General features: G+C 51.3%; 2 protein-coding genes across 15 annotated transcripts; one reads left to right on the plus strand and one right to left on the minus strand.

Annotated features, from left to right (window-relative positions):
• The first annotated feature begins 28,400 nt into the window (after positions 1 to 28,400).
• Positions 28,401 to 112,313, plus strand: PALD1 (phosphatase domain containing paladin 1). Of its 14 annotated transcripts, XM_070781785.1 has the most exons (25): positions 28,661 to 29,001; positions 29,108 to 29,285; positions 34,642 to 34,750; positions 35,620 to 35,652; positions 53,696 to 54,902; positions 55,538 to 55,711; positions 71,140 to 71,353; positions 73,913 to 74,015; positions 75,275 to 75,454; positions 76,460 to 76,624; positions 77,483 to 77,643; positions 77,845 to 77,920; positions 78,614 to 78,765; positions 79,088 to 79,187; positions 79,391 to 79,483; positions 81,378 to 81,473; positions 81,888 to 82,016; positions 82,495 to 82,611; positions 82,691 to 82,846; positions 83,157 to 83,339; positions 84,495 to 84,635; positions 84,876 to 84,947; positions 89,316 to 89,456; positions 108,525 to 108,680; positions 110,497 to 112,313. In XM_070781785.1, exons 7-25 carry the CDS (start codon positions 71,169 to 71,171, stop codon positions 110,647 to 110,649), a joined length of 2,559 nt encoding a protein of 852 aa, XP_070637886.1. In that variant the 5' UTR covers positions 28,661 to 29,001; positions 29,108 to 29,285; positions 34,642 to 34,750; positions 35,620 to 35,652; positions 53,696 to 54,902; positions 55,538 to 55,711; positions 71,140 to 71,168; the 3' UTR covers positions 110,650 to 112,313. The 14 variants fall into 14 exon arrangements, with proteins under 14 accessions (XP_070637885.1, XP_070637889.1, XP_070637894.1 ...); XM_070781784.1 differs by lacking the exon at positions 28,661 to 29,001 and adding an exon at positions 28,401 to 28,599 and having other exon boundaries at positions 53,696 to 55,711; XM_070781782.1 differs by having other exon boundaries at positions 53,696 to 55,711.
• A 21,946-nt stretch (positions 112,314 to 134,259) lies between these two features.
• PRF1 (perforin 1) lies at positions 134,260 to 138,881 on the minus strand. The gene is made up of 3 exons (XM_019954264.2): positions 138,744 to 138,881; positions 136,670 to 137,209; positions 134,260 to 135,895 (listed from the first exon to the last, which is right to left on the minus strand). The coding sequence occupies exons 1-3, from the start codon at positions 138,752 to 138,754 to the stop codon at positions 134,767 to 134,769; spliced, it is 1,680 nt and encodes a 559-aa protein (XP_019809823.2). The 5' UTR covers positions 138,755 to 138,881; the 3' UTR covers positions 134,260 to 134,766.
• Positions 138,882 to 140,738: the final 1,857 nt, after the last annotated feature.

Raw genomic sequence — 140,738 nt, forward strand, 5'->3', positions numbered from 1 at the left:
CCTCTTCTACATGGTCTCCTTCCCCCTTTAGGCTCTGGTTCCTGGAGGCCCTAGGAGTTTTCCACCAGGAACCTGCTGTAAGCTGGCTCTGTATTCTGCAGTGCTCAGCCAAGGGCCTGGCCTTGGTAGACGGAGCTTGTAAATCTGCCACCAAACCACCTTGGCTGATCTGCAGTGTTTTACCTGCTCATAAGAGTGTTTTGAAAGGTTTTTATTTAGTTTTAAAATTTTATTTAATTTTTGGCCGTGGTGGATCTTCATTGCTACATGTGGGCTTTCTCTAGTTGTGGCAAGCAGGGGCTACTCTTCATTGCAATGTGCAGGCTCCTCGTTGTGGTGGCACCTCTTGTTGCAGAGCACAGGCTATAGGTGTGAGGGCTTCAGTAGTTGTGGCATAATGGGCTTAGTTGCTATAGGATGTGGGACCTTCCCAGACCAGGGATTGAACCAATGTCCCTTGTATTGCAAGGTGGATTCTTAACTACTGGACCACCAGGGAAGCCCTGAAAAGTTTTTTATTTAAATCACCAATGCTGAAAGTTCATCAGTTCAGTTCAGTTGCTCAGTTGTCTCCGACTCTTTGTGACCCCATGAATTGCAGCATGCCAGGGCTCCCACCAACTCCCGGAGTTCACTCAAACTCACGTCCATCCAGTCGGTGATGCCATCCAGCCATTTCATCCTGTCGTCCCCTTCTCCTCTTGCCCCCAATCCCTCCCAGCATCAGAGTCTTTTCCAATGAGTCAACTCTTCGCATGAGATGGCCAAAGTACTGGAGTTTCAGCTTTAGCATCATTCCTTCCAAAGAAATCCCAGGGCTGATCTCCTTCAGAATGGACTGGTTGGATCTCCTTGCGGTCCAAGGGACTCTGAAGAGTCTTCTCCAACACCACAGTTCAAAAGCACCAATTCTTCAGCGCTCAGCTTTCTTCACAGTCCAACTCTCACATCCATACATGTTCATAAGATTTTGCAAAAAATATTGAGTTAGCCAAAAAGTTTGTTCGAGTTTGTCCATTACATCTTAGGGAAAAACCCAAACGAGTTTTTTGATGAACCCAATAGTTTGTTTTCATCATTTAAAAAATGGAAAGGTCTAGGCTCATTTTATCAAGGCAAGTATTCCCTTAAGTAGAATAGGAGCTACTTCATTTAGGCAGGGTCTGTTCTCTAAAGAGTTCCACAGTCCCCACCACGCCTGTTTTCTTTTCTTTTCTTATCATTTCATTTATTTATTTAGGCTGTGCTGGGTCTTCATTGCCGTGTGCAGAGAGCACATGGGCTTCAGTACTTGTGGCACATGGGCTGAGTTGCCCCATGGCATGTGGAATCTTCCTGGACTAGGGATCAAACCCATGTCTGCATTGGCAGGCAGATTCTTCACCACTGGACCACCAGGGAAGTCCCCCCACCATTCCTTAACATACCGCACCCATGTGCCTGACCTAAAGACAAATTACTTTGAGACCCCTGCTATATGTTGGATGAGAGAAAGACAGTCCAGAATCAGTTTGGAATTTCAGACTCGGGAGTAGTCCACCTCATTGTCCTTTTCCACAGGGACTAACCCATGGATCATGGATTGGGTTTTATCCCAAGCTGGATGAAATAGAAATAATCTATTATTTAAAAATATTTCCCATAATTGTTTAATTATCTAATTTACCCTTCCTATCACTCCCACTAAGCAGATTGGATATTTACTCCCATTTTACAGGTGTGAAAACTGAGGCTCTGAGGAGCTCGGCACCTTGCCCAGGATGGAGTGCCTTGCAAATGGTAAGGCTGGGGTGGAAACTAAGTCAGTCTTACTTTGGAAGCCACACCGGATATTACCATGTCCCAACATGGTCGTTTATCACCTCCCTCTCACTGTGAGGCCTTTCCCCTGTCTAAATGGACCTCCTGCCCTCTGTCACGTCACCGCACTCATTTCCTTCACAGCACTTCCATGGCTGGAAATTACATTGTTTACTTTGGTACTGTTTGTTGATTTTTTTGTCTGTTCCCCTCCCCCAGGACTGGGCTTTCAGCCAGACTCCTGTCTGTTCAGTTCAACACTGAATTCCCAATGCTTAGCTCAGTTCTCAATACAAGAACTCGGTATGTATCTGTTGAATGAATACTTTTAACCCAGTCCCTGGACTGGGGGACATGGAGGTACGAAGGAGAGTTCTTTCTCCATTCAGTGGCCACCAAGACAATGTGAGCCCTGCGGGTTACCAGCTTTCTCTGGTTTCAAGTTCTTCACCCTCCTGTATGCATGTGGGGTACATAGTAGGTGCTCAATAAGTGCTCAGTCCACCTGCTCTGGCATGCAGGTGTCTTGACATCAGCGAGAGAACGCTTCCCTAGCGCTCCGGGCTCCTTATGAACGCAACTCACATCATCACACCCTTTTTGTACGTTGCTCATGCTGCCCTTTGGCCTCCATCCTTTCCCCTGATCCTTGCAGGCTGGTCTAACCCTCTGAGAGAGTGACTGGCTGTAGATGGTGGAGCTGGTAGGGGCCAGGCCTGAATCTTCTGCTCCCTTCAGCTCCCGTGACCAGACTCTCGTCCCTGGCCCCTTCCTGGAGGCCCCTTCCTGGGTGGAGCCCAGGCCCAACTTGTGCTTCCCACAGGGTCAGGAGGTGAAGGCTCAGCCTGCCCTGGGAAACAAACAGAGAGACCACCAGGAGCTTCTCAGAGATTCCCACAGCACAGTCCGCCGCCCACTCTGCCTTCCCACCGCCCGATTGCCCTTCCATGGACACTCAAGGCTACTGACTTTGCTGACCCAGCTGAGCCTGTGCTGGGAGAAGGCTCTGTGCCTATGTGCACACATGTGTGTGTGTATGTGTGTATAGAGGGCAAGGAAAAGAATCCCAACTAAGAACAAACAGGGAGTGCTTACTGTGGGAGTAAGGAGTGATTGGGGAGTACTTAGAGCTGCCCAAGTACTGATTCTGCTCAAGCATGTATGTGCACTATGAGCTCAGTGTCTCTCCAAATCGCTTGGCCTTAATAATCCCCTGGGGCACTTATTAAAAGTAAAGGGAGTCCAAAAGGCATCATGTACTATTTTTAGTGCTCTTTTAAGCTGTAATAGCCTCAAAAGTCTAAATGATAGAAACTAACAAAAATCATCGATTAATAGTTTAATTTAAAAAATTCCTTTTACACTTTAGTTTTGTGAATTTAGTGATATATTTTTAATTAAAACAATTCCAATCATATAATCATCATCTTGATTAGAGTGGTAGTTGTATATACAACTGGGTATAAGGAATCATTTAGCCACTGACCTCAGGGTTGGAGGGATCCAAGGCTGGTCCATCCCCCATTCACATCAAAGAACCCCAGACTTCAAAGGCAGCTTGGAGGGAGATGCACATACCTGGCTGGGCATGCAGGGGAGCCCCAGAGAGCTAATATGATTAACTAGAGACCCAATGGGGCAGGATGAGTTTTCACGAAGCAGATAATTCAATGGAAGCAGTTTGAATCCATTCTCACCCTCAAGCCTTTCATTCTATGGCTACTGACAGAACCTCCAGACACCTGGGAATTGGGGGTGAGTTGGGGACTGTGCCAGATTATGTGTCCATTTCACAGAGGGAAAACCATGTCAAAAGCCAGCTGTTACCTTTGTTCCTGGCATAGTGCTAAATGCTGTGGACCCATGCCTGATGCACAGCTCTAAGGAATTCTTTTCACACTGTGTTCTGTAGGTATGGTGGTAGTTTAGTATCTAAGTCGTATCCAACTCTTGCAACCCCATGGACTGTAGCCCGCCGGGCTCCTCTGTCCATGGAATTCTCCAGGCAAGAATACTGGACTAGGTTGCCATTTCCTTTTCCAGGGGATCTTCCTGACCCAGGGATCAAACCCAAGTCTCTTATGTCTCCTGCATTGGCAGGCAGGTTCTTTACCACCAGTGCCACCTGGGAAGCCCAGCTTACACACTTGCCCAGGGTCAAGTTGGTGCCAAGCAGCTGAGCTGGAATTGGAGTCCAGATCTGTTTTGACTTTAACCTTCATTCTCCTCCCTGTCCTTCAGAGGAGAACAAATAGCTGCGGCCCCAGGTGTTCTTCTCATCTTTCCTCCACAGGAGGTGTAGAGAGTGCTCTTGGTTTGCCCACTTACCACACTCACATCTTGAGAACAGGGACTGACTGGGCAATCCAGTGCTGAGAGAGTGTGCCCATGATTTGAGATGTTATGTCCACAAGCTCCCCGATCCCCCCCATGCCACTACCTTATCCTGTGGCTCTTCTCTCCATCCTCCATACCCCAGTCACCCTCGACAGAGAGCTGACAACTCCCCCCACCCGCTGCTGTTTCAGAGCCTGAGGACCAGGGCCATGTGGCTTAGGAGAGGCTCTGCCTCCCCAGATCCAGTCTTGGCCACACTGATTCCCCTCCCAGGAAGACCCTGGCCCAATGCCCCTTCCCAGCCTACTCCTGGATCCCAGCACTTTGCCCTCCCCACTCCCACCCCAGCCCTCAGCTCCCCTTTTCCATCCTCCCTGTGGACTGTACCTCTCAGAACTGTGTTCCTTCTCACTGGTAAGAGGGCCCTGCCCAGACTGGAAGATCAGTCAAGAAAACTCCCAAAGAACAGGGTGGGAGGGGGAGAGGTTGTTGGTCTAAGTCAGTACCAGTTAGACTTGACAGGAGCGGGGGTGTGTGTGTGTGTGTGGAGGGGGGCACTAGGTCCTCCTCTCAGCTCAAGCAGGACCAGCATGTGACCCTGGCCACGCCACATGGCCAGGTGGCCTCACTGAGCCTCAGTTTCTACATCTGGGATGGCCCCTGGCTCTGTCCCCCACTTGGCCATCCTGGACCTGGTGGAGCTTTGAGCCCAGTGGGTGAAAGTGTTTCCTGACATTCAGGTCCTGCCCAGGTGGGCTTTGCAGCTTCTTCCTCCTCTCTTCATCCTAACCGGTTGATGAAATGTTAACAAAAATTTTCCCCTTAGTTCTTATATATGCTTATATATAGTTCTTATATATGCCTGTAATATACATTAATATAATGTATATTCACTAAAGAAAATTTACTACATAACAGTACATAGAGAAAAAGAAAAATCCTCTCTTATCCTGCAATCCGCATGTAACCCTGGTTAGTATTCTGGGTATATCCTTCCTGTCCTGCTCCACCCCACCCCCACCTCAGGCGTTTATGTACACATACATCTTTTACTTAGAACAATCCACTGTGTGAACTATTCTGTTCTGTAAACAGCTTCTTTCATGTAACCTGAACGTCTTTTTAGGCCAATAGGCATCCTTCACCACTATCTAGAAATAAATATTGCTTATTTTAAAAGACTGCCTCCACCAAGAAGCCAGCTGAGATTTCTCCAGTCCTATCAGCCCTCTCTCGGGACCCTCATATCATGGCCCCTATTACCCACCTCCTCTTCTAAGAGCTTCTTGGAGAAGGAAATGGCAACCCACTCCAGTGTTCTTGCCTGGAGAATCCCAGGGACGGGGGAGCCTGGTGGGCTGCCGTCTATGGGGTCGCACAGAGTCGGACCCGACTGAAACACGACTGAAACGACTTAGCAGCAGCAGCAGCAGGGGACAGAAGTCTCCTCTGGACCCCTGCGTTCAGTGCCCGGTGTTCAACAGGTGCTAATAGATGGGACTGAAAAACAGTACTTTTCTTAACAGAACTTGCTTTCCCAGACAGGTTGCTTGCTGTCACTGGGAGGTGGCTGAGGCAAAGGAAAGGAGCACTGGACTTGGGTTCGAAGCCGTGCCCTTTACCGTGGGTGCCTGCCTCTGGTTTTGCTCTCTTGTTCGTGGAGGACAGTCCTAAAGGGATGTGTGCGGGGCGGTGCCCAGTCTTGCCGGCGAGTCTGGCCGCTGCGCCTGCCCTCGTGGGAAAGCCAGCGGAGGCGCCTGGGAGGAGGGCTCGGCAGCCAGTGAGCAGCGCGGCAGAGGAGGCTGTGGCTTGAGGGAAGAGAAAGGAGACCGCGGGCAGCGGTGAGTGAGCGGAAGTGAGCCGAGCAGCGGGGCGCCCCCTCCCTAGGCCCGGATCTGAGCACCTCGGGTCCACCACTTGGCGCCGCTTCTCCGGCAGCTCCGCGGCTCTGTGCATCCTGGAGTCCCGGACAGGAGCCCCGCGAAAGGGTGAGCCCGGACAGTGAGCCCGGACAGGAGCCCCTCCGGAGTGAGCCCCGACCTGGGCCTAGTGGTCGAGGCTCGAGGGTCAGCGGGATGTGTCCTCTTCCCATCTATCCCGTCCCTTCTCTGGGCCTAATTCTCCTGCTTTGGGGGTGGGGGTGGGGGTGGGGGGCGGCATGTGCCCACTCTCTAAGCTGGGGGCCCTGGAAGGAAGTTATGGCTCAGCGACGTCTGCACAGCCCCTACTTGGTGCCAGGCTGGCTCTGGGGTGGGAGTGAGACCAGTGGGGTGGGTCGCCACCACCGTCTTGTCCCTCACAGTGTGTCTGAGACTCCCGACCCCAGGAGAGCCCAGTTAACAGCAGCTACCACCACAGTTTGTCAGAGCGCACCTGGAGACCCACCAACAGAACACTTTGCACGGTTACCTCATTTAGTGCAGGGCAGGTACCGGTGCTGAGAGGGGAAGGCAGCTGGAGTTGAGTTACCTTGAAACTAAGGAAGAGTAAGTCGCACACGCTTCCAAGGTCCCCAGGCCTCAGCTGTATTTGTATTTTTGTGTTCTTTCCATCAAAACCCCGTCCCCTGACCGTTTAAGGTTCAGGCCCCATAACAAGTGGTCTTTCCTGGGTACCTGGTCTGTCTGCTTCCTCTGCCACACTGCCCAGGGCGGTGGGGGTGGAGGATTGGGCTCATCTCTCACCTGGGCCTCCTGGATGGTTCCCACGGTCCACTCCTCCCCGGAGCGGCAGAGGTGCGCACAGGACTGCAGCTCCCTCAATAAAATCCCCAGAGCCCCCGCTGCCTTGGGATCAGATACAAGCTCCTGAAGCCTGGGTCTCAGGCCCCCTTGCCCTCAACCTGAGCTGCCTTCAGCCCTCTTTGAGTTGCTAGAATCTGATGAGCCTTTGCCCTCACCATCCCCTCTGCCCTAATGTCCTTTCTCCCACTCTTCCTGGCAAACACCGAATAGCCTTCAAGTCTTTGCTTAAATATAACCTCCTTGGAGAAACCTTCCCCTGCCATCCTATCTAAAGGTGACCTCCTCACACTTCCTCAGAGCGCCCTGTATTTTTCCTTCAGGGTGCTTATTGTCAGTTATGGTTACACCTTTACTTGGGGGGTTGTTGGTTCATGTCTGCCTCTCTCAGAAGACTGAAAGCACCACCAAGGGTGTTGGGTTTAACATCTGGGTTATTCTGCATCCCTGCGCTTAGCATGGTGCTAGAGAAATAACTGTTGTGAAGAAAAGAGGCCAGTGCGGAGGCTGTCCTGCTGCCATATTTCCAGCAGGTGGCGTTCCAGGGCCGAACTTCATCAGTCCCCTGACTCCAGGAGGGCTCCCCGCCTTCCATTCTCCAACCTCCTCCCACCCCCTGCCTCGGAGCCCTCTGCACTCTGCTCACGTCTTTGAGTCTTGAGGTTGCACATCATGGTTATGTTTGCCCTCATCTCCTACAGGGGGCTAGTGGCAACTCTCCTGCAGAGACCTCTCCTGCAGAGGCCAGTCAAACCCCTTTCTTTTTCCATGGTGCCTATGCAGAACTCAGAAAACTGAATGACCAGTGGGAAAGACAATGACTCAGTCTCATGGAGAGAGGGGGCCCCTGGAGGTGAACATTAAGGCTTGGAGCCTGACTCGTGCCGTTCCAGATTGCTTCAGTTGGCCCTGTGGGCTGTAGCCTGCCAGGCTCCTCTGTCCATGGGATTCTCCGGGCAAGAATAATGGGGCAGGTTGTCGTGCCTTCCTCCAGGGGATCTTCCTGACTTAGGAAACGAACCCACGTCTCTTATGCCTCCTGCACTGGCAGGCTGGTTCTTTACCACTAGTGCCACCTGGGAAGTTAAGGTTTTGGCACCTGATTTCTGGATTCCAGTGCTTGCTCTACTGCTTACTAATGTGAGACTTTGGGTGGACTACTTAACCACTTTGTGCCTTATTTTCTTCCTCTGTAAAAATGGGACTAGGTCCTGCCTCATAGGGTGTTTTGAGACTAGAATGAGGAAATACATGGCAAGTATTTAGGATGGTACCTGTGTGTAGTAAATGATCAGTGAATGACAGTTTTTACTATTGAACAATTCTTTACCCACTACGGAATCCCCATTCCAGATGTGGGAGAGACTGCCTGTGCTTGTGCATAGCGCGCACACACACACACATATATGCAGGGAAAAACACAACACCACCACACACCTCTTCCAGCTGTGGGCTCAGGCAGGCCACGGAGCCTCCTTTGCCAGGACAGGGGAGCCCAGCAGATGCCCTGTCACCTTCCTGGCACTCTGCCTCCTGCATTCAGTGCCAGTGGCTTGGCAGGACAGTTGCCATGGCAGCAGGTGACCAGGCCTGCAGTCAGGGACAGTGGCTGGGCCCTGGCTGAGCTCTCTGGCTCTTTAAAGGGGGTGGCTTCCTGCCAAAGCACAGGCTCTCCTGCTGCTCAGACGTTCAGCTGGCATGAGCAGCCATGGCCACATCCAGAGTCCACCAGTCTGCTTGCCCTGGGAACTGGAAGCTAAGCCAGTCGCTCACTCTGGGTCTTCCCTCAGAAGCGCTGGAGGGTCGTGCCAGCACCTCATTGGCTTCTCTCTGTGGGGTGAAACAAAACACACAAAAGTGAATTCCCTCTCACCACCTTGAAGGGTAAAATTTTGAGACATAATCTGACCCTCTCTAAAAATGGCCTGTTCATCCCACAAATTTTAGTACCTACTGTGTGCCAGCCATTGCTCTGGATGGAACCAAGATTTGAACCCAGATAGACACGTTCTTACTGTCAGGCGCTGACATCCTAGTCGGGAAAGAAAGCCAATAAACAAACAGCCAGAACAGGGAAAGTATCAGTGATGGGTGCTGTGCTGAGAATTTTAACAGGGGGATGAAATAGCAAGAGAATGAGAGGTTGTTCTAGGTGCAGGCGACAGGGGCGGCCTTTCCAAACAGATGATAGGTGAGCAAAGACCTAAGTGGAAGGAAGGAAGACTGGGAGGAAGAATCCTAGGAAGAGGGATCAGTGAGTGCAAAAATCCAGAGGAGGGACCACAGCTGGCTAGTCTGAGGAACTGAAAGAAGTTAGGCTGGAACTTAGTGGGTGAAGGGGATGATGAAACATAATACTTAAAGTGCGCTGATTTGAAATCATAACTGGATGAGTTTTCACAGATGTACACATCTGTGTAACCCCTATCCAGATCAAGACATGGAACATTCCCAGCGCCCCAGAAGGTTCCCGCAGGCCGCCACCCAGACACTGCTGACCTTTACCCAGAGGTGGCCACCCCTCTGCCCTTGATCATCATAGGCTAGTTTTGCCTGTCCTAGGAGTTTGTCCAAACAATGGAATCTCATGCTACGTTTTTCATTTGATCTAGCTCCTTTCACTCTCAAGTCTGATGTTCGTTCATGCTGCTGCTGTATCAGGAGATCATTCATTTTATTTGTTAGAAGTCTTCATTATGCCATCACACCACAATTCATCCACTCTTCTCTTGATGGACATTGGAGTTGTTTACATATGAATATTTTGGGCTATCCTGAATAATGCTGCTGAGAACATTCTTGTAAATGGCATGCCCAACCAGGTATTATATACATCTTTTCGGGATGTCATATACACTGGCGAAGGGTCAGCGAGCTCTTTCATTTTTGCTGGTGGAGAAACAGGCCCAGAGAAGGGAATGGACTTGCCAGGTTACCCAGACAATCAGTGTGAGGGTGGGTGGGTGGGGAATGCTGCTCGCTATTTTTTTTGTTTAAGGGTAGCTTTATTTATTTTTAAAATATTTATTTAGCCACACTGGATCTTAGTTGCAGCGTGTAAACTCTTAGTTGCAGCATGTGGAATCTAGTTCTCTAACCAGGGATTGAACCCAGGCTCCCTGCACTGACAGCACAGAGTCTTAGCCACTGGACCACCAGGGAAGTCCTACTGCTGACCGTTTTTTACCACTTGTTCTAAGCAGAAGGTTCTGGGCCCCTGGTGGGGAAGAGGAGAGAAAAAATATTTTTTAAGCACCTACTGTGTTTTCAGTTCAGTCGCTCAGTCGTGTCTGACTCTTTGCTACCCCATGAATTGCAGCACACCAGGCCTCCCTGTCCATCACCAACTCCCAGAGTTCACTCAAACTCACGTCCATCCAGTCGGTGATGCCATCCAGCCATTTCATCCTCGGTCTTCCCCTTCTCCTCCTGCCCCCAATCCCTCACAGCATCAGAGTCTTTTCCAATGAGTCAACTCTTCGCATGAGGTGGCCAAAGTACTGGAGTTTCAGCTTTAGCATCATTCCTTCCAAAGAACACCCAGGGCTAATCTCCTTCAGAATGGACTGGTTGGATCTCCTTGCAGTCCAAGGGACTCTGAAGAGTCTTCTCCAACACCACAGTTCAAAAGCATCAATTCTTCTGTGCTCAGCTTTCTTCACAGTCCAACTCTCACATCCATACATGACCACTGGAAAAACCATAGCCTTGACTAGACGGACCTTTGTTGGCAAAGTAATGTCTCTGCTTTTGAATATGCTGTCGAGGGTGGTCATAGCTTTTCTTCCAAGGAGTAAGCATCTTTTAATTTCATGGCTGCAATCACCATCTGCAGTGATTTTGAAGCCCCCAAAAATAAAGTCTGCCACTGTTTCCACTGTTTCCCCATCTACTTCCCATGAAGTGATGGGACTAGACGCCATGATCTTTGTTTTCTAAATGTTGAGCTTTAAGCCAACTTTTTCACTCTCCTCTTTCACTTTCATCAAGAGGCTTTTTAGTTCCTCTTCACTTTCTGCCATAAGGGTGGTATCATCTGCATATCTGAGGTTATTGATATTTCTCCCGGCAATCTTGATTCCAGCTTGTTCCTCTTCCAGCCCTCTTCCTCTTCCAGTTCTCATGATGTACTCTGCATAGAAGTTAAGTAAGCAGGGTGACAATATAAAGCCTTGACGAACTCCTTTTCCTATTTGGAACCAGTCTGTTGTTCCATGTCCAGTTCTAACTGTTGCTTCCTGACCTGCATACAGGTTTCTCAAGAGGCACATCAGGTGGTCTGGTATTCCCATCTCTTTCAGAATTTTCCACAGTTTATTGTGATTCACACAGTCAAACGCTTTGGCATAGTCAGTAAAGCAGAAATAGATGTTTTTCTGGAACTCTCTTGCTTTTTCCATGATCCAGCGGATGTTGGCAATTTGATCTCTGGTTCCTCTGCCTTTTCTAAAACCAGCTTGAACATCTGGAAGTTCACGGTTCACGTATTGCTGAAGCCTGGCTTGGAGAATTTTGAGCATTACTTTACTAGCGTGTGAGATGAGTGCAATTGTGTGGTAGTTTGAGCATTCTTTGGCATTGCCTTTCTTTGGGATTGGAATGAAAACTGACCTTTTCCAGTCCTGTGGCCACTGCTGAGTTTTCCAAATTTGCTGGCATATTGAGTGCAGCACTTTCACAGCATCATCTTTCAGGATTTGAAATAGCTCAACTGGAATTCCATCACCTCCACTAGCTTTGTTCGTAGTGGTGCTTTCTAAGGCCCAATTAACTTCACATTCCAGGATGTCTGGCTCTAGGTGAGTGATCGCACCATCGTGATTATCTGGGTCGTGAAGATCTTTTTTGTACAGTTCTGTGTATTCTTGCCACCTCTTCTTAATATCTTCTGCTTCTGTTAGGTCCATACCATTTCTGTCCTTTATCGAGCCCATCTTTGCATGAAATGTTCCCTTGGTATCTCTAATTTTCTTGAAGAGATCTCTAGTCTTTCCCATTCTGTTGTTTTCCTCTATTTCTTTGCATTGATCGCTAAGGAAGGCTTTCTTATTTCTCCTTGCTATTCTTTGGAACTCTGCATTCAGATGCTTATATCTTTCCTTTTCTCCTCTGGTTTTTTCTTTTTTTTTTTTAGTACAAATAATGTTCAAACATTTAAAAAAATATTTGGAAAAAATTAAGAAGCAAACATTACTGTCTCATTACATATTCTATTCTCTTTAGCAAATGAAAACAATACAGACACACAGTCAAAGCAGTTTCAGCAGCCGTGCTGGATGTTCACTTCCATTTCTATTCTCACCAAAAGACAAGCTGACCTAAAAGGACACATGACCTGACATGCAGTCAAATAACTGGCATTCACAGACGTAGTTTGGGACTAGTAAAAATTAGCAGTCCAATAGCTGTGAAAAGAAGAGAAGTGAAAAACAAAGGAGAAAAGGAAAGATATAAGCATCTGAATGCAGAGTTCCAAAGAATCACAAGGAGAGCTAAAAAAGCCTTCCTCAGGGATCAATGCAAAGAAATAGAGGAAAACAACAGAATGGGAAAGACTAGAGATCTCTTCAAGAAAATTAGAGATACCAAGGGAACATTTCATGCAAAGATGGGCTCGATAAAGGACAGAAATGGTATGGACCTAACAGAAGCAGAAGATATTAAGAAGAGGTGGCAAGAATACTATGTTTTAGGCCCTTCAAATGTATTATATCATCTATTCTAATTCTCAAAAGAACCTCACAAATTAGACATTATTGTGCCGTTTTACAGATGAGGGGCCTAGTCTAGAAGCATATATATATAGAGGTAGAATCAGGACTCGGGCAGGTTTGTCTGATGCTGAAGCCCTAATCCTCCATGGCATCCCACCACCCAGGGTGGTGAAAGCTCTATGTGCCAGGCAGGGCTGCAAAGGCTAAGTGCAGAACCTGCAGAAATGAGAAGCTTGGGGAGCTCCTCACACCAGCAGGACGTGCCAGGCAGGATGGGAAGCAGTGGGGAGAAATAGCCTAGGGCCTTCTGTTTTAAAGCCCCTCCAGGCCCCAGCTGGCCCGCATTTCCTGCTGAGGACAGCTCAGGGTTAGGGCAGATCCCCGGACCTCAAGGCCCAACTTCATGGTTATCTTGCCGTGTGACCTTGGGCCAGGCACTGCCTCTTGGTGCCTCTGGCAACTTCCAACCCTGCCCGGGGGTTGGGACTCAGGGTTTCCAGGCTTTCACTGGCCTGACAGGTGCCCTTTTTCCCAGGGGGTCTCTGTCTCCACACAGTGGTCTTCCTACTCAGATCATGACCTCGAGCTTCTTGGGGAGCCCTTTTGTGTGTGTGGCGGGGGAAGGGGTGGGATGGGGCAATTATTTTCCCCATTCTGTGTTTATTATTATTGTGGTAAAGTATACATAACATAACATTAACCATTTTAACCACTGTTTTTTGGCCACGCTGCATGTGGGATCTTAGTTCCCTGACCAGGGACGGAACACAACATTTTCTTGTATATTGATATGGCAGGAGAGATGTTCATTTCACAGAAGCACGGAGTCTGATGGGCTATAGTTCATGGAGTCGCAAAGAATCGGACACAACAGATCGACTAATACCTCACTTTCAAGTGAAATTCTGTACTCGTTAAACACTAACATTTTGAATAGTGGTTTTTGGAGGGGAGTTGGGAGGTCAGCGTCTCTGAGTGACCAGGGAGAAGCTGTGAGAGGAAGAAAGAGAACGTGGAACGAATGAGTGGGGAAGGCAGGGATTTGTGGCAGAAGCTGGGGCGCCTGCCTGAGCAGACCCTGCCCTGCCTGCCCTGATCCTGCCGTCCTGTTCCCACCAGCCTCTAGCTGTTTGCACCACCCCCATCCTGGCCTCTCCCTCTCTCTCTACAGACAGTGGGCATTTTTAACTGCTTCACTGCTTCCTGGCAGCAGCAGCTCAGGCTGCACCCCCTTCAGAGATTTGAAGGAGAGGGCGGTCACAGGCTGGGAGGTGCGGGGAAGGGGAGGCTCCAGAAGGAGACTTGTCCACAGGTTTCTGGCCGCAGATGTCAGCTTGGTGTGAAGTCAGAGCAGGGAGACCAGCTTTGGGGTAGGGGGGGGGATGGGTGGGAGCTGCTGAGGGATGAGAGAGAGAGAGAAGGGTTTCATTTTCTTCTGGACTCCCTTGGGAAAAAGCCCTGGGGTGGGGGATGGAGATAGAATAATAGCCAAGGCCTTTTTGGGTCTCAGAAGTTCCCACGGACCTTTGGAAGCCCTGGGGTTGTTTAGCTGGAGAAGTCTGTGATCAGGGTCTGAGATGGCATTTCTCAAATATTTGAAAGGAAGAGCCATGTACCTGTGTACTGGTGTCCCAGGGTTGGGGAGACAGGACCAGCTGGGGACTGGCTGAGAGGTGGAGGTCAGATTCATGTTAGGAGGAGGAGGAGGGATGCTCTAAGGTCAGCATAGCTCTGCAGAGAAGTCTCCCTAGAGAATGAGCTCCCATCCCTGGGACAATTAAAGTCAGGCAGTACTTGGGAGGCTGAATTCAAGGGCTTTGGAGTCAGAGATGACTAGGGGACACTGGGCCTCAGCCTCTCTGTGCCTCAGTTGCTACATTCAAAAAATGAGGATGGTAGTGGAATATGCTTTTCCAAAGTGAGGCATGGGATTGTGGCTCTGAAGTCCAATACAGGACCTAGCACTTGGCAGCCAGTGAAGGACTGGAGTATTGTGGGGAGCACTTGTGGGTGAGGTGGGGAGTTGGGTTAATCCCTACAAAGAGCCCATCAGCCCTGCTTTGCTGTGGAAGGAGGACCGTGGGGTTCCTTCTGTCAGTGCCCGAGAGCTGTCTGAGGTTTGTCACTTGCCACTAAATGGGCAATTTGCCTCACCACAGATGGGGTCTGAGAAGAGTACCTGTGTTTATGTGCCAGGAAGAATTATTTATCTCATTTTACAGATGAGGAGACTGAGGTCCAGAGAGGCTCCTTGACTTGGTAAAGCAGTATCTCGATTAGGGCTTGAATCTCCAGAAGCCTGGTCGGGGGCCCCGTCCACCCCACGTGCCCGGTCATGGCCCTTACCAAGCCTGGCCTCTGGGCGTTCCACTCAGTTGGAGGGGTCGCCTGCCTGTCTTGCTGGAAAGAAGGTGGGGTGAGGGGTACCAGGCAAGGTTAAGGAACTTTTTTTTCCCCAAGGCCCAAGTGTGGACTCCCCTTTCCCTGCTCTTGCTCCCAGAGGGGTCCCTGCCCAGGGCTTCTTGTGGACTTGTTACAGGGGACGGGGCACAGCAGGCTTTGGGGTCAGGAGAGCCACCCTGGGAGGGAGTGACATCACCACTCCGAGTGCCTGAAAATAGCCAGCACCGTGATTCTGAGCATGCCCTTTGTAACCCAGAGCAGACTTGAGTCCAAGCATGGTGTGGTACAGAGGACTGGACTTTCTTGCTTCCTCTGCCCAGGACCACCTCTCACAGTGGAAGCAGCTGCCCTGAAGTGTTTGCAGGGTTGGCCTGGCCAGTTATACAAGCACTTATTAAGCTCCCAGCATATGCCGTGCCCTGGGCTGGAACGCAGGGATGAACGGTGGGCGTTCCTCTGCCCTCTGGAAGCTCACTGCCTAGTGATGGAGGGGACAGGCACGCTGATGGGCCATGCAGGTGTGGCAGCCTCGAGGTGCGCCACGCTGAGCTCCTTGCAGCGAACTTGCTGCAGGATGCAGTTAGCTGACTGCCCTCAGCTTGCCTCCCCACCCCCCGCTTTTGGGATCCACGGCTGCTCTCACATGGAGGCCACCACCTCCCTGGGCTCCTGGTCAGTGGCTGAGCCCAGTGGGGTCCCAGAGCTTTTGTTGTGGTTAGGAAAGGGGAGCTTCATTTTTTAAAATGTTTATTGGGGTGTATGTGTGTGTGTTAGTCACTCAGTCATGTCCAACTCTTTGCAACCTCATGGACTGTGCGATGCTAGTGGTAAAGAACTTGCCTGCCAATGCAGGAGACACAGGAGATGCGGATTCAGTCCCTGGGTTAGGAAGATCTCCTGGAAGGGGAAATGACAACCCACCCCAGTATTCTTGCTTGGAGAATCCCATGGACAGAGGAGCCTAGTGGGCTACAGTCCATTGGATCTCAAAGAGTCGGACATGACTGAAGTGACTTAGCACATAGTTGATTTGCAGTGTCGTTAGTTTCTGCTGTACAGCAAAGCAGATCAGTTAGTCATATAAACATCTCCACTTAGAAAGGGGAGCTTTGAAGTCAGGTTGCCTGTTGTGAATCCCCGCTCGGTCGCTTACCAGCCATGTGCCCTGGGGCAGATCATTGCCTCTCCCGGAGCCTGCATCTCCTTACCTGCTAAGGAGGAGGTAAGGAAGGAGGAGGAGAAGATGCCTGCTGCCTCCTGGGGCGGGGTGAGGCTGCAGCGGGTTCGTGCATGTGAACTGTGGCACGAAGGAAACACTCAGTGTTTCCCTTCCCCTGCAGGGGAAAGACCATGCAGGGAGGGTGGCGACTGCCATCTCTGAATCTGTGCTTCTGGATTGGGGGATTGCCTGTGCCCCTCTGAGCCTTGGTCAGCACACTCTTGAGAGTGGATGGCATCGCCTAGTCCCCTGCCATATTCAGGTGGGAACACTACACCCTGGCTTGGTCAGGGGGCAGGCCAGAATCTCAGTACAAAGGCAGGCTGCTAAGAGTTGGATTGGCCCATGGAAGTGGAAGAAAGCCTAGGAGTCATTTGTCCCAGTAGTTCCCAAACACCAGACGGTTGACTGTTGCCTTAGAACCACCCAGGGGGCTTTCCCAGGCCCCAGCCCTGGTCACCCTGGCTTAGGAGGGCGGGAGTGGTGCCTGGGAATCTGTGGTCGAGCCCCTCCCGCAGGTGACTCAAACGCACACGTATGCTGGCTGGGAACAACTGCCTGGTTCTGGTCTCAGCTTTACTCCTGACTGCCCGGACGGTGAATGTCTGTCTCAGATGGCCTGGTGGGGGCGGTTGTTTGGGGGGAGGGTGTCCGGAGAGGGCATCTAAACCAGCAGGTCTTCAGTGGCCTCCAGTTAACGGGACTGTGCATAGCATGCCATTATGCTTCTGAGTTTGTTTTGGAAAGGAAGGGACTCTAATGAGCTGGGCTATTACTCTGTGGCTTCGAGCTGCTCCTGCTCATGGCTGGGTGCCTCCCAGACAACAAAGGGAGTGTGGAGTGGGGAGGTGTCTGCCACTTCTGAGAAGCCTAACTCTAGGCCATCAGGACAAAGAAGGAAACTGGGTCAGGAGTGAGCTCCTCGTCTCTGGGGACAGTCAAGCAGAGACAGGGACCACTAGCCCTCAGAGATCTTGTACAGGGGGTCCCTCTAGGTCTGGCCTCTGAGACTTCATGGCTTTAAGATGTGTTTATTACATCCATCATATTCTGATGGAAGTTGGAGTGAAATTGTGTGATATTTGGGGGTTGCTTTAAAATACTCCAGAAAGAAAACCAAAAGAGGAAAAAAAAAAAACTAATGGTAAATGAAGCAAGTGTGGCAAAATCTTGATAACTGTCATATGTGATAGTGGGTATATAGAGTTGATTATGCTGTTTTCTACTTTTGTGCATATATAAAGTGTTCAAAATGAAAATTTAAAATGACATTTATGAGGAAATTCCCTGGTGATCTAGTGGTTAGAACTCTGTACTCTCACTGCCAAGGTCCCAGGTTTGATCCCTGGTCTTGGAACTAAGATCCCACTAGCTGCATGGCACATACAGAAAAAATTTATGAAAATGACAATTATTAGACTTTATCATAGATGCCCAGGGTTTAAAAAAAAACAAAAACAACTGTACAAAAGGATAGTGAGTGGAGGGCAGGTCTGATTCTCCTCCCCAAGCCTCCTGCTTCCCTTCCCCAGGCCTCAACTATCCTACGAGGGCTGAGCCTTCTTCCCAGCATCTTTGGTAGCTGTCCAGAGATTAACCCCATGTATACAAGCCTATCAGCTGAGAATTCTCATCATTATTTAAAAGTAGGATAACACATCCATGTGGAACAAAATTCAAAAGCACAAGAAGGTGTGCAGTGAAAAGTTTCCCTCCAGCCACCCAGTTCCCTGGAAAGAAAGTGAAGTTCGCTCGGTTGTGTCCGACTTTTTGCAACCCATAGACTACACAATCCATGAAATTCTCCAGGCCAAAATACTGGAGTGGGTAGCCTTTCCCTTCTTCAGGGGATCTTCCCAACCCAGGGATTGAACCCAGGTCTCCTGCATTGCAGGCAGATTCTTTACCAGCTGAGCCACAAGGGAAGCTCTGCAATACTGGAGTGGGTAGCCTATCCCTTCTCCAGCAGATCTTCCCGACCCAGGAATTTAACTGGGTCTCCTGAACTGCAGGCTGATTCTTTACCAACTGAGCTATCTGGGAAGCCCCAGATCCCTGGAGGTGACTAAAATCACCAATTTCTTATCTGTCCTTCAGAGACATTTAATGTACAGTTGACTCTTGAACATTGCAGAGGTTAGGAGGGCCCACCTCCGTGCAGTCAAAAATCTCAAAAATTGTAATGTCATGTAATTTATAGCCAGCCCCTAGTGCTATCCCCTGTTCTCCATCTCCAGATTCAACCAACCATGAATCTTGTAGTATGTATTCATGGAAAAAAATCTGCATGTAAGTGGTGCCCTGCAGTTCAGACCCCTGTTTCAATGGTCAACTGTAGTTCATGTCTGTATGTATATATAGGCAACCCTCTGTATCCACATGAGCTGATGCTACTGTATGTACAGCTGATAGGGCTATTACTATATAAGGGACTTGAGCATCTGCAGATTTTGATACCCAATGGGTCCTGGAACCAATCCCAGTGGACCTTGAGGGACAATATCTATACGGCTCCTTAAGTGCTAGAATATGAGAGACTCTGTCCTTCGATTTTCTCTCCTCCCTCCCCCCTTCTCTCCTTCCTTCTCACCTCAGCTGCAGAGCTGAGTGAATAAATTTCCTTAAAATATCATCACCAGTACACGCAAGGCCTTTCTCTTACATTGTCCTCTTTGCTTTATTTCCCCTTCATCGCATTCCTTTTTCTCATAGGCACCTGTGGTAGTGTGTCTGATAAATGTTTTTGCATAATGCACTCATTCTCATTAAAAAAAACTATGGTGATTTTTCTGTGTATGACTGTGGTTACTTTACATCAATGCGTATTGTATGGCTAATCCAGCTCTATTATTTTATCACAGGATACTGTTTTCAAGCTCGTTCCACATTTCTGTGTGTGCACCTGGATTGTTGGGTGTTTCTGTTGAACGGGATTCCGTGGCTGGAATCCGTGTGACTTATCTATTCCCTTAGAGATGGGTGCCAGGGCTGGCTCCGGCACCACTGTCCAGACCACAGTGCCCCCCACTGTGTCTGTCAGTGTTCACTCCCAAACTTCGCTCCCAGCCCTTGAGATCGTTTTCTGTTAGCCCACGTACATCTGCCTCGTGTTTTCAAATATCTGTATGGCATTTCCAGTTTCTTGGGTGTTCCAGAGTTTATCTAGCCTATCATCTCTCTGTCCACAGACTTATCGCTTGTTTCCAATCTTGCACCGTCTCAAACAAGGAATAACTCTATGCGGTTGTTAATCTGTCAGTTGTGTGGGCACATCTCTAGGCTAAATTCCTAGAAATGGAATTGCTGAGGCGAAGAGTCTGTGCATGTGTCATGTGGACAGATGCCATCAAAAAGTGTGAACGCATCCCTTTCCTATCCTCTTTTGGCATGAAGATTTCTTTGAGGCTCAGAGAGGGTGGGCAACCTGGTTGGAAAAACACAGCCTGTGAATGTTGGCACCAAGACTAGACCTCAGAAGGCTGGGCCTGGGCAGTTATCTTGCCAAGGCACTTCACTGGTTCCCATGTGTCCCAAGCTTTAGGGAGTCTGGGATCTTCCCTGTAAGTCCGGGAAGGTCTTGGGCTCTTCTGGAATGTTTCTGGTACGCAAGACACCTCCCTGCCCACCGATCTGATGAGGGGTCAGCCCAGGAGCTCTGTTCCTGGGGACCAGGGTCTCGTCGCCATACGAAGGCCTTGGGAAGATGCTGCTGGGCCGCTGTGGCTCCCTTGACCCCTGCCCTGTCCCTCCTCCCCTGCAGCATCTTCATAAATGGCTCTGTCAGAGTGAGACATCCTTGGGAGCCTGAGTGGTGTTGCTTGGATACAACTGGGCAACAGATCTGGGTTATTTAAGGGAGAGGGAGAGTGGGAGGGAAGGGGTGACAGCCTGTTTATTCAGGGATGGATGGTCTTCCTGCTGCAAGATTTGGCAGATCCCCTCGCGCCGCCCCCATCCCACCCTGCCTCTTTAGTTTCAGTGTCCAGGGCCTGGGATTCTGCAGTGAGACCCAGCAGAAGGCCACTGGGCACTTCTTACTGATAGCAGTGGGGGAGGGGATTTTCTGTGCGTTTGGGAGGCACTATGCAAATAGGGGAGGGGGAGAAGGGAGGAGGTGAAGGCAGAGGGAGACACCTCAGAGGGAGTCTTCTTTTCTCCCTCTCTTTTTTAATATTTATTTTTTATTTACTTGGCTATGCTAGGTTTTAGTTGCAGCATATGAGATCTAGTTCCCTGACCAGGGATCAAACCTGAGCCCCCTGCCTTGGGAGCTCAGAGTCTTAACCACTGGACCATCAGGGAAGTCCTTGGAGGGGATCTTCTGATGATGCTAGCAGCCATAACTACTGTTATGTTACTGAGCTTCTTCTTGGACAGCAAATATGGGCTTTGAATTTGTTAGTTCACCTAATCTTAAGTGAAGTTGCTTAGTCATGTCTGACTCTTTGCGACCCCATGGACTGTAATCTACCAGAGGAACCTGGTGTGGGATTTTCCAGGCGAGAGTACTGGAGTGGGTGGCCATTTCCTTCTCCAACCTAATCTCAAAATCTTATCGAAGTGTGTGTGACTATCCTGATTTTATAAGATTTTTTTTTGGCCTCACCATGCAACATGCAGCATCTTAGTTCCCTATTGTTTAGCCGCTAAGTCATGGCTGACCCTTTGCAACCCCATGGACTGTAGTCCATCAGGCGCCTCTGTCCATGGGCTTTTCCAGGCTAGAATACTGGAGTGGGTTGTCATTTCCTTCTCTAGGGGATCTTCCTAATCAAGGGATCTAACCAGAGTCTCCTGCAGTGGATGTGTGGAGTCTCAAATATTGGACTGCCAGGGAAGTCCCAAACATTGGACTGCCAGGGAAGTCCCAATCCTCATTTTCTAGATATGGAAACAGAGGCTCAGAAAAGCTCAGAAACTTGCCTGAGTTCATATAGCTCAGAAGTGGCAGAAGTGGAATTCAAACTCAAGTCTGTCTGATGCCAAAGTCAAAACAGATCTCTTTACATCACTGAGCTGGTGGGACATCCACTTCCACTCAGAGCTAACTTGATCCCCCAGTACCCCAGTTCCCACTCCACCCTGCAGGAAACACATCATTTTGAAATATCAGTTTACTGGTCTGCCTGCCCTACAGACCTGTGAGCACTTTTGGCAAAGTGGGGTCTTCTCCCTGAGCCCAGGTTCAGGCACATAGTAGGTACTCAACATTGCTGCTTGGAGCTCAGATGCTTGAGCAGCTCACCTGAGGCAAATCCTCTCTCTCTCCCTGATAGCCCTGCGGGGACCAGAAGACAGTGTTCTGCCACTGAGCCTTCTCTGCTCCCACTGAGCAGACCCAGAGCCTTCAGCATTTCCTGGGCTGGGCTCCAGATCTCTACTCCTGTGCTGTCTTGCTGGGAGTCAGCACCCATGTTCCCTGGGCAGGTGTGACCTGATCAGCAGGAGTCTACAGAGGTGTAGGGTAGGGTGATGAAGGCTGCTAGGTATCTGTCCCTGTGTGGCTTGGGAAGGAAAGAAGTTAACTCTTTCAGTGCCCCAACTTTTAGAGGTTATAGCTCCAACTGGGCTGGGCTGAACTGTGCGGGGAGGTGGAAGTAGGGAGCTGTGGCTTGGGAAATGGGGAGAGACAAGCCAGCTGAGCTGTGCAGAGGGACAGGTCAACACATGCGTGGGTCCTGGGCTTGTGCTGTAGTCAGCACTGTCCCCTCATCCTCCTCTGAACCCCAGTACAACCTTACACTTTGCGGAACATTATCACAGCCTGCCTTCAACCACGGTTATCCATCTAATAATGATGAGCATAAAAGCCGTTCTGTGCCAGGACAGTGCCAAGTACTTTGAAGTCATCATCCCATTTAGGTCCCTCAACCAACCACCAGCTCAGGTGAGTGAGGTGTGCATCTAACCTGAGGGTTAGAGACTCCCATCATTTCCAAAGTGGCCCACCAGTACACTTTTCTTTACTATTCTATTGTATTATTTTCTTCCTAGCTAAGTCACTTAGGAATGATCTTGCTTCTGTTGTTATTAATATTTGCTTCTTTATTGTATCCCCCGCCCCCACTCTACTAAAATGTCAGCCTCATGAAGGCAGGACCTTGTCTGCCTCATTCACTGCTCAAGGCCAAGGTTTTGGACTATAGAAGGGGCTCGGTAAATGTTTGTTGATTGACAGTGAATGAATGGGATATCTGTTGAATGGATGAACCAAGATTCCTTCTCTCATTTTCTTCTGATGGAGCACTCTCCTTGTAGTACTTGAGGAATGTTCTGGAGGTAGAATCACCCTCCTTCCACTTGTCCTGGGCACTCTTTAGTCATGCTCTGAGTGGTGCTGGGGTAGGCCTCTAGGTTCTCTTGCCCTTGGGACCTCACTGTTCTTTGAAGCATTTTCGAACTGCAGGTCACAGATAAAATCAGTTTTGTGCACTGCAATCAGTAAAAACAAAAAGAAATAGGATAGGATACATTAGAAAGTATCAGCGTGCATCACATGTAGTAAAGCTAAGCATTTTTTATATATTTATGTCTCTGTATAGCTGGTGGTCCCAAAGTAAAAAATATATATATATATAGTACATAGATATGTGTATATATATTTGTATGTGTATATATATATATATGTATTGCTTGGAAAATCCCATGGACGGAGGAGCTTGGTAAGCTGCAGTCCATGGGGTCTCTGGGAGTCGGACACGACTGAGCGACTTCACTTTGACTTTTCACTTTCATGCATTGGAGAAGGAAATGGCAACCCACTCCAGTGCTCTTGCCCGGAAAATCCCATGGACGGAGGAGCCTGGTGGGCTTCAGTCCATGGGGTCTCTGGGAGTTGGACACGACTGAGCGACTTCACTTTGACTTTTCACGTTCATGCATTGGAGAAGGAAATGGCAACCCACTCCAGTGTTCTTGCCTGGAGAATCCCAGGGACGGGGGAGCCTGGTGGGCTGCCATCTATGGGGTCGCACAGAGTCGGACACGACTGAAGCGACTTAGCAGTAGCAGCAGCATATATATGTATAATTGATTTACAATATTGTGTTTGTTATAGGCCACGATAATCTTGTGTTAATACAGCAAAGTGATTCAGCTATATATATATATTTTTTCAGATTCTATTCCACTATAGCTTATAAGATGTTGAATATAGTAGATCTTGTTGCTCATCTATTTTATGTATAGTAGTTTGAATTTGTCAAGCCCGTATGCTTAACGTGTCCCTCTCTCCCTCCCGCTTTGGTCATCATAAGTTTGTTTTCAATGTCTGTGAGTCTGTTTCTGTTTTGCATATGGGTTCACTTGTGTCATAGTTCAGATTCCATGTATAAGTGGTATTACACAGTATCTGTCTTTTTCTGACTTCACTTAGTATAACATTCCATCCACATCGCTGCAAGTGGCAATTATTCATTCTGTTTTACGGCTGAGTAATACTCCATCGTATAAGTGTACATCTTCTTAAGCCAAATGTTTGTTTAAAAAAATTTTTTTTAGTTTATTTTATGACTGTGCTAGGTCTTTGTCGAGCTTCCCAGGTGGCTCAACAGTAAAGAATCTTCCTGCCCAAGCAAGAGATGCAGAAGATTCTGGTTCAATCTCTTGGTCAGGAAGAGGGATTCCTCCAGAGGAGGAAATGGCAACCCACTGCAGGATTCTTGCCTGAAAAATTCCATGGACAGAGGAGCCTTGTGGGTTACAGTCTCCTGCTTCTGCTGCTGCTGCTAAGTCGTTTCAGTTGTGTCCGACTCTATGCGACCCCATAGACGGCAGCCCATCAGGGTCTACCGTCCCTGGGATTCTCCAGGCAAGAACACTGGAGCAGGTTGCCATTTCCTTCTCCAATGCATGAAAGTAAAAAGTGAAAGTGAAGTCACTCAGTCGTGTCCGACTCTTAGCGACCCCATGGACTGCAGCCTACCAGGCTCCTCCGTCCATGGGATTTTCCAGGCAAGAGTACTGGAGTGGGGTGCCATTGCCTTCTCCGGGGTTACAGTCTACGGGGTTGCAAAAAGTCAGACATGACTGAGCGACTGAGCACACACATACGGGTCTTCATTGTTGTAGTGAGCTGGGGCTTCTCTACCCATGGTGCAAGGGCTTAGTTGTGCCACAACTTGTGGGATCTTCCTGTACCAGAGATTGAACCCATGTCCTCATATTGGCAGGCGGATTCTTAATCACTGGACCACGAGGGAAGTCCCTAAATGTTTGTTGATGGGCACTTGAGTTGGTTCCATGTCTTGGCTATTGTAAACAGTGCTGCTGTGCACCTTGGGGTGTATGTATCTTTTCAAATTAGAGTTTTGATTTTTCTGGATTTATACCCTAAAATGTATTTTTTACGTTGAATCTCTGTCAAAAAAGTTTGAACCTCGTGTGTGAATTTGGGAGGTAGGAGATGCTATCCTTGGACCTAGACCCAAATGAAAGCCAACCAATGAAATTAATAATCCTGCTGATAATTATTAATATAATGTCAATTACTGGCCATGTATCCTGTGCCAAGCAGGAGTGCTCAGGCCCCAGCTTCCTGCATAGAGGTGATGGGGAAGGAGTCCGGAGCAAACTGAGATCCTGGAAACAAGGAAGGCTGCCTGGAGGAGGAAGACCCTGAACTCAGCCTCGAAGAACCCCTTGGCCCTGGCAGGTTTGGGACTGGGTCAGAGTGTGAGTTCAGGTGGCAATAACAATAATGGTAACAATAGCTTCAGTCAGTGAGCTCCGGCTGAGTGGGAGCACCGGCTGAGTGCCAGGCACTCCTTTAATCTTCCAGACATTTTCTGGAGGCATGAATAGCTCTTCATACCATTTTGCAAACAAGGAAAAGAAGACTTGGTGAAATATGGTGACTTTTAGGGTAGGGGTTTCATAGTGGTAAAACTGCCAAGGTTAGGTCCAGGGCAAGTCAGCCCTCCTCAGAGCCTGGGTCTTTCAGCCCTGACGGCAGAGGGAAGGGCCTGGACAACGGAGGGCTCCTGGATGCTGGTGGTGGGACACTGGGCCTGGAGGAGCAGCCAGGGCAAAGGGGAATGGTTCTGTGTTGGGGCTCAGAGACCACGTGGCTCTCAGGGAAGAATGCAGGTTCCAAGACACCTGTCCTGGAGGGCCCACATGGGTCCCAGTCTTGGCAATAAGGGGGAGCAGAGCCAGGACAGCACCCTCCCTGAATTTGTTCATTCCCTGGGCCCAGTGTCCCCCAGCCTGTGGCAGGCTTGGCACGCAGTGAGGAGCAGAAAGAGCAGTAGGGCCTGTTTCTCATCTTTTGTCAAGTCTCATCTCTGTTGATTTGAACCCAGCTCCTCTGCTTTCCAGTGAATTGTTTCTGCCTGTCAGGAAATAATTCTTGGCTTGAGTGTTCCCACAAGGGAACTGGATGTTTGCACAGCTTATGGTTCTTCGAAGGGACTGAATTTGGGACTTGCTTGCCTGGGCAGAGGGGCTGTGGATGGCCACTGGTGATTCTCTTGGAAGCGTGAGTAATGGGGTGGTTTACTATCCTTTGCAGTAGCAGCTTGCCTGGTTTTGGATGGTGGTGGGTGAGTCTGTGTGTGTGCTACACTTGCCCACATACACATGCATGCTCACTTGGACATACACACTCATGCCCACTAGACATACCCACACAAACATGCACATTCTCATTCACATCTCTGCAAACATACATGAGCAACACAAGTCCGTATGTGTGGATACATGTGTTTACACGCAAGCACACGGTTGTTGCAGGGCCCCCACTTTAGATGATAAAGGGGTGTTCTGGGTGTTTGTGCATCTGGGGGTGGGTGGTGGCAGTGCTGGTTGGGGTGGCGGGTGAGTAAGGGCGGGTCTTGAGCCATCCAGTTTCTGAGATCCTGTTCTGGGACCATTGATCCTTTATCTGGGAACTTTTGGGCTTCTGCTCTGAGTGTCCAGACCACTCCAGGGGCTTCTGTGGCAGTCTGCACTGAGAGTATTGGCTGAATTGATTCTTCCCTTCTGCCTCGGGTTGGAGAGCAAAGGCAGAGTGGCTTCTTCTGGGTATACCTAGGGCTGCTGTGTCCTTTCCTTTTTCTCTTCTTCAACATTCAGTCCCCGTCCCCCTCCCAGGTGCCAGGGGTAGGGGGTGGGGAAGGAAGACAGCCTGCAGGCTCTCTTGTGGTTGGGGGGAACCCCTAGGATGCTGCTCTGAGCAGGGACTTGGCAGAAGCTTAGAGGCTGAGGGTGGCTTGCTGAGGCTGGACACTGTGGACTGGACACCATCTGTACTTGTCTCTGAGATAACCTTGAAACCCTCATCCCTTTACTTCTGGGGTCTATCAGCTGAGCCCAGAGGCTGTCCATAGGAGCCAGAAGGGCTGTGATTCTGGCTTTTCTGGAGACATCTCTGTCCTGGGCTTTTTGTTTGATTCAACAAGAACACCTACTGTGTGCATGGTGAACACAAAGGAATGAATGACCAATGTGCCGGGCACTGTGCTAGGGACCGAAAGACAGTTCAGACATGGACTTTTATCCTCCAGGAGCTCAGTCTCGAGAGGCAGCCAGCCATGGATCCCAGCACCTGAGGGAGGAGGAGGGATGCGTGTGCATGTGTGTATGTGTAAAGGTGTGCGCTTAAGCACAGCCTTAGTACACATGCGCACCCCTACCATGGTCCTTGCCGCAAGGGCACATTATCCTGGAACTCAGCACGCTCTGCCTGATGCAAAATCTGGAAAAGACTTAGATGCTGGGAAAGACTGAAGGCAGGAGGAGAAGTGGGCAACAGAGGATGAGATGGTTGGATGGCATCACCAACTCAATGGACATGGGTTTGAGCAAACTCCAGGAGATAGTGAAGGACAGGGAAGCCTGGCGCGCTGCAGTCCATGGGGTCATAAAGAGTCAGATATGACTTAACCACTGAACAACAGGAACAGCACCCTCAGTATGGCAGGGCATCAGAGGGGAATCTGCAGGGGCGGGGGGTGGGGGTTGTGAGGTTGTGCAGAAGAGTTAGGAAGGGAGCAGTGCCTAAGGATGGAGCCACAGTGTGCCATGCGCCACACCAGGGCATCACAGGCCCCAGCTCCCTGACTTGTCAACACTTTGAAGGAGGACAGGCTGTCCTCTGGCTGAGGGACTTGAAGACAGATTATGTCACAGACTATACAGGCAGTAAGGTATGTATCAGCCTGAGCCTTGCTCTACTGGTCTCTGAAGGTAGATCTGCTTCCCAAGGCCACTCCTGGGCTTCCTCTGCTCCTCTCCTCTTCACACACCTTGGATGGGACAGGAGGAAGCCCACACATTAAAAGAGGGGTAATAAAAGTAGTCATCTCATAGAATCACCCAGTGAAGTACTTGAGACCTAGGTGCTGGAGGCCTGGTAAGAGCACCATAAACAACAGCCATTCCTCCTGTCTTTCTTTGTTCCTGGGCTCACAGGGGCTGCAGGGCCTGCATGTCCCTCCCCTAGCCCAGTGCCTTCTGGCCTGACTTTGGAGAGAGGGCAGGCCTGCACTGCCTTCATCACCGGGCAAACTTGGACTTCACTGACTCCCGCTCCATCCCTGCTTGTGGGCAAGGCAGGCAGCGACAGGTGAGGAAGATGCAGGTCCCCAGTGCAGGGCAGAGAGAAGGGGCAAGTGACTCACTAACCACAACCAATTTCGTCTCCCTCAGAAAAACAGTGGTGAGAGAGTGAACGCACCAGCGTTCACTTGGAGGCGCGCACCCGCCGAGGGCTGGCAGGGACTGCTGGGCGTTCCGGGGGGCCAGGCTGGACTGCTTCCCCCTGTCAGGGGAGCCGGGGACAGGCCCTCCTGGGGGTTAGGATTGTGCCTGTCACTGCAGGCAGCCATGGGTGGGGACAAAGGGACCTCTCCCCTTCCGAAGTGTCTGCCGGGTTCTTCCCTTTTTGTCTCCGGGTACTGAGGGTGTCCAAGGTTTGGGAGAAGCCCACCACTGAGCGGACAGTCTGCTCTTAAAGGGCTCAACCGTTGACTCCTGTGGTGGCGAGGTCCAGGGAGAGCAGTCGCCTAGCCCAGGTTGCACAGCAAGGGAGGATTCTTCCGGCGCCCGCCGAGGCTTGGCTTGGCTTTAAAAAGCAGAGAGCGGCGAGGGCCCGCCGATCTCCCGGGGAGCCGGAGTCTGGGCGGGGGTGTGGCGCCGAGAGCTTTTGCTTCTTTCTCCTGCCAGGGAGGCTGGATGTAGGGTTTGGGCTTCTTCCAGAAAGAGCCGAACTCATGACAAGGGAAGCGGAACTGGTTTCCCAGGCGGTCTCCCCCGCCCCAAACTTTTCCTCCTAGGCGGAGGGTGGGCTGGGGGAGGGAGGAAGAGGGGCCGAGAAAGGTGGGGCCAGCCGTTCCCTCTCCCCCAGGCAACAGCTGCTCTGGAATGCCAATCCGGATGCTGCTTGGTGAGTGTGTCTTTAAATCCGAGACCCCCGCCCCCCTCGGCGGCTGGGGCCCGGGCTCTGGCTGGCTGGACTACGGCCGGCGCGGTGATTGGCGGCCCCGCCCGGTCCGCCCTCGGCGTGGGGGTCGCGGGGCACCGGGAGCCGAGTCGCGCGCTCCTGCTGGGGTGCGCGGCTCTCTACTCAGGCGAGCGCGGCCTCCTGCGCTTGTGCCCTCGCCTCGTCGCGCCCGGCCTGCCAGCCTCCGGAGCCGCCTCTGCCCACGGATGGGCTGGGGAAGTTGGGAGGAGCGAGCCGGAGCCAGTACCCGGCGCGACCCGCCGCTGCCTAACTCGGCGCCCGCAGCTCGGACGCCGCGCGTCTGCCGCAGGAGTGCGGATGCCCCCCGGAGCCACGGGCTGGCAGGTACCGACGCGTCAGGACCCGGGGCGGGCGAGCGAGGGCTGATGAGGGACTCTTCTCGGCACTCCCGGGCCGGGGCTGCTCCGACCATCCACTCCCCATCCCCTAGATCACAAGCCTCCCTGGGCTCTGTGGAGAGGAGAGATCCTGGCCCCCACAACGAAACCCGCACGGGATCGGTGCCTGGGAGAGAAGCGGAACCACACATTAAACAGGAGTTACTGAGTCGTTCTATCTGTCCGATTCTGGGCTACGCACTTTCTCCAGGAGCTTTCTCTCCGACTAGGGTAGGTGTGGGATGACGACACCTCCACCCTTGATGGCTGGTCCTCGGGCGAGACCTGAGAGCTGGGCTTCCCATGCAGCTGCGGCGAGGCAAGCAGCCTCATGTTCCACACCTGAGGTCCCTGGGTTCCTCTTTAGGCACTTGAGGTCCATGGAACTGGGAAGAGTCCAGAGATCCCAGTGGGTGCAAGCTTTGATGTTGGGCCCCATCTGGTTCTTTCCTTCTGTAGGCCTGGGTCTCCCAGGGGAACCCTTTTTTCATCTTCAGAGGTTTTTCTTGAAGGGGCAGGCGGCCTGTCAGAAAGCAGAGTGCAGTGTCAGGGAGACTGCTGCCCTGGACTCTTAAAAGCATCCAGGACCTCTTAGGGAGTCAGAAATGGAAGAAAAGCTCCCCTGACTTCAGGAAGCTTCCAGCTTCTCGCTCTCTCCACCAGAGTTCCAAGCAACAACTCCTTGGCTTCCTGAAGAGCAGCCTGGACCCAGTGACAGCATCTCTTAAATGCCAGGCACTGGGCTCTGCCAAGGAGGATGGGAGTGGTGGAAGGAGTTGGAGGGTTCTTCCCTTAGGTGGCTTAGCCCCACTGTGCAGCCAGGTGGGGGCGGTGATAGGGGTGGGACACAAGGCATAAACACAGAGAAATATCGTTACTATAGGGTTTCCATACCAGTCCTGGACTAATAGTAACTGGAAATACCAAGAGAATACACATGATTAATTGCTGAATGAGGGACACAGGCTGTAATTGCCAGGGAAGCTGGGATGCAATTCTCATGCAGCCATGCAAATATGTTTGAAATATTCTTGTTCTGCCTCCGTACCCCTCCTTTCTGATTACCCTGCTGCTTAGGACCTCTCACCACCTCCAGGGACAGGGAGCAGCAGAAGTGTGCCCCAGCCCCACTCCCAGTTTTTTTTTTTTTCCTGCTGACTGAAGCTATTCTGGACTTCAGGAGAATTACGTTTGGTTTCTGGGGTCAGGCTGACCATAGGACCTTCCTAGCTTCCCTGGGGCTTCTGAGGTTTGGGGTCTAGATCCAGCCTTACAGGAGGAAGTCCTCACTTCCTTTCTGAAGAGCCTCTGTCTGTGGCGGCTGGAGATGAGCTTGGCAGGCTGGAGCCAGACACTGTTTCCTGTGAGCGCAGACGGACAGTCTTCCTCTCCTTGGCCATTGGGGTTGGAATTGGGGTGTTGGAAGTGGACAGGCCCGGCAGAACTGGCTTGAGGTTAGTGGTACCTGGGGCATCTCTGACCTCACCTCTGAGGTTCTGCTGTGCCTTGGGCTCTGCTCCCTCCCCCATCATCCCTGGCAAGATGTCCTGGAACACTTTGTAGAGGTGGCAGTGAACTCATGCCTGTGGCCTTGGACACTGTTCTGGGAGTGGGAGTTGCTGAGCTTACTCTTTAGCCCTTGGCCGGCACTGTGAGTACTTGGGTGAACACATACCCACCTGCTTCCAAACAGGTGGCGCCCACAGGGTCACCCAGGAACAGGTGGGGAATGCTGGTGTGGGCAGAGATGTGTGCCAACGTGCTCAGGTTTATGGCTGCGTGGGCTTGGCCGGTGAGGAACTGGATACAGTGGACATGAGAGCAGACCCAGGAAGACAGTGGAGGTGGGCAAGCAACTCAGGGCACAGACATGTGCAGGGGCAGACGGTGTGAACACACAAGTGGGGACAACGGATGGGCTGCAGGTACTGTACAGACAGATCTGTGCCATCGTGGAGACTTGGCTGGCAGAAGTGGACAGATGTATTGGTGGGCCCAGACGAGCACAGACAGGGATGTCAGCTGACATTCACTGTCGAGAGACAGGGAGCCACATGGATGTGACTTGAATCCCTGGGCAGACATGGAGTTGGCTGTGAGCACCTGAAACACAGACACTTAGACCTGCTGAGTCACCGGGCAGCAGACGGCAGAACACAATCAGAGGTGGTACCGAGAGCTGTGGTGCTGGAGAAGACTCTTGAGAGTCTCTTGGACAGCAAGGAGATCAAACCAGCTAATCCTAAAGGAGATCAACTGATACTGAAGCTGAAACTCCACTACTTTGGCCACCTGATATGAAGAGCTGACTCATTGGAAAAGACCCTGATGCTGGGAAAGATTGAGGACACGGGGAGAAGGGAGTGACAGAGGATGAGATGGTTAATGGCATCATTGACTCAATGGACATGAGTTAGAGCAAACTCCAGGAGATAGTGAAGGACAGGGAAGCCTGGCGTGCTGCAGTCCATGGGGTCACAACGAGTTGAACAGAACTTAGTGACCAAACAGCAGCAACCAAGATGTAGTCCAAGGCAGGCGTTGTTGAGTTTTTCCTGTGACTCTGTGGCAGCGGTGCCTGAAAGTTGACTTGTTTGGGATAGTGGCTGTGCAGGTGCTGAGTGGTGTGGCTTCATTTCTAGACTCCTGCTTTGGGGTTTGGAGACCCCAAAGAGCTCAGGAGCCTCTGTTTAAACCTGAGAATTCTTTGACCTCCCTATTCTCTAAGGGCTGGGCGCATGCCTTAAGCACCGGCAGAGGCTCCTTGAACTTTGGGGTTCATCTCCTCTAGGTTTGTACAACTTCCTGAAGTGAGACTGTAGGGCCAGGGTAGGGGAGGAACCTGCTGGGGACTCCCCTTCTTAGCCCAAACCTGAGGGTTTCTTGCAGGGAAGGGACAGTCCGGGGGCAGGGGGGGAGGGGGAGGGGAGAGAAAGAGTAGACTTGCAGTTGGATCTTTGGTGAGACCTTTGCTCTCTAGTGTGGACTGCCCCTCCCCCAAACCTTGGACTTGGACAGGGAAGGGCCCTGACCCACCATTTGGCTCTGGCCCAACCTGGAGATGGGAAATAAAGTTGACACTAACTCACTGTGTTACCTGGGCAAGCTACTCAATGTCTTAACTCATCTTTAAAGTGCAACCCCTCATCTTTAAATGGGGCCAGTAACCCCTCACCCTTGGGGTGTGGCGAGGGTTTAATGTGAATGGAAAGTGTGTGGCCCAGGGTCTGGCACAGAGCAAGCCCTGTTGGTGGAACTTTGGTGATGGGACTTGCTCAGTGGCCAGGACCCCCCAGAGCTGGTCAGCAGCCAGGTGGCCAAGCCCTGGGAAGGTGAGCAGCCCAGCACCTCTGATTTGAAAGCTCGAGGGCTTTGTTCTCACCTCTCACCCCGCAGTTGCTCCTTAGCCCCTGTGGGACCTCTCCATGCTTGCAGGAGGCTGTATGAAGCTTGGGCCTGGCCTGCTGGCTTCTGGGAGGGGAGCCAGTGGTTTCCTAAGAATAGCCCCAAATTATGGCTCTGCCTCCCAGCGGATAGCTGTGTACCTCCCCAGTCTGGGCCAAGGGGCTGGCAGATGGGCCTTTTGTGTTTCTTGTAACTGGCACTCAGCACAGGGTCGAGCTTGGGAGCAGCAGGCTGGATCTGGGCAGAGGCCTTGCTGTTCTTCCTAAGTCTTCTGCTGGGACCAGGGAAAGAGAAGGCCCAGGGAGAACTAGCATTTAAAACCCCCGAGTTCCTCTTCCACTCAGAGCTTGTCCTGACAACTGACCATCTTCATACCTGCAATACATCTTAGTGATTAAGATTACTGGGTCCAGACCCAGATCACTAGGGTCTGAATTTTAGCTTCCTTCCTCACTGGCTCTGTGGCATTGGGCAACTCACTTAACCTCTCTGTGCCTGATTCCCTGTGTAACAGGATTAATAATAGTAACTCCCTTGGAAGAATGTCACAAAGATGAAAGGAGGTAGCCTATGGAGTGCCCTCGCAGTAACGTGTGGCTCATAGTAAGTGCTCAGTAAACATTCGGTGCTGCTCTTACCATGATTACAGTGATCTCAGCAGAGCCACAGGCCTGTGAAACCACAGAGGCCAGGCTGTTTGCACAGTGCCTCAAGGTGAGAGGGCCCCGGGATGCTATCTTGGCTCCAATTCCTGGCCTTTCGTGCCCCAGGTTCAGTGTGGGGTGCAGAGGACCCAAGGTGAGTGAGACTTGGTCCCTGCCAGGTGAGGGAGGCACCTGTGTACATTCTACCATTGGTACCTGCTGGGGGCCGTGTCTGCTATGGTGAGAGCTGAAGGGAGGGAAGGGCTTGCCTGGGCACGAGGTGATGCTTCGGGGGGCTTTGAAGGATGGCCTAGAGTTTGCAAGGATGAAAAGGGCTTCCCAAACAGAATGAGCAACCCATGCAGAGATGTGGCCTCTTGGCATGTCTAGGGAACATGAGCAGATCCACAGACCTGGGGTGGGGCCCAGGTTCAGCATTCCCGGCCTGTGATCTGCTGTTCCTCCTACACTGGGCTCAGAGGCAGTCCTGGCCTCCCTCTTAGGACATGAGACGCCTAGAGGCCCCTCCTTTTACTTTAAGGAATCGCTTTCGCTGTCTGTCTCTCCATTCTCCAGGGGACCTCCCTGCCCTCTTATGAAGGCCTGCCAGCCCTCTCTGTGTGTTAGTTGTTGTGTCTGGTTGTGTCCAACTCTGCGACCTCATGGACTGTAGCCTTCCAGGCTCCTCTGTCCATGGGATTCTTCAGGCAAGAATACTGGCGTGGGTGGCCATTCCCTTCTTCAGGAGATCTTCTTGACCCAGGGATTGAACCCGGGTCTCCTGCATTGCAGGTGGATTCTTTACCATTTAAGCCACCAGGGAAGCCCTGCCAGCCCTCCCTGGGACCCCTCATTTTTGAGCTGGGGGCTCCAGACTGCCCCCATTGCAGCATCAACATGCCTATTTTTGCTCTTAGCTGAGATACCTATAGGTTAACAGATCCCCTTTCTCAGGAATGAACTGAGGCCTTTGAAACCTCTCCTAAGGAGAGAATGTCTAATAGTGGAATTCCTGGACCTTGGAAGCTGTTTTATTTTCTGTACCTGACGTGTACTGGATTTTCAGCCCCTGCTTGGGCTGGAGCTGAAGCATGCTGATGAAGGAGAGACATGGGGCATCTGGGGTTACCTTCATGCCCATGGCAGGCAATAGGGAGCATCTGGGAACTGGGTGTGCCGCTCCTGACCCTGTGGGCTCCCAGGGAGCAGGGCTTTTGGAAATTCCAGGCAGAGGGAGGGTGTGGTGCTAGGACGGCTGTGGGTCCATGGCTGGGCTTCCCGCCCTCGCCCATGAGAAACAGGCCCCACTGCCAAGAGGCTGGTGCAGGGGCATTTAGGGGGGAGAGAAGTGGGTGCCCTCAGACGACCCTGGGCTTTGCCGGCCTCTACATGCTGCTGGGCCCTAGGCTCTGCTGTCTGCAGGCGGTGGCCTCTGTCCGGGCCCTCCCCAGAGTGGAGACAGGGCCAGTGGGTGTTTTTGAAGATTCTGTTTAGAAAGCACAGAGGGGAACCTCTCCTCCTCTCTTCTTTTCCTGCAGAGCTCAGGAAGACGTGAATCCCTCTCCTGCCAGTCACAAAGAGGCTGGTGGATGTGTCTACTCTGACTGCCGTCCTGTAGTTGCTGAGGCCTTCTCCTTGGTCCCTGAGGTTGGTGCTGACCCCTCGTTTCCCTAGGGCCCTGATTGGCAGGGCCCAGAAGACCTCATCTAGCCTGGATCTGATTGGGCTCATCCCCATCCCCATCCTGGCTTTAGCCTTAGTTTGACCACTTTCTTGCTGATGCTCGGTCCCTGCCACGGATGCAGCCCTGTCGGTTGATGGAGTTCACAGCCTTCAGGAGTCCCTGCAGGTGCTGCTCTGCTGGCTCACTCTGGGGTTTGTGGGGAAGCTCTGATTTTCAAATACCCTAGAGAAAAAGACCCAGAGCCCTCCCTGGAGGTAGAGGCCCAGCATTGCAGAGCCTTCTGGGGAAGTCTAGAGCAACTCTCTCACCTCTCCTGGGCTCTAAATCAGGTCTAAGGTGCAGGTGGATAAACCCGGGACTAGCAGTTGACTGCTTCCTCTGAGCCCAGTTTTCCATCTGCAAAATGGGCATAATAATGTTTCCCTTGTCTGCTTAAAAATTAAAAAAAAATGAGGTGAAATTGACTTGATATAAAATTAACCATTTTGAAGTACAGCTACAAGTGGCATTGAGTTTAGTCACAATGTTGTGGCACCACCTCCGTCAAGTTCCAGAACATTTTCATCACCCCAAGGGAGACCCCCTTCCCCATTAAGTGCTGGCTCCCTTCCTCCTGCCTTTATTGAGGTGTGTGCACCATAACATCCACCCAGCCTACAGGTGCAGCTGGCTGAGTGTTGGTGAATCCATGGGCATGCAGCCCCCACCCCATCCATGTGGGCACACTTCTGTCACCCAGAAGTTTCCTGGGGCTCCCCTGCAGTCCGTGGTTGCTCCCGTGCCTGGCCCCAGGCCGCTTATCCCCTGTCACTCTGCTTTTGCTTTTTTCTAGATTTTCACATAAGTGGACTCATCCAGTTATCAGGTATTTTTTATTTCTGCCTAGTTTATTCAACATGATGTTCTTTTTTTTTTTTTCCAATTCATTTTTGGCTGCACTGGGTCGTCTTTGCTGTGTGTGGGCTTTCTCTAGTTACAGTAAGTGCAGACTTCTCTCTAGCTGTGGTGCATGGGCTTCTCATCGCAGTGACTTCTCTTATTGTGGAGCACGGCCTGAAGGTTTGAGGGCTTCAGTAGTTGTGATGCTGGAGCCTAGGTGCCCCAAGGCGTATGGGATCTTCCCAGACGGGTGTTGAATCCTTATCCCTTGCGCTGGCAGGCAGATTCTTTTTTTTAATTAATTTATTTTTTATTGAAGGATAATTGCTTTACAGAATTTTGCTGTTTTCTGTCAAACCTCAACATGAATCAGCCATAGGTATACATAGATCCCCTCTCTTTTGAAACTCCCTCCCATCTCCCTCCCCATCCCACCACTCTAGATTGATGCAGAGCCCCTTTGAGTTTCCTGAGCCTTACAGCAAATTCCTGTTGGCTGTCTATTTTACATATGGTAATGTAAGTTTCCTTGTTACTCTTTCCACACATCTCACCCTCTCCTCCCTTCTCCCCCTGTCTGTAAGTCTATTCTCTATGGCAGGCAGATTCTTAATCAGTGGGCCGCCAGAGAAGTCCTCAACGTGATGTTCTCGAGTGTCATGTCATGTGTTCTGGGAGTGTATTCCTTTTTTCGTTGCTGGATATGTATCCCAGTGTGTGTAGGACCCATAGCTTGCTTACCGAGTTCCCAACTGATGGATGTCTACCCTGCTTTTGAAAATGTTTTCAGTTAAAAAAAAATTAAGTAGTTATCTTTACAAAGGATTCAGGTAGTAGCTTCCTAGAGAGAGGGAGTGAAATGTGAAAGCCCTTCCATTCCTTACTTCCTCTCTTGGCCCGAGGTGTCCCTGTCAGCCGTTCGTGGACATCCCCCAGTCATCTTTCCTGTGCCTCTGTGTGCATTTGTGTAGTTTTACTTTGGGGACAGAGAATTGTACTTGGCCCATGACTCTGGCTCTGGGGCCCACTTCACTTAGCGCTTTGTCTTGGGGGTGTTGCCAGCACAGTTATCCAAGTTCTCCACCTTCCCTGGGAGCCATCCCTGAGCTGAGGGCCCAGAGGTGGGGGTCCTGGGCCAGGCAAACAGGTGTCTACTCCTCCCCCGCCTCTGGCTCCAAGCTGGGGCTCAATGAGCCTTTGCGGGAGACAGAATGAAGGCTTTGTGGAGGTGGTCAATTCCAGGCAGGTTTCTAGAGGAGGAAGGCATTGGGACAAAAGGGGTCAGCCTGTTATGGGTAGACGTGCACTCCGGCTGGCTTTACCAGCGCCTCCTACGCAGCAGCTGCCAGCAGGGGCTTCCTCTTCCTGTCTCTGTGAAGTGTCGCTGGAACGGCCGAAGGAGAGGGAGGTTTGCTGGGTGGACAGAAGATGGACTGAGGCCTCCCTTCTTGTTGCAGCAGAGTTGCCCCTTGCTGAGGCTGGCTGCAGGCAGCATGCTGGGGTGGGGACCCTCTCCTGCGCTGCAGGCTGTGCTGGGCGTGTGTGGGTGGAGGGCGGGGATGGCAGCTGCCTCCCCAGGAAGGGGGGCTGCCTGTGCTCAGTTTCGGAGTGCTCCTGCCTCTACCCAAATCCCAGCCAGTTGGGTCACTGGGGTGCTGAATCTTTATTGTCATGCATCCTCCCTTGACGCTGCCTTTGAAGTATACAAGAATCACATTCCCTGCTTACTTACTGATTGGTTGTATTCATTGTTTTTAAGTTTTTCCCAGTTTAATAATTCAAAACAGTGCCTTAATACTGTTCAGGAGATAGGAATCCTGAGTTGTGATGTCCCAGGGTAGCCACCTGCTCACCCCGGGAGGGCTTAGCTTGTGACTTAGGGTTCCCTCTTAGCCTCTTCTGGCTCCAGAGCCCTTGGGGACAGTACAGGGGAAGGGAGATGTGGAGTGGGCCTGGCAGGGAAGCCATGAATAGGTGGGTTTGTTCATTTCTCTGTGATTTCTCTAGCTTAATGCTGTTCAAACCTGGGTAATAGGTCGACTCCCCTTCCCCCACTCTTAAAAACAGCTTTATGGAGGTTTAACTCACATGCTGTACAATCAGGCATTTAAGGTTTACAATTCAGTAGCTTTCAATGTATTCACAGAGGGGTACATCTGTCACTACAGTCTCATTTTACAATATTTTCATCAGCTCAGAAAGATACCTCGTACCCATTAGTCATCACTCCCCACCCTCCAAGTTTACTGTTTGTGTCTATAGATTTGCTTATTCTGGACATTTCGTATAAATGGAATCATAAGTATGTGGGTTTTTTGTGGCTCTTTAAAGGAAAAAAAGCCTCACTTGTTTATTTGAATTTTCTTAGAATATAACTTAAAGGTACAAATATAAAACTAAGTGTAAGTGCCCTAGACATGTTTACATGGTTTTTACATAACTATAAAGCGAGCATGAAATGAAACCAGAGTAAAACTAGTAAAACCAGAAAGCCAGCGCATTTCAAATGAACAATGTTAATTTAATTGGAAGGATGTGAACTGAAACGAAATTGCCATTGTTGGGTTGATGGCAGAGAGCTGGCGCCTTCTGTTTGCCCCGCTTCTGTCTCTTGCGCCTGCTGCGCAGAGGGGCCTTAAAAAAGGGGCTGGCTGGCTGGTTTGGGGTAATTCTGATTACAGTTGTCCCTCCGCAGCGTCTTTGGCGGTGGCAATGGTTTCAGGACCCCCACGGATTCCAAAGTTGGATTCTGAAGTCAAAGAAGCTGAAGCCCTTATGTAAAATGGCATAGATAGTATTTGCATATGACCTATACATATCCTCCCCTGGCTTTTAAATCTTCTCTAGATTACTTATAATACCTAATATAATGTAAATGTTATGTAAATAGTTGTAAATACCATGTAAATACTATGTAAAAAGTTGTCAGCATACAGCAAATTCAAATTTTGTTTCTTGTAACTTTCAGGAGTTTTTTTTTTTTCCCCAAATATTTTCCTTGGATGCAGAACCCAAAGATGTGGCTGGCTGACTGTACTAACATTTGAGCCTGAACTGCCAATGAGTAATCCCCAACTGTCTGTTCTAATAGAACATCACTTGATAACCTGGAGCGCTGGCTCATTTGATCAAAGATAAGGCTGAAATAATGGTGTTATCAAAATCTGCATGTTGTGGCTCTTCAACCCACTTCTTGTGGGAATTTGGCCCAGAGGTGGGCTTTGCTCTGTTTACGTGGATGAACATAGTCCTGACTGCTAAGAGACCAGGCTTTTGCACTGGGCATGTCCAGGCTGCTATGGTGGCTCAGTTTTCCACCCTACACCCCTTCTCTTATTTGAACCACAACCTTTGTTTGTGCAGTGATGTCATTTGGCATTCACAAAGAAGGAACTGAATCGTAAACGCAGGAGCGGGCTCGAGCCCTAGATTGCACTGTAGCACTTGCTTGGGAGAGAGAGTCATTTGGATGCATGGACATGCTCTCAGTACTTTTTTTATGAGGTGAAATTCATATAACATAAAGTCGACTATTTCAGAGTGTGCAGTTCAGTGGTATTTTGTATATTCACAAAATTGTGCAAATGTCATGTCTACCTAACTCCAAAACATTGAAAAAAATCTCTTATTTTATTGTGGTAAGAATACTTAACATGAGAACTACCCTCTTAACAAATTTTTCAGTGTATAATATCGTTTTTGACTATAAAGGTAATGTTGTGTAGCCGATCTCTAGAGCTTATTCTCCTTGCTTAACCAGAACTTCGTGCCTGTTCGTTAGTAACTTCCCATTTCCGCCTCTGTCCAGTGCCTGGCAACCACCGTTCCACTCTGAGTTTATGAATTTGACTATTTTAAAACAATTTTATTTTATTTATTTATTTTTGGCTGGGCTGAGTCTTTGTGGCTGGGCGGGGGCTTTCTCCATTGAGGTGAGCAGGGACTACCCTTCTGCGCACAGGCTTCTCATTGTCGTGGCTCCTCTTGTTGTGGAGCAGGGGCTCAGTAGTTGTGGCTCGAGGGCTTAATTGCCCCATGGCATGTGGAATCTTCCCCGACTAGGGATCGAACCCGTGTCCCCTGCATTGACAGGCAGGTTCTTATCCACTGTACCACCCCTGGAAGTCCTGAATTTGACTATTTTAGATACCTCACATAAGCGAAATCATGTAGTATTTGTCTTTCTATGACTAGCTTATTTTACTTAGCATAACAACCTCAAGGTTTGTCCACGTAGCATACTGCAGAATTTCCTTCTTTTTAAAGATTGAATAATATTCCATTGGGATGCACCAACTGGCTTTGGTAAAGTGGTAAAGAACTCGCCTGCCAGTGCAGGAGATGTAAGAGACTCAGGTTTGATCCCTGGATCGGGGAGATCCCCTGGAGCGGGGCATGGCAACACACTCCGGTATTCTAGCCTAGAGAATTCCATCCACAGAGGAGCCTTGGAGGCTACAGTCCATGGGGTCACAAAGAGTCGGTCGTAACTGAAGCGACTTTGCACACACGAACAATATTCTGTTGTGCGTTTGCACCACATTTTCTTTATCCACTCCTCCAACAATGGACATTTGGGCTGCTTCCACCTCTTGGCTGTTGTGTCCGGTGCTGAAGTGAGCATGGGTGTTGTGCTGATACCTCTTTTGAGATTCTGATTCAGTTCTTTTGGATAAATACCCAGAAGTGGGATTGCTGGATCATCTGGAAGTTCCATTAATACTTTTAATTTTTAGGAACCTCTGTGCTATTTTCCATTCCCACCGACAGTGTGCAAGGGTTCCAATTTCTCCACATCCTTGCCAACGTTTTGTTGTCTCTTTTTTTGATAATAGCCATCCTGACAGGTGTGAGGTGATATCTCACTGTGCTTTTGATCTGCATTTCCTGGATGATTAGTAATGTTCAACATCTGAGACATATTCATCACCTCAAAGGAAACTCTGTATCTATAAAGCAGTCACTCCTGATGACCCGCTTCCCCCAGCCCCTGGCACCACTAATCTGCATTCTCTCTCTATGGCTTTATCTATTTTGGACTTTTCATACGAGTAGAATCGTACAGTATGCAACTCTTTGCGTTTGGATTGTAATGTATGGATATACCATGCTTTGTTTATCAGTTATTATTTGATGGACATTTGGATTGCTCCTCCCTTTCAGCTGTTGTAACCAGAACATTTGTGTACAAGTATTTGTTTGGATACCTGTTTTCAGTTCTTTTGGGTATGTGCCTAGGAATGGAATTGCTGGGTCATATGATAATTCTATGTTTAACTTTTTGGGTTTGATATTCCTGAATTGGGGCTTCCTTGCTTGCTCAGACAATAAAGAATCTGCCTGCAGTACGGGAGACCTGGGTTCAGTCCTTGGGTCAGGAAGGGACCCTGGAGAAGGGAATGGCAACCCACTCCAGTATTCTTGCCTGGAGAATCCCGTGGACAGAAGAGCCTGGTGGGTCACAAAGAGTCAGACATGACTGAGCGACTAACACTTTCACTGTTCTGGGATTAGGTAGCCGTGATGATGGCACAATAATGTGAGTGTATTAAATACCACTGAGTGGTATAATTCATTTATTTGTTTTAATATTTTTATTTATTTATCTGGCTATGCCAGGGCTTCCCTGGTGACTCAGTGGTAAAGAATCCGCCTGCAACGCAGGAGACCTGGGTTTGATCCCTGGGTTGGGAAGATCCCCTGGAGGAGGGCATGTCAAGCCACTCCAGTATTCTTGCCTGGAGAATCGCTATGGACAGAGGAGCCAGGTGGGCTACAGTCCACGGGGTCTGAAAGAGTTGGACACGACGAGCGACTGAGTGCGTGCCAGGTCTCACTTGTGGCACGGGGGTCTTTGTTGTCATTGCAGCATGTGGGATCTTTCAGTTGTGTCCTGCGAACTCTTAGCTGTGGTGTGTGGGATCTAGTTCCCTGACCAGGAACTGAACCCCTGCATTGTGCGCACAGAGTCTTAGCTACTAGACCACCGGGGCAGTTCCTGAGTTGTATATTTTGTAAGGGTGAACTTTATGGGGCATGAATTAAATTCTGATGAGGGAGTGGGTGAAGGAGGGAAGAGCTCCTGACTCCCAAAGCAGATATCCTTGGAATCTGGATTTGAGTCCTAGTCTCAACTCTGAGAAACCCAGAGTCCTCATCACCTCTCGGGATCCTGCAGACTTCCTGGTTGGTGGGGACACTGGGTTCAGCCCCCTGGTCCCTGATTGGGATGGTGGGTGTGAGCTGCCTGCCACCCCGCCATACCTCATCCTGGCCCTTTCCAGCTTCTAAAAGAGAGGTACTCACTGTGAAACTCAGTTCCCTCAGTTTCCCCACCTGTGAAATGGGTCCGTGAGCAGCCAGTCATGGCTGTGGCCCAGGCTCTGTGGGCAGCAAGGCCTGTAGCGGGTCATACATGCTGCTGTGATTTCCCTCTGGCCTCCTTTCCCCTCTCTGACTTTCATACTGCTTCCCAGAGGGAGCCACACAGGCCTCTGGATCAGCTCTTCTTTCTTTTCAGGTCCCTGTGGCTTCCTTCTGAGACTGAAGTAGAGACTGCAGCCCCCCACCCTTATCTGTCCGCTCACTCCTCACTGCCCGTGGTTTCCCTTTGTCTCGTCTTAGGGAGTGGCAGGCCTGTCCTGTAGTTGTCCAGGCCAAACCTGAAGTGGCCCATGGTTCCTTTGTTTCTGTCACACCTCAGTAAGCCCTCTTGGCTTCACCTTCAGAATAGGTCCAGAGCCACACTGCTGGTCTGAGCCATCAGGATCTCCCGCGTGGTTGTGGTGGACTCCTAATAGGCTGTTGGGTTCTGCCTTTCTCTTCTGCCCTGTCTGCCGAAAAGACTCTTCTAATACAGCCCCAGGGTGACCTTGTTGAAATGTCAAAGTCTGATCAGAACAGTTCTCTGCCCCAAGGCCCCCAGTAGTTCCTCATTTACCTGCAGTGAAGGCCACTGTTCTTACTGTGGCCTCCATCTAGTACTCACATGCTCGCTCCCACCTGGCTCCAGCCGACTGGCTGCCCCATGGCTTCTTCAACACAATGGGAACCCCAACCGCAGGGCATCTGCATGGCTGACCCTGAGCAGGGATGCTTGTCCTCCCCAGAGTCACAAAGCTTGCCTTGTCACTTCCTTCTCCTCTTTACTCAAATGTGAAGCCTGCCCTGGATGCTCATCCACAGAGCCTTTTTTTTAAAATCACTCATCGCCCCCTGATATGCCATATATTTGACTAATTTATAGTTTATTTCTGTGTGTCAAGCTAGCATGTATGAAGCAGAAATTTTATTCTGTATTGTTAACTCCTAGAACAGTGCCCTTCATATTGTAGCTGTTGTTCTGTTACTCAGTCCTGTCTGACTCTTTGTGACCCCATGCACTGCAGCACGCCAGGCTTCCCTGTCCTTCACCTTCTCCTGGAGCTTGTTCAAACTCATGTCCATTGAATTGGTTATACCATCCAACCATCTCATCCTCTGTCGTCCCCTTCTCTTCCTGCCTTCAGTCTTTCCCAGCATCAGGGTCTTTTCCAGCACCAGCTGGCCAAAGTATTGGATCTTCAGCTTCAGCATCAATCCTTCAATGAACATTCAGGTTGATTTTCTTTAGGACTGACTGGTTTGATCTCCTTGCAGTCTAAGGGACTCTCAAGAGTCTTCTCCAATATCACAGTTCAGAAACATCAATTCTTTGGCGCTCAGCCTTCTTTATGGTTCAGCTCTCACATCCATACATGACTACTGGAAAAACCATAGCTTTGACTATAATACGGACCTTTGTTGACAAAGCAATGTCTTTGCTTTTGTAATATACTGTCTAGGTTTGTCATAGCTTTTCTTTCTTGGAGCAAGCATCTTTTAATTTCATGGCTGCAGTCACCATTTGCAGTGATTTCAAAGCCCAAGAAAATAAAGTCTTTCACTGTTTCCATTGTTTCTCCATCTATTTGCCATAAAGTGATGGGACTGGATGCCATGATCTTCGTTTTCTGAATGTTGAGCTTTAAGCCAACTTTTTCACTCTCCTTTTTCATTTTCATCAAGAGGCTGTTTAGTTCCTCTTCACTTTCTGCCATAAGGGTGGTGTCATCTGCATATCTGAGGTTATTGATATTTCTCCCGGCAATCTTGATTCCAGCTTGTGCTTCATCCAGCCTAGCATTTCGCATGTTGTACTCTGCATATAAGTTAAATAAGCAGGGTGACAATATACAGCCTTGACGTACTCCTTTCCCAGTTTTGAACCAGTCCGTTGTTCTGTGTCCATTTCTAACTGTTGCTTCTTGACCTGCATACAGGTTTCTCGGGAGGCAGGTAAGGTGGCCTGGTATTCCCATTTCTTTAAGAATTTTCCACAGTTTGTTGTGATTCACACAGTCAAAGGCTTTAGTGTAGTCATTGAAACAGAAGTAGATGTTTTTCTGGAATTCTCTTGCTTTTTCGTTGATCCAGCAGATGTAGGCAGTTTAATCTCTGGTTCGTCTGCCTTTTCTGAATCCAGCTTGAGCATCTGGAAGTTCTCGGTTCACATACTATTAAAGCCTAGCTTGGAAAATTTTAAGCATTACTTTGCTAGCATGTGAGATGAGTGCAATTGTGTGGTAGTTTGAACATTCTTTGGCATTGCCTTTCTTTGGGATTGGAATGCAAACTGACCTTTTCCAGTCCTGTGGCCACTGCTGAGTTTTCCAAATTTGCTGGCATATTGAGTGCAGCACTTTCACAGCATCATCTTTTAGGATTTGAAATAGTTAAGCTGGAATTCCATCACCTCCACTAGCTTTGTTTGTAGTGATGCTTCCTAAGGCCCACTTCGCATTTCAGGATGTCTGTCTGGCTCTGGTTGAGTGATCACACCATGGTGGTTATCTGGTTCATGAAGATCTTTTTGTACAGTTCTTCTGTGTATTCTTGCCATCTTTTCTTAACATCTGCTTCTGTTAGGTCCATACCATTTCTGTCTTTTATTGTGCCCATCTTTGCATGAAATGTTCCCTTGGTATCTCTAATTTTCTTGAAGAGATCTCTAGTCTTTCCCATCCTATTATTTTTTTCTCTTTCTTTACATTGATCACTTAGAAAGGCTTTCTTATCTCTCCTTGCTATTCTTTGGAACTCTGCATTCAAATGGGTATATCTTTCCATTGCCTTTCGCTTCTCTTCTTTCCTCAGACAACCATCTTGTGTTTCTTTTTCTTGGGAATGGTTTTGACCACCACCTCTTGTACAGTGTTACAAATCTCCGTCCATAGTTCTTCAGGCACTCTGTCTATCCTGTCTAATCCCTTGAATCTGTTTGTTACTTCCACTGTTGTCACTTGTATTTGTATTTGTCACTTCCACTGTAAGGAGTTTGATTTAGGTCATACCTGAATGGTCTAGTGATTTTCCCTACTTTCTTCAATTTAAGTCTGAATTTGGCAATAAGGATTTCATGATCTGAGCCACAGTCAGCTCCCAGTCTTGTTTTTGGTGACTGTATAGAGCTTCTCCATCTTCGGCTGCAAAGAACATAATCAATCTGATTTTGGTGTTGACTATCTGATGATGTCTATGGGTAGAGTCTTCTCTTGTAGATGCCCCAGAAACGGTAGAATGGCTACATCAAGAGTGATTTGGCCCATTTTATAGATGAGGAAGCTGAGTCTCAGAAAGGTTGACTTGAACCTAGTCTCTTGACTCCCAGCCCAGTGCTCTTTTGCTGAGCCATAATTCCACCTCCTTCTCCCTGTAGCCCTGTTTCCAGGGACAGCCATGCCAAGCCTCTGGGGTTTGAGGCGTCCAGGCTCCCCATAGAAGCTCCCTGTGTTAGCATGGTGACTATGGAGTTGGCATTCGTGTAGGTGATGGAACAGCAGGCCCCATTTGTTGAGAGCTCACTCTGTGCTAGGCACTGGGCTCAGCAGGTTGGTGGATTTATTTCTCAGTTAAACCTCACAGCATCCTGAGGAGGAGGGTTTGTCGTTTACCTTCTTGTGAATTGGGCCTGGAGAGTTTTCCTGTGGAAGTAGAGAGCTTTCATGTGGGCGAAAATGAAGAGGATCTGTAACTTTTTGAACCAGTGAGGCTGTGGGGAAACTGGCCCTCTTAAATGATCCTGGTTGCTATATGGAGTCCTACAACCTTATGGAAAAGTAATATGGCAGTATCTACTCTAGTTTTTAAAATTCACATGCCTTTTCATCAGAGCAGTCTAAATTTCGGTAGCCTATCCTAAAGAAGTAGAACAATCAGGATATAAGACTTTGCTCCAGAGACCACACTGCCTCCTTTCACTTCTGTGTCCTCCTCACGGCAGGACCCTGGCACGGGCTGCATCCTCTGCCTGGCCTGGTTTTCACGTGGCCCGAACCTCCCTGTTCTTTGGATGCCAGTGTAGGCCTTCTGTGACCATCATATCTCAAGTATAGACGGTCCCCAACTTACGGTGGTTTGACTTAGGGTTTTTTGGCTTTATAATGGCATGAAAGCGATGCATCCATGGAAAACTGTATTTGGAATTTTGAGTTCGGATTGTTTTCTGGGCCAGCGATGTGCAGTGCACTCTTCTTGTGATGTTGAGTAGCGGCAGGTCCATCAGCCACGCCCTCAGTTCAGTTCAGTTCAGTCGCTCAGTCGTGTCCGACTCTTTGCCACCCCATGAATCGCAGCACGCCAGGCCTCCCTGTCCATCACCAACTCCCGGAGTTCACCCAGACTCACGTCCATCAAGTCAGTGATGCCATCCAGCCATCTCATCCTCTGTCGTCCCCTTCTCCTCCTGCCCCCAATCCCTCCCAGCATCAGAGTCTTTTCCAATGAGTCAACTCTTTGCATGAAGTGGCCAAAGTATTGGAGTTTCAGCTTTGGCATCAGTCCTTCCAAAGAACACCCAGGACTGATCTCCTTCAGAATGGACTGGTTGGATCTCCTTGCAGTCCAAGGGACTCTCAAGAGTCTTCTCCAACACCACAGTTCAAAAGCATCAATTCTTCGGCGCTCAGCTTTCTTCACACTCCAACTCTCACATCCATACATGACCACAGGAAAAACCATAGCCTTGACTAGACGGACCTTTGTTGGCAAAGTAATGTCTCTGCTTTTCAATATGCTATCTAGGTTGGTCATAACTTTCCTTCCAAGGAGTAAGCGTCTTTTAATTTCATGGCTGCAATCACCATCTGCAGTGATTTTGGAGCCCCCCCAAAATAAAGTCTGACACTGTTTCCACTGTTTCCCCATCTATTTCCCATGAAGGGATGGGACCAGATGCCATGATCTTAGTTTTCTGAATGATGAGTAGCGGCAGGTCCATCAGCCATGCCCTCAGGAGGGTGAATAATCAATACGTATGTTACCTGCATGTAACATCATTCTGCATCCACACAACCCTTCTGCTTTTCACGTTCAGTGCCCTGTTAAATAAATTACATGAGGGAGTTGGGATTCGACATTGTTATAAAATGTATAGGCTTTGTGTTAGATGATTTTGCCCAGCTGTAGGCTGATGTAAACGTTCTGAGCATATTTAAGGTAGGTTCGGCTAAGCTACGATGTGTAGTGGCTAGGTGTGTTTAAGCGTGTTTTTGATTTGTGTTAGTTTCAACTTTTGATGGGTTTATTGGGACATAATCCTGTTGTAAGTTGAAGCTCTATATATCTTTTCCTATCTTATTTTCTAGCTGAGCATCTCAGCCTTCGGAGCCCTCATAGTGTACACAGCGTGTCATTATTGTATTTATTTGTCAATTTCCTCCCTTCCATCCTTTTTCTCTGTTGTGGGAATGTCTGTTCTCAGATGCCTATCTGGTTGACAGGGTCAATAGTTAGTAGCTATCTGCTGAATGAGTAGTGATACAATGAAATGGCATGTCACCATTAAACAGACAACAGAGTTGGAGATCTGTGCAGTTAATTGGAGGGGTTTCTGTGTTGTGATGTTAAGGGAAAAAGTCTTGTTATAGAAGGATGCTTAAGTGCTGGGCTTAGAAGGGGATGGGAAGGGCATAGACTTTTTCTTTACGTGTTCTTGTTTGACTTGTGGCATTAAGTACAAATTTCATGATGAAAAGTTTGGCCAACAACAACAAAATCACAAAAGAAAAAAATCATATTCAGTCAGAGGGAGCATCAGCACTTGAACCCCGGTCCTTCTGACTCCCAGCCGTGTTCTTACGCACCACTCAATACTTCTATAACCTTCCCACATCTGGCTTCTCAGAGTCACCTCACTGCAGTTCTCAAGACAGAGTATGAGTTACTAGCTGTTTGTATTTTATTTTGTAAATTGAGATATAATTTTCAGACAGTAAATCAGGGTGTAGTTTGATGAATTGTTACAGGTGTATCTCCTGTGCAACCGGGATCAAGATGTGGAACATTGTCAGTGGCCTGGAAGGTTCCTGGATTCCTTTCCCAGCCAGTTACTGGACCCTCCCCTCCTCTCAAGTGGCCACGCTTCTGAGTGCCTTTCAAGGATTGGTCTTGTCTGTTCTTGAACTTTATGTGAATGGAATCATAGGGTATGAGGTATTTTTATCTGGCTTCTTCTGACTTCTTCCTTTCAATGTGAGCCCTGTGATTCATCAGTGATGCTGCAGCTTGTTCCTTTACACTGCTGTGTAGTATTCCATCATATGGCTGTATCACTATATATACATATATATATATTTTTTTTTTTTTCTGTAGCTGGACTTTTGTCTTGTTTCCAGTTTCGGAGGGATTCTGAGAAAAACTGCTGAACACTCTTGCCATCTCTTGGTGGACAGAAACACTCGCTTCTCTAGGATGTAGATTCAGGGGTGCTTGTAGGGTAGAATCCTGGTTTTACAAGGAAGGCAGTGAAGGAGATTTCAGAAGATCCAGAAGGGGAAATGACTTGCTCAAGGTCACACGGTGACTTATGGGGGAAGTTCAGTCTACCCACCCATCCCACCAAGGCCTCTCACCTGTGGTCTTACCCACTTTCGACCCTTGGCCTGCTTCTTCCCAGCGTTGGTGCGTGTTGGTCAGTTTATATAGGAAGGGGCCTGGCTGGGGCTGCCTCCTCACAGCCCTCCCAGGCAGCCTTTCGTCTCTTTGTTTAGCTTCCTCCACTCAGGTTGGTGCTACCAACTTCCTGGCAGGTGGTGCCTTTAGCTTTTCACATACCTGTTCCAGCTCTCGATCCTGAGCTCTCCAAGGAATATGAACATTCACAAAAAATGTTCTTAATGGGTCTTAAATTTTTTATTGAGGTGAAATATACAGACCATAAAATGTACCCTTCTAACCGTTTCAAAGTGTGCAATTCACATTGTTGTGTAACCCTCATCACCATCCAGAACTTCTTAGGCTCCAGAACTTCTTAATTTTCCCAAACAGAAACTGCGCTTATGAAACACTAACTCCCCATCCCCTGTGGCTCCTTGCTGTTTTCTGTCTCAGCGAATTTGACTTCTCTAGGTACCTCATACAAGTGGAATCATTGTAATTGTCCTTTTGTGTCTGGCTTTTTATGCACTTAGCATGTCTTCAAGGTTCATCCAGGTTGGAGCATGTGTCAAAATTTCATTCCTTGTGAAGGCTTTAATTGTTCTTTTGAGCACATTTTAAAGGCACCTCAGATCTTCAGGATTGAGTCAGGGGATCAACTTGACGGTGCGAGTGAGGAATAAATAACATTTATTCACATCTACTAGGCGCCAGCCCTTCCCTTATGCTGTCTCATGTAATCCTCACCATATCCTTATGGAATAGGTACTAATATTATCCTCAATCTACAGATAAGGGTATTAGGCTCAGAGAAGCTCACTAGCTTGGCCAAGGTCACACAGCAGGCCATTGGTTAGCTGGGATTGGATGCTGAGTCTGCCTGCCTGCACAGCCTATGATCTGAGTCCCCACCACCACCCAGGGCAGTGCCCAGCCCAGGCTTAGAGTCGTTCCCTTGAATCCTTCTCATCAGCTGATGGGAGCTGAGTATGGAGCCAACAGGTGCCAGCTGGCGCTGAGGAGGCAGTGGCCGCGGCCCCTCCTCCTTGGCCTGGGTCCCTCTTCCTGGGCCCTGGCTTCTGTTGAAAGTCCCTTTGTGAAGCAGCGTTCTTGGGCCAGATGGAGCTGCAGGGGTGGGTGTGGGCCTCAGTGTCCCCTGCACTTCATCCGGCACAAGCCTGGCTGGGCAGTCACCAGCAGGATGTCTCTCTTGGCAGACCTTGCTCTGGACGAATGGCTACCAGGAGCTCTGGGTTTGAGAGGATAGATAAACAGGAAGAGGGAGAAGCTTAGAAATATTTTTTTCCCCTTCTGTGCCCTGGTGTTTGCTCCCTGCTCTTTCTTTGGCCGCTGGAAATTTGAGGTGGTAGAGTTGTTCACCTGTCAGAAACCACGCTGAGGCTGGGGAGCCGAGGCCGGCAAGCTTTAGGTCTTAGGGTTTCAGGTTTTTGTTTTGCCTGATGGGCTGGGCTAAGCCTGGGTCTGGCCTGGGTTTGAATCTTGGCTCTGCTATGTCTTTGGCATGTGATCTAAGCTAACTCACTCTGCCTCACTGTGGGTCAGAATGGAGAGATAACAAACTGCTGCTGCTGCTGCTGCTGCTGCTAAGTCGCTTCAGTCGTGTCCGACTCTGTGCGACCCCAGAGACGGCAGCCCACCAGGCTCCCCCGTCTCTGGGATTCTCCAGGCAAGAACACTGGAGTGGGTTGCCATTTCCTTCTCCAATGCATGAAAGTGAAAAGTGAAAGGGAAGTCGTTCAGTTGTGTCCGACTCCTAGCGACCCCATGGACTGCAGCCCACCAGGCCCCTCCGTCCATGGGATTTTCCAGGCAAGAGTACTGCAGTGGGGTGCCATTGCCTTCTCCGAGATAACAAACTGAATATGCATTGAACACGGGCTGTGGGTGCTCAAGTGGCGTGTACAAGGATTATCATCTCGGTTAATCCTCACAGTCCTCAAAGTGGGGCAGGGGTTTGTCTTTGTGTGACAGCTGTTGAAGCAGAGAGGTCAAGTGTTTCTGTCAAGGTCACACAGGTGGGGGTGGTGGAGCTCACAGGAGCCTAAGTGGCTGTGTATGTAGGGCCCTGCTGTTTTATCAGTTTGGCATCTGGTGCAGACCTGGGCACACTGGACTATCAGTTCAGATCAGTTCAGTCGCTCAGTCGTGTCTGACTCTTTGCGACCCCATGAATCGCAGCACACCAGGCCTCCCTGTCCATCACCAACTCCCGGAGTTCACCCAGACTCACATCCATCGAGTCAGTGATGCCATCCAGCCATCTCATCCTCTGTCGTCCCCTTCTCCTCCTGCCCCCAATCCCTCCCAGCATCAGTCTTTTCCAATGAGTCAACACTGGACTATAGGTAGTATGAATACCTTTCCCTTCTCTTTTACAGAGAAATCAAGTTGAACTGGGTGTGATGGCATGGTGGAGTAAAGCCAGCTGAGTTCTAGGCCCCAGACTTCCCCCTCGCTAAGTTGGCTCCCTTTAGGTTGCCTCCTCCATGCAGCCATTTTGGGTTGACACAGGGCATTGTCATGGCTCTCTCCTATTGCCTTGGCCTGGACAACACATCTCACCACACAGAGCAATATTCTAACTCTCTGGCATGGTCCTCAAGACACTTGGGACTTAAATCAACCTTACCTTATCCTGTATTCTGGCCTCACAAGGCCAGAATAATATTACTTCCTAGAGGCTCTGCACAGTGCCAGGCATCTCTCTCTCTATGCTGTTCCCTCTGTGCTGAATGACTTTCTTATCTGTCATGTGTTGCTCATCATTCAAGGCCCAGCTCAGTGGCCTCCTCTTGCAGGAAGTCTTCCCGGAGTTCCCAACTCTGAATTAGCATCTCCCTCCTCTATGCAGCTCAGGGTAGTGGGAAAGGTCTCAGAGCCTCTGCTCTGTTGTCAGCCTCTCCGAGCCTCACTTTGCATCTGTGGGTTGGGGATCCAAGGACAGAGGGAGAGGAGAAAGCCTTCATTCTCATGCCCTGGCCTTTGTAAAGGTGGCTGGGGCCAGTGAAGCGTGGCCACCTCAGGGTTAACTCCTTGCCCTGCCAGGGGCGGAAGCGAGGAGGACTGAATGTGAAATGAAGTCACTTCCCTGCCTGGGGGTCTGCCGTGTGCCTGGCTTTCCGCCGTAAATCCTGTTTCCTCCTGGACTTCTGAGTGCCCACCCACTCCTGGCTCCCATGACCCTGAAGGTCATCAGCAGGTGGGGCTCCCCATGGAATGTTCGGCCTGTCATTCATCCGGCGAGGTCACTTCCTGTCTGGATAAGCCAGCCACTTTTCCTGCCACAGCCTTGCATGTGGGGGTTTCACAGGAATCATGGGTGTGGGGCCCAAGGGAGGCTACCTGAGGTCAAGTTCAATGTCCAGCTGATGCCTTTTATTCTGGGGGCACTGAGACCCAGGGAGGGCAGGGCACTTCCTGAGGTCAGGACTCTGGAGCACACTGCAATTGTAGGGCCTCTGTGGGTTTCCCCTGGGGTCGCAGGCCTGCAGGATAAAGGGAGGAGGTCGCTTGGCCTCCCTGGGCCTCCTTTTCTTCTTCTGTGGAAGCTGGGGGAGCTTGCTGTCAGATCTGCCTCTAGAACTGATCTGGTCAGCCCTGGACATCCTTGACCTTGTTTAGCCCTCTCTTCGCTGCAGGACCCTGAGTCTCATGGAGGTTCAGGAACTGACCTGGGTCTCTGTCGGGAATGGTGCTGAGGGTCTAGCCAGGTCTTTCTGACTCTAAAATCCTGGTTTCTTCCATCTTCCAGGGAAGGTATTTAGCTTTTCCTCAATGACGACTCAGGAACAGCCTCACTCTTCTGACCTTTTCCTGTGGATCGTGGTCTTCTTGGGCTGTCGAGTTGACACGGAACCCTGGTTCCTGGCATCAGTGTAGTGTGAATATTCTTTTATCCCCCCTCTTTTTTTTTTTTCTCTGTAAATAGTCTCTGTTCACATAGGAAAATCAGAGAAATAAAAGATATGCAGAAAGGTTAGGAAAATCATCCATGGCCCCACTTCCCGGTGATAACGACAGTGATAACCATTCATGTTTGGAGATTTGTTCTTCCAGACATTTTTCGTTGAGTAGTGTGAGTGCGTGTGCTTGTGTACAGGATTCCTCTCTCCTTTTTAATAGGGCAAAGCTCTAAATTGCTGTTTAGTGTCTCCCCCCCCAACTGAACATACAGTAGATATTTTCCTATCAGTAAATAAGGGGCTCCTTTCTTTGGAAACTCTTACATTGGAGCTTAACAACACATCACAGATGTACAGCTTGAATTGAGCACAGCCTTCGGAGCCTTACCAGGTCAAAGAACATAATTCCTCCAGCACCCTGGCCCTGTACCCCATCGCCACCCCCTCCTTCCTGCTCCAGACGTGACTTCCAGCACCATGCACCAGTTTGGCTTGATTTTGAGTTTTAGACAAATGGAATCATATCGTGTTTGCTTAGTTTGGCTTCTTTGGCTCCACAGTCTGTTAGCGACGGTCATCTGAGGTTCCATCTGTTTGAATGATGATGTGATGACGTCTGTGGTATGTTCAACTTCGACCACTGTTGATGTGAGAGATGTTTCCAGTCTTTGACTAATGTAAACAAAGCTGTACCCAACACCTTTGTGGCCATATCTTTGAGTATTTCCTGTGACTCGATTGAAAATTTGCTGATTGCAAAATTTAGAATGATTGCCAGTTTGTCCTCCAGGGAGCCATGCCAGTTTACACCTTGCCCCGTCCTTAGGAGGGCGCCCATCCCTGGCACCCTTGCAGAGACCAGGTGTTTTCACCCTGCTGAACCTGTGAGGCCATGAAAGGCAACACGTGGCAGCCGCTCCCAGTTTTAAAATTACAGCTTAGGGTGAATATCTTTTCTCACATTTATCAGTCATTTGTATTTCTTCTTTGTTGTGTCTTTGGGTTTTTTTTTTGTATGCTTTACTTTTAATATATACTTGTTTTCTCATTTAAAAAAAATCCCTCTATATAAAATGATAAATAATAAAAATATGTTGAAAATATTTTTATCCATTTGTCAGTTGTCATACAACTGTGGTTTTTCTGTGTTAGATGAAACCTGACCATTAAAAAAATAATTTTGAATTGGAGGATAATTGCGTTCCAGCGTTGTGTGGTTTCTGCTCTACAGCAGTGCAAATCAGCCGTAAGTATATGTATATATCCCCTCCCCCTTGAGTCTCCCTCCCCACCCCCAGTTCCACCGTGTAGTCATCACAGAGCTCCAAACTGAGCTCCCTGCCTTCTACAGCGGCCTCCCACCTGTTACCTGTTTCACCTTGGTAACGCGTCTCTCAATTCGTCCCGCTCTCTCCTTCCTCTGCTGTGCCCACAAGTCCATTCTCTGTCTCCGTCTCTATTCCTCCCCTGCAGATAGGTTCATCAGTGCCGTTTTTCTAGATTCCATGTATACGCACTAACATATTTGTTTTTCTCTTAGGTCTGTCCACCTTGGTTCAACTGACTCAAATTTGTTGAAAAGCTGACTATTTTATAATGTAGTCTGCTCCATCAATATTTTACTATATTTATCCCCTAGCATTTTGCATAGAAAGTCCTTTTCTGCCCCAAGAGTATATACGTATTAACTTACGTTCTCTTTTTCCGATTCCGGGTTCCCTTTGTAGTATGTCGTTGTTCCTCCCTCTCTGCTTACCTCGGAGCCTGACGTTAGCTGAGGGACAGCTTGGTGGTTAACAGCCTGTGTGCGCGTGGAGGCTTTTGGCTGCCTGTGTGCCCTTAGGCAGATTATGCAGTCTTTCTGTGCCTCCGTGTCTGTACCTGCAAAAAATGGGATGCTAGGCCACAATAACCATTGGGTTATGGTGGGGGTGAAACCATGGCTATTTGCAAACTTTTTAGTCTCAATACTGCTTCCTTTATACTCTTTATACCCTTCTTTAATACCCTTTTTATACTCTTAAAAATTGAAGCCTCTTGTTTATGTGGGTGATATATTTATAAATTGATATTGACCATGTTAAGAATTAAAACAGTATACTTAAAGACATATTTATACATTCATTTCAAAATAACAATAGCAAACCCATTATATGTTACACATAAATAATTTTTTTTTTCTGAAAAATAACTATGTTTTAAATATAGTGGGATAAGTGGCATTGTTTGGCCAATCTATAAATCTCTTTAATGTCTGGTTGAATAGAAGACAGCTGGATTCTGATATCTGTTCCTGCGTTTGTTCTGTCATGATATGTTGATCAGTTGAAGTATAGGAAGAAAATCTAGCTTCACACAGGTAAGTCATTGGAAAGGGCAGGAATATTTTGTTAGCCTGAGGATGTTTTCCTTTGATGCTGCATAAAAGTAATAATTTCTTAAAGGGAATGTAGAATCTGAAAACACATTGATGAACTTTTCATATTTTGTTACATATTTTGTTACAATGGCTTTTTGACCAGGTGTGGTTTGGTAACATATATCAGTGATTGGGAAAATACTGGTTCAGTGAGTTTGGATCTTCCAAATGTGGGACAGTTCATTTCATCATATCCCACAATTGCATGTGTTCGCATCATCAATCATATCATTGCAAAATCTTTATGTTTTAGGAAGCTTTCAGATTCACAGTGACTGATTCAGGATTTCCAGAATTCTGATTTTTCTTTAAATGTTCAAACTTATCACTGGCAACAAATGCTGTCGGTTATTTTCCTTGAAGGGACAGGCTCACTCTGTTCGTTTTGGAGAAAATGTCTACCAGATATCCAGTTCTGAATAACATTTTTTTTGTCTGTCAGCCATTCTTTTGCATAAAAGGGATGCTCCACGGACAAAGGGGCTGCTTCAGCCGACAGTGCAGACCAGTTCACGAGGGTTTATCTTGCAGACAGCTGTCGTGTGCTGGTAACTAGCCCATGTGCTTCTTCCCAGGTTATTACCCGCATTATTGAAAAGACATGTACTCCACTGCTCTATCAAGGACGTCCTTAAGCGACACTGGTGTATTTTGTCATCGCAATTGACGACCAGCCCAGTCTGGGGCCACTGCTGAGCCTCCTGCTGAGTGTCTAGCACTTCCACCCACTGTGGCCTTTGCTCCTCATGGTGAGAAGGGCAGTGATGGCTTAGTACCTGAGATCACTTTGACCCTGTGCTTCATTCGTTGGAGCAAAAGAGCTCTTCCTGGTCAGGGTCTTCCCTGCTCAGAAAAGTGAAGCAGATGTACAGGGAGGTGAGGGAGAAGGGTAGGAGGCCCCCGGTCCTGGCTCTTTCTTCCACTGTCTCTGTGACTGAGCAGGTCTCTGGACCTCAGTGTGCTCTTCTGTAAAATGAGAGGGACAGACTGGACTCTCAGAGGTGGGTGTGACTCTAACTTAAGATACATGTTGGTGCTTAAGGGGAATTTAGACCCTGTCCCATGTCTGCATGTGTGTGTGTGCTGGATGTTGGGGGATGAGCCCCAGGGCCGGGGGTGGGCTGGTGTGAGCCCCTGCCCTGGGCCCAGGCTGAAAATCTGAAACCCTGCTCTCTCCCCTCCTCCCCAGCTCTCCCCTGGCCCCACCCACAGTAGGGGAATCCTGGAGCATGGTGACTTCCTCTGTGTTTGTTCTGTGGCTGAGACAGATGTTTCCTGCAGCTGGCCACTCAGCCTCCTGCCCTATTTTTAGCTCCATTGTTACCCGCCCCAGGCATCTGGCTGCCAGCGGTCCGTGAGAGGCTGTGGCCCTGGAAGGGGTGCTCTTCCCTGGGTCCAGCTTGTTCTCTGCCTGCTGCAGGTCCCTGGGTTAAGCTTCCCAGTGTCTTTGGGGAAAGTGAGGCTGGCTTCAGGAGAAATGGGAGAGTGATGGGTGGACAGTTCAGTGGAAAGGGCCCAGGCTGCGGAACCAGAGGCCTGGCTCTGTTATGTTGTGTAGTGAACTCTCTGAGCCTCAGTTTTTCCATCTGTTAAATGGCACAAAAGCGTGTGCATCTGCCTTTCTCATAGAGTTGTTCTGAAGCTGAAATGATGGTAGATGTGCAATTTGTTTAGCACAGTGACATTTGGAACCTACAACTACTGGGGATTCTACCCTGGGCGGGGGGTTGGAGTGGGGGCGGTGCGGAGGAGCATCAGATCCAGAGTGGGGAGATGAGGCGTCTACTTACCAAATGCCAGTCCAGTGGGTTCAAGGTCAGGGTCGTTTGGGGTCCAGACTGTGTGTTAGAAGATTTGGAGGGGACAGGGACATTTCCACTGCATGGTAATGGATGGAATGAAGGCGTGAGGGTAGGGATGGCATTCCTGGTTGTAGGACCAGGAGGGCAGAGGCGTGGAGACAGGGAAGGGCCAGATGCATCCTGGGAGATTCCAGCAGTCAAGGGCCTTGAGCATCTCTGGCTAGCAGCTCTGGCGGTGCTCCTCCCTAGGAGGGGCCCCACAGTGGGTCTGGGGACCAAAAGCTTGGCAGCCCTCTTCCTGGGCTAGCGGTCAGCGCAGCAGCTCTGCTTCTAGTTGTTTTATACATTGAACTTCTGTGAAAGATTGATTTTGCGCAGAGGGTTGAGCTGCTAAAATCTCCTCCTACTAATCTTGACCAGGCCTCCTACTTCCTAGGTGGACATCAAGTGTGACCCACAGAGGGCTAGGTTGAATTTGAGGCTTCTCAGAGAACCTGTGCTGGAGGGGAACATCTCTTGGAGCTTGACTTGCTCCATCCCATGGGGCAGCTGAGAATTTGGCTTTGCCTGGAGTGGCAGGGGTGTGGAGGGTAAATAGGGGATGCTGAGGGTGGGAACGGGAGGCTTGAAGGCCAGGCAAGGGAGTCTAGACTGGAGGCCACAGGGCTGGGATGGATGGGGACAAACTGCAGAATTGGGTCATCGTTTTTCCCAGCTCCTTAAAATGATGCTTCAGGTCCCTATGGCATTGCTGGAGGTCAGGAATGGGGTTCAAGTGTAAGTTCCCAGTGGCCCTTTGGAGCCCAGTCCCTGGAAGCAGCCAGCAGAGTGTTGGCAGGGTCAGGGCTCTAGGTGTGGTGTCAGGAGACTGTAGGCTCTGCTGGCCTAGAAAAGCCCCAATGGCCAGCTTCTTGGAGCACCGTCACTGGGCGTGGGGGTGTCCAGGTGCTTCTAACCCTGCTCTCTCTGAGGCCCTCCCACTATTCCTAATCCTAGATGGAGAGGAGCTTCAGCCTCTTTCAGGCACAGAAGGAATGTCCTTCCCAGAGTTGACTGACACCTCCCTAGGGATGTTGATACTCCCCTCCTGTTCGACAGAACCTATAGGCAGAGTCCCTCCCAGCCAGATTATACCTTCTTGTTTTCTGCAGAGTTCTCAGAAAGGCCTCGAGAGGGACTCGGAGAGACTCCAGATGGGGAGACTTGTGGTCTCTCTCTTCCATTTCGGAGGAATGGAGCCCAAGCCTCTATCTATAGGGTAGAACAAACATTTAGCAGCTTGGAACCTTCTAGATTTCTGCAGCTGACTTGGAGAAGGCTTCTGCATCACATGGTCTGTCAGTCAATCGTGGCGTGACATTTGTGCATATCCTTAGCTACCCCTTGGGCCCTGGTGGCTGTGGACAGTGTCTTCTGTATTCCGTGAGCCGCTGTGGCTCCAGCGTGGGCTGGACTCACGGGATCCTGGTGTTGTTGACCTGCCGGAGCATGACCAGAAGGAACTTGATGTTCTGAGAAAGGAGGAAGAAGGAAGTTGTGCCTTGCAGCTTGTGGTCATTGAGGGCCATCCCTAAAAATAACAGAGTGCATTCGTCAGGATTAGATTTGGCTGCGAGTAGTAGGAAAAGCCAAATGACAGCGGTTTACACAAGATGGAAGTTTATTTCTGTGTCCTGTCCGAGCCCGGAGCTCTGCAGTCCAGGCCACGATATGGTGATTCTGCTATACAGATTCCCGGGGTGTGGCTTCATGTGCTCACAGCTCAAGACGGCTGCAAAATGTCAGCCATCATGCCTGTGTTCCAGGCAGCAGGCTGGAGGAAAGGAGTAAAGGGGGCTCATAGGGAAGGATCCGGAATTTGCCAAGGACACTGCCCCTCATGTTTCATTAGCTAGGATTAGTCACCTGGCCCAAGTAGCTTCGGGGGAGATCAGGAGTTTGGGCCTGGCTGTAGGCAGTCACATGCTCAGCTAGCTGCCCTGTCCCTCGTCCGGTTTGTTTAATACAGATGAAGGGAGGGAGTGGGGCTGAAGGGGATGTGGGCCTTCCTTTTTTTGGGGGGGGCTGCTATGCATCTTATGGGATCTTAGTTCCCCAGCCTGGAATTGAGCCTGTGCCCCTTGCAGTGAAAGCACAGAATCTTAACCAAAGGACCACTGGGGAAGTCCCCACTGTGGGCATTTACCGGAGGTTTTTCTCAGGCTGAGAAGCTGAGCCAGTGGTTCAAAGGTGGCAGAATCTCCACCAGGGAGATTTCTCTGGAGGAGGCCAGTCCTGCCTTGGGACCAGAAAGCCACATGCTCCAGGACAGGAGTGGAAGCAGGGGCTGAGCCCAAGACAGAAAGGCTTTCCAGGGGCTGGAGCCAGCCCCATGGAGTGGTCACAGTGAGGGAAGTGGGCCACCCTATTCTCAGAGGGTTGGTGTGTGCTGAGACAGTGTGGGCCTGTCTGGGCTGCTAGGACCTGGGGGAAGAGGACACGCTTGGGAAAGATGGAAGACCCACAGGGGCGGGGACACAGGTGGACCAGATACGGTGCTTGTGGGGCTGGCCCAGGACGAGGGCTCTACTTGAGCACTGTCCCCACCTGGCCCACAGGCCTGGGGGGTGGCAGGGGCCCCTCCAGGGGCGTCCCACAGCACCCTGTTGCTGGGCATATTTGGGTTCTCTGGAGATCTGGAGTTGTATTTGAAATTCCTTGACTTTCAGGTCCTAGCAGCTAATGAGAATGGAAAGAAACAAAACCACAGGGCTCAAGCACTTTGCCTGTGTGGACTGAAGACTTTCTCCTTCCAGATGAGCTGCCTTCTCTGAGGCTTCAGTGAGGGGAATGTGTGGGAAAGTAGCTTCTTATAAGGTACAGTACAGTTCAGTTCAGTCGCTCAGTCGTGTCTGACTCTTTGTGACCCCATGAATCGCAGCACGCCAGGCCTCCCTGTCCATCACCAACTCCCGGAGCTCACTGAGACTCACGTCCATCGAGTCAGTGATGCCATCCAGCCATCTCATCCTCTGTCGTCCCCTTCTCCTCCTGCCCCCAATCCCTCCCAGCATCAGAGTCTTTTCCAATGAGTCAACTCTTCACATGAGGTGGCCAAAGTACTGGAGTTTCAGCGTTAGCATCATTCCTTCCAAAGAAATCCCAGGGCTGATCTCCTTCAGAATGGACTGGTTGGATCTCCTTGCAGTCCAAGGGACTCTCAAGAGTCTTCTCCAACACCACAGTTCAAAGGCATCAATTCTTCGGTGCTCAGCTTTCTTCACAGTCCAACTCTCACATCCATACATGACCACAGGAAAAACCACAGCCTTGACTAGACGAACCTTTGTTGGCAAAGTAATGTCTCTGCTTTTGAATATGCTATCTAGGTTGGTCATAACTTTTCCTTCCAAGGAGTAAGCGTCTTTTAATTTCATGGCTGCAGTCACCATCTGTAGTGATTTTGGAGCCCCCCCAAAATAAAGTCTGCCACTGTTTCCACTGTTTCCCCATCTATTTCCCATGAAGTGATGGGAAGGGTAGCTAAATTTTAAACATTTTTTAATTTTAAAAATACTTTAAATACCAATTTTTTATTTTGAAAGATTTCAAACCTACTGAAAAGTTGAAAGAAGAGAACGCAAGTCCCTCCTCACCAGTTGCTAGTATTTGTTCCCTCTGCCCCCTACTCCCTAAACCATATGAAATTCATAGATGTTAGGATCCTGCACCTGTAAACCCTTCAGCTTGTATCTCCTAAGAATGAGGACATTCTCCTTGTTTCCACATTTCATTATGGCATCCAAGGAAGTTGAGCTTATTTATCCAACAAAATATAAACTGTGTTCAGATTTTCTGACTTTAACTCAAAATGTCCATTGTAGCCCCCTGCCCCCATCTCCATTCTAAGGTCCCACCACATAGGCAGAGTTCCTCTCAGGACAGCTGAGCCACCATGGGGAGCTCCTGAGGTAGGGAGCTCCCTAAACCTGGAGGCAGACAACGAGGGGTGCTGGAAAGGACCCTTTTCCTTCCTGAGGGTCCCAGATTCCAGGAGCCTGCAGGCCCCACTGGAGCATCTGGTGACATGTGCCAGGGTCTTTGCTGGCTGCAGAGCAGGCAGGAGTCCCCTCTCTGTTCTCCACCTGTCAGGTGAGCTGAGAAGGAGGCTCGTTTACCCTTCAATGAGAGTGGGGGCCTGCTGTTCCACCTGCAGCTTCTCCCAGCCCAGGGGTCCACCTGCAGGGTGATCCCCTTACTCTGACCTTGGCTCCCACTCACTGCAGTTCCTCAGCTGGCTGCCCAGTCGCTCTGTCCCGCCTGCCTTTGTCCCACCTCCAGTTCCATCTCTTGGGGTTCCCCGTTGTTTGCAGGCCGAAGTCTGGAACTCAAGGCCTGCCACACAGAGGGAGCCCACTGCTGAACACAGGGCATTATTTCTAAACATGCATTCACCTTCTGATTTTAATTTTTAACCTTTACTTTTTTTCAGTTTAGAAAAAATGGAAACATTTCAGAAAGATATTCAGCTGATGAAGGTCTCCTGCAATCTCAGATCCCAGATAGCTTCATTTAATTTTATTAAAATATTTATTTCTTTATTTGGCTGCACTGGGTCTAGTTGCAGCAGTGGGATCTTTAGTTGGGGCACGCAGGAGCTAGTTTCCTGATTAGGGATTGAAACTCGGCCTCTTGCATTGGGAGTGCGGAGTCTTTGTCACTGGATCAGGGAAGCCCCTTTTACTTTTTTTTAAAATTGACCTCATCCTAGTTTTAAAGAGGCTAAGGAGCAGAGATTGTGTGAAGGGGTGGGTCTGGGTGACCCGTCAAAGACAGGAGGTGATGGGCCATGCAGCAGAAACCGGAATTCTGCCTCTACCAAGCCATATAGCCTGGGGAAATTCACATAGCTGGCCCTGCTTAGCGGTTTTCTTTCTGCAAAGTGGGAGCCATACACCCTATTCACCTCCCTTGAGGGTTGTTGTCAGGAGCAAAGATAAACAACAAAGGCAGAAAACCCCACCAGGCTGTAGGAATGGAATGATTATTATGGGAACATGAACGACCACAGGCAGAGGGCACAGGGTGGCACAGGCACCAAGCTGAGGGTGTACTGGGGGGTTAGCGGTGGGTGAGGGGGGGTATGCTGGGTGGGGAGCTGTGGCCGCTGTCCAACTTTGAAACTACTGCAAATAACCATACTTAAAAACATTCCCAAAGTAATAATGTTTGTTGTAGGAGATTTAGAAGTGGTGAATAAGCAAAAAAGAAGATGAATAACCATATTTAGTCCCCCAGCTCAGAAATAAATACTATAATGTTTAGACGTCTTTCCACCTTCTGTGCCTGCTTGGGGAGTATCATCCTTGGTCCCATCAGCAAGGAGCTGGCCAGGATGAGAGGGTGAAGTGATGGAGCTGATTTGTTCCCTCAGCAAGTGTATATCTGGCTTTTCCCTGGAGCCAGGCAGCAGGACCCAGGACGTAGGATACCCACTGCTGGGAACAGCATGCAGTGGAAGAGAATGGAGAGTCCCATTTTGTGATGCTCACAGTGGGCAGTGGGAGCTGAGAGATGGGGGTGGGTGTGTAGTCAGGGAGAGCTTCCTGGAGGAGCTGGCAGGTAGGATGTGGAAGGGTGGGGAGGAGGGCAGTCCTGGTGAGAGAGTCTAGGGTGGGAGCATCTTTCCCCATACCCTCTTGTGTGGGCTGAGACTGGTCCTTGATGCCAGGCGCTCTTCTGTGGTCCTGAAAGATGCCCCCAAGTCGTCACATGTTCATCTCAGAAACGTTTCCTGAGCGTCTGCTGGGACCATGTGCAGTTTGGTGCTGGGGCCAAGCTATGGTCACTTTAGGCACTGACCAGCTCTTGGGAAGTTGGAGAGGCTGCTGCTGTAGACATAATCCCATCCGTGAGGCAACTGAAAAGTAAAAGGAGGTCGTGAGCAGGAGAAGTGCTGAGGGGTGGGGTGTTGACAGCCAGTATTGCCAGGACCTCAGAGAGGCTTCTGAGGCGGGACATTTGAGCCACGACCAGGGGAAGGGGCAGCCGCGTGAACAAGCTAGAGGGTGTCCCAGGCAGAGGAGTGGTGGGTGCTCGTGAGAAGGGGGCCTGTGGTGTTGGAAGGAGGAGGTGGACTTAGCCTGTGGCTGGAGCGTCAGAGCAAGGGGAGGGGGCGGGGGCCTGTCCTCTGGGGTGAGGGCTTTGCATGTCACAGCATGATGGACGGAAATGACATGACCTCCGCCTGAGTTTCCTCTGCCTGTGGTCGTCCGTGTTCCCATGGTAATCATTCCTTTCCTGCAGACTACTGGGGCCTTTCTGTGTCTTTGTGGCTTTTCTATCTGTGCTACTGACAACAACCCTTAAGGGAGGCGAGACAGGGTTTATGACTCCCACTTTACAGAAGAGGAAGCAGCTAAGTAGGGCGGACGATGTGATTTAGGGCTTTAAAGATCCTTGTGGCTGCTGCTTGGAGGATGGGTGGCAGGGGGACAGAGAGAAGGAGGAAGCCTTCTTTCCTGGAGGCTGCTGTTGTTGGACTAGTCAGGGGCCAGTGACCAGCCATGGCAGAGCAGTTGGACCGACGAAGGATATGGGTGGGTTTTCAGAGCAAAGAGAGGACTTGCCCAAGGCTCCAGAGAAGAGCTAGACTGTCTTTGTTCTTTTCTCTCTTTTTTTTTTAATAACTTTTTTATTTGAAAAATTTATTGGTTGTGCTGGGTCTGAATTGCTGCACGTGGGCTCTCTCTAGTTGCACCGAGTGAGGGCTGCTCTGTAGTTGTGGTGTGCAGGCTTCTCATTGCAGTGGCTTCTCTGATTGCAGAGCACAGGCACCAGGGCGTGTGGGCTTCAGTAGGCGCGGCTCCTGGGCTCTAGAATAATGGCTTGAGTTGGACACGACCGAAGCGACTGAGCAGCAGCAGCAGCAGCAGCAGGTGTGGTGCGCAGGCTTAGCTGCCCCACAGCTTGTGGACTACTCCTGGACCAGGGATCAAACCCATGTCTCCTGTGTTGGCCGGCAGATTCTTTACCACTAAGCCTCCAGGGAATCCCCTCTCTCGGTTTTTACCAAGACCAGAAGCAGATTGAAGCTTTCCTAGGTGGCTTACCAAAGCAGTGAAACGAGGAGACTTACCATTGTGTGTTTCTACAGCAGGGCAGCTGCTGTGGCCCAGCCCCGCTGGGCCCTGTTGTTTGCCCAGGATGACAGCCAGGGACTACTGAGCCCACTTATTCCTCCAGACTTTCCTTTGATAGGCAGTGTCTAGATGTGGCCCTGGTCCTGGCCTGGGAGGGTTAGATCTGGTACCAGTCTGTGGTTACAGGGAGGGGATATGGAGAAGGTAGGGAGAGAGTACAGGGAGCCTGGGATCTGGGGTGATGTGAAGGGCAACTAGTGAGCTGTGCCCTTGCTGTGTGTTGAGCTGGGTAGGTGTCACCTTAAACACATTCACTTACTTCATCCCCAGATGATCCAGTTAGGGAGGCAGACTTATAGTTGGGGTTAAAGAGTTTATAGTTGGGGAAACTGAGTCTCAGAGAAGTTAAGCCATGTGCCACAGGACTAGTACGCGGTAGGGATGGGAATTTCGGCCCCAGAGTCCACCTTTCACATCAAGTTATCTGTCTGTGTCTGTGCTTAGTCGCTCAGCTGTGTCTGACTCTTTGCGACCCCAAGGACCGTAGCCCACAAGGCTGCTCTGTCCATGGAATTCTCCAGGCAAGAATACTGGAGTGGGCTGCTGTGCCCTCCTCCAGGGGATCTTCCCGACCCAGGGATCAAACCCAGGTCTCCCACCTTGCAAGTGGATTCTTTACCGTCTGAGCCATCACACTGAGTTGAAATCACTGTTTCTCCAACTAGGTGTGAGGATACTGGGGAGTTCTCACTTTTCTATCTGTTGAATGGATATGCTAGCACTGCCTTCCTGGGTTTTTCTCATGCCCCACACAGAAGGTTATAAATTCATACCTGCCACAGTCACTGGGCTCAGCTCTGAGGAATCTGAGCTGACCGAGGGGGACCTTCAGGGACCATGGAGGACTTGAGACTCAGCAGCACTGTCCAACAGGAATATGGATTTCCCTGCTATCCAAAAGTAGAATGTTCTATGAAAGTTTTTTTAGCTGAAATGGCGTTAAGCGGAGACAGAATTACCTTAGGACACCTCTTGCTGATGAATGCACAAAATGAATGGATTTAAAGCACAGATGCTGATGCTGAGATGCAGAGAGTGGTTCTGGGAAGGATTTTGGCAGGGCCACTCTTCCTGCATGGGGTGCACACTGCCTCTGTCGTGTCTCCTGCAAGACAAATGCTCAATGCTATTTTTATCTTCCACTTTTTTTTTTTTTGGTAAAAGCAAAATCCTCTGGATTTCCTTTGGTTAGTGAAAACAGTTATTAACGTAGGTCTTTTGGAAGAGCAAAGTGGCATAAAGCGAACTTTCAAAAAGATGGGGGATACCTGTATAAAGTGAGCCGCATGTTTTTTCAATTAATGGTTTATAATGCTGTGATAGTTTCATCATATGTGTCACTTTTTTTAATTGATTAAGTTTTTGGCTGTGCCATGCAGCATATGGGGGTCTTAGTTCCCTGACCAGGGATTAAACCCATGGCCCCTGCAGTGAAAGCACGAAGTTATAACCATTGGACTACCAGGGAAATCCCACATGTCATTTTAAATAGCCACATAAAAAAGTAAAACTAAATAGATGAACTTAATTGTAGTAACATATGTTATTTAACCCCAATATCAAAATACTGTAATTTTGACATATAATCAACTGAACTAACCATATCATCAACGATACTAACTTGTTTGAGATGTTTCACGTTTTTGGTGCTAAGTCTTTGAACCCAGTGTTTATTTTGCACTTGCCGTGCATCCCAGTTGGCAGCTACTGTATTGCACAGCGCAGCTCCAGAGTCTGATTGATGCGTGTTAGTCTGACATGCATGCTAGCAGCTGATTTTTATGGAGCACTCACCGACCAGGCCCTGTTCTGCAGGCTTGTCTAATTACACGGTGGAGCCTTGACCCCACAGGTTTGAACTGCGAGGTTCACGTATGTGTGAGTTTTTGTCATAGATCCCTGCTGCGCGGCCTGTGGTTGGTTGGATCCTATACTCGGAACTGCCGGTGCACACCGTGGATGGCACGGAGGGTCAACGTTGCTAACCCTCGTGTAGTTCAGGGATCAGCTCTGTTGTTTACCCATCACGGCAGCCCCATTTCACAGACATGGCGACTAAGGTCCAGAGAGGTAGCTCTGAGGTTTCACAGTGGGTGAGTTCTGGAGTTAAGGAGGAAGAGGTGATGGGAAGGAGCAAGCTCCTCTTTGTTTCTAACAGATTTATTTAGGTAAACTTCATACAACAGGATTCACCCATGTTAAGTGTACAGTTCAGCACTGGCTAATGTATGTAGTTATGTAACCACCACATTCAATACATGGAGTAATTCCCTCTCCCAAAGGTGCCCTCGAGCCCCTGCGTATTGGACTCCCCTGTCCCTGACAACTATCCGTCTGCTTTCTGCCCCTAGAGTTTTACCTTTGCTTGATGTCATACAAATGTCAAACTGTATAGTTTGAAGTCTCTGAGGCTTGGTGTGTTTCTCTTAGTATGATGTTTTCAAGGTTCATCCCATGTCATGTGTGTATCAGTTACTTTTTCCTTTTTAAAAATTGCTGCATCGTATTCCATTGTGGGCTTTCCTGGTGGCTCAGTGGTAAAGAATCTGCCCGCCAGTGCAGGAGACGTGGGTTCAGTCCATAGGTTGAGAAGATACCCTGGAGAAGGAAATGGCACCCCACTCCAGTATTCTTGACTGGGAAATCCTGTGGACAGAGGAGCCTGGTGGGCTACTCTATGGGGTTGCAAAAGTGTCACACACAACTTAGCGACTGAACAGCAATTTCATTCTATAAAAGTGCACGTTTTTTTCATCTGTTCACCAGTTGATGGACTTGTGGGTTGATTTCTGTTGGGGCTATAATGAATCATGCTGACATGGTTTCACTTCTCTTGGGTACTTAGCTACCTGAGAGTAGAAAGTGCTGAGTTGCATGGTAAGTGTTTGTTTAAATTTGTAAGAAACTCCAAAGCTGTCTTCCAAACGTCTGCGACGTTACACGTAAGCACCATGTCTCCGGTTCTTCCACAGCTTTATCAATACTTGGTATTGTTGGTCTTTTCATGTTCGTCATTCTAGTGCATTTTGCTAATGATGTAAGATGCTGAACAACTTATATATGCTTATTTGGCATCCGTATGTACCTTCAAATCCTTTGCCATTTTAAATTGGATATTTTGTTAACTTAATATTGAGTTGTAAGAGTTGGCACCTCTTTTTTGTTGCTGCTGTTGTTCAGTCGCTAAGTCATGTCTGACTCTTTGCGACTCCATGGACTGCAGCATGTCAGGCTTCCCTGTCCTTCACTGTCTCCTGGACTTTGCTCAAGCATCCAACCATCTCATTCTCTGTCATCCCCTTCTTCTCCTGCTTTCAATCCTTCCCAGCATCAGGGTCTTTTCCAATGAGTCGGCTCTTTGTATCGGGTTGGGAATAAATGAGATATATTAGATGCTTTGCCGTCAGAGGTCCACCCGTTGGTCTTCCTGGCATGCCCCTGGGTGAGTACTCAAGATCACTGGCTATCTCGGGTACCTGTTAAGCCCTCCCCTTTCTGTTCACCCCAGGTAGGCTTGGGAATCACATACTTATCAACAACCCCTGACTTGGCCAGCAGTATAGTGTCTGCTCAGTACAGTCTCCCTGTGCTCACAACAAAGGCTCTGCTTTGCCTCAGGCTAGAGTCAGCACGCCCAACCAGGGGACTTGGGATAGGGGCTAGGAGCCTTGGGTCCCCCTTCTTTTCTTATGACCTCTTCCCTTTTGGGCAGGAAAGGCAAAGAAAGGAATGGGGCAGGGTGATGGCTGCCTCAGGAGCAGATGTCCAGCTTTCTGCTTCAGTTGCGAGGGCCAGACTCTGCTTTGGAATAGCCACCATTCATCTTTTCTGAGCTCACAGGGTTTGACAAGCTGGAGATCATGGTTTCTGTATCATGTCTAGGACAAAGGATAGAGGGGAGGTGGTGGTTTGAATTAGAGATGGAGAAACTGAGACCAGAGTGGTCCTGGGGTCTGATCATTATGTGGTGATATGAAGGGAGTGATGAGTGCAAGCCACGTTTCCAGATACCTGCAGAGCCACTGTGTGATGTGAAAATGTCTCTGAGTTCAATGGTGACCGTGTCCTGGGCTCCGAGACATGACAGGGGCAGCCTTCACTCGTGACTGAAGGAAATGCTTGCTTTTAGTCAGAAGTTAGGAAAACAAGGCATAAATGTTTGCAAACCATCCGGGCTCATAGACCCTCCTATCTTACTGTCCAGTCTCATCCTAGTCTACCCCTGATTCTCCTTCTAGCAGAGGGTTGAGCAGTAGGGACCTGCCCCACTCTGCCCTTGCTGGCCCCTGGCCCTGGCCGTGGAGAGCAGTGGTGTCACCGCCGGGACTGCCAATCTTAGGAGCCAGGCCCATGTGGGAGTGGCCTGCAGACTATCTCACCCTCACTGTCACTTTATGACGGGGACACTGAGGCCCAGAGGGGAAAAGTAAGTTGCTGACGGCCCCAGAGCATGGGGCCTGCAGGATGAAGGGCCCTATACTGGCGAGGCTCACTCTAGCCCGAGATGAAAGAGATTTTGGGGGAGAGTTGCAGAGTGAGAAACCTGGGAAGCCTGGGGTTTCCCCCTCCTGTCGACATTGCGGAGACAGGTCAACTTTCAGAGGCGGCGGTCCTTCCCCCACTCCTGCAGCCTACAGCTGTGCGCATCTGTACTGTCTCTGGGCTGTCCTCTCAGGGACCGGCTGGGGCCTGTCATCGCCTCTGAAGCCTTTGAGACACTAGAGCTGGAGCTGTGGGGGCGGCGAGGTGGAGGTGTCAGGCCTGGCCTCACCCCGTGGGAGCAGGGCTCGGCTTTGGCCTGGCAGCTGAAGCCAGCTGTTGCCTCCTGCAGGTCTTTCTCATGTCCCGTCCATCACTCCCTCCTTTGGGACAGCCGCCGAGCCCATTCTTGGAGGCGGCTGTTCCTGCCTTCACCCCCACCCACCCTGCCCAATGCCTCCTTGGCCCAGGCTGCTGAGAGAGGTCTGGGGAACGTTGGGGAGCCATGGAGAGAAGGTTCTGGCTCTGCTGACAGTCAGCAGGAGATCCACTGTGGAGCCCCTCACCTTCTCTGAGCGCCTGAGTTTCTGTTTGGAAATAAAGGCTTAGTCCTTCCACCTTCTACCAAGAAAAAGAAGAAAAGAGAGAAAAAAGAGAGAGATTGGCCCGGGTGTGGAGAGCTATGACGAGGCTCTTATAAACACAAGGTGTACGTGTTAGCAGAGCTGTCACATGCCTGCTGGGAGTTGTCAAGGATGACAAGGCTGAGCTGGAGAGAGAGGGGACCCTTCCCAGACTGGGAAAGGAGAGGCAGTGGTTTGGGGTGCTGGGGGGGACGGAATGAACAGTCATTCTGTCTGGATGACTCTGGGAAGGGGAGCTTGAGGGCACCGCCCTGGAATGCTGGGGGAGCATTGCCTGGGAACTCTGACCCCTGGGGGAGGGAGGGCGTGGTGAGCTCAGCCTTCAGAGTGACCTGCTTCCCGGGCTTCGTGCTGACTCCTGGCCCCACCATCCACTTCCTGAGATGCTGCTGCTGCTTATGAGAGGGCAGGGCTGGGAGTGTGTGGATGGTGGGGAGCAGCTCATGCCCAGATTAGGGCAGCTTGGGCAGGGGAGCAGAGGGGAGTCATCAGGTTCTAAAGACTGTATCGTCCCTGTGCTTTCAGAATGGAGGGCTTCCCTAGTGGCTCAGATGGTAAAGAATTTGCCTGTCAATGCAGAAGACCCAGGCTCAGTCTCTAGGTTGGGAAGATCCCCTAGAGAAGGGAATGGCTACCCACTCCAGTATTCTTGCCTGGAGAATCCCATGGACAGAGGAGCCTGGCAGGCTATAGTCCATGGGGTTGCAAAGAGTTGGACCCAACTGAGCGACTGACGCTCTCAGGGTGCAGGTGGGAGTGGGAACCAGCGGGCAGGGAACTCTCTCCCCTTCCTGATCCTGGGCCATCAGTGCCGTGGGGAGCAGCTGCCACTGGGCTCTGAGAAAGTTCTGTGAGCCTCTGTCTCCCGTGTCTGTCACCCTCTTCTTGAGTGTGTGGAATTCCCAGCCCCTTCTCAGGTTCCTGAACCCGTCGCAGGGTTCTCAGACCCCTGAGCCAGTCTTCCCCACACCCTCTGCCAGCTGTTAGTGGCTCTCCTGGCCTGCTTCTCCAGCCATTCTTTTGTTTTAAGTAGGTTTTACTACCCAGTGTTCAGAAAATGCACATAAGGAAAAAGGAGAAAGTAAAAACTGTCTGTAATCTCATCACCAGCTGATGGCAGGTTAGCGTCTTGGTGTGTGCCCTCCCAGACTTTTCTCCTGATTTGTGCTCACGTATTAAAATGGATTATATCCTGTGCTTGCTTTGCAGCCTGTTCCTCTTCCCTTCTGGTTGCCTAGCTATCTTTCCACATCAGTCAATATATTTTTAAGGCTGTTTAACATTCCACCTTAGAGATGCCCCATAATTTATTCAACAAATCCCCTGTTGCAGGCTGTTTCCAGTGTTTTGTTACTATAAATAGCATTGTGATCAACAAAACACCCTTGTAGCCCACTCTTTGCACACATCCTTCACTACTTCCCTAGGAGAGAGCCCTGCAGTGGGAATTGTGAGACCACAAGGATGCCTGGCGTGCCGGATGTCGGGCAAAAGCTTTGGCTGTTGAGATGTTATTGGTGATGTAGATGTTGTTGATGTAGAGTTCAGGGGCCTTGATCTGCTGAGAACGCCCCCAGTCTGGACTTCCCTGGCCTCTTTTGTGACATTCACAGCTATGTTCTGTTCCCATCCAAACCCTTCAAAGCCATCTCCAGACTTCCCTCTGCCTCTGGTTCTCCCTCTGGTGACAGCCTTCCCTTTCTCCGGGTCTGGAAGGCCTGATCTCCATGTGGCCTGACCTAGGTACTTGGAGCCTTGGGTCCTGACCTGGTGGGGATGGCTGGCTCTTTTCTGACTGTCGTATGTTCGCTAGGGAGGGGTAAACTGTAAGGGATCAGGGCTGTATCTTCTTATCTGCCCATGTCCATAACTCTCCCCAGGGCAGTGGCAGAGGGCCAGGCATAGCGGTAGGCCTGTTGACGTGCTTTGCTGAGCGACAGCTGCAGGCAGAGTAGGCCCTCTCTGGGCCTCAGAACTTTGTTCACAGGGCAGAGGTGAGGGGTGGGCTGGGTCCCTTCCTGCTGTGACTTTTCCCACCCCCTCCTTGATCGCATCTCCTCTTACCCCACAGGTCTTGGGTCCTGAGGCTGCCAGCAGACTATGGGTACAACAGCCAGCACGGCCCAGCAGACGGTCTCGGCAAGCGCCCCCTTTGAGGGCCTCCAGGACGGTGGCTCGATGGATGGTCGGCACTCACTCAGCGTCCACTCCTTCCAGACCACGGGCTTGCACAACAGTAAGGCCAAGTCCATCATCCCCAACAAGGTGGCCCCCGTCGTGATCACGTGAGTGGCAGGACAAGTATGACCCTGTCCCCAGAAGACATGGCTGGGGGGAGCTGCCTGGAGGGGTGGTGGCATACAGCACTTAACGTCTCCAATCTGCTTCCATTGAGGAAGACACTGAGGCCAAGAGAGGTTAAGCAGTGTGTCTGGAGTCACACAGCAAGTGGGTGGCAGGGCTGCTGTCTTTTGGGGTTCTCTTAGCTCATATTACGTTTCATGTCGTGGCTGTCAAGGAGTGTAGGAATGGGAGGAGCGGCTGGCCGGGGGGAGGTTGGGACACTCTTTTGAGAGTAATTTTTTGCTGAACTTTTTAAAAGGAAGTTTATGTACTTAGATACATAAAATTTAGATTTTCTTCCCCCCACAATCTGTAATTATGGTTCAAAACTGAGGTTGACACCAGGCTGTTAAAGGGCCTTGGGCTGAAAAAGCTGGAAGCTGTTGGTCAACTTTCCTAATTGGGCCCTTCAGGGACTTTTCTGGAGATTACTGAGGGTTTGTTCTGGCCCCATCCTTTGAGAGACCTGGATACCCTGCATGTGTCCTGTGGGCCCAGGGGAGGAGCGGGTGCCGAGAGCTTGAGGCCAGGGAGCCAGAGGGACATTGGCTCCGTCTCCTGGTGATTGGGAAGCCTTGTTTTTCCTCGCATCCACCCACTGAGCTCCCTGCCTTGGGACCCCTCAGGATGGAGGAAGGTAGACATGATTAGCTAAGAACTGGATGTGTTTCCTGGAGTGACGTTTGGTGGAGGCCTAGCAGATGGGGCCTCTGTGTAAGGAAACTGAAGGAGTGATAAATCCGGCCTGCTGGCTTTGGGGCCTGACAGGAAAACTGGAATCATAATACATTACTTTGCTCATAAGGGGAGGAAGGAGATGTTAAATGAAAGGGACCTGATATGTAGTTTTTTGACTAGCGCACGACAGAACTTGGTTTGGGTCTTGAGCACAGTGTTGGAAATCCTGGGCCCAGCTCTGCCTGTCCCCTGCTCTGTGACCTTGGGCAAATCCTTTTCCCTCTCATAAGGGCTTAGTTTCCTTATCAGGATCTGTGGGGATGAGGTTCAAAAAATTTAAGCATGGCACGGCTCAGAACATTCTCTGGCTTGCTGTAAAAACCCACCTCAGTGGTATCCTGCATGCCTCCTAGAGCCGACTGTGACCTAGTGCTCCTTGCGTTGTAGCTTGTTTGTGGTAGGAGGGACCTTAGAAGATCATCCAAAACGGGCTGGCAAACTGTATCCTTCAGGCCAAATCAGGTCACCACGTGTTTTGGTAAATAAGTCTTTGTTGTGACACAGCCACGCCCCCTCATTTGCATATCACCAAAGGATGCTTAAGGCTGCAGTGGTAGAGTTGAGTAGTTGTGGCAGACTGCGGGGCCCACAAAGCCTGGAGTGTTTGCTATCTGGTCCTTAATAGAAAAGGTTTTCTGACTCCTGATCTAATCAATAGCTTTTTTAGATCAGATATGAAACCTGACCTAGATATAGAAACTGAGTTCTGGGAAGGCAGGATTTGCCCTTCATGGGTCATGTGTGAGAGGGAGACAGAGCTGGCTGAGGGACCCCAGGTCTCACGACTCCTGTCTAGTGCTCCCCACCCTACTCATTCCATCACCCTTATCCTTTGGTAAAGAGATGTCAGACCCCAGATCATGAGCCCTGGGAGGCTGTGTCAGATTCTTTGCTATAATCAGCACAGACGCGTTTTGGGTCTGTAATGCACAGCCGTCCCTCAGGTTGAGCGTCTTCAGAAATCTGTGTGTTTTGTTTGAAACGGCCCTGGGTGGAGGTAGAACTTTACTAGTAATTAGATTACTAGATGATTAGAGTCCCTGAGGCACTGTGCACTTACTTCATGAGTGCTTTGTCTTCTCACAGCAGCCCTTAGGAGGTGGGAGTGACTGGAGACACTACAGACCACGTAACTTCAAAGCCGTGGAGTCCAAGTCATACCCTGGCCCCAAGGCCTGTGTCCTGAACCACTACACTGTGCTGTGGGATTGTCAGTGTGGGGGTTCTTAGACACATCTGATGGAGGGACCATCTGGGGCCAAAGTAAGCCTTGTTTAAGGAGGCTTTAAACAAGACGGCAGCTTCTCTCTACACAAAAGTCCAGGAGGTATTCCAGGCTGGAATGACTGCTCCATAATCGGCCAGGCTCCTCCTTTTGTTGCCCTGCCATCATCAGCATCTACCTCCTGCCGTCACTTTTGGGTGCTTGCCAGAGAGAAGGAAGGAATACGTCTTCTTTCCTTTAAGGGAATGGCCCAGAAGTTGCATACTTCTCCTCACATCCCATTGGGCAGAACTGAATCACATGATCACACTAGGTGCAAGGGAGGCTGGGACTTAGAGTCTTCAGCTGGATGGCCCCGTCACAAATTCAGGGAACTGTTGCTGAGGAAGAAGGGGAGTGTGGATACTGGGGGACAGCAGGCAGCGTCTGTCATAAATGCATGTGTGGGATGGGGTGGCCCTGCTGTGGGCCGGGTGAGGGTGGAGTGTATCCTGGCCACTGTGCTTGCCTGAGGCCAGCTGCATCCTGCCCCTGGCAGGTACAACTGCAAGGAGGAGTTCCAGATCCACGATGAGCTACTGAAAGCCCATTACACCCTGGGCCGGCTCTCTGATGCCACCCCCGAGCACTACCTGGTGCAGGTGAGGTCAGGCCTGCCTCTCTCTCCCTTCCTGCCTCCCACCGCTCCAGCCCTCCTTCCTCGCAGGCTCCCTCCCTAATCTCCCCCTGCTTCCCCTGTGGCCTCCTTCTCTGCCTCACCCCATCCTCTGGGACCCTGATCCCACTTGCTCTCCCTCTCTGATACCCTAGGGCCTGTTCTTGCTGCCCTGTGGGGACCCTGCTCTTCTGTCCCCATGTGGCCCCTGCCTGGCCCCAGCCTGGCCACACCCCTCTCTCTGAGCACCAAGGAAGACGCACATGGGAACCTGAAGGGCTTGGGGCCCCAGACTGCTCTTCTCAGGCTAGGAATCGTCATCCCATTGTCTTTTGAAGTTTTAGGACTTCTTTAGTGCATAGATAGAGATGTAGACATAGATGTATATCTATCTAGATCTATCTTTTTTTTTAACCTTAAAATATCCCCTGGAAAGTAAAGTCTCCAAGGGCAGATGAGTTTTCATGTGTCTTGGTGACTGCTATAGTCCCAGCTCCTAGAACAGTGCTTGGGTAATCATGTAGGTGTTCAAAAACAGTCAGTGAATGAATTAATGGTAGTCATGATGATTAAACTGTATTTGTTGAAAGAGGGTCTGGGTGGGAGGTAGTGGTGGATGGGGAGGTGGGTGAACGGGTGGATGAGATGACTTCATGGTTTCTTTTTGCCCGGGAATAAATCTCCTAGTTCCTCCTGCTCTCACCTGACCCCTCTTTTCTCTGGTCTGCATCCCCAGCTGGGGAAGGGAGAGACCTGCCCATACGCATAACTGCAGGCCCCTGGGAAGTGGCTCACACTTTTCTCCTAGTTGGTTGCTGGTGTCCCAGCTGTAATTCCCTGTTGAACCCCTTCTCCATGGGCTTCGCCTCTGGGTGAGAGATGTTTGTTTTCTGCCCTGGGGGCTGTAGGTGCGCCCTGCAGGTGGCTTTGGTCTCCATTCCCGGTCCCTGTAATGCTTCTCCCTGCTCTGCTTCCTCAAGTCCTGGCTCAGGTGCCACTTCCAGCCTGAAGCCTTCTTTGATTCTCCTTCAGGAAGAGTTGTCTTCTCTCTTCCCACACTATATGACACCCCTCCTGGCATCACAAGTATTCTCTCTGCTTTTCCCACGAGTCTGTAGACAACCTGAGGATCATGTTCCCCACCCCGTCTCCCTGCGCCCCATCCTCTGGGGCCTGGGATAGAGCCTTGTCTGTAGAAGATGTCCCTGCGTCATCTGAGTGACCCCTGTGGCTCTCCCCTGCCAGGGCCGCTACTTCCTGGTGCGGGATATTACTGAGAAGATGGACACGCTGGGCACCCTGCAGAGCTGTGGGGCCCCCAACTTCCGGCAGGTGCAGGGCGGGCTCGCTGTGTTCGGCATGGGACAGCCCAGCCTCTCGGGGTTTAGGCAGGTCCTCCAGAAACTCCAGAAGGATGGACACCGGGTAAGCATGGCCATTTCCCAGGCAGGGGCCAGTCCCCCAAATCTGGGGAAATGGGAGGGGCAACTGCAGAGGCTCTGGAAGGGCCTGGGCATATTATGGGGGAGGTGGTGACTGGTGACCAGGGCCTGGCCCTGAAAGTCGATGGTCATTGTGCTCAGCATGACTGGGAAATTCTGGGCAAATGTTTGTTGCATTGTCCTGTATGGACATGGGAGCCCCGAGGTTAGCAGCCCCTCTATACACCCATAGGATGATGATTACAGCTAAGACTTACATCCTCATGTTGATCCTACATGGGTGGGGCAGCTATTGTCCCATTTTACAGAGGAGAAAACTGAGGCCCAGACAGGATAAGAGGCCCCTGAGTGGTGTCCCAAGACCCAAACCCAGACCTCTGGACTCCATGTGTCTGCTTGACATGACTCCTCTCTCCGCCTGCTGTGGAGACGGGGTTTTGAGTGTCTCCAGGACAGAGGTGGAGGGTCCACTGTTATTGCAGGCTGGTAGCGGGCAGTCTGATTTAACCTGGGTGAAGAGGGAGAGGCTTTAGTGAACCAGAGTGAAGAGGGGGTGTTAGCTGAGCATGGATCCCATTCCATCATCCCAGCAAGTTCTCTAGGGCGGAGTCTGCCTACCAGCTCCCTCTGTCTGTATGGTGCTCAGTGAGTAATTGCATGGTGGCGGTGGGCATTCATGTCTTAAGCTGATGTTTATCAGCCCTTGATTTACTCAGGGATCTATGCTAGGCTTTGTGGGGACATGAAAATGACCAGGACATGATTCTACCTGCAAGGACCCTGTAGTCCACAAAGGGAGAAAGATGTAGAGAGGAAGGAGGGTCAGGAGCTGGTGGCATTTGGCCTGAGCTTTGTTTCTGGGGTAAGATTCAGGTTGCAGGGGCAGAGTGGGGTGATGGGCCCTCGAGGGGGTCCGGGGAAAGGGCGGTGGAGCGGGTGTCCACGCCAGATAGTGGTGATGGCTCCTTCCTCCTTGGATGCCCGACAGGAATGTGTCATCTTCTGTGTGCGGGAGGAACCTGTGCTGTTTCTGCGAGCTGCTGAGGACTTTATACCCTACACGCCTCGAGACAAGCAGAATCTTCATGAGAACCTCCAGGGCCTTGGACCCGGGGTCCAGGCGGAGCGCTTGGAGCTGGCCATCCGGAAGGAGGTGAGGGCCACCTGTGTGGGTGGGAGGCCGCCCTTCTGGTAGCCTCAGGCACCTGAGCTGAGCCCCAGCCCGCTCTGCTCTCACCGGCTCATGCTTGCCCACTAAGCTGTCCCACTTGGGCCAGTGGCTGCTGCAAGGCCAGCTCACGGGGCACCAGGGTGAGGACTTCTCTTCTCAGCTCTGTTTGCCTCTGGTCTTTCCCCACCCTGCTTTTCTCCTCCAGACTCAGCATTCTTATTTAGAAAAGGGTCTGGTGGAGGGCAGAGAGTACTTAGCTGAAAGTCCCAAGACCAGGTTCAGCCTTCGTGAGCTGTGAGGCCTGGGCTGGGCCACTTCTCTCCCTGGGCCTCTGTTTCTGAGGTTCCTCTGACCTCCTCCTTCACAGCATGGGGACTTGTCCAGGTCTCTGGGGCTGTTCACACACCACAGAGCTGTGTAAACAGTGTGTAGGAGTCATTGTGTTCCCCCTCCTCTGAGACACCCCCAGGCAGGAGCAGAGGTCGCACTGGCTGTGGTCGTCTCCCCGTCTCCTTCTCAGGCCTCGTCCCCTCCAGCTCCCAGCTGACCAGCTTCCTCCTGTCCTTCAGTCTGGTGGTTTGGCCAATTCCTGCTGCCCACCGGGCAGAGCCCTCCCAGCCTGGCCGCGGTGTGGGACGCAGCAGCTGAGGCACAGGTGGCTGCCCTTGGGCCAGCGGTCACCCCGGGCCCTCCAGCACTGCCAGGGCACAGAAAGCACCTCTGGCTGTAGTTCTCCCTGGAGGGCAAGCAGCCTGTCCATGGCCTCCGTGTGGCTTAGGTGCCTCCAGAGCTCAGCCAGCAAGGTCCATCATGGCCCTCTGGCCCCTGGCCTCCATCTAGATCCACGACTTTGCCCAGCTGAGCGAGAACAAGTACTACGTGTACCACAACACTGAGGACCTGCGGGGGGAGCCCCACGCCGTGGCCATCCGGGGCGAGGACGATGTGCACGTGACTGAGGAGGTGTTTAAGAGGCCCCTCTTCCTGCAGCCCTCCTACAGGTACTGGGGGCCAGGCCTGCGCAGAGGCCCCAGCGTGCTGGCCGTGGGTGCTCGCTGGGCCTGCTCTCCTGGTGCGGGCTCAGTCTCACCATCTGCAGGTTGGGCTGAGTCCCCCATGCCTGTGTCTCCCCCGGGAATGGTGGATGTCCGGGGTATGGGGTGTGTGGCTTACCTGATGGGCTGTTCCCTGTCACCCGGCAGGTACCACCGTCTGCCCCTGCCAGAGCAAGGGGCCCCCCTGGAAGCCCAGTTCGATGCCTTTGTCAGTGTCCTCCGGGTGAGTGGGGACTGGAGGAGTGGTGGGAGCTTGGTGGGATGCGCAGGTGCTTGGAGAGTGGGTCTGTCAAGGCCGTGTCTCCTTGGAGATGCTTGGGTGGTGTGTCTCCTGGAGGAAGGCAGAGGGGGTTGTGTGTGTCTGTGTGGGTGTGTACTTGTATACTGTCTAATGGCAGAGCCCAGCACGGGGCGTCTGGAGGACTAGGCTCTCTGGCTGTGGCTCGGCTCCTCACTTCGTTGTGTGATCCTGGGTGAATCTCCTAACTTTTCTAGGTCTCAGGTTCCTCATTTCTTTATTAGAACTAAAATTTCTTACCCATGGGTCTCCAGCTGATATTTCCTGAGGACCCGTGTTGCGGTCTGTACTCCCCCGGGAGGTCGCCTTATTGAGAGTCTGCAGTGTAAACTGCATAGCAGTGTAGCTGTGGCCCTGTGTCCCCTCTGAGTAGTTCTCACCTCCAGGGCCTCGCTGAGCCCCCTGGAGTGTGGGAAGGGGGCAGGGCCTGTGCTCCTGGGGCCGGTGGAGCAGACCGAGCTGTGGGATTGCTCCAGAGGCTGCTGGTCTGTCTCCATCTTGCCACAGACCAGGGGGAGGCATCAATGCCATGATGCCCCTCCACCCGCATCCTAACTTGGTCCTCAGCTGAGGGCTCTTCGGTCACACTGTTCCCTGCTCTTCACGGTCCTTTCCCAGGAGACCCCCAGCCTGTTGCTGCTCCAAGATGCCCACGGGCCTCCCCCTGCTCTCCTCTTCAGCGGCCAGACGGGTGTGGGCAGGGCCAGCCTGGGCATGGTTCTGGGCACACTCCTCCTGTTTCACCGTGGTGGGACCGCCTTGCGGCCAGAGTGAGTGGCATTAGAGCCAGTGCCCCAAGGGGCCTCGGGGATCAGGGGAGGAGGGGGAGGGCTACCCCAGGAGGCTGGGGACACATCAGAAACCCAGAGCTACAGCTCCTTTCCTGGTTTGCACAGACTTCCCTGGGTGACCTGGAGAAATTCACTTGACCTTTCTGGCCTCGGTTTCCCCAGCAGGGCAAAGGCCTGTTGTTTCCCCTGCCTGATTTGGAAGGGAAACTTGAGCTTGTAGTCCAGTGCAGTCCAGGTGAATGGGAGGGTGTTGACGGCGACCTTCGGGAGTGCTGATTATGCTGTTGTCCCTGCCTGTCAGGGCTGCCCCTATGAAGACCAAGCCATTGTCCATGGAGCAGCTCGAGGTGGTCCAGAGCTTTCTCCACATGGTGCCCGAGGGGAGGAGGATGGTGGAAGAGGTGAGCATGGGGACTGGGTGAAGAGCTGGGGGTGGGGGCAGTGGGGAGCACTCGCTGCCCTTGCTGAGGAGCTCTCCTCCCCAGCCCTCCCTTCCTAACCAGTTGTTCTCTTTGTCCTTCTCTTCTGCCTCCTGCCATCTTTCCTTGGCCCTGCTCCTTCCCTGCCTCTGTCCTCTCTCCCCTGCCCCGGTCCCTGACACCAGGTGGACAGAGCCATTGCCGCCTGTGCAGAGTTGCACGACCTGAAGGAAGTAGTCCTGGGAAGCCAGAGGGAGCTGGAAGGCAGCCGGGCACAGGTGAGGCGCGGAGAGCTGCTACTTTGGCTGGAGCTCGGCAGCCTCGTTGGGTGAGGCCTGTTGACTGGCCCCTTTCAGCCTGGCTTTTCTTGATTGCTGCTGCTGCTTCCATGAGTAGAGAGCAGTTTTCAGAGGAAGGGGAGATAGGGAGCTGGGCCTGCAGGAAGGGAGGAAGTTTACTTTCCCTGATTAGGACCCCTCACTGCAGAATAAACAGGATGGAGGAAGGGGCTGCTGGCGAGGTGCTGGAGGCCTCTGACTGCAGATGCTTTCCAGGCTGCTCCGGGCCCCCTCTGCAGTTGAAACGCTTGCTGTTTCGTTGGGAAGGCTGGGGTTAGGTCCAGCCCATCTTCTGGAAGAGCCATGCGCTCTGGGCTGTCTCAGCAGGCCCGTCCCCGTGCTCTGGAGAGAGGAGGCTGGCTTGACAGTATTTGCACACAGCTCATGGAAAGAATCTAAAGCCCACAGAGCCTTTTTCTGCTTTAATGCTTAAAGAAATATCTTTTAAAAGCAATATTATGGAAAATTGAGAAATTAGAGAAGTAAAACTGCCCGTCACCCAAGCACAGCTGCTATGAGCGTTCTGGGCTGGCTTGCTTCAGTTTTCATGCTTCTGAGGTTCTTCTGCAGCTTGTCCAGGGCATGTTTGCATCCTGTTTGTTTCATGTAGCCCTGTCTTTTCCGTGTCATACCTGCTTGTCATCGTTGAGATTTATTGCTGTGGAACCAAAGCCATTGTGAGGCTCAGCTTTCCCTGGCCTGTAGGTTAGGAGCAGGGCTCTGGCCTGATTACCGGGCTTCTGTTTTCTAGCTCGGCCACCTACAGGCATGTAGGCCTGGCCAACCTCCTTCACTGCTCTGTGCCTCAGTTTCCCCACATATACAATAACTCTCCGTAGGGTTGTTGTGAGTTAGGGGAGCTCAGGCCATAACGTCTCAGAAGGGAGCCCGACAGAGCAGCTGTTCCTGGGCATCCCCTGCTGTCATGTACAGGCCCCTTCCTATTGCACAGTGGGGTCACCAGTGAACCTACTTTGCATTGAACTGCTTCATGCAAATGAGGCTGTTTTGTATTTAGGATTTTCCGCCTTATAAGGTCTGGATTAGGACTGGACAGACTATGGCCCACAGGCCAAATCTAGCCCACCACCTGTTTTGATAAATAAGTTTTGTTGACAGGAGGTCTCGCCCATCCATTTATGTGCAGGCTACGGTGGTCGCGTGCTGCCTTGGCAGTGTCGAGCTGTCGCAACACAGATCTGGTAGCCTGCAAACCTAGAATATTTACTGTCTGGACTTTTATAGAGATAAGTGTGCTGACCTCAGGTCTAGATTCCCAGAGGTGGGATTAAACTTCATCCAAGGGCATGGCCTCTTTTTCCGGGCCTATACAAATCTCACTTGACCTCCAGAAGGTGATGCTGACCCAGAAGGAGAAGCCTGAGATCCACAGGTGAAGAGAAGGACCCTTGGAATTCTTTGTGACAGCCCCCCTGCCCAGTGGATGCTGGGGCGGGGAAGGTTACAGCTCTTAGGCCGGGCCTTTGGCTCAGGGATGGGTGTTTGTACACTTGCTGCTTCAGCATGGATTGTGTGGGTGGCACTGGGGCCATGCAGTGAGGCCCAGCCTCTCTGGGCACAGCCTCATCGAGAACTGGAATGCTTGGTCCAGCAGCAGCTCTGTTCACCAGCAGCTCTCCCTGAACGCGGATAAACCACAGCAAATGGGATAGAGTTAGATGCTTGCAGGAACTTCCAGCCTGGCAAAACAGTGTTACGAAGGGCAGGTAGATTGCCCTCTGGGAATTTCTGAGGCTTAACTTCCAGGGATGAGGTTGGGTGACCTGAGCTGCCCGATCTTTACCGCTGGCCCTTCTGGGTCCCTCCCTCTCAGGGAAGCAGCAGCCAGCACGGTGTCCAGCAGAGGGCGCTTCAGAGCCTGGAGCGGTACTTCTACCTGATCCTGTTTAACTACTATCTCCATGAGCAGGTGGGGCTGGGGGATGAGCGGACACACACCTCTTCTCCTGGGGCCCCTCCAGTCTCCCCACTCGGTGACTGGCATGGGGTCGGTGGGGACCTCTGTGGAGCTGGGGAGGGGAGTGGGGACGTTTGTTGCTTTCAGGGGGGGGAGGAAGGGGGAATGGAGGAAGCAAAGAGAGACCCAGATAGAGGGACAGTCCCTGAGCAGGGCCGCCAAGGAGAGGCCCCATCTCTCTTTCCTCTGGGTCCATCTCTGTATCCTTAGCCAGGGCATCAGGGCCTGTTACTCTCTCTCCACCCCCTTGCCCCTGCTCTGGGCTGTGATGGGTGTCTCCCGGGTCCCCCACTACAGGGTAGGCAGGAAGAGTTTGGGATGGCCCCGTGCCCCTGAAATCCCATCTCTCTCTGCCTCGGGCTGCAGTACCCGCTGGCTTTTGCCCTCAGTTTCAGCCGCTGGCTGTGTGTCCATCCTGAACTGTACCGCCTGCCTGTGATACTAAGCTCAGCGGGGCCTGTGGCCCCCAAGGACCTCATCGCCCTGGGCTCCCTGGTGAGTGTACCTGACTGACTGGGGAAGTGGGAGTGGGTGTGGGCTGGCCCTGGGATTGGTTACAGCCCTGATTCCTGTGGGGTTGGGCTAAGCATTGCCCTCAGTGATGATGGGTGATGGAATCTGCCTGTGAACAAAATGGGGCCATTCTCAGGCCTTAAGAAGTGCTTACAGCTCTGGTTACTGTTCAGTACCTGCTCTTCATTCTCAAACCCAAGTGCTCTGGGCAGAGAGTGAGGAGAACTGTTTCTGGTAGCTTTGCCTCCAGTGTTGCATCTTTGAGTCTCCGCTTCCTTATCCGAAGATTGGGCACCATCGTTCTTGTCCATGCCGGGGTGGTTATAAGGCTCCAAGTGTGCAAAAGTGCTTTGTAAACTGTCAAGTGCTGGTCTTATCCCCCGTCCCCCACGCCCACCTGGGGCCAGGCTCTGAACCTCAATGGCTGCTGTGGGTCCCAGGCTTGCTCCTGTCCCGACAGGTGGCAGATGACCTCGTCTCCCCGGATGCACTCAGCACCATCAGAGAGATGGACGTGGCCAACTTCCGTCGGGTGCCCCGTTTGCCCATCTATGGCATGGCCCAGCCCAGTGCCAAGGTGACCACCCTGGGGGCACACTTGTGGGGCAGAGGGAGGGTGATTGAGCCCTTTCGCTGATGGCCTTCCTGTCCCCCAGGCCCTGGGGAGTGTCCTGGCCTACCTGACCGACTCCAAGAGGAAACTGCAGCAAGTCATGTGGGTCAACCTGAGGGAGGAGGCTGTGCTGGAGTGTGACGGGCGAACCCACAGTCTGCGGTGGCCTGGGCCCCCCATGGCCCCTGACCAGCTGGAGGTGGGGCTCTCCTGCCTTGTACCACCCCTCCGTTGGAGGCCTTCTGGGGAGCTGGCCTGAAAGGGTCTTCAGAAGCTTGTATGCTCCTGTTGTACAGTTGGAGAAACGGGCCCCGAGAGGAGCATCTCAGGGAATGACTGATTCAAGACTGTCATGCTAGCCCCGGGTCTGGTTAGAAACCTGGAGGCTCAAGAAGGGGCAGTGATAGGCCCCAAAGCCAGGACTGGCCTGGCCATAGCCGGCTCTGGTCTTTCAGGGCTGGCCTGGGGGTTGCCTTGTGGCCTGAGCCCTCTGTCCCACCCTCCCCTAGAACCTGGAGACCCAGCTGAAGGCCCACCTGACCAGGCCTCCCCCCGATGCCGACGGCCCGCAGACCCACAGGTTCCAGACATGCCTCACCATGCAGGAGGTCTTCAGCCAGCACCACGGGGCCTGCCCCGGCCTCACCTACCACCGCATCCCCGTCCCAGACTTCTGCGCCCCTCGCGAGGAGGTGAGGGCCGAGCGGCTGAGGCCTCCGGGGAGGGGAGGACGCCCTAGCTGTCTCCCTCGGGCCTGGGTCTTGGCTGTGGGCACAGCTCCCCAGGGGGACTAAGAGCTTGTTCTGCACGGTTTCAGAGCGGCCTCCATGGTTTATTCACGTGCCTTCCAGGCTTTGCGTTCATGTGTGTGCACGCCTGTGTGTTTTATGTGATGTGTTTGTGGGTGAGTATGTCTGTGCTCTTGGTGGAGTCTGTGTGTGTTCAGAGTAGTTGTGAGTGTGATTGTGGAGTGTGTGTGTGTATGTGGTGGGTCTGTGTCTGGCGGCTGTGAGGTCCCGCTTGTCTTTACTAGGGGACGTATAGAGAGCACGTTTTGGGGAATGCTGTGAGGTGGTGTGTGTATGGAGTTTGTGGAGGGGATGCTGCAGGATGCTTTGTGTGACGGAGGGGGTTTGTGCGTCCGTGTGTTATCTATAGGTTTGTGCATGTGTGTGTCTTGTGTGGTCTGTGTCTCTAAGGTTTGTGTGGAGTGTGTGCCTGGCATGTATTGTGTGGGGGTCACTGTGTGATGTGTCGGTTGTTTGGGGGCATGTCTGTGTGTGCACCTGGCCTGTTGTGTGGGGGTCACTGTGTGATGTGTCGGTTGTTTGGGGGCATGTCTGTGTCTGCACCTGGCCTGTTGTGTGCCGGGTGTGATGAGTGGTGATGGGCTTGTTTCCCTCCCACTTGGCTCTGTGGTCTGGTTGCCTGTGGTTTGTTGCCCCCTAGTGGTCATGTGCTGCAGTGCTTGGCTGAGGTCCAAACTGCCCTGAAGCTGGGGCCTGGGTTGGGTCCACCTCGGGTGGGCAGTAGGGCTGGGGGTCCACAGGTAGCCTGGGGACACAGCATATGGGAATATGTATGTTCTCCCTGGCAAGTGGTAGCAGCTGGGGCCTCAGGTGTGTGCTTGTGTTCGCTCACCCGTCCAATGCGGGGTTATATGGGGGTATGGCTATTTACACGCACAAGGTCTTGTGTGTACCTCAGTGAGCTGAGTGTGTGCATACCAGGTTATGAGCCTGACACGACCGGGGTGGACAGGCACTCCCAGGGCAGCCGCCTGGGCCGCCTTGGGAATCGGTGCGGCAGGGGCACCCACTGACTCCGACCTCGGTTTCCGTGTGCAGGACTTCGACCGGCTGCTGGGGGCCCTGCAGGCCGCCCTTGCCAAGGACCCGGGGACTGGCTTCGTGTTCAGCTGCCTCAGCGGCCAGGGCCGGACCACGACCGCCATGGTGGTGGCTGTGCTTGCCTTCTGGCACATCAGAGTATGTGAGGACAGGGGTCTGCCCAGGCAGGGGGCCAGCTGGTCCCTGGGGACCCCGGCGAAGGCAGGAGGGTCTGGGGGGCTGAGCTGGTGCCTGGTGTGGTCCCAGAGGCCCCTCCCGTTAGCCCTGCGCAGATAGCGTGTGGGCTGGCAGACCCCCAGCATGGGCTCTAGGTGCGGGGCTGGGGGAGGGTGCAGTCTGGTAGCTGGGCTCCCAGTCCCAGCAGCTGTCTTCTCTCAGGGGTTCCCCGAGGTGGGCGAGGAAGAGCTCGTGAGCGTGCCTGATGCCAAGTTCACCAAGGGCGAGTTTGAGGTGAGTGTGCCCCCTAGGGTCCCCAGGGGACACCTGGGGGAAGAGAGAGGGTGAGTCTCCCTGGCAGTCCTGGAGGGATGTTCAAAGCTCCTCCCAAAGCCATCACCTTCTTCCACCTCCTTGTACCAGCACTTCCCTGTCTCCATTTCACAGATGAGCAAACTAGGGCACAGGGTAGCTTGGCTCTGGGCCCTGGCAGATGTCTGTGAGAAGTGAGGGCTGGACCCCTCCCCATTCTTCCTGCTCCTGCTGCTGGGTGGCTGTGTGCCCTTGTGAGGCCATTGGCCACTGTCTTGTCCGGGCAACATTGAGGACCACCTCACAGGCGCCTGGGGCCCAGCTGTGGCTGGTGGCCTGGTGCAGGGCCATACTCCACCCCCCCCCCATTTCAGGCCAGGGTCCTGGATGGACCACACTAACCGTGCACATTTAGCCACCCAGGTACTGTACCCTGCCACGTGTCATCTTCCCTGACACCCTGCAGGTAGGTGGCAGTGTCCCTCCCTGTCTGACGGACGGGGCATGTGAACTCAGGAGTTGGCGTGGGCTGCCCAGGGTCAGCGTCGTGCTCAGCTCCTGCCGACCTGGCCAGCCTCGCCCCTGCCCCTCTCCCGCCCTGCCCCTCCCTGCCGTCCTGACACCCGGGCCTCGGTGCAGCACCTCAAGCACACCAGGCGCTTTTGGCCTCTGGGCCTTTGCATATGCTTTTCCCTTGCCCTGGACCGCTTCTCTCTTCTTTCTCCTGGCTGATTCACAGATTCTTTTCCTTTTATTTTTTTATTGTGGTAAAATATACTTAGCATAGAATCTGCCTTCTTAACCATTTTTCAGTGTGTGGTTCTCTGGAGTTAAGTACATTCACGCTATTGTATGGCCTTCACCACCGTCTCCAGAACTTTTTCCTCAGGCCAAATTCACCATATCCCCTCACTCCCCATCATCCCTCCTCTAGCCTCTGGGAGCCACCATTCTACTTTCTCTCTCTATGAATTTGACTGTTTAACGTGCTTTCTATCAGGAGAATCATGCAGCTTTTGTCCTTCTGTGGTTGGCTTATTTCACTCGACATGATATCTTCAAAGTTCACTCATGTTGTAGCTTGTGTCACGATTTCCTATTTTAAAAGGCCACATAACATTCCATCGTAAGTACTGACCGTGTTTCATTTATCTGCTTTATCTGTCTGTGGAGACCTACGTTGTCCTCTCCTTTCGGTTATTGTGAGTAACGCTGCTGTGAGCATGGGTGTACACATATCTGTTTGAGTCTCTGCTTTCAATTCCAGAAGAGGAATTGCTGAACCAATTGGTAACTCACTGCTCAAGTGTTGAGGAACTGTATTATTTTCCACAGCAGCTGCAGATGTACATTCCCACCAGCAAAGTACAGGGTTCCGGTTCCTCCACATTCTTTCCAACACTTGTTGTTTTCTGTTTTCTGTGTGTGTTTTTTTTTAATAGCCTTCCGAGTAGGTGTGAAGCGATACTTCACTGTAGTGCTGGTTTGTTTTTCCCCAGTGATTAGTGATGTCGGATGTTGTCTCATTTAAGGCCGTTGGCTCATCTTCTTCATAGAAATGTCTGTTCAACCCATTTTTGATTTAAGTTGTTTTGTTGGTGTTGAGTTGTAGGAACTCTTTTTCTATTCTGGATATCAGTTCCTTCTTAGATATGTGATGGTTTGGTGGATTGCCTTTTTGCTCTGTGGATAGTATCCTTTCATGCAAAAGTTTTCAATTTTCTTTTTTTTCCCACATCACGCAGCATGAGGGATCCTAGTTCCCCAACCAAGGGTCAAATCCGCACCCCACCCCTGCAGTGGAAGTGTAGAGCCTTAACCACTGGGCCGCCAAGGAAGTCCCAAAAGTTTTTAATTTTGATGAAATTAGTAGATTTTTTTCTTGTTTTCTGTGCTTTTGATGTCATGTCCAAGAAGTTATTGCTAAGTGCAGTATTATGAAGCTTTTCTTCTAAGAATTTTATGGCTTTAGCTCTTAAGTTTAGGCCTTTGATCCATTTTGAATTAATTTTTGTATATAGTATACAGTTAAGGGTCCAAGTTTATTCTTTTGCATGTGGATATCCAGTATGCTCAGCACCACTTGTTGAATAGAATGTCCTTTCCCCATCAACGGTTTGGCAAAGATTTTTGACCGTATACATGATGGTTTATTTCCAAGTCTGCCAGTCCTTCAGACGTGATAGTTAGAACTCTCTCCATTCACACCCAGTCCTGTGCCAGGAGCTCTGTATGTGCTTCCTTCTCCACCCTTCACAGCTCCCAAGGGTTAGGTGCCCTGACTACTCCCAGCTGATGCAGGGAGCCAAGCTCATCACCCTAGAACCACATCAGAGATGGGATGGGACCAGAGCACAGCCAGGAAGTCAGCCTCTGAGTCTGTGTTCTAACGTTACATCCTGTGACCCAAGAATACTCTATACCCACATCCTCACCTTCTCTAGATCCTCATGTCTAGACCAGCTTCCTCTATGATTACTTCAGATCTGGTCAAGCCCACAGTCCAGTGGGGAGCATTTAATATAGAGTATGAAAAGGGCTGAAATAGACATTGGTGCTGAGGGCTGTCAAGCTTGGGGGAGTCCAGGAGGGCTTCGTGGAGAAGGTGACATTTGAGTGCATTTTTAGGACAAATGAGTCTGCCTGGGGCTGTGGGGAGGGGTATGCAGAGAGGATCAAGTGTGCAGAGGAGGGAGTCTGGAAAGGGCAGGAGCTAAGGGAGGCTGCAGTTGGGCAGAATGAAGGGTTTGAGGTGGGGGCCGCTGGTTGTGAGAACCTTGGAGGGCCATAGTGTGTGTTTGATCTTAACCTTGGGGCCAGTAGGGAAGTAGGGGAGGTTGGGATCAGAGTCTTATGCTGGAGGGCCAGTGTGTGGAGGAAGGCATGGAGAGGGGAAGCTGGGGCCTACGTGAGGATGGGCCTGCCCAGTGAACAGGAGCCCAGTCCCCACTGGTCGGTCTGGGGGACCATTAGTGTTGGGGCAAAGAGGGAAGACCGCAGGATGACCTTGGGTTTCTGGCTGGTGCTGCTGACAGCCGAGGAGAGGAAGGGGAAGAACGATTTACCAGGAGAGGCTAAGAGTTTGGTGCCTTGCATTTGAAAAAGCTGCAGCCCTCTGCTGGGGAGCTGCCCCTGGGTCATGCTTGGACCTGCAGGTGGTCCATACTCCTCTCCAGTGAGGTGTCAGAGCTCGGAATCCAGGCGTGGATTAGCCCAGGGTCGTCCCAGGTGATGAGCCCTCTCCTCCCACTGGGCTGTAGCTCCACCCCTGCCAGTGTGCCAGCTCAGGGCCGTTCTTCTGAGAAACACAGGGGTGAGGGAGACCTACCTCCCCACCCAACCACCACCGTGATCCCGCTAGGACGCAGCTGTGGAGATGGGTCAGATTGAGAGGAGAGCTGAGTTAGTCGGGTTTTGGTCTTTTGTTCATTTAGCATCATCCCACGGAATGCCTCCTAGGTGGAAAATCTCTTGCTCTTGGGGGTCAGGGAGCTCCTCGTCTGGTGGGGAATGGATGTGAACAGGTGAACACGTGGGTGCGTGAGATGGATGAGTAGGTGGCGGTCGACCTCGGGGCTCTGAAAGGACTATGTGGGCTTTTGGGGTGGGTAGACTAAGAGGGCTCCAGGAAGGCATTGGGCCCATAGGAGGAGTTCTGAGTGAGGCTGGGAGGCAGGCGGGGTCAGACACTGGGTGGCCTTGTAGACATGCGGAAGCTTTCGGTTTTTATGTTGAGTGTAAGGGAGCCAGGAAGAGACTGAAGTTACCCAAATAGGAAACACTCACATTTATACTCTTGTAAGGCCTCTCTGGGTACCAGTGGGTTGGGGGTGCTGGAGGCCTGGATCACTGCTGGTGCAGGGTAGACTGAGTCAGAGCGAGATCCACAGCAAGTGACTGGGAGGGTGGGAGGAGCCCTGCACTGCAGAGTGACCGTAACTGGCCTCAGTCTCCCCAGGTAAAGGGAAGGCTGTCTACACTGGGTTTCCCAGAGCTGGGTGTCCCCGAAGTGCCTGCAGGGTGGACAAAGAGCCAGTGGGGCCCCACCTGAGGCTTATCATACACCCGCTGCTCACCCCGCCAGCTCCAGTTACACTACAACTATCCGTTTTATGGATTAGAGTCCTGGATAAGGTTCCATTTGAAGCAAGGTTCCTATTGCTTGAAAAAATAAGCCCCTAGGGAGCCGTGGCCTCTGAGATATCCGGGAACGCGCTTGGGTCCCGTCCCTGTCTGAGAAGTGAGGGGCCATCAGGGCCAGCGCGGCCCTTAGTGTTGGCGAGCCAGTTGCTGGCGCTGGAGGCCCCCAACTTGGTTTTTGTTCGGCTCATCCCCTGCCTCTGGCCCCAGGTGGTGATGAAGGTGGTGCAGCTGCTGCCCGATGGGCACCAGGTGAAGAGGGAGGTGGACGCGGCGCTGGACACGGTCAGCGAGACCATGACGCCCATGCACTACCACCTGCGGGAGATCATCATCTGCACCTTCCGCCAGGTGAGCCCGGCCCACGTGCGTCCCCGCGGGCACAGCCCAGGAGGGGCTGACCTGGGTGTGAGGCGGCTAGGGCGCCCCACAGGACCCTCAGGGGCTCTCAGTCCCTTCTATGCCTCCTGGAAGTCAAGGTGATCCCTGCCATGGAAGCACGCCCAGCCCTGACTTTCCCCGGCTGGATTCCGCAGTGCTTGGTGGGGTGTGCAGGGGTGAGGTTCAGAGGATTCGGCAGCTGCTGTGGCCCTGGGACCCATCAAGGATGTGACTGCTCAGATGAACACCCTGTCCTCGATCCCTGTGGTGCCAGGCATTCACCCTCCAGTTTCTGGGCCACGGGAGGCCCTGGGGGTACTGGGCAGGAGGCAGGTGGGTGGATGGGTCCTGGGGAGCGGCTGTTTAATATCCGGCAGGAAAGCCATCCAGTGTTTTCACAGCTGATGCTGCCTGAGGGACTAAGCATTCAATTATACACATCAGAAGTTTTCTATAAAAGTCCAGATTTCATATAAAAATTCAGAATTTTATCCGATCTAGAAAAAACAAGCCCTTTAGTCAGCCATGGTCCCAGGCACTCTGTTGCACGTGGCCCAGCTGGTGGAGTCACATAACCCACGGGGGCTGCTCTGGCCATCAGACTTGGGGGCCTCTGGTCTCTGTGTGGAGCATCAGTTCAGTTCAATTAAGTTCAGTCGCTCAGTTGTGTCCGACTTTTTGTGACCCCATGAATCGCAGCCCGTCAGGCCTCCCTGTCCATCACCAACTCCCGGAGTTCACTCAGACTCACATCCATCAAGTCAGTGATGCCATCCAGCCATCTCATTCTCTGTCGTCCCCTTCTCCTCCTGCTCCCAATCCCTCCCAGCATCAGAGTCTTTTCCAATGAGTCAACTCTGCATGAGGTGGCCAAAGTACTGGAGTTTCAGCTTCAGCATCATTCCCTCCAAAGAAATCCCAGGGCTGATCTCCTTCAGAATGGACGGGTTGGATCTCCTTGCAGTCCAAGGGACTCTCAAGAGTCTTCTCCAACACCACAGTTCAAAAGCATCAATTCTTCGGCGCTCAGCTTTCTTCACACTCCAACTCTCACATCCATACATGACCATTGGAAAAACCATAGCCTTGACTAGACGGACCTTTGTTGGCAAAGTAATGTCTCTGCTTTTCAATATGCTATCTAGGTTGGTCATAACTTTACTTCCAAGGAGTAAGCGTCTTTTAATTTCATGGCTGCAATCACCATCTGCAGTGATTTTGGAGCCTAAAAAATAAAGTCTGCCACTGTTTCCACTGTTTCCCCATCTATTTCCCATGAAGTGATGGGACCAGATGCCATGATCTTCGTTTTCTGAATGTTGAGCTTTAAGCCAACTTTTTCACTCTCCTCTTTCACTTTTATCAAGAGGCTTTTTTGTTCCTCTTCACTTTCTGCCATAAGGGTGGTGTCATCTGCATATCTGAGGTTATTGATATTTCTCCTAGCAATCTTGATTCCAGCTTGTGCTTCTTCCAGCCCAGCGTTTCTCATGATGTACTCTGCATATAAGTTAAATAAGCAGGGCGACAATATACAGCCTTGACGTACTCCTTTTCCTATTTGGAACCAGTCTGTTGTTCCATGTCCAGTTCTAACTGTTGCTTCCTGACCTGCATATAGGTTTCTGAAGAGGCAGGTCAGGTGGTGTGGTATTCCCATCTCTTTCAGAATTTTCCACAGTTTATTGTGATCCACACAGTCCGACCTGTCTAATTCTGTTCCTCTCTGACCCAGTGAACTTGACTGTCTGCTGGGCAGAGGAGGGTGCTGGCGTGGGAGGGGACAGTTGTGAAGGGAGCGGGAGCTTTGAGAAGACTGTGCCCCAAGTGAGTGAGCACCCCCCTGGGTGCTGACCTGCGGTGGGGCAGTGGTCCCCAAGAAGGGGCGGCTCCGAGCCAGCCCCGCGCTCGGCCTGCACTGGGCATGCGTTGTGAATGGCTGATCCAGGCCAACCTTTGCTCAGGGTCACAGATCAGATCACGGTTGGGGGAAAGGGTGTTTGGTTGGAGGCAGGCCACCTGGGTTATGCCCGGGGTCAGCGGTCAGTTGGAAGGGATACCAAATTTGGGGTGGGGAAAGTGGTTAAGGAGTTTCAGACTTTGCTGAGCTTTGAAAGATGGAGTAGTTTTCCCCACGGCCAGCAGCTCCCTTTGAGTTGCCTATGGGTCTCCCACATGGCTATCTGGTATTCTGCCACCAGGTGGCAGCAGTGAACCGAGAGCCTGAGCGCCTCCTGCTCGGGAGACATTGAGAGCGCAGAGAACCACGCTTCCACTTCTCTCTGTAGCTAGAGGCCTGAGTAGTAGGAAAGGAATGCCTAGCTCTGCTTCAAAGTACCGCAGGTCCCCTCCCGACGCTGACCACACTCAGTCAGAGTACCCCTCTTCACAGCCTCTTCCTTCTGGTCCTGCTGGCTCTTCGCTGCTTTCAGGCAATCCAGGGGTCTCCCCACCCCACCAAAGCTGATGGACCCTCCCTTCCTCTGAGCTCTGCAGCCATGGATGTTCACTGTGGGACACACAGAGGGTGCAGCAGGGGACATCAGGGGAGCATGAGCCTCGGGGAGAGAGGAAAGGTCCCACAGAGCAGCCCTTGAACCGTCCTGATGTAATGAGAGCCAGGGGGAGTTGTTTCAGATGGGAGGGACTGCATGGGCAAAGGCCAGGAGCTGGAAAAGTGCAGAGAGAGTTCAGAGGTGGTGAAGGTGCTTCGGTGCCCACGAACACAGTTGTGTTGGAAATTGTCAGAGATGAGCCTGGATGGGTAAGCTGGCTCTGCTCTGTTGGCAGTGGGAGGGGAGGGTGGGGTGGCTGGGACTAAGAGCAGTAGATGCTCAGGCTGCCTTTGGAGTTTGGCATGTTTTAATGGAAACAGAACCAGCAGAGGACTCTCGTTCCCTCCCCATAAGATCTGGCCACTTACCCCTATTCCAAAGGCCAGGATTGTGCCAACCTCTGCTGTGGGAAGAACCCCTGAACCCCATCCCTGGTTTTGGTGATTGGGGGAATAAGGGTCTGGGACAGAAGCAGGGTCCAGAGTCATTCCCCAATGTGGCCACCAGGTGGCCCCAGTGAGCTGCGCTTGGGCTAAACTGAAAAGAGCTGAAGAACTGAGGGGCCTGAGACACCCTCCAATTCAATTCTCACCCTGGCTGTACAATAGATTCACCTGGGAGCTTTAAAACAGGCCCATGCCTGAGCTCCATGCCCAGAGAGTCTGATTCCATTGGTCTACTAGGGATGGGGGTGGCCAGGGCATGGATCTTTTCCTAAAGTAACTTAGGTAATTCCGAAGAGCGGTTAAGGTTGAGCACTACATACTCTAAGCCAGGGCCCCCAGCTTTAGGAGGTTCCGGAGTACCTGGAGGGTGTTAGATCCATGTTTCTGGGCCCAGCCTGACCTTTGCTTCTGTAGGTCCGGGTGCCTAGCAAGCTCCTAGATGCTGCTGCTAGTCCTGGGCGGGGGCCACACGGGGGGTCTAACATGTCGTGTCTTGCCCTCTTGCTCTCTCCTTTGCTTTAAAAAAAAAAAAAAATATATATATGTATATATATGTATATATATATATTTTATTGAAGTATAGTTCACTTAAAGCATTTCAGGTGCCTAGCAAGGTGATTCAGTTATACATGTATGTATATATTATTTTTCCGGAGAAGGCAATGGCAACCCACTCCAGTACTCTTGCCTGGCAAATCCCATGGACGGAGGAGCCTGGTAGGCTGCAGTCCATGGGGTTGCTAAGAGTCAGACACGACTGAGCGACTTCACTTTCACTTTTCCCTTTCATGCATTGGAGTTTCCTTGCTCTCTCCTCATTTTCATGGGTTAGAAGAGTGACTATTGTTAAGATGGCAGTACTCCCCAAACTGATTCCCTGCCTCTTCCCAATTGACTCTGTCAGCAAGTGCACCCCACCTCCCCTTCCTCTTGGATCTGCTTGACCCCCACTCAGGGACCTTAGGGAAACCCATCACTCCACACTCTGCCAGAGCACCCAGCCACTGCCTCCTAGAGGGGCAGTGAGATACACAGTCTCCCATACAGGAGGCAAGGACCTCAGGTCCTATTTCACCCACAGAAGTCCTCAGTGACCAGGTAAGAAGCCACCTAATCATTTGGACCACAGCTATCATGGGTGGCTAGACTCAAAAAGGACAGTTTCCAGGGAATTTCCTGACAGTCCAGTGGTTAGGACTTCATGTTTTTCCTGCAGAACGTGTGGGTTCAGTCCCTGATCGGGGACCTAAGATCCCACAAGCCATGCAGTATGGCCAAATAAATAAATTTTTTAATTAAAAAAAGAAGGCCAATCACCAGTAATAGTGAGGATGTTTATTGCTACTGTATAGAAACACAACTGGTATTTATATATGGATCTTCTATTTCACAATCTTGTAGAACTCATTTATTAGTTTTAATACTTTTTATTAGTGAATTTCCTCCAATTTTATGTATACAAGATCATGTCATCAGCAAATAGAGATAGATACTTTTGTCTTTCCAATATGCATGCTTTTTATTAAATTTTCCCTGGCAAGGTCTTCATGGACAATGTTGACTAGAAGTGGCAAGAACAGACATCTTTGTCTTGTTCCTGATCTTAAGAGGAAAGCTTTCTGTCTCTCACCATTAAGTATGATGTCAGCTGTGGGTTTTTCATAGAAATCCTTTGTCAGACTGAAGAAGTTCCTCCACATTCTTAGTTTATTGAGTGTGTTTTTTTAATGAAGAGATGTTAAATTTTATCAAATGCCTTTTCTCTTTCCATTGAGATGATTCTTTGGCTTTTGCCCTTATTCTGTTGGTGGAGTGTATTATTGGAATTGATTTTTGGGTGTTAAACCGAGCTTGCATCTGTGGGATAAATCCTTCTTCGTCATGATGTATGATCTGCTTATGTATTGCTGCGTTTAGTTTGTTGAGGATTTTTGCATCAAATTCATAAAAGCTACTGATCTGTAGTTTTCTTTTTCTATGATGTGTTTGTGTGGTTTGGTATCAGGGTGATGCTGGCCTCATACAATGGTGTGTGTGTGTGTGTGTGTGTGTTAGTTGCTTAGTCACGTCCGACTCTGCGACTCCATGGACTGTAGCCTGCCAGTCTCCTCAGTCTGTGGAATTCTCTAGACAAGACTACTGGAGTGGGTTGCCATTTCCTTCTCCAGGGGATCTTCCTGACTCAGGGATCGAACCCAGGTCTCCCTCATTGCAGGCAGACTCTTTACCATCTGAGCCACCAGGGAAGCCACCCATACAGTGTTACCCTCTGACTTTTACAGAGAGGGATACAGAAGCCTAAAGAGGGAGAGAGGGTATCCCGAGTGTGTTAGTCAGCTCGGGCTGGCATACCAGAATCCCACAGACGGCATGGCGTAACCAAGAGAAATTTCCTGTCTCACAGTACTGGCGGCTGGCAAGTTCAAGACCAAGATTCTGGCTGATTGGGTTTCTAGTGGGGGCTCTCATCCTGGTTTCCATTCAGCTGCCTTCTCACTGTGTCCTCACATGGCCTGTGTGTGTGTGTGTGTGTGTACAGAGATGGGGGAAGGCAGGAGGCTCTCTGGTCTCCTTTCTTATGAGGACACTAATCTCAGAGGCCATCTAATCATAGACTCCCAGAAGTGCTGTTATAGAACAAAGACGGGACCTGAAGACCTTATTCCTTATTTCACACACCAGATTAAACAAAGGGAAGGACCTTTCAAGGGTTGCCAATATGTGATGTTGTTAAATGTGTTCATTTTAAAGGAAGAAAGGAAGGAAAGGAGCAAAACTGAAAAAACCCAACTACTATCTAACATGGTTGGTGTTTTATAAAAGAAAGGTTATTTTAATACCAGAAAAGTAGAGTGAGTGTTCTCAGAATAGAGGACAGGCCTTGAAGAGATTTGTATGTCTAAATGCCTGTGGACTTGGGGAACTGGTTATGAACCTAGATTTGGGACTTGCAGCTTTTGGCAACGTGGCTGCTGTTTACTTCGAAAGGCAGCATGCCTCCTCCAGGGTCACCCTGTACCTGCCCTGGCCTGACTGGACCCAGAGTCCCTGTCCTGCCTGGGAGCAGGGTGACCTGAGCTGTCCCAGCGGCTTCCAGACTTGAAGGAGCATCTGGCCTCCTGCTCGTGTGTGTGTGTGTGCGTGCGTGCGTGCATGCACCCTGGAATGGACTTAATTATGATCGTCAATCCCTGTGTGGATGGGAAGGAAGGAAGTTAGGTTGTCCTGGGTGGACTGGCGCAAGGAATGAGGATGTGGGAGCTGGAGGGAGCTGGGTTCTGACAGGGCCACCTTCATCCTCTTTGGCCACCTGTGTCCCCCACCTGCCAGACTGGACTCTTGCAGCTTCCTGGTAGGGCTGTGTGTGGGAATGGCAAGGGGACTGGAAGCACAGGGCTTGGCTGGTACAAAGTGAATGCTCCAGAAAGGGAGCCCCAAGGATCTTTGTGGGGCAGCGTATCCTGTGATGTTCTTCCTAGCTTTAACCCCCTGAACAGACTCTCAGAATTTAGTGCCCAGGGGACTTAGAGAGCATCTGACCGCTTTGTTTACAGATGAATAGAGGAATGGGATGCCCAGGCTCCCACATGAGTTGTCATAGGCAGAGCAGAGGTGAGAGGCAAAGACCCTCCCTCCCAGCCCTGAGCCCCTCCCCTGATACCCTTGACCTCAGGTCTCGGTCCTTGTTGCCCTGGTGGGCTGCGGGGGGCTTGCTGAGGCTCCAGAAGGCAGCTGTTCCCTCTCCCGTTTCCCCCGATGGACTGACTCCTCTGGAATTTGGCAGCTGTGTCTCACTTCTGGTACATGGCTGTGTTTGTAGATCCCTGCCCTCTGGTTTCAAGCCAGAAGCCCTGAGGTGCTCTCCAATGGAGACTGCAGCGTCTGCTCAGAGCAGGCCAGAGTGCTGCACGTATACGCTTGTTTGCCCAGCTAGAGCCCCAGAACCTCTGCCTGGCAGTGGGCGTACCACCTACATCAGCTGTCCACTTGCCTGGCAACATTCCATATCCAGTCCGCACTCTGTTCACCTCAAGGTTTCCTCCCAGGAGCCCACCGCCTTGGGATTCTGAAACCCTCTGCAGCACATGGCTCCTCGGCTTCCTGCCCTGCACCCCAGAACCCTCAAACAGTGCATTTCCCTTCCCGGCCAGGTCCAACAGTCAGCTTACACCCTGATCACAAGCAAGTAAGAAAACAACTCCTGGAACTCGGCGAGTGCACTTCTGCCGGCAGTAGAACCATTTCAGGGCCCTCGGTGGAGACGAGCGGGAGGGTGTGGAGGTCGCTGCTCTGTTGAGGATCAGGAGGGAGGGCTCAGAGCGTGTGTGAGTCTCCATCTGCACCGTGAGGCCACACAACAGTGATGAGGACTGTTTGTTGCTTTTTTTGTGGTTATGGGAACGATATCAGACCATTACCCAGTCTCCCAGGAATGGTTTCAGCTTGCCTTCTCTTTCTAGTCTGTGTGCCTGTGCACATATGTCCTCTAACAGGAGGATCGTGATAGGTGCCCGGGCTGTCCTGTGTGTTCACCTGGATGATGTTCTTGGATTGAAACGTGTACTCAGTTAGCACATTGCTTGCTGAGTGCCTGTCCTGTGTCTGGGGATGGAATAGTGAGTGACGCTTCACTGAGATTACTTTCTAGGAGAATGAGGAGAGGCTCATAAATAAATAGTTGGGGCTCGTGGACTTTTTAGCCTGTCTGTTGAATACCCTTTATATCCCCAGATGTAATGTTGGCATGATAACATGGTGGAGTGGGCACGTCCCAGCGTCCCCTGCTCTTCCTGTGGAGGTGGCCCATGAGATTGCTTCCTGTTGTTCTCTGAGCAGGTGATGGTACCGTGGATCTCACGGTGTGTGCTGCTCTTTCATCCACGTGGCTTGGTTCTGTAGGCTGATTCTTAGAAGTAGGCTTATTGACTGAATTGAAAAGTAGGAACTTATTTTTTGTAATTATTTTGGAAAATGTCAAAGTAGGGAGAATAATTCCATGAACCCTTGTGTTCCCAGCTTCAGGAATCAAGACCAGTCTTCTCTCATCTGAAGCCCTGCCAGTGCTGCCCACCACCCTCTCTGGATTATTCTGAAGCAAGTCCTAGACTGAATATTACTTTCTCTGAAATATTTCAGCATATACATTAGAGAAGGGATCTTTTAAAAAAGACCATCGTAATGCCATTATCACACCTAAAACAATAGTGATTTCTCACCCTGCAATACCTAGTTGGTGTTAGATTTTCTTACTGGTCTCCCAGGGTCTTTCTGCAGTTGTATCAGGACCCAAAAGATCCACATGTGGCATTTATCTGATGAGACTTTAGGTCTCAACGAACATAGAACATTCGCCCTCCTTTCCTCCCCTGAAGTGAGTGTGAATAGGTAACCGGTTATCTTCCTGGGCGCCCGGTAGTCCAGATCTTGCTGATTGCACCACAGGGTTTGTCGAGCCTGTGTCGCAGTCCCTGTGCTCCCTGTAAACCTAGAGCCCTGGCTCCATCAGGTTTGGCTTGGTGTTTGGCCGGCACAGTTGTGGGTGATGCTGTGTGCTGCCGCGGGGCCCTGGAAGGTCCTGTGGTCTCTCTTGTGAGCTGGCAGCCTCTGGTGCTCATCTTCTGGATTCCTTATTTTATTCAGGGTTTACAAAACGGTGATATCTTGGCTCTCTCATTCCCTCTGCATTAATTGATTGCAGTGCTTCCAGAAAGGGACTCCCCCTATATGCTGTGAGGACACGAAGGCAGGGCCAGTGCTTGCTTTCCCCTAGATTTGCCATTCCCAGAGGAGCTTTGGGAGATGCTTCCCTGAAGCCGAAGGGAGGGACTTGGTGAGCCCTAATGTTCCTGCAGACCCGGATGGCACTGGAGTCTGTGTTGAGGGTCTGGGGCTGACTAGGTGGGGGTGGTCTGAGAGAGGGGAGGTGGATGGAAGGCTGGGAGTTGCTGGAGGTGGGAGGACCCAGGCCCCATGTGTCCTTGGCCAACTGGGAGGTATCCTTGCCAAGCTGACTGTACATTTTCACATCCATGGTCTGGCCCAGTCTTCACTGTGTGCCCATGCCCGACCAAGGCAGCCTGTAACATTACCTCCAGTTGAGGAGGGGAGGCACCGGGCTTGCCCAAGAACACACAGCTGGTAGATGACAGCGGGAGGAGGGCGGGACCCCAGCCCCTGACTCCCAGGTCAGGCCCTGGCTGCTGTGCCACACTGCTGCTGAGGAGGAGAAGCACCATTTCCCCTCCCTTGCCCACCTCCAGCCCCACTGGGAGAACAGTACAACCTGGAAACCACGGCCCTGGCCCTTGTATTCCCAGCCTGTGTAGGGGAAGGGGGCCAGAAGACAAGAACCCATTTCAGACTCAGGTCATGGCTATAGAAGGGCGTGGGACCAAATCTGCACACACATTTTCCATAGAGACAGACCTTTCCTGATATAGCAGCCTGGGCACCTCTCTCCACTGAGGCCTGCCTCAGGCTGCCGGGCCTCTGGGCTGCAGCTCATGATGCCTCCTCCATTCCAGACTGTCAGTGAGATTGGGTCTGGGCCCGATCACCCCATGTATGTGAAGGGGCCAGAATGCTCAGGGTGTTTAAGAAAAAATACCTCAAATGGAAAAATGAAAGGGAAAATGCTTTGAACTAAGCCACTCCATGAAGTTGGGGTAGAGGTGAGAAGGCTGGGCCCCTGACTGAGGAGAATCCAAGATGGCCACCAGCCCACCGTGGTGACACCATCTGGTGGATGAGTTGTTTCCTGCTGGGCCTGGAAAGGGAAAATATTTGTGACAGAAACCAAGGTCAGGGCTCCTGCAGGAAGTCCTGTTAGAATCATTAATGCCAGGGGTACTTTTCCTTAGCCTTGGCTAGTGATGTAAATTCTGTATTGGTTCTGTGTTTAAAGCAGTATGGTTGTCTCTCTTCCATCCCTTCAGAAAGAGGTTGAGGAAAATCTGAGGTGAAGGTAGCCACAGAGGGAGACGTAAAACGTCCCTTGGTCTCAAGTTGAGGTTTATTTTATAGACTGATGCTTTAACTTTGAGCTGTTCTTTTTGAGTTTTCTGAGAACTTCCCTCTCTTTCCTTGGGCCCACAGAACAGCTGGGGAGGAGGCGAGGGTGGGTTTTATTAGACCGATTTTCCTGCGGGAGACACTGAGGCCTAATGAAGTTTTGTGACCAGCTGAAGGCAGGATCAGAAGCTGTCTCCCAACTCCTCGGCCCACATTCCTTTCCTCACTGCCACAACCCAGGGAACAGTTCTTTTGTGGCAGAATGAAAGGGTTGGCAAGGAAGCCTGGATGCACCCCCCTGGATTGCTAAGAGGTCAGAGAGGTCTAGCTCAGCGCCCCAAGGACTAAGATTATTTCTTAAGAAAAATGTAGAGAGAGACAGCTCTGGCCCTGACCCCCACATGGGGTCTCTCTCGGTCTCTCCAAGACTCTGGCTTGGCCAGAGTTGTTCCTTGGAGACCTCATCCCGGTAGGTAAAGTGTCTTAGGTCGGCAGTTAGAGCAGTCCTGGAGTGCTGTGAGCTGTCGCGTAAAACACGACAGAGGATCCTTCCTGAGGCTGTTTAACCTCGGCCCAAAATAGAGCAGCTTTCAGATGGGGTGGGTGTCTGTAGGTCTGTGTGTAAGCGTGAATGCATGAATGAGTGTGAGTAGGCTCATGCTTTCAGTCTGAGCCCTCCTTAGCTTTTCCTTCTTTCCCATCATACGGCTGAGCTGGAACTGCTTCCATCCTCCGGGCGTACTTGCCTGGTTTCTTCAACAGCGTCCATCCAGTGAGCACGGATGGTGTGCCAGGCATGGTTTTCGAGCAGGCACCATCAGACTTGGGGTTTTCAGTGGTTTAGAAGGGGTCCACATCTCAACCCCAGCATATTCCCCCCTCGCCTGATACCCAGCCTGTGTGCTCACAGCTGTTGTTGTCAAGTTTGTGGTTGTCACTGGAGTTGACTCTTTCTGCTGGATCGTCTCTGTTCCATGCACAAGGGCTCATCCTGAAATCCTGACTCAGACCCTGCCTGGCTCGGGCAGGACTCCATGAATGTCTGCCCATGAGTGGATGGAAGGGGGACGAGGGGATAGTCACTGCGTGATTAAACAGGAAACTGGCCCCCAGCATCTCTGTGCCTTTTGGTTCTTTGTCCACATCGTTGGTCTCCAGGAGAGGACGCTCTTCTCCAGTGACTGACAGCCCTAGTGGGGGTTGGTAACCTGGGTGTTAGCCCAGGCTCTGCTGGTAACTTCCGGTGCAGCCGCGGGCCCATCACTTTGACCTGCCTGGATCTCTGTTTTTCCATCTGTCGCTTGGGTTCACTGCTGCTGCCCGGCCTGCTTTGAGGGGTGGTGGTGAGCACCAGCCTGGGTACGGATGACGTGGGAGTGGGCTGTAGGGTAGCTGGGACACCAGGCAGACTCCCTGGGTCGTGTGCAGGGACAGTGGGCTCCTGAGGCTGGCACCGTATCTGGTCGGCCCTGAATCCCAGAGTCTGGCCTATGCGTGACAGTGTTTGTTGAATGAACAGGACACAGAGAAGCCCATGGTGCCAAGTTTAGCTCCTTCATGCTTTGAAAGTGCTGATCAAAATATGACATCTTCGGAAAGCCAGTTACCCACGTCTGGGCTGAGGGCCTAATCCTTCTTGGGGATTAGGTGTGGAAAGCTTCTTTGGGCTTGAGGCCCCTCTTCCCCACAGGCCTGAGGATGGAGTCTGTAGGGACTCATGTGGAGCCCCCAAGGAGAGGGTAGCATTGAACTTTGAGAAGAAGGGTGGGGTCTGAATTTGGGAACCCTGCCCCTTAGGAACTGCCATCTTTTTTTTTTTTTTTTAATATTTTGGCTGCATATTTCAGCATGTTGGATCTTAGTACCCTGACCAGGGATTGAACCCATGTCCCCTGCATTGGAAGCTTGGAGTCTTAACCACTGGCCCACCAGGGAAGTCTAGAAACTGACCATCTTTGAGTGCTGTCAATCTCCTGACCAATCTGAACCCTGCTTCAACTGGAGAGCAGTGGTTACCAAAGGAGGGCTTGTTCTTGGGGAGCAGGCAGGGAGAGGGCAGCAGGGGGCTCCAGTAATGGCTCCACGTTCTTGCAGGCTCACACTGGTGCTGTGGGGAGAAGAGACGGCAGGGACGGGGGTGAGGGCAGTGGCAGGGAGGCCGGCAGGAGCTGTCCCTGAGATGTGGTGGCTTTACCGGAACAACTTCTGGGAGTGTGTTGATGTAGAGTCGGTGGGATTCTCTGATTGGTTGGATGTGGGACTGAGACCCACATTAGAAAAGACCCCAGTGCTGGGAAAGATTGAGGGCAGAAGGAGAAGAGGGTGACAGAGGATGAGGTGGTTGTATGGCATCACCAACTCAATGGACATGAACTTGGGCAAACTCTGGGAGATGGTGAGGGACCAGGAAGCCTGGTGTGCGGCTGCCGTCCATGGGGTCTTTAAGAGTCAGACATGACTCGGTGACTGAACTAAACGAAACTGGGGCTGAGAAAGGGAGAGGTCGAGGAGGAATGTCAAGTTCGGGCCTGAGCAGCAGGAAGGATGGAGTTTCCTCTAAGAGGGCAAGTTATGGGCAGGTCAGGTTTGGGGAGGGCTCCCAAGGTCCGTTTGGGGTGCGGGTGGAATTGTGGAGTCTGAACTGTATCCCCGTGGAGCTCATGAGCAGTGGTTGCACGTCTGAGTCCCGATGCAGGTGTGTGTGTGGGAGTCCACAGGGTCCTGCCTGCACTCTCGGTCCCCGGTGACACTGAAAGGGTGACATGACCTAGGAAATGAGTGTCCATTGACCAGTCAGGCGCCCTCTGCACACCGGGTCCTGGTCAGACACTTGGGGCTGTGGTGGGGAGGCAGAGATGGAAACTGCTTATAATCTGACGTCTGCCCCAGCTTATCGTTGTCTTGAGGAGACCAGTCATGCCTTGGAGAAGCAGTCAGAAACCTTCATGAGGGGACCTTGCTGGTGGCCCAGTGGTTAAGACTCTGAGCTCCCAATGCAGGGGGCATGGATTCGATCAATCCCTGGTCTGAGAACTAAGATCCCGCATGTTGTATGACATGGCCTAAGAAAAAAAAAGAAACCCTCATGATGGAATGTATTGTAGTAGTTAATGAATTGGTGCAGAGAATGGGAGCCAAGAAGGGCAGGTTGTGGGACTGGATGGTTCAGAGCCTTGGGAAAACAAGGGCTTGTCCAGGGCCTGGAGGGACAAGATGAACATCACCTGGCTGGGCGAAGGGAGAGCATTCCAGACAGGAGGAAGAAAGAGGGTAAAAGTACAGCTCCAAGAGTGAGGCAGGGAGTGGCTGAACTCGAATGTGGTGAAGGGGGCTAGGGTGCTGGTAGGAAAGCTGGAGTTTTGGAATTCACGTCCCAGCTTAGAACTCTGCGACCTTGCTGAGCCCCATCTGCAACATGAGATGTCCCTCTTCCCTCACGGGGTCGCTGGAGGGCATATCAGAATCTCATCATCAGATCTGCACGAACATGCTCAACCCGGTACCCGCGCTCAGGGGCCCTGTGCACACCTGGGGGGCTTTCCGGCCCTGCCCCTGTGGAGCTCTCCCAGGTGGTCCAGCGAGCAGCAGAGCTTCGGGGGAGCCACTGCAGGCGCCGCGGGGCCCGTGCTGATGCTGGGTCGAATGGAGGCGTGAGAAACCTGACCTCCCCAGCGCCTGGGCCACCTTTCCCGGGCCCTGTCTATTTTCGTGCTCAGTCCCCAGTGGATGAGGAAACCTTTGCTCCGCCACAGCTAATGACAGCCTGGCCTGCCAGGCCACTTAAAAACAGCCACTATTTTTATCTACTGGAGGCAGCTGGCCTGTCTTCCTCCCCAGACAGTGCTGACATGGGGTGACTTTGAGGAAACCAGGGCTTTGCTAGGAAGGTGGGTCATTATCTCAAATCATAGACTGCGGTCTGGCAGGATGCACCTAAGGAACCTTCCGGCGGGTGTCAGGCGTCACCTTGACCCGGTGGTCTGAATTTAGAGATAATTCTACCCTACCTTGTCAGTAGGACTCGGAAGGAATCACTTGACCTCTCCACCCCAGATGGTCCTCAGAATCCTTGCTGGAGTTTCAGGGCACGGCAGGATTGTGTCCCCCCAGCCGCAGCGGGTGCCAAGAGGATAAGGGCTGGTGCAGCTGTGCCCCTGGGCTGAGCCCAGAGCTGGGGCCTCTTCACACCCCAGGACCTTACTTCTGAGTTCTCGAAAGTAGTTTGCAGTGGCTCTCACCTGGTGGGACAGTGGGTGAATTCCTTTCCTTCTCTCTAAGAAACTGTATTGAACTAGGCTCCTGGCCTTTGGATGGAGATTGGGGAGCAGGGTAAGGGATGGGGTGGTGGATGCCCAGTGCTTCTCAGTATGACGTATTCATCCTTAGAGACAGGCAGAATTGTGCTGTGTTGGCCACAGTTTGTATTTAGGTAAAAAAATTTTTTAAAATTTTTGGTTCACTGCTTAATTTCTAAACAAAAAAAAAAGTTTTTTTTTTTTTTTTTGAGCACTTGGTTGCCTGACTCCTAAAACAACAGGTATCCTGCCCTGACCCTGCCCAGTCATCTAACCCAGGCAGCAGCCATGGGGCTATTCCCACCCTCACATCCACCGGAAACCTTCACCGGCTCCTCTGTCTGTAGGGTCCGGGGCTCCCCTGGCTCTAGGTCCCTTGCTGCTACAAACTCCTCCCCACTCCCTCCGTTGAACCCACCTCACTCTTCGACCCTTTCCTCCCCTCTCAGGACACCTTCCTGCCCCCTTCTTCCTAATGCACCTCAAATCCTCCTTCTCTCAGAGCCCCTTCCTCTTCCAGCTACCCGTCTTGCCTCGATCCCGCCATCCGGCTGCTCTGGGTGTTTGCCGACTGTCCTTTGCCTCCCCCAGACCACAGGCATCTCTGCGGGCAGGGCCTGTGTGTGCCCCACCTTTGTGCCGGGCCCCCACCCCCCGTTCCATGAATGGTTGGACCCGTGTGGCTTCCCAGGACTTATAGGTATTTCCTTGTACCATTCTTTACTGAGCTCTCTGACCCCTGGCGACGTGGGGCTGAGTTTAAATGGCAGAACTGGGACCGGAACCCAGTCCCGTCTCCCAGGGAGTCAAGGCATTGGCCGTGGTCCCCTCACCCCAGTAGGGCCCAGTTCACTGTCCGCCTTCCACTCCTGCTCCGTTCCCAAGGCTCCAGAGATGCTTCTGGAAGGTAATGGGAGGGGCCAGCTGTGCAAGTGATCGTCCACTCCCGACCCTTGGAGCAATGATGACAGAGGCCCCAAAGGCCGAATCACCCGAGGCAGATGCGGGAGGGGCCACAGGCCCCGCGAGCCTGTCTCCTCCAGCTCGCTGTTCAGGGTGCTGTGGGTTGTGTCACGTCCGGGGTAAGGGCCCGTCTGGGAGCCTTCCCAAAGGAGATGCATGAGACTGAAATTGTGTGCCTGCATGGGAAGGCTTCCAGCTGTGGCCCAGCTGTTAGGAGACCGCCCTTCCTGGTTCCTGGGGGCTGGGAGTCATCTGTGCCCTCCCCTGGGTGCTCCCGGTGCCTGAAGGTACAGCCGCTATGCCGCACCCTCTTCCTGGAGCAGAGAGGGCTGCTGTGGGCCCTGGATGGTGGCCAGGCCTGGAACAGTGGCGCGGCGGTGAGAAGAGGGAGGGTGCGAGGTGAGGTGGGGTGTTCAGTCCTCGGGGCTCCCCCTGGTGGCGATCCATCTGTGGTGGGCTTAAGGGGCACACTCAGGTGTTGGGGTGGACACCCTATGGCAGGGAGCTGGCCCTATTTGTCCTGGGCCTGTGCCCCCGGCTGCCCGCTGACTCCCATGCTGAGGAGAAGCTGGAGAGGCCCCCGAGTAAGCCTCCTTCCTCCTGAGCATCAGTCTGCCCTGAGTCCTCCATTAACAGGTCACCCCTACTCTCAGACCTTCAGTGGCCCCCCAGTGCTGAAGTCTCAGCCCAAGCTCTGTAGATGCCCAGGGAACTTTTCACAATCCAAGGCCCAGGCCCAGCCTGTGGAGACGCTCGTCTGGCCTGGGGTGGGGCCCAGGCATCTGCATGCAGGGCAGGTGATTAGAGGGCGGCCGTCTCAGCCCAGGGCAGCTGCCAGTGGGTGCTAACCCATCCCTTTGCACCCTCCTTCCAGCCAAGCTGGCACCTTCCCGATGCCCACCTGCCTCGTACCACCCTCACCTCTGTCTTCCCCTTCTGGTGCTTACTGTCCATCCAAGTCCACGGAAGCCCTCACGGTCCAGCTGCATCCACGCTGTCTGGGAAACTATCTTTAATCCCTTGGCAGTCTCTTTGCCCCTTAGCAGAGACCTTGTGCTCTTCTAGAATGTGCTCGGGGATCACTCTTTAAAAGGGTCTGTGTCCCATCCCAGCCTCTTCCTTCCCTGAAGCGCTGCACCTCTTGCTAATTCTGTTTCTGTGGTCTTTCTATGACCTGTCCCCAGCCTTGGAGAGAGTGTGTGTGTGAGAGAGATTGTGTGTGTGTGTGTACGTGTGCAGTGTGTGTGTGACTCTGGTTGTGTGGGGTGTGTGAGTGAGGGTGTGTGGTATGTGAGTGAGGTATTTGTGAGTGTATACATACATGTGTATGAGTGTGGGTGTGGTGTGTACAATTGTGAGAGTCTCTGTGTGTGGGATGTGTGTATGTGTGTTGAGTGTGTAGGGTGTGTGATTATGAGAGTCTGAGTGTGTGTGGAGTATGTGAGTGGTGTGTTTGTATATCTGTAGAGTGTGTATAGTGTATATATGATTGTGAGAGTCCGTGAGTGTGTGTGGTATGTGTGACTGGGTGCATGTGGTGTGTAAGAGGGGTGTGTATGTATGAGTGTATGTGTGTTGTGTGTGATTGTGAGGATCTGTGTGTGGTGTGTATATGAGAATGTGGTGTGTGAGTGGGGTGTGTGTATGAGTGTATGTGTGGTGTGTGTGATTATGAGAGTCTGTGGGTGTGGAGTATGTGAGTGGTGTGTTTGTATATGTGTAGAGTGTGTGTGGAGTGTATGGTATATATGACTGTGAGAGTCTGTGAGTGTGTGTGGGGTGTATGTGCATGTATGGTGTGTGTGATTGTGAGGCTCTGTGTGTGGTATGTGTGTGAGATTAAGATGTGTGTACATGTGTAGAGTGTGTATGGTATGTGTGTATGAGTGTATGTGGTGTGTGTGATAGTGAGGCTCGTGAGTGTGTGTGGGGTGTGTGACTGAGTACCTCTGGGGTATGTGTGAGTGTGTGGTGTATGTGATTGTGTGTGGCGTTTGTGAGGATGGGGTGTGTGTACATGTGTAGAGTGTGTGGTGTGTGTGTGAGAATGGGGCATGTGTACATGTAGTACTGTGTGTGTGTGAGGATAGGGCATGTGTACATGTGTATGGTGTGTGTGGTGGGGCATATGTACATGTGTAGAGCATGTGTGTGTGTGAGTGGGGCGTGTGCACATGTGTAGAGCGTGTGTGGTGTGTGTGGTGTGTATGTGAGTGTGGGGCATGTGTGCCTGTGTGGAGCGTGTGTTGCGTGTGTGGTGTGTGTGTATGGTGTGTGTGTGTCTGTGTGGAGCATGTGTGATGTGTGTGAGTGGGGGGCGTGTGTGCCTGTGTGCAGCGTGTGTGGTGTGAGTGGGGGGCGTGTGTGCCTGTGTAGAGCATGTGTGGTGTGTGTGTGACTGGGGGGGCGTGTGTGCCTGTGTGGTGTATGTGGTGTGTGTGTGAGTGTGGGGCGTGTGTGCCTGTGTGGAGCGTGTGTGGTGTGTGTGTGAGTTTGGGGCATGTGTGCCTGTGTGGAGCGTGTGTGGTGTGAATGGGGGCGTGTGTGCCTGTGTAGAGCGTGTGTGGTATGTGTAGCATGTATGTGAGTGTGAGGCGTGTGTGCCTGTGTGGGGCGTGTGTGGTGTGAGTGGAGGCGTGTGTGCCTGTGTAGAGCATGTGTGGTGTGTGTGTGAGTGGGGGGCGTGTGTGCGTAGAGCGTGTGTGGTGTGTGTGGTGTGTATGTGAGTGTGGGGCGTGTGTGCCTGTGTGGAGCGTGTGTGGTGTGTGTCATGTGTGTGTGGTTCGTGTGTGCCTATGTGGAGCATGTGTGGTGTGTGTGAGTGGGGGGCATGTTGCCTGTGTGGGGCGTGTGTGGTGTGTGTGTGAGTGGGGGGCGTGTGTGCCTGTGTGAGGCGTGTGTCGTGTGTGTGTGAGTGTGGGGCGTGTGTACCTGTGTAGAGCATGTGTGGTGTGTGTGTGTGTGGGGGGCATGTGTACTTGTGTAGCGTGTGTGGTATGTGTGTGAGTGTGGGCGTGTGTACCTGTGTGGAGCATGTGTGGTGTGTGTGTGAGTGTGGGGCGTGTGTGCCTGTGTGGAGCGTATGTGGTGTGAGTGGGGGCAGTGTGTGCCTGTGTAGTGCCTGTGTGGTGTGTGTAGTGTATGTGTGAGTGTGGGGCGTGTGTACCTGTGTAGAGCATGTGTGGTGTGTGTGGTGTGTGTGTGACTGGGGGGCGTGTGTGCCTGTGTCGTGTATGTGGTGTGTGTGTGAGTATGGGGCGTGTGTACCTGTGTGGGGCGTGTGTGGTGTGTGTGTGAGTATGGGGCGTGTGTGCCTGTGTGGGGCGTGTGTGGTGTGAGTGGGGGCAGTGTGTGCCTGTGTAGTGCCTGTGTGGTGTGTGTGGTGTGTGTGTGAGTGTGGGGCGTGTGTGCCTGTGTGGAGCATGTGTGGTGTGTGTGTGAGTGGGGGTCATGTGTGCCTGTGTAGAGCATGTGTGGTGTGTGTGTGAGTGTGGGGCGTGTGTGCCTGTGTAGAGCATGTGTGGTGTGTGTGTGACTGGGGGGGCGTGTGTGCCTGTGTGGTGTATGTGGTGTGTGTGTGAGTATGGGGCGCGTGTGCCTGTGTAGAGCGTGTGTGGTGTGTGTGTGAGTGTGGGGCGTGTGTGCCTGTGTGGAGCGTGTGTGGTGTGTGTGGTGCGTGTGTGCCTGTCTGGAGCGTGTGGGTGTGCAGTGTGCTGGGGTGGGGATGAGCTCCAGTCTGACCCCCGTCCCGTGCCGTCCGTCCTGCAGGCGAAAGCGGCCAAGTCGGAGCAGGAGGCCCGGAGGCTGCGGCTGCGGAGCCTGCAGTACCTGGAGCGCTACATCTGCCTGGTGCTCTTCAGCGCCTACCTGCACCTGGAGAAGGCCGGCTCCTGGCAGAGGCCCTTCAGCGCCTGGATGCGGGAGGTGAGGGCGGGGCCGGGGACAGGCTCCTCCGTGCGGCCGAGGTTGTGTCTCGCTCAGCTCTGGGCCCAGCACGGCGTCTGTGCTCGGCAGGCCGTGAGCCGGGGATGCGAGGAGCAGACAGAGCCTGGTGGGGGCTGGGCTGGGCCCCTGCTCCCTGCGTCTCCAGGCAACGTCGCCTGGGTGCTTCACGCCCCAGGCCGTATTCATCCTTCGCCTGTGCCCTCTGGCTTCCCGCGCCCCTGCCGCCCTCCAGCCATGGGCAAGGCAAGTAGCCGCTCTGGGCCGCTGCCCTCAGAGTTACCACGGAAGTACTCTTGGCTCAGTGGGCGCCACCTCAGGAGGCGTGGCGGGGATTCTGTGAGGTATGTGCACTGCCGTCTGCCCCAGCTCGTGTCAGCAGGGCTGCCTCACGTGGCCGCTGTACGCTCCTGCTCTAGAGGAGGAGTCTGGGCGCAGAGGGATTCAGTGCCGTGTCCATAGTCAGCGCTAGAGCAGTTGGTTGGCTCCAGAGCCCACCATTTCCGGCCTAGGACAGACATGTCTCGGGCCCCCTCCTCCCTCCCCTCCGCTTGGCTCTTCCCGGCTTGGCTAGTTCTGGAGGCAGAGCTGCCGCCTCGGCTCCTCTAGGGTAGGAGAAAGGTCTCCCTTCCTGCTTGGCAGAGTGGCCTGTAATTACCCCTCCGCTGGGACGCTGGCCCCTGCTGACCTCACCGGCTTGTCCTGGTGGTTGGCATCTGGATTCCAGGCTGGAATTAGCTCCCGTGGGCAGGGTGGACGGGAAGGCAGGAGTGATAGGTGTAAGAAGGGTGTGGGGCTTCGGGAGGTGTGCAGGTGGGGTCGGAGCTGTGAGGGGACAGAGGCTGGGAGGCCCCTGCAGGGCCCGGTGCCAGGATGGGTGGCTGCTGGGCGTTTGTGCCGAAGACAGGCCTTCAGGGTGGTCCTGAGGTGCGGGTGGGTCACACCAAGGTCACAGTGGGGCCACCCTCCTGAGCAGGCCTGGGCTCAGCTTCCTCTTGGTGGTAGTAGGGGACTTAGGACACTTCTGCTTGGAGAGCTGAAATAGGGGGAAGGAGTTTGATCCCCTCCCCAGCTGAAGCTGAGTGGTAGGTCGTGGGAGATGTCGAGGTTCTAGCCTCGGGGGATGAGCAGAGGGGCAGGGGGTGAGGGTTGCCTGCGGATGTTAGTTTGGAGTGGAGCCTGCATCCTCCCCATCCCCAGGATGGTGGGGAGAGAAGAAGGCTGGTCGTTGAGTGGTTTGAGTCTAGGGCCAGGGCCTGGGCCCTATGGCTGTATGGAGAATGTCTAGGGAGGCCTCAGTCAACCTGCCTGAGCTGAGGCCCTGGGTGGACCTGCCGGGTCCTCAGTTGGAACTCATAGCAAAAGAGCTCTTGCCGGCTGCTGCTTCCACGCTGGCTTCCCCAGAGCTCCCCGCGGGCCCAGCTGTAACACCAGGAGCAGCTGGGCTTGTGCTCCTGTGTGCGCCCATGGGCGCATTGGGGCTGAAGGCATGGGGCGTGCTTGGCCTCCCCCTCTGCTCTCCGCTTCCTACCTGCCCTTACTGCCTGCCGAGCGCTTTCTGTGCAGCGCAGCCCTCCATGCTGTGCTCTGCCATCACAAGGAAACGGAAGCTCGGAGTAGTTAATAGGAATCAAGATGCAAACTTGTGCAGGTCGCTGAGCTGGTGGGAGGCAGCGCTGGGCCAAACTCACACATGTGTCATGGAGCCCAGTGAGGAGTGTGACAGAGGAGGGCACGGGACCCAAATGACACTCTCCCTTCCCTCGAGCACTGCCCCAGTCTCTCCTGTCCTCCCCAGGTGGCAGCCAAGGCCGGCATCTACGAGATCCTCAACCAGTTGGGCTTCCCCGAGCTCGAGAGCGTGGAGGACCAGCCCTTCTCGAGGCTGCGCTGCCGGTGGCAGGAGCAGAACCGTGGCCCTGAGCTCTCCGCATCAGGGGACTTCCTGTAGGAAGGGGGCTTCCTGTAGGATGCGCTGCCCCTGCTTCTGCTATCACCGCCTCCTGCAGGGCCACCTCCCTCCCCACATAGTCTGGGGGTACCCGATGCTCTTCGGTGGCAGTGGCCCTGAGAAACGACTCCTCGGCTTCCCAGAGACCCGGGTGGGTGGGGATCCCCTTTTTGAAAGAGTTGTTATAGCATAGGTGGCCACTGTGATGTCTCGTGAATGGCTGCTCCTGGAGGGCCTGCAGGAAGGCCCGGTGTGGCATCAGCTCTCCAAGGCACTCACTCCCCAAGTTGCAAAGCCAAACCTCTCACCACTTCCGTCCTCCCCTCTGCCCCGAGCAGTTCTGATGGCCCCTGGCCTAGAGCAGTCCTGGCCAGTGTTGGTTCCTTCTCTCACAGCTCTCCCACATGGCTTCTCCCCTTTTGCTGCCTGGGCGTTGCCCTGGTGGCCCTGGGCTCCCTGGGAGATGGACTTCGCTCTGGCTAGATTTGTTACCTTAAAGGCAGTTTTCCGCAGTGTTCTTGCCTCTCATTCCTTGTCTCAACCTCAAGACATGAAGAAAGACAACCACATTCCCTGTGTGTTCAGTGGAGGCCTCTGCCCCTCCTGCCTTTGCCCCCTCCCCTCCCCTGGGCTGGCAGGACTGTAGAGGTTTCCATGGAGCTGAAAACAAGAGGGAACCCCTCTTGGGGTTGGAGGGGGCAAGAAAGAGCTCCCAGAAGGTGCATGCCACCCTGTGGGAGAGGCCTGCTCCATTTCCCTGGAAGCATGGTGGGGAGGTTTGGGGAAGCACCTCCTCTCTGCTCTGCCTGGCCCCCCAACAGTGGTCTGAGCCCCCACCTGGTGTGGCAGGAGCCGTGGGGACTCCTGGGTGACCCGGAGTGAGCAGTGGGGTGTGTGAGAGTGGGCCAGGGATGGCACGAGGGGGCACTTGGATTGCAGGCCATCCTTGCTGAGCACCCTCGAGTTGCCTTGTGATGGGAGCAGAAGAGGCCAAGGCCTGCCGAGTTGGCAGCTGCTGGGACCAACTGTGTGGATGGTGGGAAGGTTGCTCGGAGACGCAGGCAGGTGTTGAGCTGAGCCTGTGGCGCTCCCTCTGGGGACTGGTCTCCCCCTAAAATGCAGGGGCTGAATGGTATGGACTCTGTCCCCCTGGCCTGGCTCCTTGGGGCCAGGCAGGCCTCTTTTGGTTGGACACCAGCACTTGGGCAGAAAAACAGATGATGTATCACTGGTCGTGGTATTTTGAAGAGGCAGATGAGGCCAAAGTTGTTCACGTCTACCTAGTATTGGAAAATATATGACCATTTTGGCTGAATTCTTTTGCAAATCTACTGTAAGTCTTTTCACTACCTTTTTAGATTTGTTGTTTTTGGTTTTATTTTTGCATGTAGTAAAAAGTGTTAATTTCTCTGCAGACAAGGTCTAGATGAGGGGTCAGAGATCAGGGCTGAACTGGGAGGGATCCTTTGCGTTCTCATGGTTGGCCCTGACTTTCAGCTGTGCTGGGACTACTGGCTGGTCACATCACCTCTCTGCCTCAGTTTCCCCATCTGTAAAATGGGAGAATAATACTTGCCTACCTACCTCACAGGGGTGTTGTGAGGATTCATTTGTGATTTTTTTTTTAACAGATCTTTTGAGCATTAAAAATGGCTAAATGTGAAGTGTGTTTGGCTGCCAATATCTTTAGTGGGGCAGGTATTACAGAACTGGTGCAAGCTGGGGTCCCTGTTCCCTCAGAGTAAGGGTGGGAGGGCAGGGTGAGCCAAGAGCACCTGCCCTTTGTGCACCTGATTCTCAGAGAAGGTGGGTTTTCCTGGACATCATTCTCTTTCCTTCACATCCCCAATCATGTATGACCATCTAGTTCTGGATGCTCAGGGCTGACGTGCTGAGGAGCCTCTCCTTGAAGAAAGTAATGTAACAGGCTAATTCACACTAAAGTGTGAAGGACTGTTATATTTAGGGAAATGGAGCAAAATTGAATTGCATGGGCTATGAAGCAGAGTGAAAGCAGGGTGGTCCTCAGCCTCTACTTCCTTTTCTCATCCCTGCAGACTCTTCTTGGTCCCTTTAGGCCCCCAAAGGCTCGAACACATTTGTGTTGAGAAATGGATGTGTAAAGAGGCAGGAGGGAGAATGAGGCAGGCAGAGTGCAGACCCAGTCTTCTCCCTAGGCTCTTCCAGGATTAGGGGGAATCAGAACTCTGGGCTGTGCTTCTGAGGTCAGCTGGAATGAAAGTTTCAAGGTCAGAATGGAATCCAGAGCCCCTACTGCGCTAGGGTTGGTTTTCTCCCCAGCCTGGGTGAAGGGAGACCTCCTGGGTTACTTCCCAGCACCCTGAGTCCAAGGATGCTCTGTGTGGCTTCTGAATGTGAGTGCAGTGGTGTGTACACCCACGTGTGTGTGTGTAAGTGTGAGGGGTGGTTCTGCACTTCTCTGCCTGGGATGAAGGGATTATAAAAATATGATCAGTACAAAAATCTGGGATCCTTGATAGAGATGCGGCAGGCTCTTGGGACGACCTGGATTGGGAACTGGAAAACTGCCCAGGGAGCCCCAGAAGCCCTCTGCAGCATCCACGGGGTACACTGCTCTGGTCCCCCCCCAGGAGGACCAGCTGCAAGAGCAGTTGGCATAACCTCCAGCCATTGCAGCTTCGATCCTGTACAGCACTGTCCCCACTCGGGCTCTCCCGGATGATGACCGAGCCCAGCAGGACTCTGAGCCAGTAGCTACACTGTTTCTGTCTGTGGCAGCTTTGCCTGGAGCCTCCCCACTGGTCTGGCTGGGCGTTCCTCAGACCCAGCCTGCTATGTGGGGCTCTTCCTTGCCCCTCTCTATTCATGGGTGTCAGACCTGCATCGTGGTTCTGTCTGCTCTTCCTGCCTTCTTCTGCTTCCTCCTTCATCCTTCACAGGGGTTTCCACAAATAAACCTCTTGCAAGTCAAATCCCACCCTAGTGTCTGCTGCTCTAGGATCTCAGTGACACACCCTCACCCTCATCTTTGTCTCTCTGGGCAGCTGCTTGGTCCTTCTTTCTGGTGAAGGCAGCCTTCTCTGGCACTGCTTAGGGAAGCCACCAGCCCGGTTTCCAACTTAATATGTATAGTTCCAGCCAGAATCAGTTGTCTTTCTCTTTCTTTGCATCGCTCTGCCCTTCCATCTTGAGTGTGGGGCCACTGGGCCTGTGGACTGTGGCCGGAAGGGCAGGAAATGATTGCTCATCTTCCGTATAGATGAGGGTGGGGTGGGGAAGGCAGGACTCAGGCACTCAGTGTGATCTGGGTGGATACCCCCAAATCTGCATGTGGCAGTGCCAACCTCTGATTTTTTCTAAATAAAGGGAATGCCCATTATAAGGGGTTTTCAAGATGTACCTCATTTGTCCTCCAGAAATGTCCTATTTGATGGTCTCAAATAGCAGTTAATGAGCTTAGCGTTTCTCCAGCCTGGCCAGCACTGCTATTACATTTTTTTTTTAACTTTATTTTATTTTGGGGTTTAGCCAGTTAACAGTGTTTTGATAGTTTCACGTGAACATCAAAGAGGCTCAGCCAGACATGAATACGTGTGTTTTCATTCTCCCCCAAGCTCCCCTCCCATCCAGGTCTATTACATTTTTTTTTAAAAGTTCTTGATAGTTTTGTAGCTCAAAATAGAATTTCATACGTGTTTAATTTTATATTTTGTATATTTACTTATTTTTAAAATTGAAGTATCATTGCTGTACGGTATTATACACTTAAGACATATAGTGATTCATAATTTTTAAAATAAATTTTTACTGAAGTATAGTTGCTTTACAATGTTATATTAGTTTTCATAATTTTTAAAGCTTATACTTCACTTAGAGTTCTTGTACAATATTGGCTATATTCTCTGTGTTGTACGATATACGTTTGTAGCTTTTTCTATACCTAATAGATTGTACCTCTTACTCTCCTACCCTTGTATCCCCCTCCTCACTTCCCTCTCCCCACTGGCAACACTTGTTTGTTCTCTACGCCCATGAGTCAGCTTTCGTTTTTTTGGTTATATTCACCGGTTTGTTGTAATTTTTTAGAGTCTACATATAAATGGTATCATACTCTATTTTTCTTTCTTTATCTGATTTATTTCACAAAGCATAATATTCTCTAGGTCCACCTATGTTTCTGCAAATGGCAGAATTTCATTTGTTTTATGGTTGAGTAATATTTCATTGTGTGTGTGTGTGTGTGTTTATACACACACACACACACGGACTGCATCTTCTCTATCTGGTTGTCTGTTGATGAGCACTTGGATTGCCTCCACGTATTGGCTGTTGTTGGAGAAGGCAGTGGTACCCCACTCCAGTACTCTTGCCTGGAAAATCCCATGGACGGAGGAGCCTGGTGGGCTGCAGTCGATGGGGTCGCTAGGAGTTGGACACGACTGAGTGACTTCACTTTCACTTTTCACTTTCCTGCATTGGAGAAGGAAATGGCAACCCACTCCAGTGTTCTTGCCTGGAGAATCCCAGGGACGGGGGAGCCTGGTGGGCTGACGTCTATGGGGTTGCACAGAGTCGGACACAACCGAAGCGACTTAGCAGCAGCAGCAGCATTGGCTGTTGTAAATAGTGCTGCAATGAACGTTGGGGTACATTTGTTTGAATTAGTATTTTTGTTCTTCTTCTGGACATATATTCAGGGGTGGAATTGCTGGATCATATGGTAGTTCTATTTTTAGTTTTTTGAGGACCGTCCATACTGTTATCGAAGAGACTATCTTTTCTCCATTGGATAGTTTTGCTTCCTTTGTTGAAGACTAATTGATCATAAGTGCATGAGCTTATTTCTAGGTTCTCTGTTCTGTTCCACTCATCTGTGTGCCCAGAGAGTATCTGACTCCAAGCCTGCGCTCATTTTAGAGATGGATATTGGTGCCAGCTCTGGGTACTGGAATCCTCTCTGACATTTTCAGTGATAGGAGAGAAACGTCAGTCCTTCTGGAAGTGTGCCTTTGCTGGGGCGGGTTGGGAGGGGGATGAAGGGAAAGAATGATTTCTTTGAAAACCCTCCCATGAGGTCTTGCGGTTCTCAGACTTGATGCTTTTCAAACCCTGTGTCCTTTCAAGAGGTTCCCCTCAACACCCACAAGAAGGGCTTGTTTCCTATGAGTCACTCTGATAGATTATCTGTGACAGGGGCTTTTGAGTTTCATTTTGTGCCTCCCCTTAGCGTATTTTTTCCCTACCATCTGCCCACCTCACCCGTTGACATGCCATACATGACAGAGTGGCCATGCTATCCGAAAGTAATTTTCGTTCTTTCTTTGGACTAAATGAGACCATCTTATGGGCTGAATTAGACACCAATAATTTATGAAAACACCCATTTCTCCATTCCCACCCTAGCATTTGAGGTCACCAGTCTTCTTAATTTTTGCCCATCTGATAAAGGAGAAAACTGTTTTATTTTTATCTTAATATGATTTTCCCAATTACGAGTGAGATGGAACATCTTTTTATTCCTTTGTTGGCCATTTGGATTTACTCTTTTATATGTTTGCTTATTTTTCTATTGGGTTTTTTAAAAAATTAATAGGCGTAAGATATTAACATAATCTGCTTCGTTTGTAGGTAGGTAGATCTATAGCCAGTTCTTTCTCCTAGTTTATCTGGTCTCGTAATTCTTTTGGAGTGTCTTTTGTCAAATTTTTGTGTTTTGTGTCAGCAGACCTTTTCTACCCAGGATTATTGATCTATTTTCTGGTTTTCTTTGATCACTTGTACAGTATTGTCCTTTATGTTTCATTCTTTAATTGACCTGGGATAAATGTTTGTGAGTGACATGAGGTACAGAATGTAATTTATTTTTTTTGAAATGGGTATCCAGTCGGCCCACGTTAATTTATTGAGTAGCCAAGATTCTCTACTCCTTGACCTGCAGTCCTTGTCATTTGATGGGTCCATACGATAGACGTGTGGTTGCCCTTGCCTGTAACATTCATTCATCATCCAGCCACCATTTCTGACTTTCCATTCTAATTAAAAAAAATCTTGACTGGATTTTTAATTTTTTAAATCTTTATTACTCTTTTCTGGCCTTTTACTTTTTCTTGGGTCAATTTTGATAAAATGCCAACATTTCCCCAGAATAACATATGGACATCTGTCAAGAATTTTGAATTTATTAATGTAAAATCATATGTAATATTCTCTTAAATATTTAAAAGCCTCCTGTGGGGCTTCTCCAGTGGCTCAGATGGTAAAGAATCTGCCTGCAATGCAGGTTCAGTCTGGGTTCAGACTGGGTTCAGTCTCTGAGCTGGGAAAATACCCTGGAGAAGGAAATGGCAACCCACTCCAGCATTCTTGCCTGGAGATTTCCATGGATGGATGAGCCTGGTGGGCTGTAGTCCATGGGGTCACAAAGAGTCTCATCTGTGATTATCTTCTTTCTCAATTTTAATATTTATGAATATCTTACATATTTTTCTTGGTTACATTTGCAGGTTTTTCTATTCAATTGTTGCTTTCAAATAAACTATTTTCATTCTTATAAATGTGAACACTGAGAATTTGTGATCACATAAAGTAATAGAGGTGAATTTTTGCTATAGTAATGCTGCTTGATTCTGTGAACCTCTTCTGAGTAATATGCCAAAAATCACATCATGATATCTCTTTAAAACATTAAAATTTTTTTCATTAGCTGTCAATCAAGGGAGTACACCTATAATTTTTTTAAAAATAATTTTGTTCATTTATTTTTGGTTATGCTGGATCTTCACTGTTGCATGGGCTTTTCTCTAGTTGCGGCGAGCAGGCGCTACTCTAGTTGCACTGTGTGGGCTTCTCATTGCAATGGCCTCTCTTGTTGCAAAGCAGAGGCCATAGAGCTCTTGGCTTCAGTAGTTGAGGCATGGGGGCTCAGAAGTTGCAGCTCCCGGGCTCTAGAGCACGGGCTCAATAGTTGTGGTGCACAGGCTTTGTTGTGCCATGGCAGGTGGGATCTTCTTGGATCAGGGATCTAACCCCTGCCTTCTGCATTGACAGGCGGATCCTTTACTACTGAGCCACCAGGGAAGCCTTCCTGTAATTTTTTTTTTATAAGCAGAGAATTGGAAAACACCTGAATTGCAAAAGGATCTATTACCTGGATATTGGAGTCATTAACTCTCTCTTTTCTGGAAAATATGCTTTGAAAAGTTTATTAAGATTTGTCAAGTAACTACTAATTATATCTCTCACTCTGAGGTAACCTACCCCCTATATAAATTAGCATACACAAAATAGGTGAGAAGAATATCGTTCATTTTAAAACTCTTTTACAAATACTCTAATCTTTCTTTTTTCACACTTCCATAAAGTTTTTTAAAAACAACTTTATGGAGGTATAATTGACATACACTAAACCACAAAGTATATAATTTTTTAAGTTGACATATATACACACCTGTGAATGATCCTCAGGTTAATGAAGTCAAGTTAATGAACAATATCCATCATCTCCCAAAGTTTGCTCAGGTCCATTTGTTATTCCTCCATTCCCCCTTCCCCATCCCTCTCACCAGGCACACTTTGATCTGCTTTTTGAAATCATAGATTTGTTTGCCTTTTCCAGGGTTTTATATAAATGGAATCATCAACTGTACTCTTATCTGGCTTCTTTCACTCAGCATGATTATTTTGAAATCATCTATGTTTAATATATGTCAATTGGTCATTCTTTTTACAGCTGCATAGTATTCCATCATATAGCTGTACCTTCAGTTGGTTAATCCAAATTGTTGCTGGGTATTTGGGTCATTTCCAGTTTTAGCTAGTACACGTAAAGCTATTAGGAACATGTGGAGGTCTTTGTATGGACATATGTCTTCATTTCTCTTGGATAAATACTTAGGGAGAGAATGAATGATGTGGCATATGTATGTTTAACTTTTTAAGAAACTGCCAAACTATTTTCCAGATGGTTTCATCCCCACCAGCAGCACATGGGCGTTCCAGTGCCTCCACGCCCTTGCCAACCCTGGAATTGCCAATCTTTTTCACGTTAGTCATTCTAATAGGTGTGTAATGGGTATGTTTCCTACCACCTCGTGGCTCAGCAGGTAAAGAATCTGCCTGCCATGCGGGAGACCTGGGTTTGATCCCTGGGTTGGGAAGATCCCCTGGAGAAGGGAAAGGCTACCCACTCCAGTATTCTGGCCTGGAGAATTCCATGGACTGTATAGACCATGGGGTCGCAAAGAGTCAGACATGACTGAATGACTTTAACTTCACTTCACTTCACTTCCTACTACAACCCTCCCAGGTCACATTTTTAATTTTTAAGATTTTCGGTTCATTTCTTAGGGGAAGCCTAAAAGCATGCTAAGCCTCATCTCTTCGAAGACATTAGCATGGTATGGTGTGCATGCTTAGTTGTGTCTGACGCTGTGACCCCATGGACTGTAGCCCATCAGGCTCCTCTGACCATGGCATTTTTTTTTTCCAGGCAAGAATACTAGAGTGGGTTGCCACTTTTTACTCCAGGGGATCTTCCCAACACAAGGATTGAACCCACATCTCCTGCATTGGCAGGCAGATTCTTGATCACTGTGCCACCTGGGAATCCCCTTGAAGACATTAGTCATTCGTATGTGAAGGCTTATTCCATTAGCTCTGTTTTATTGGATGTTAATTCTTCTCTTTGTTGAGTTTGGTGTTTGTTTTTCATGTTGCTGGTTTTCCTTAGTGGTTGCTGATTTTGGTTGTGCGCTCATCTTTGTCTTGAGATTTGAGGTTATTCTGTTTGTGAGACCTGTGACTCTTTAGCATGTTCCAGATGACTGACTACTGGGCAGGGATGAGTTGTGCTGGTAACAGTGTGTGCTGGTGGCCGTCCTTCTGGACAAGGGTGTATATCAGCCCTGGGCTGCTGCCCCAAGTGCCCCCCTCACTGCTACTACCTGACAATACACTACCCTGACCTGACCTGGGCTCCTCAGGGGGCACAAGGAGAGCCAAATTCTCCAGCCACCTCTGCTGGAATGCTCCAACCTATGTCCTGATGGGTGTTCAGGCTTCCTCCTGCCTCCTGGCCTGGCATCTCTGAGCTGAAATCTTCCTCAAAGCTGGTTCCTCCTCTCTCAGAGGCTTTCACCTGCATGACTTGTGGGCTGTCATCTCCCCTGCCCATCCAGTTCCGTCAACCTCTGTCTTTCAGGGATTCCTCACCATTTCTGACCCCTTCTTACTCGAGCACTGGCATAGAATTTAACAAATCAATACTTTAAATGATATTTTGAGGACTGTGGGTTGGGAGGGGGAAATGAGAACATATGCTCAATCATAATTTATGTATTAAAATAACTCACACTATGTAGCTATTGCCCTGTAACAATTAGGATTCTGGCAACAACCTTGAGATCCGACTGTAAAGGGAGTTTAATGAAAGGACCATTTGCAGAGGAGTGGGCAGGGCTAAGGGAACCAGTGGTGAGGTGCTCAGGAACTAGTCGCAGGGGGAATCTGTAGCTGTCCCTAGACCTAAGGGGGCAAAGGGACAGCACCGTGTTACCTGCCCCTGCCTGCCACAGGGGACTCGCGGCCATCCAACAGAAACTGCGTTGAGGATGGGGTAACCACGGCCAGAGCAGCATCATTGAACGTGGGACTGATGGAGGAGGGGGTAACCACGGCCAGAGCAGCATCATTGAATGTGGGACTGATGGAAGAGGGGCAGATGCTTTGCCTTGCTGTCCTCTTCTGTCCTCTGAGCTCCCATCAGTACCTTCCTTTGATTGCAGGGGGCACCAGTGACATGGTCCACAGGGTGGGTCAGCCTCTGGAGAAAGGGCATACAGGAGAACCAGTGCAGCCTCTTCCAAGTGCTTCATGCATGTCATCACCCCCAGTAGTTCTGCAACAGCCCAAGGAGGTAGGCATGTTCCTTATTTTACGAAAGAGGAAGCTCAGGCACCTTGATCCAGTGATACCTCCAGATTTTCCTTCTGTGCTTCCTGTTGCTGTTCCTCCTTTCTCTAGCCCACTGCTCTGGATGGTTTCAAGCTCAGTTTGATTCAGGTCTGCTCACCCCTGCCATCTAAGTGCCCTTGAGATGCCTAGAGAAAGGATTCTGACTTCTCAAGATGCTGTGCCCACATTACCTCCAGCGTTTCATTACGAAAATTTCAAAAGTACAGGCAGGTTGGAAGTATATGGAGAACAGTCTGTACTTCTGTGCCGATTTCTCAAACACACTTTCACACTATTGTCATCAGCTTGTCTAAACCTCCTCTAACTTGTCAGTTCCTTAAAGCTGCGATCCCCAACCTTTTGGGCACCAGGGACTGGTTTCACAGAAGACAGTGTTTTCATGGACTGGCTGTGGGGGGAATGGTTTCAGGATGACTCAAGCACATTTCCCTTACCGTGCACTTTATTTCTATTATTATTACATCAGCTCTACCTCAGCTCATCAGACATTAGATCCCGGAGGTTGGGGACTCTTTGTATCTCAGGGTCTGTGATGGCCTGGTACACGGAATGTGGTCAGTAAATATTTGATGAGTTGATAATTCACAAGGCATTTGGTGTTTCTCAGGAAAAGGGAAGGAAAGTTTCATTTATTGAATGCCTATGGGTGGTTTTCATACATCATGTTGGGGCACTGAATTCATTATTTCACCAGAGCGTCCCAAATCAGAGGAGGCTGGGATTATGATCTCTGTTTTATGAGACCAAGAGAGGTTCTGTAATTTACTCAAGGCTCATGTCATATCCCTAAGGGATCTGGGATTCCGGACACCAAGATTCCCTCAAACCCATGCTGGTGACTCTGTGCCCTCTCTGTAGCCTAGAGGCTACTTGGGGTTGGGGACTGTGTTTGTGCTTTTCTGCATGTCCCAGGACCTGGCAACTAGCAGGCACACTCAATGTTTTTGGAAAGAATGAGTGAATGAACCTTTGCCGAGTATTTTCAAACTACTGGAATATGTCACTCGCTGCTGGAAATTCATTCACCATGGGAATATGACACCTAAAGGGAGCTCGTGCACCTCTTCACTTAGCAAAGGAGGGGTCTGAGGCTGGAAGGGCAATGACAGCCAAAGTCATGCAGGGACCAGTGTGCTGACTCTCTGCAGTGCGCTTTCTTTTCCCTTTCTCTTCAGATCTATCTGAGCATCTGGACTGGTACCACTCGATAACCCAGGGCCTGGAGACCCACAGAAGCCACCTTTCCTAAGGCTATGTGGGTATCTTCCCAGGCCCTAGCTCATAGTGCCTGTCTTTCTTCTTCTTCACTGAAGATCCCCATGGGCTTCAGATGCTTGAAGTTGTGTGTGAAATTGTGTTTATATACTTAGCTCAGGAGAGGATCCAGTGTTAGCATCAGGCTTTCAAAACAAATACAAAAACTGTGACTCCCCAGAAGTGGGTGGGGGCTCCTTTATGTGTTTCTCCAGTGGTTCCCCAACTTCTTGATTGCAGAGACAAATAGAATTTTTCAAAAAATATTAGGTTGTAAATTTTTGCAAAGTTGCCCCACTAAAAAGGAATGAACCCCTCTTATAACACTATCATATCATAAAAGGGTATTTTTAACCTCTCCAGACAAGGACAAATTCTCTGGAGGATAAAAATCATGGACCTTCCAATTAGATGCAATAGCTGTAACACCCTACATGGTCCTTATTTTGCTCATGTTACTCTTGACTGAAGAAGTCAGTGTGGGCCAGCCTTTGGGAATCTTGCCCTCCACCGAGAAGCAGCTGCTTAGAGCTTGTGTACTGGTGGCTGTGTAGAATTCTCCTGAAAGGCACCCCCTACAGGTGGCTGGGCGTGGGTTCTGTTGGATCCCTGGGTGGCATTTCCACTAGTTTGACTGCCAATTGGCATGAACTCTGGTCACATGGGGAGGTTATATAATTGTCTATTGGCTTAAGTTTTCTCACAAGAGTTTTGGGTGAAATTCTGGAGAATGCATGCTCTAAGTGACAAAAGCAATCTCCTGTCCCCGATTCCCTGGGAAAGGAAGTACTGGGTGGGGGCGGGGAGCTGTGGCCATGTGAGACGACCCCACTCCCTTAGGGTTACTTGGGTCCCTGTGTCCATCTTGTGCTGATGCAGGAGCTAGGCCTTTGTCCCTCCTGCCTCAGATTCCCCCATCAGGGCATTGGGTGGCGTTCTCTCTGGCAAGGTGCACTCTCTCGTTGGCCGGACAGGCAGGCTTGTGGCTTCATGAAGAGGTTTTCCAGGGAAGGTATACTGACGAGGGACTTGGCCACGAGCAGGAGCGTCTCGGGGCAGAGGTGAGAGCAGAGCAGCACAGGCGCTGCAGTTGTCTTTGTGGCTCCTGTGGTACCACTCACGGTAGCATCTGTGTGAGTGTTTCTTGAGTGACAGGTGCTATTGAGCATCTCATGCGGTGATTTACCGCAGCCCCGTTTCTGCGTCTCTAAAAGAAGCTGACAGTGCTCTCCTGCTCCACACCCTGACTTGCTGCGCCAGCAGGATTCCCTAGCTGCCTGTGGGATCTGGGGCAGGACAGGCATCCACCTGTAAGTCGGGCCCCTTCCCGATGCTGCTGCTGCACCCGACGTGTTTGTAAGGTGCTTCTGCATCCGGTCCTCTCCCCCACAGGAGCCCACGTGTGATCTTAGACCCTGCCTGAGCTGTCAGTGTGTCCGGGCAATGTGAGGAACAGCAGACCCAGAGGGGAACCTGCTTGCTCAAGGTCACGTAGCAAGCAAGGGCGTAGCCTGCCACACACATCTGGTCTGGGAGGGCTGTGAAAATGCTCTTCACTCCAGGTGGTACCAATAAAGGCCCTTCTGCCCAGTTTGTTGATGCAACCAAACAGTAAACAAATGCTTTTTGCAAGCAGTTGGGGGACATAATTAGGGAAGAATGGACCAGAACATCTAAATCATTGAACTTTTTCAAGGAAAGCCCTAGTGTTATTTTCAAATACACTACAGATGAGAACCAAGAATAAACTACCGTCTGGACCCAGCTAGGGCCCTGCAGCACCTGCTTAAACACCAGATAAGAATCATGCGGGATTACTCGTGGTTTGTAAGCTGATTTGCACGGTTTGCTTAATAAGCACACTTACATGGTTTTAAATGGTTTCCAAAAGACTTGAAAGCAGTTTGTACTCTTAACGAAGTTAAAGAATCCCCCGCCATGTCATTTGCCCTGCAGATTGATTCAGCAAACTGTATTTTTGTTTTGTTTTTGAAATCATAAACAGATGCTTATGTTTAGACTGCTGGCTCCAGCTTAAACATAGGCTTTCTGTTTCTTCTTTGCCCAGCTTGCTTTTAAGGGGCAGGGACGGGGCTTCTAGCTGGGTCGGAGTCCTGTCCCTGTGCCTCTCCTGTAAGCTGCCTTCAGCAACTGGCTGCTCCCTTAGCAGTTGGCCTCCTGGGAGAGGGGAGGGTCGTGGGAACTGAAGGGAGCGGCTGATGAGGAGTGAGGCCTTCTGGGTCAGTGTATGTGGCCTGGAGCAAGTCCCACTCCTGCCCTGCCCGTGGGGTCTTTGCCTGGCAGCCAAGGGGGTTAGAGTGACGGAGTAGCATGGTGCCTGACACAGGGATGCCCAGGAAATTCGTGCCCCCTGCTTTCCCTCCAGGCTCCTTGGAATCCCCAGCCAGCCTTCCCCACCCTCTTCTGGTCCAGAGGGTGGGCATGGGAGCTGGGGGTCTGGTTCATTGAGTGCCCCAGGGAGGGGAACCAAGTGCACCCCTCGTTCTAGCCCCTGGAGAAGCGATGTACAAACCTGCAGGTGCCATTTCCAAGTGCCAAGGAAGACAATGGGGGCACCAGGGTGGGCTAGGAGCCTCCAGTGTAATGTGGACCAGAGTGGAGGAGCGAGGAGCCAGAGGGGAGGGGTCCTGGCGAGAGCCCTATGCCCTGGCCAGGACAGGAGGAGTGACTGGGGGCACCCGGGCACTGCTACAGGCCTGCAGTAGCGAGGGGTGGATGCCCGGGGAGGACAGATGGGGAGGTGGGGAAATGAGAGCAGAAGCAGGACATACCCAGCGCCATCGGCAGCAGAATCCCTGGTTCGAATCTCTCCATTCCCAGCATAAGCAACCGGGAGACTTTGGACAAGTTCTCAAATCTTGGTTAGCCTCAGTTTCCTCACTTACAAAGTAGGGCTCTTAGAAAAAATAAATGAAATCGTGCATGTTTACACAGCACATGTCTCACAGTAGGCACTTTTAAGAAGTGGTCAATAAAGGTAAAACCAAACTAGAAACCTTGAAGTCTCATCCTCACCTTGGTATTTGTCATGAGCTTGTGCATGAGAGTGGGGTTGGCTCTGGTTGGAAGTCCCTTCCTCCCAAATATTGGCTCCCCACACTGGGGGTCTCAAATTGTTTCAAGGTAAAAGGAGGAAGAGTAGAGGTGGAGTTGGCCTTTTGGGGGGGTCGGGGCCATGGGGGGCAGTGGGAAGGGAGGAGCAGAAGCTTTCTCTCCAGCCCACCCTCGACTCTTCTTTTCCAGAAGCAAGGCTCCAGTGCTCGCTCTCCCACCCTCCCCGGTCTCTTTGTCTCCCCCTCACCCCACAAGCTCACAGTTACATGAAGCAGGGGGTATATATGCCAACATTCATTCATTCAACAGTGTTTATTGAGTACTTGCTAAGTGCCAGGTCCTATTAGGGACATGGAGGCAGTGATGATCAAGACAGTACCATGCAAAAGAGTCTCAAGGCCTAGAGACAGCCCCACCCATTTGGCTTTCTTCACTGCCCCCCACCCCCACCCCGGGGCGGAGCATTGCTCTAACAGGGTGTTCTGGGAGGGGTGGCGGAGCAGTGAGCGGGGCTAGGTCCTTGGTGCTTGGAAGGCTTGGAGTCTCATGAGCCTACCATGAACGTGAGGTTGGTCTCCCTAATGATGGAGAGCTGAGTTGGATCTTGTTTTAGGTCCTGGCCTGACAGGTGGGAAGATAGACACAGGAAGGTCAAGGCAGAGGCCAGCTGAGAAGCCAGTGGCAGGCTGCCGGAAACAGAGCGGTGGTTTCTCAAGAGGTTAAACACAGAAATACCATTTGACCCGGCAATTCCACTCCTTGTTGTTTATCTAAAAGAAGTGCAAGCAGGGACTCAAACAGAAACTTGTACCCCAGTGTTTGTCATAGCATTAGTCACAGTAGCCAAAAGGTAGAAACAACCCAAATGTCCATCCATGGAAGAGTGGATAAACAAAGTGAAATATCCATGCAGTGGAGTATTACTCAGGCCTGACACAGCTGACAGTGTGAATGGACCTTGAAAACATTATGTGGGACGAAAGAAGCCGGAAACGATAGACAAATATTGTATGATCCCAGTCATATGAGGTACCTCGAGTAGGCAAACTCCTAGAGACAGAAAATAGAATAGAGGTTACTAGAGGCCGAGGGAGGGGGAGTTATTGTTAATGGGAACAGCGTTTTTGTTGGAGATAATGAACAAGTTTCAGGTATAGATGGGCTTCCCTGGTGACTCAGAGCTTAAAGCGTCTGCCTGCAATGTGGGAGACCCGGGTTTGATCCCTGGGTCAGGAAGATCCCCTGGAGAAGGAAATAGCAAACCACTCCGGTACTCTTGCCTGGAGAATCCCATGGACGGAGAAGCCTGGTAGGCTACAGTCCATGGGGTCACAAAGAGTTGGACACGACTGAGCGACTTCATTTTCACTCTTCTTTCAGGTATAGATAGACTCATTGGGAAGGACCCCGATGCTGGGAAGATCGAAGGCAAAGGAGAAGGGGGCAGCAGAGGATGAGGTGGTGAGATAGCATCACTGACTCAGTGGACATGAATTGAGCAAGCTCTGGGAGATGGTGAAGAACAGGGAAACCTGGAGTACTGCAGTCCATGGGGTTGCAAAGAGTCGGACTCGACTTAGCAATTGAACGACAAAAAATAGAGAGGATGCTTACATGACATTTTGAATGTAATTAATGCTACTGAACTGTATGCTTTCAAATGGTTAAAATGATCAATATTATGCTCTGTACGTGCGTGCTTGGTTGCTCAGTCATGTCTGACTCTTTGGGACCCCATGGGCTATAGCCCACCAGGCTTCTCTGTCCATGGGATTCTCCAGGCAAGAATAATGCAGTGGGTTGCCACTTCCTTCTCCAGGAGATCTTCCCAAGCCAGGGGTAGAATCTAGGTCTCCTATATTGCAGGTGGCTTCTTTACCATCTGAGCTACCAGGGAAGCCCTACTATGCTCTGTATGTTGTCTTATCATATTAAGTTAAAAAAAAAGTGAGTGGCCGGTGGCATCAGGGAATTGCTGTTCCTGAGAGCATCCCCCTAAAGTGAGTCTTCTGCACATGAGGGCTTTGTGTGTGATGGTTGGGAAGACAATGAGGACAAGATGTTAGGGGAGATGGTGCAGGATATGCTCTGGACAACTCAGGAGTCATACAGTGGGACAGCCAGAGACGCGTGCTCCTCAGCTTTCTGGGAGACCTCATTTCTAAAACAGGGATGAATACATCCATTTCGTAGGGCTGCTGGGAAGATTAAATGCGCTAATGCATGTACAGCCATCCAAATTCTACCATAAGCACTCAAGCACTTATTAGTATTTTACTTGTAGTGTTAGTAAGAGAAAAATAAGGGTAATGTAGCGGCAAGGAGAGGCAGTAGGGGGTCTCTCAATTACTGCACCTTGGAACAATGCCTCACAAAATGAAGTCTCATGAAGCCCCATATTCCCGTGGGAGAAGGATCTGCAGAGGTGGGAGTGACATCTTTAGTGACAGCCTCCACGGAGGCGGGATCTTGGGGGAAGGTCCCCCGTCCACCGGGTGATGATTCCTGTGAATAGAGAGGAGAGGGAGACAAATATGTTTTCCTGGGGGGCCAGCCTTCTTTCATGGTGGTGGATCTCATGGGGAGATTGGGTCTCCCAGGGGAAAAGTCAGTGTCGTGCCAGTAAGCTGACGTCATGGGCCTCTTAAGAAGAAACAGGGAACCGGCTGTTGTGGAGATTAACTGCGAGCTCCAGATGTGCAGTCAAGCCCGGCAGTAAACAGATTGCCATTATAGTCTGCAAAACAATAGCAGCTGTTCTGGTTTGGCCGGCAGATCTGGCTTTGTGAAGAGAAGCGCCTGTGGAGCAGTACTTCTGAGAATGGGGTGGGGGGTGGTGGTGATTGTGGGGTTTGCCCACCCAGCAGATTTGGGGTAACAGGGCTGTCGGGTTCTTCAGCCACACCCACTGTCAGGGACCAGCTGACTTGAGGACTTAGGGTCAAGTCCCTCCTAGCTGAAAAACCATGCAGAAATCATTGTTCTAGCTCCTTGTTCTATAGCTGGGACCTGGGGGCCTGAAAGGAGTTTTCTGTGATTATGAGGTACAAAAGAGAACTGGTTGGGGTTGGGGCTCAGTGTTGGATCAAAGTCAAGGTTCATATGGTTGAGTTTCTATGGCCAGTTTGGGGTGAACCTGTGGCTGGAGTCATTTCGCTGCAGCCTGGATTGGCCATCAGTCCTTGGCTGCTCTTGAGGATCCTGTCTGTGATGGAGGTTGGTCTCTTTCTGTGCAACACTAACCCTCATCACCCCATGAGAATCTCACCTGTGACCCTGGTCTCATCTGTACCACACCCACCCGCCACCCTATCACCCTCTCCCTAACAGTGAGAAGCCAGGCAGATGCCCAGTCTGCCCCTGTCTGTGTGTGTGGCTGCCTGGGCTGTGGAAGTCTTGGCTGGAAAAGACCTCTTTAGGCAGGGGTGGATGGGGGAAGGAGAACTCTGTGAGCAGGTTAAGGTGGTGGGCCTGGCCCTTCTGGGGTCACAGCTTGCCTAGACCAAGTGGGTACCAGCTATGCCCAGAGAAAGTGCTGTCCCAACTGGGACTTTCTCAGTTGGTAACTGAGCCCATTGAGAAATAAAAGGTCTGGGTAGATAATAATCGAAAGCCATCCTTCACCTTCCATGAAAGGTTCTTGTTTTCACTGTCGGTATCAGACAGGAGGAGGACTGACTGACCCAGTCCCCTGTCCACCTTGACCTGGACAGTGGGTGGCCCTTCTGTGGCTCCTTCACACAAAGAGGGGTGAGGGACAGCCATTGCCTGGACTGGAGTCAGCTTAGTGGTCCTTCTGCCCAACCAAGTGAGAGATGGGACTGTATATTTAGACACAGGATCCCTGATCCATGACCATGGCTTGATGTTGTAAAGGGGCAGGTTTCTGTGTCATATGATGGTTCATGGTTAGAACTTTCCATATGTAGAACAACTTCTGGAGGTAATGAGTTCTATCTCTGGGAGAATTCAAGTGAGGCTAGAAGATTCTTTGGTAGAATTCATTCATTCATCTGATCATCCAGTGTTTTTCAAGCATCAAACTGATGTCAGGTGCTGGACCAATTGATTCAACTGTGAATAAGATAGAAATGGCCCTTGGCCTCACAGTGCTGTGATGGGGAGATAATGAGGTCTATGGGAGCAGGGTATGGGGGGCCATGACCCAGACCTGCAAGCCAGGCTTCCTGCAAGAAGGCTTCCTGGAGGAAGCCACCTTTGAAAACTGAAGCCTGAGGCTGAGGAGGACTTAATCTGGATGTAGGATAAAAATTCCAGAAAGAGGAGGCAGCATTCAGGAAGGGCTAGAGACAGTGTAGCCATCAGAAGAATCAGCTTGCTCAGTGAGGAAGGGCTTGGTGGGGGACAGGGTAGAGGCAGAGTTGATCAGGGCAGAATGTGGGTCACACTAGGGGCTTTGAACTTTATCCCAAGAGCCACAAGGAACCAATGAAGAATTTTAAGTGAGGCAGTGGTATGGTTTGCTTAGCTGGGTTTCCCCAGAGACAAACCTTGAGACAGGGATTTGCCAATGAGTTGTTTGTGTAGGAAGTGATCCCAGAAAATACCCCATAGTGGAGTGGAGAATTGAGCCAGGGAAGGGAGACAGCCAAGAGAGCTTGTGTGGTCAAGCAGGTCACCATTGTGGATACTGGAGTTTAACTCTGTTGGGAAACTCTAGGAGTCACTGAATTTGAGTATGTCCCTTGGAGTTATCCCCACCTCTGCTCCAGCCCTGAGATGGAGAGAGCTGGGGTATTTATATACCACCTCCCATCAGGCAATGGTTGAGGGCTGTTCTGGGCTGAGTGGGGCATGGCATGATTCCCCAGCACTTCTGGCCTTCCCCTGGAGCCCTCAGGCAGAGAGGCAGGGCCAGCCTGCAGTAGGGCCCAGGGGATCCGGCAGGGTGTGGGCACCACTGTGGCTGTGGGGTGGAGGGACAGTGAGGGTGGACAGGAGCCTGGAGATCAGTGAGAAGGCCACAGGAAGACTTGTCCAAGCAAGAGATGTGGATGGCCTGGGTTGGAGAGGCTGTGATTGTGAGCAGAAGGGGGCGCTTGTTAGGAGGCTGAGTTGGCTAACTCGGGTAACAGATGTGGGGGAAGGATCACTGTAGAGAGGATTCACAGCTTCTCAAAGCTGCAAGGGGCCCCTGTGTCTCCCCTCGGGCTCTCTCCACCCCCACATGGCTGCTCTCCAGCAGATCCTCCCCTGCTCACACATGTCAGAGACACTGACACGGTCGCCGCACCACCTGGGGCCACACCTCAGAGACCACGAAGCGTGTCTGCAGGGAGATGAGGGTGCTGTGGTAACTGCTTAGAAAACAAAACCTCGGCTGTTGTCAACCCAAGCCCCGAGTCGTGGAAGAGATCACTTGGGCCCAGGTGGCAGGGGCAGTGCCACCAGCAGAGTGCCACCCTGCTCCATGAATCTCTTCCACGCTCACATCATCTCCCCATCAGACACAGCCCATGAGAAGGCAGATGCTCCACATGGCTTGTTCACTGGCCCCAGGACCCGGTTGACAGAAAGTGCTCGGTAACCATGGGTGAATGCTGGAATCTGTGAATAGTCCCTGCTCCATGCCCTGGGGAGGGGAGTACTGGGAGCAGTTGAGTGTGACTCTAAGGACAAGGTCCTACCAGGGTGGAGTGGGAGGAGGGTTGGGAAAGGGGGTGGTGTGTTGAAGCAGCAAGGGAGAAAATGGAATGGTGTCATCACCAGGGTTTTTAGTTGCCAGGAATAGAAGCCAAGTCTGGATGAAATAAGTAGGGAAATAATTCAGCCCTAACCAATGATGGGTGGGAGGTGATGTATGGAAGCCCATCTCCCTCCCTCCCAGCTGGGATAACTCTTCGTTGGCTCTGGTTGCCTACATGGTAACTTGCTGGATCATGCCTCTTTTATGGCCACCCTCCCTCCCCTGGCCTACTACCCCTCTTCTCTACTGGGCTCCCTGGGGTCACTGCCCACATAATTGCTGGTTTCAGCATCAGCTTCTGTAGGAATCCCAAACAGAGCTGGTTGCATCTAACTGGTAAACCAGTCACACATCTTCTCCTAGTTGCAGGGGAGGTCGGAGAAGAAAGAATAGGGCATTTTCAGCTTCTGGGGCAAAGTGGTCCCTCTTCCTACCAGACTCACTAGTATGTTATCAGTGCCCCTATAGGAAGCTGTCCTAGTCTGTTCTGGCTGCTATAACGAAATACCACAAGCAGGTGGCTTATAAACAACAGAAATTTATTTTTCACAGTTCTGGAAGTCCAAGGTGCTAGCAGATTCAGTGGGCTTGCTTTCTGGTTCATAGAAGGTATTTTCTCACTGTGTCCTCACACAGGGGAAGCAGCCAGGGATCTTTCTGGGGTCTCTTTTATAAGAGCAGTAACCTACATTAAGGGAGAAGGCAACGGCACCCCACTCCAGTACTCTTGCCTAGAAAATCCCATGGACAGAAGAGCCTGGTAGGCTGCAGTCCATGGGGTTGCTAGAGTCGGACACGACTGAGCGACTTCACTTTCACTTTTCACTTTCATGCATTGGAGGAGGAAATGGCAACCCACTCCAGTATTCTTGCCTGGAGAATCCCAGGGACGGGGAAGCCTGGTGGGCTGCTGTCTATGGGGTCACAGAGTTGGACACGACTGAAGCGACTTAGCAGCAGCAGCAACCTACGTTAAGAGGGCTCCACCCTCATGACTAATTGCCTCCAAAGGCCCCACCTTCTAATACCATCACCCTGACAATTGCTATTTCAATGCATGATTCGTGGGGAGACATAAACATTTAGACCATAGCCTGGGCATATTCAAATTATAACTTGAGGAGGGTTTATAAAGGGGGCTTCCCAGGTATCCCTAGTGGTAAAAGAACCCGCCTGCCAATGCAGGAGCATGTGAGACAAGGGTTCTATCCCTGGGTCGGAAAGATCCCCTGGAGGAGGGCATGGCAACCCACTCCAGTATTCTTGCCTGGAGAATCTCGTGGACAGAGGAGCCTGGTGGGCTACAGTCCATGGGGTCACAGAGTTGGACACAACTGAGCAACTAAGCATGTGCATTTGTATTTATAAACGGCCTCTTGACAAAGGTGTAGGGGGCTGTTGAGAAGTGGAAGGGACAGTGTGATAACTCAGGATTGGTAGTGGTGGAGCAGTCACCATCCCTAGGTCTGAAGGGATGAAGGGAGGGAGCAATGTCTGGAACACAGAAAGAGACATGCAGAGACATTGAAGAGAAGTGGTGACACAGGGCCAGCGAGCCCAAGGCCACCTCATTTGTCTCTGAGATCTCCCTCCTGCCCTCCCATCTCCTGCCCACTGACAGGCTCAGATCGGCCAGCCTCCGGGCCAGAGCAGGATGGAGCAGGGTGAAGATGAGAAGTGGAGGGCGGATGGAAGACATCAGGCACAGCAAGGAATTTCCTGAACAAGCGAGGGGCCCCAAGTGTGACAAAGTGTCAGTGGAATGTCAATGAAAGTGTTGCATTGGAGCTGAGGGCTCCTTGGCTGCCCCTCAACAGCATCAGCCGTTCTTTTTCCTTGGTAACACCACCCCTTTCCCTGTGGTTCCTCCTGTCCGAGTCCTGCTGGTCTCTGCAGAGCTGTTCTCCAAGTGGAGTGCCCACGACTCACAGAGCCCCGGCTCAGCCACTGACCTCTGCAGCCCTGGCCCAGTCGCTTCTTCTGAGCCTCTGTTTCCTTAAATGCAAAACCAGGAGGGTTAATCAGATGACCTCCCAGGATTGCTTCTATAGCACTGACCTTCTAGGAAGGCTCATGACCCCCTTCCAAACAGTCCTGGGAAGGGAGTAAAACACAGGTCATCCTTTTGGGGAAACCAAGGCTCAGGGGAACTTTCTGGAGGTCCCTGACCATGTGGGGCCTAGACCAAGACTTCCAGTCTCTGGACAGAGCTGTTTCTGGAGCCAGGCCTGCCCTGGCCCCACTCTCCTCAAGGGTACGGCCCATGGCCGTGTTATTTTCAACAACTATAGCAGCCAGAGTGAAGCTGCATGATTTCTCTTGTGCTCTTGTGTGTGTGTGTGTGTGTGGTTGTGAAGGGAAAGGTGTAAGAACAGCAGTTTCAACCAGGCTTCTAGAGCTTGCCAATCCCCCTGCCCCACTTGGGGACTCAGGGTCAGTGTAATGTCACTGCTGGGCTTTTGAGCCTATGGGTCCACAGACCTCAAAGGGCTTAATTTGTAGGGAGTTTCAAAGAGATCCAGGAGGCCTGTGCCAGCAACTCTGAGCCCCACCAACAGCGGCCCTGCACAGCCAAATCCTACCAGGTCTAGGAGGCTGCCCACTGCACGGGCCTGTGTTCTGGGGCCTGTGTTCCAGGCACATGAAACTAAGACCAGGTCGTGTTACATCACAGCCTGAGGCTCTGAAGGGTTCTTCATGCCAAGGCCAGGAGCCCTTGAAACCACTGCCTCTCCCCTAGAATTGTAGGATGCAGAGACCTGTTAAGTCAGCCAGGTTCTGAAATTAGAATTTTCAAATGATTGCTCTGGAACAATCATGACCTGCGTACATGTCCTCTGGCTTGTACTGCGCTTGCCTATGTTGGTTTATTTTTACAAAGTGAAGTGAATTGCCAACAGTTAGGAGTCAAGCTCAGAGAAGGCAATGGCACCCCACTCCAGTACTCTTGCCTGGAAAATCCCATGCACGGAAGAGCCTGGTGGGCTGCAGTCCATGGGGTCGCCAAGAGTCGGACACGACTGAGCGACTTCACTTTCACTTTTCACTTTCATGCATTGGAGAAGGAAATGGCAACCCACTCCAGTGTTCTTACCTGGAGAATCCCAGGGACGGCAGAGCCTGATGGGCTGCTCTCTATGGGGTTGCACAGAGTCGGAGACGACTGAAGCAACTTAGCAGCAGCAGCAGCAGGAGTCAAGCTGGGATTTCTAGTTACTTTAAGGAATTAGGAAAAGCTCCGGGCTCATGTTCCTGCCTGGGAACCTTTGGTTGTCGCAGAGATGCCCCTCCCCTGCCCCGACCCTGGATAAGACATGCCCTTCAGCTCATCCCAGACTTCACCATTCCCTCTTATCTCCCCACTCAGAGCTGAACATCCACTCGTGTTTATTCCTGTTTATGCTGCTCTTTCTCGAATCAGAGAGTTATGAGGAGACTGAGATATTTTGAGTCCTCCCCATTTTCAACAGAATTGGGAAAACAGTTAATTTATATTACTTGCCTGCCCCTGGGGTCAACCACCTGTTCTGTTGGGTCGGGTTGCTAAGGTCGGAGTCCATCTCCGAGGCTATGGCTGGGCTCTGTCGTCTCCTCTGCTACCACCACCACCACCATCATGGTCACCATCACATCACATTTATTGGTCAGACTGTGTACACAATGAGACAAGTCAAGACAGTCCTGGATTTTGGCTGAGAGGCAAAGCTTGGTGGGCCAAGAAAACAGAGTAACCGGAGCAGCTGGGGCCAAAGACGTTAGGTCTAATATGATGAAGAATTCACCACGCTAGAAGCGGGGCTGCGAGGGAATGGTGTAAGTGACACCAGGCAGCCTGGCGGGCACAGCGTCCGGGCTTTCTGCCCTGTCCCTGACCTGTAGGGCAGTGAAGCACTGGCTGCAGGGCCTGACCCAGCTCCACCTCCGTTCCTGGGCTCGAGAATATTAAAGAGCTAAGGCAGTTTGGACAGGGCTGAGGGCTGGCCTGTAAATCCAGCCACCTCATTGGAAGAAAAAAAGAAGTCTCAGTTTTCTGTCTGTCTAATGGAGATATGGAGATATAGGCCCTCTGGGTTCCTGCATGGGACCTTTCCAGTTTGGCACAGAGGTCCTCTCAGGACCCACTTCTCTCACCACACTGGCCCACTCCGGTTTCCTGGAGGATTCCCCAGAAGCCCTTGGGGGGCATACTGCAGGCACCTCTCCCCCGTCAGGTGAGGCAAGCATTTGACCTGATAGGAGAATTTCAGGAGACCGTGGTCCATGGGGCATGACACCTCATGTGAGCCAGACTTTGGGGTGCGGTCACAAGTGCCAAGAAGGTCATCGTCCCAGCCAGAGTCTGCATCCCAGACCTGCACCCTCAGGGGGCCCCCGGTGGCCAGGAGCACATCCCCGAAGTCCAGCCGCGTCATCCACCTGGGGTTGTTATTGTTCCATACTGTGGCGGTCCTCTGCTCCTGGCCGGCGAAGAAGACCTTCAGATAGGCGTCCGTGGCAGTGATCCAGTCTCCCCACAGATCTGATGCCTTGAAGTTCATGACCTCCAGGTGGGCCAGTCCCCTCTGCCGGGGACAGCAGTCCTGGGTGGTGGCTGCTGAACCAGGACATATGCACTGGCATGGGTTCTTCGGGTTCTTGTGTTGCCCCGGGGGGCACGGGCGGTTGCAGTCCCTCCAGCGTGCCCTGTCAGTCACGTACTTGCTCACGGCCTGCCTGAGGGCCTCCCGCCGCGGGTCCTGGCTCTCCACAAGCATGTGCAGAGGCTCCAGCGTGTAGTCCACCAGGCCAGGGCTGTCCTGCAGTGAGGCCACCCAGGCTGAGAACTGCTCGGGCCCAGCCTGGCTCCCGAAGAGCAGGTCATGCATGGTTGAGTGGTGGCCACCATCGACATTGGAATGGCGCTCCCGGTAGGCCTGGTGGAAGGAGGTCCCCACCTTGTGGTTCTTCTTCTTCTCCTCACATGCCTTGAACGATGGCGAGGCACTGGCCCTGTCGCTTATGCTGACCTCAGCCTCGACAGCCAGGCAGTCCTCGACCTCGCTGGCTGTGAGCCCCTCCAGGGCCAGCTCGCAGGTGCGCAGGGCGGTGAGGGCCGAGATGCGGCCGCCCAGCTCCATGGACCGGATGAAGTGGGTTCCGTAGCTGGAGATGAGCCTGTGGTAGTTGGGCTTGGTGGAGGTGTTGAAGTGGGGGGGCAGTGTCTTGAGGGCCCTCTTGAACTCAGGGTGTACTGGGGGAGTGTGCACCAGGTGAAAACTGAGAGGTGAGAAAAAAGCAGGTGAGCCCAGTGGCGGGCCCCTTTCAGTAACCCCCTTGAGATTGCCCAAGGTCGTATTAAATGTCAGAGCTAGGGCTTGAACCCAGGTGACGTGGCTGCAAAGCCCAAGCTCTGAATCACCCATCCAGCAGGAAAACCCACTCTGCCCATTGCCCCTTGGTAACCTAGATAGTTTGTATAGGTTTTTCTTACTCAAAGTTTGTTTTTTCTCTCAATTTTCTAATTTTAAAAGCAATGATACCCTACTGTTGGTAACCTTCTGGCTTTGGAGCCTAATCCTGTGGGCTTTGTCTGTCTGACTCTTGGGCTGGGTCCTGTGTGCTCAGGCTCCTGACAGCTCTGGCCATGCAGTCAGGAGGTGCCCTGTCTCACTGTGTGGGAAACATGGCCTTCCGTGAGAGAAATCAGGGTCGGTGACTCTAGGTCCCATGGAGACATGCATTTCTCAGGGTGACAAAGTCCCTGAGGACTTGGGGCGTGTCTACTTTTGTTCAACCTGTAGTCATAATTCCTAGCACAGAGCCTGAGAAGGCAGAAATGAAGAGTGCTTGAGTGGATGAAACAGGCCCAGGGAAGAGGGACTGAGCTGGGTCTCCTGCCCACTGGAAGCTGGCAATGCCCGAGAAAGAGGGGGTTTGGCATCTCCTCCTGGTGGAAGCAGCCTCCGGTCCCCACCTTACCCTTCCAGGACTCCCAGATCACCCTGAGTTTCCCGTTTCTTTTCTCAAGTCCCCTCCACCCCCAGTGCTCACCTGTAAAAGCGACACTCCACTAAGTCCATGCTGAAGCGGTAGTTGTCCTGGTGAGTCTTCTGGGCGGCGAAGTTGGCATCCTGGGAGTGGGAGCCCGCCACTGTCACACGGACATTAGCATTTGGCTTGGGAGACACGTCCAGCCCCACCTGCCAGTCGTTGCGGATCCTGTTGGCCGCCTCCCCAGCCACATCCTCGGTGGAGCGGCCCTCTAGCTTGACCACCCTGCGCTTGCAGCCCGCTCCGTGGGCACGCCAGTCGGTGATTGCCAGGGGCAGGCGCTGGAGGACATCCTTCTGCAGGGCATTGCGGCAGAGGGTGCAAGTGCCGTCGGGCCGCAGGAAACGCTGTGTGTCCACTGGGAACGAGCCTGAGCGCTGGAGGCTGGTCACATCCACGCCCTCCCCTGCCAGCCAGGAGCCCGGCACAAACTTGAGGGCGCGCTGGCACTCAGAGCGCGCGGCTGTGTAGCAGGGGGCAGGGGCAGGTGTGGGCAGAAGCAGGAGGATGCCAAGGAGGAGCACTCGGGCAGCCATGGAGCTGTGGAGACAGGGGGCATTTGGTCTCCCAGAAGCTGTGGGCAGGGGTGTGGAGGGTGGCCAACCCTTCCTCCAACTGTAGGTTATCAGGACATATGCGGTGGAGAGGGATGGAGATGCATCTCTCAAGTCACTGGACGTCAGAGCTGGTATGGCCTTTACAAATCTGGTCCACCCCCTGCATTGTATGGCTGGACCCAGACAGGGGAAGGGACTTGCCCAAGGTCACACAGCCAGGCGGAGACCTTACTAGGATTTCGAATAGGAATCCAGATGGATGGTTTTGTCCCCAGGACCACAGCTACTGTTGGTGGAGAGGGGTTCTGCATGCAGAGGAGGGGGCAGAGAGTAGTTGGACAAGATTTGAGGAGGAATTTGGGAACTCTAGGGTAGCCTGGATTCTGGAGAGGGATCATTTTGGATTCAAGAACAAGCCATGCTTTCTTTACCCACTCCACCTCTCTCACTCCACCCCCTCCCCCATTAAGCTCTTAGCAGTACTGGGGAAGAAATGAGGTTGCACATCACCATCTTCCTCCCCATTGTGCCTTAGGGGCCTCTCTCTGAGCTCATGGAAGAACATCAGCCTGAATTCTAGGATAAAAGCTGCCCGAGCACCTGTGTCCCTAGATCCAGTGTGGGGAGGAGCCATTCGGCTTGGTCTCCTCCTGATGCTCGTCTCCTCTTTGGCCTTCCCTGCCCGGCTCTGCGGAATTCTGCTCATATCTGTGAGCTGCCTGTCACTAAACACTAGCTAAAAGGTTCTTCCTCAATTGGAGGTGGCTCAGGAGCCTCACTGGGGCTGCTTATGAACTGGAATCTCCACTCTATCCCTGTCCAAACAGCTCCTCAGAGACCGCTCCCCTCTCGCACCTACCAGGGACAGCAGCTCGTTGGAGGCCCAGGGGATCATGGAGGGCAGGAACCTACCCTGCATTCTAGCTTGGAGCCTCCCATGCCTTCCCCAAAGGAGTGGCAAAATTCCAGGCAACACAGCAGGCCCCAGGGAGGTAAACAGGAGAAGGGGAGTCTTTGGAATGCCCTCAGATCATCTCACTTAGGGAGCCAGCATGGTTCATAACTTTAAAAAACTGACTCTGGGGACCTTCCCGGTGGTTTGGCAGATAAAGCTCTGTGCTTCCACTGCAGTGGGTGCAAGTTCGATCCCTGGTCGGGGAGCTAAAATCCCACATGTTGCATGATGTGGCCAAAAAATTATTACTCATTTCCACCCTGACCCCCATCATATTATCTCCCAGGGAGCCTGTTTCTGGACCCTTTTTAGTTTTAATTTGAAGGGGCCTTAAAGACGATGTACTCTAACCTCTTCATTTTGTATAACAGAAAACTGAAGCCCTGGGAGGGCGTGAAGCAGCCCAGAGAGTCAGTAGTAGAGCACAGTCTAGACACTGGCCTCTTGTCTTAAGGGACACAGCACTTCCTGCTCCATCAGGCTCTTCCCCAGACAGGCTTTTATGCCCCTCTGTCCCCACCCAGGGGCTCCCAGCCTCCCTGGCTCCCTGCTTCCTCCCTACCTGGAGTCCATGCTGAGATGCTCCTATGCAGACACCTCTCCCCACGGACAGCTCCTGAAATGGTGGCGCAGCCCCCCACACAGGCTCACCACACAGCTCATCACCCAGGCCACAGCTCACATCACGTCTGCTTCCTGCCCCGCCCCCACCAGCTCTAGTCACGGGTCCCTTGTGCTCTCACCCCCCCACCTCCTGCCACCGCCCACCGGCACCCACCCTGTCCTCTCCTCCCCATCCGGCTTGCTCACAGCCCTCAGGAAACAAGCGGTGAGGGCCAGAGGCTCATCTGCCATGCAGCGCTGCCTGGGGCATGGGAACCCGGGGCAAACAGGTGAGGTTCCGCGGGTGGAGCAAGAACACAGGGGTCTGAGAGCTTTGAGATTCAACTCTGGAGTTGATGACAGGCCAGCAGGAACAGTTTCCCTGCTTCTCCCCGCAGCATCGCATGTGTGAGCTGTAAGAGGCAGTATAGAGTAGGAGCTTGGAAACCAGGCTGCCTGTACTTGGGCCAGCTCGGTTGCCCAGTAGCTGTGTGGCCTGGTCAGCGTCTTTAGCCTCTCTGTGCCTCAGTTTCCTCATCTCAAAATGGGGCTACTCTTAGTGTAGACCCCATGGGTTATGAAGATTTGAAGGGTTACTATGTGTGAAGCGCTCAGACCAGCGCCTGGCCCTCTGTGAGTATTAAAGCATGTGACCATTCCTTCCTCCCAGGGCAGTGGGGAGAAAATAAATTCTTGTTCAGACCTCTTTGCCCACTTCCTGCCCACACCTGCAGCCCAGCCCCAGGGCCAGGTTCTGGACTCCAAACACATGTTCCAGGACAGCATCTCCTGCTCCTCAGTCTGTGAGAACCAGTGGCCTCGCTGGTTTCCAGCCTCCACGCTCTGGTCTGGAATAGTACCCATAGCGTGGATGGGTGGACAGCTGTGTGACCCCGTTGGGGAGAGAGATGTGGGTGGGACCAGGGGCCCGGGGTCTTCTCCAACTTCTGTCTTTACCTGAGGTTTCCATGGGTTGAGTGACTCACAGACCAACTTCTGGGAGTGGGGGCAACATCATAGTGGTCTGAGGCGGAGATAGCTCGTTAAGTGGGGCACCGTTCTTTTGAGTTCACCCCCCAACCGCATCAGTAACAGGAAAAAATAGCCACAGGCCCCAGACCACGTGTGACACCACTGGATGGCTCATTCTTCCGAGTTTATGCCCCCTGCTGTGTCCCCTGCTCTTACAGGAACTGGGGCTTAAGCCCTCTTCTTGAAACCCAGCCCTATCTCCTCCCCACGATGTTCCCCTTTCTCTCTTAGAATTTACAGCCTCCTGACCCCCTTCTAGCTCCTGCCCACAGCCAAGGTCAGATATCCAGGCTGTGGAGTTCAGTTTTGCCTGTGTTCAGAAGACCAGCTTAAAGAGCGTGGAACCCCGTAGAAAATCTGTAGGAAGACAAAGGGGTGATAGGGGATACTGGTTCCAATCCCAACTTCAGTGTAGGCTTGCTGCGTGACTCTTGGCAGTAGAGTTTACACACCTTTCTAGGTTCGCTTCCTCATCTATAAAATCAAAGAGAGGACTTTGAAATTTCTAGGGATCCTTAGGCTTCTAATGATGAAATGTGCACTTGGCAGTTTTCATCTGGTGTGTAAAGTAGCTAATGTCCAAGACATGCTGGTGAGGGGCAGTCCGTGAAAGAGCAGTGATGACATTGACATTCGCAACTTCTGATGACAGCTGTCCTCTCCAACTGAAACTTCGCACTTGAAATGTGTTTTAATCACAGTTTTTCCCGAGAGACATTAAGTTGCAATTTTCAGAAACCATCTGTATGGTTTATTGTTAACAACTTTGTTGAAATATAATTCACGTACCATACAATGCACCCATTTAAAGTATATAATTCAGTGGGTTTTAGTGCATTCACAGAATTGTGCAGCCATCACCACCATCAATTTTAGAACATTTTCATCACTTCCTCAGAAAAACCATGTACCTATTAGCCGT

The sequence above is a fragment of the Bos indicus genome, chromosome 28 (genome assembly GCF_029378745.1).
Source record: "Bos indicus isolate NIAB-ARS_2022 breed Sahiwal x Tharparkar chromosome 28, NIAB-ARS_B.indTharparkar_mat_pri_1.0, whole genome shotgun sequence".
NCBI classification, from domain to species: domain Eukaryota; kingdom Metazoa; phylum Chordata; class Mammalia; order Artiodactyla; family Bovidae; genus Bos; species Bos indicus.

What these genes read in the sequence shown, in the direction of transcription:
- PALD1 (XM_070781784.1), top strand. Translation starts at nt 71,169, where the DNA reads ATGGGTACAACAGCCAGCACGGCCCAGCAGACGGTCTCGGCAAGCGCC. An exon ending in TCTGCGCCCCTCGCGAGGAG is followed by an intron (nt 83,340 to 84,494) that starts GTGAGGGCCGAG and finishes TTCCGTGTGCAG; the next exon opens with GACTTCGACCGGCTGCTGGG. An exon ending in TCACCAAGGGCGAGTTTGAG is followed by an intron (nt 84,948 to 89,315) that starts GTGAGTGTGCCC and finishes CTCTGGCCCCAG; the next exon opens with GTGGTGATGAAGGTGGTGCA.
- PRF1 (XM_019954264.2), bottom strand. An exon ending in GTGGAGTGTCGCTTTTACAG is followed by an intron (nt 135,896 to 136,669) that starts GTGAGCACTGGG and finishes CTCACCTCTCAG; the next exon opens with TTTTCACCTGGTGCACACTC.